This window comes from Indicator indicator, chromosome 1 (genome assembly GCF_027791375.1).
Source record: "Indicator indicator isolate 239-I01 chromosome 1, UM_Iind_1.1, whole genome shotgun sequence".
NCBI lineage: Eukaryota > Metazoa > Chordata > Aves > Piciformes > Indicatoridae > Indicator > Indicator indicator.
This window is the reverse complement of record NC_072010.1, coordinates 3,833,352-3,966,096: the sequence shown is the minus strand read 5'-3', so window position 1 is coordinate 3,966,096 and position 132,745 is coordinate 3,833,352. Positions and strand designations below refer to the sequence as shown.

Genomic DNA, 132,745 nt, shown 5'->3' with positions numbered 1-132,745 from the left:
CAAGCCAAAGCTGATGGTATAAGTAGTGCTGTTGGGGGCAATTATTCTGCCTGAGGTTGGACAGTCTGTGGTTCTTGGTATCTTCCCAGGCATAATTTCCACAGCAGCTGTAAGAAGAAGCAATATCAGGATTGTCCTGCGATAGGACAAGGGGCAATGGACACAAACTGGAACACAGGAACATCCACCTCAGCATGAGGAAAAACTTCTGTAACTGTAATTGTGATGGAGCACTGGAACAGGATGCCCAGAGTGGTTGTAGAGTCTCCTTCTCTACAGACTTTCAAAACCCATCTGTGGGACCTGCCTCAGCAATCCTGCTTTGGAAGGGGGGTTGGACACAATGATATTCAGAGGTCCCTTCCAACCTCTACCATTCTATGATTACATGATCCTATGATTCTATGACTTCAGAAGTCTCCCACTAAATACTGTTTCTACAAAGAGTGTGTCACAGGATGATGGCCTCCATGATGTGCCAGGATTTTCAATCTTGTGAGCCTTCTGTCTCTGCTTCTTCTGTAGACCACACCTTCTCCCGGGCCCACCATGATCCACCAGCACACCAACACACTCCAGGATGCTCCACAGACCTAGAGCCAGGAGCTGGATGTAAGAAAGTTAGAGAGGTTGCTCCTTATCTACTGCTGGATTGAGAGGGCTCTGGGCAGTCACTTCAGATATCCTTTCTTCTGTGGCACTGAGGAAACAACTCATGGAAATCTGAGAGTTGGCTGTGTAGGTTGTACACCAAAATAGTACCACTACCCCCAGTGGTACCCTCACAGAAAAGCAGGTCCATGGCCAGCTATGGGGAGAAGAGAAAGTCAGCAGCATCCTCCTCTTGGATGTAGCAGAGCAGCTGAGAGCCATGGTGATAAGGATGAGACCATTTTATCATCATGTGCCTAGAAGCAGATTGTTCCCATCCCCCCCAGCAAAACAGTGGCATCGATGAGAACAAACCAGTGACGATGGGGAGGGGAAACAAATTAGACTGTCAAATAATCTCACAGGTTGTTAGTCACACAGGGCTGGCCTCACCCCTCTAATTTTCTCCTGTACATGGGCTTTCGTGTTCCTCTCATCACCTTAGCAGCTGAGTGCCTGCACCATGTGCAGAGGCATCACAATTAAGCAAAGTGGCTGGATGTCATGATAGAAGGGACTACAGCTCTGCTTCAGCAGTACAGAAAGCCAGCAAAGAGCTGAGATTAAACACCAGGTTAATTAGTACATTTAATTAGCTCCCAGTTATTAAATCCTTTCAGACTATTAGATAAAATGCTCCAAGTACAAAACATTCCTTAGAAATGCTACTATTTTTTTCCCCTCTTCTCTCTCCAGGTGGGTGCAGGGCTGGGAAGCTCCAGTTTTCCTTCTGCAGCATCATGTAGGAGCAGAGTCCACCTCAGCCTCAACAGCCCTTGAATTTACAGTTCTTCTGAGAGGGGAAGGGGCAGCACCACGCTAACATGGGCAGCAGTGTTGGGGAAAAAATATAGAAATCATAGAACCACAGAATGCTTTGTGTTAGAAGGGACCTGCAAAGATCATCCAGTCTAACTCCCTTAAAGTAAGCAGAGACATCTTCCACTAAAGCAAGTTGTTCACAGCCCCATCCAGCCTGATCTGGAATGCTTCCAGGGATGGTGCATCCACTACCTCTCTGGGTAAGCTGTTCCACTGCTTCACCAACCTCAGTGTAAAACAATTATTCCTTCTATCTAGTTTGAATTTGCCCTCATTTAGTTTAAGACCATCACTCCTTTGTCCTGTGACAACAGATTCTGCTTAAAAAGGTTGTCCCTATCTTTCTAATAGGCCCCTTTTAAGTACTGAAAGGCCACAACAAGGTCTCTCTGGAGCCTTTTCTTCCCCAGGCTGAACAAACCCAACTCTCTCAGCCTGTCGTCACAGCAAAGGGGTTCCAGCCCTTGGATCAGTTCTGTGGCCTCCCCTGGCACCACTCCAGCAAGTCCATGTCTTTCCTGTGTTGAGGACTCCAGAACTGAACCCATCATTGTAGGTGAGGTCTCACCAGAGTGGGAACAGAATCACCTGCCTCGACCTGCTACCCATGCTGCTTTTGAGATAGCCTAGATGTGATTTTTGTCTTCTGGGCTGAGTGCACATTGCCAGCTCATGCCCAGCTGTTCATCCACCAAGAGTAGCAACAGCTCCTTTTAACTTTGGGAGACAGAAACAGATGCAGAGAGATTTGCTTTAGACTTAGTCATCCAGCACTGTGTCCCTTTTCTGTATTGCCTCCCTCTGTGGCTGAAGTAGACAGGCATGGCAGGCAAAAAAAAGAGCAGAAGTGCTTGTTCGAACTTCTTGTGCAGGCTTTGGAGAATTGCCAGTCACTGTGCCAGCTAGACTGAGGGATAGGAAAAGCTCCTTCAGGCTCCTGTTAGCAGAATCTCCTGCATTCACCTCCCTGAATGATTTTTCTTCTGGTTGCTGTGTTCATCTTAACATGTCCGTAACTGCACCTCTGCTCTGAAGTTCTGGAGTAACTGCCAGCATGCTCCTGCTCCTCATCATCACCAAGTGTATGGAGCTCCTATGCTAACCCACCACACAGAGCTACTAAGAGACAAGGGGTCAGCTGAGCTTCACAGAGCCCATGACAGCCCTGCTGGAGCCTGTTCTGGTAGAGGATTTATTTATGGCAGGGGAATCTGGTTTCTGAGATGAGCTTGGAGATCTTCTCAAAGCATTTGTCATTTGGATACTGTAGAGCCCTAACAACACAAGTGCAACAAGCTCAGGCTCCAGGCATGTTGGAGAACCATACACTGTTCTCATCATAGTTCACAGGGAGACTGTTGTTTGGGACACAAAAATGGAATTTCAGCATTTTCAGCACCAAGCCTTCACAGAATCACAGTGTTAGGGGCTGGAAGGGACCTCAAGAGATCATCCAGTCCAACCACCCTGCAAGTGCAGAATGACCTAGACCAGATCACACTGGAATGCATCCAGGCAGGACTTGAATATCTCCAGAGAGGGAGACTTCACAACCCCCCTGGGCAGCCTCTTCCAGTGTTCCATCACCCTCAGAGTGAAAAAAAAATTCATCATGTTTCCATGGAACTTCCTATGCCTCAACTTCCACCCATTGCCCCTTATCCTGTCATTGGGCATCACCAAGAAGAGCCTGGCTCCATCCTCTTGGCACTCACCCTAGCTGTGACAGTGGGGAGGGAAGTCAGGTCATCCTGGTGTTGGTGACCTAAACCTATAAGCTGAGAATTCAGTAAGACAAAGGGCTACCGTGGATGTGACTTGCTTAAGGAAGTTTGCTTAGGAAAAATAATAGTGCAGGATGAAGCTGAGGTATATTTCTTGTTGCACCATGACCATGAAAAATATCACACAACAATGACTTACCCAGTGCTTGGTTGTGATTCTAATAATCTTAACTTATTAGAAAGGAAAAAGCAAAGACTGGGGTCAGATGCTGTTACTCAGTAAAACAACATTTTGAGAACAAGTCTGCAGCTTTCTCAGAAGATAATGTTCTCTCTTTTCTCCCCTGCACAGTTTCAAAAGAAGGGTATTTAATCCTTCTATAAATAAGTATGAATGTATTTGCTTCTAGAGTCTACAAAATATGTCTGCAACAAAGCAATATGGAGACATTTGGGAATAAAGTAGCTAATTTGATACTTGTAAGAAACCATAACCATCATCTAGGACTGTATCTCTGAGGACTGGGCTGACCTTTCAGCAGCTGATGATAGTTTTAAAATGGCTTCTCATCACCGAAAGCCCAATCTAACATCAGTTAAAATAAATTAAAAGCTATCACTGGCTCCTACAGATATTGGATTAGATCATATAAAACCCACTTCAATGCTGGGAACCCAAGGAAATTGTCATGGTAAATCTAAATTCTGGTGAAGCCTTACAGGCTTTAAAACACCTCTCTGTAGCCCCATTAAGAATGAGTTTCTCCTTAGCTCATGAATAATTTGCCTTTCTTTTTCTTCTGATAGATGACAAGTACCACCATGATGAAGCAGCACAAAGCCCATCTTCTTGCTCACAGCAGATCCAGGTGTTTCTGTTGAGAGAGTAGTCCAGATAGTAAAGGCAACAGCTAGATATTGCTTCCTCCCAAAATACCTTTTCTACTTTCCTGCTGTCCCCACAGACCTAGAAGCAACTCTCCTTAAGATTTTCTGATCTCTCCATTTCCAGCTGCTCACACCAGATGATGGTAATGGGCACTGGTGGGGTGACATGCTCCACCTGGCAAGCACAGATATCCCCGTGCTTAGGTGTGACTTACAAAGTGTCCAGGATCTGGAAAGGCTAATTACCATTTAGGAGGATGACCTCATAAACAACTTTGTCCATCTCCTCCTGCCCATTTTTGGACCACTTGATCTTCATTTCAGAAAGATAAAACCTTGTGGCAGAACAGACCAGCTACTTAGGATAACCCCACAGCTGTTTCCATGGGAGAGACCTTCACTGTTCGTTTAACTGCAAGAGAGAAAGGAAGAAATGGAGACCACTGACCAATCCTCAGGAATCACTCCTAGCAACAGGACCTGCAAATATCAAAAGTATTTCTCCTTTCAAACCCATTTGTCAACATACCCTTTGGTCCAGACTCTCTACCTTCAACACGACCCCACATTACATGTCTTGTAGTCACATTCATCTTTAGCCATAGACTCACTGAATGGCTTGGGTTGGAAGAGATCTTAAAGATCATCTATGATATAGTTCTTTCTTTCTTCCCTCAGTGAAGGACCATCACAGAAAGTGACCTCTGTTTCTACCAGAAACATCTAGTGGGAGCACCATTCAGGTGGGTCCACTGCTCCAGGAATTGGCAGGAGGACAGGTGTGTTTGTTAGGCTTGGGAGTCCTGTCCCACACTCTTCTGCAAGGCTCCTGCAAGCCACTTCCTCCTGTCTTATGCTCATAATAAAGATGTGTAATTACAGTTCTGGTCCATGGCACTCATTCTCTCCATGTCCCACTGAAGCCAGACCCAGCTCCTGCCAACCACTGAGCTCCTCTGACATCCAGTGTCTGCCAGAGAGGTGGCAGAGGTGAGTAAATGTGGTCCCAGACTGAGGAAGCAGAGTTTCCCCATTCTGCTCTCCTCCTCTCCAAAAACTCCCTTCTACAGTCCAGGTACCTCACCCAGTGAGTGCCATTCAGGTAGTAACACCCCCGTTTTCACTGCAGTAGGAAATGCTCTGAGTGGAAACACGTGGAACAAGGTCAGGTTGGACATCTTGCTGCTGCATTCCTTTGTGCTTGAATATCTGAGATCTCTGCTCTTCAGGAAGGTCTGTATGAAGAGTCCTATTGCTCCTCATCGCTGTCATGGACAGAGCTAGAAGCCAGGAGATTTTTGAACCCAGGAACCCTCAGAGAGGCCATTGTTCAGGCTGGGGGGAGGAAAAATGTTTGGAGAACTGGACTGCTAATAACCACATCTCAGGTCAAAGTATGAAGGTATGAATGGAGGAACTTGAGGAAGTTCCCCCATTCATTGAGGTGACTGGACAGTGATCCACCTAGTATTGGGCAACATCACTGGTAACCAGGTGGGAAAGGGTTCAGATTTTGCCCTTCACTAAAATCTTTTCTGCAGGAAGGCAGAATAAGGGTTTCACCAGCAGACACCACAAAGGAGTGCTATCAAAGTAGAACGGTCAACAAAGCAGCTCAGACACTGCTGTGCAGCTCCCAGGGCTCCATCCTTGGCATGTTCTCTCTGGGCTGGATCCTTCCCAGGACACAGGAATTCTTCCAGAGGACTGTGAATACAGCCCAGACCCAGCAGAGCAAGCGTAGAGCCTCTACAAGCACTGTGTTTACTCACCCACCAACCTGGGCAAAGGTGGCACCATGAAACTGTTCCTGTCATGAAACCTAAAGTCAGCCAAGTCATGTGTTATCCTTTGACAGGAGGACAGGGTCTTCCTTTTTCTTCATCTGTTAGGACACATAAAGTAAAATCTGAAGGACATGGTGAGAAGCAGGTTTTGCATCTGCTTTGGTTTGGTTTTCAGTGAAAGGTTCAAAAAAACATCTTGGAAGTTGAGACAGAAAGAATGAACTGGTGAGTCACTTAGGTAAAATCAACTTTATTTCCTGGAAGGAACGTGTTACATGTTGTGTCTCACTTCAGCAGAACATTGCTGTTGTGAAGCAAAAAAAATATAAAATCCTTCCTTTGAAATAAAGACAAATGTGCTTCATTTCAGGTTACCAAGCTATCACCGAAACAAAGGTCAGCACTTTCTAATCACAGTGTCCCCGCTTCTACATCTAAGACACAGCAGGATGTTGACTATCTTGTGTGTCTAAGTTTCAAACTAGAACCTTTAAGGACACCAAAGGGCATTCACTGGCACAGTGAGAAGACTTCATAATTGTGGGGAGTCTGTGAGATAGAAGAGCTGCATATTGTCCTCCAGTTAACAAAGATTTATCTGCCTTCTCCCTTTTGGGAGGACGTGCTCATACCCTGCTGCACAGAAAGCACCACGTTGAGCTTCAGACAGAAGGTACAAGTTGATCTCCTGGCACAGTAGCCAAAAGGATGCTGGACTTTTCTGAGGATGTTCAGGACTCCAGATGAGAAGTCCATGAACTGTGGACACTGCTGTTAATAAAAGCCCTCTCTTGAAAGAGCCATTAAAACCAGAAAGAGATTCCATTGCTGGGAACACATCTTCAGGGCTCTCAAAAGGAGAGATGGAAAAAATTTCCACAGGCCCAGCCCTGAGGAGAGAGGTTTTGTGTAACAGCATCTCCAGTTCCAAACTGCGTGGACAGATGAGGTTCATATCATCAGACACCAGACAGATGAGGGTCATCTTGGAGGAGGCAAGATTTGATTTCTTGCTTTGTCCTACTTTGTACTGCCACCCTCTTCCTTGCTTTCTTAGCATCCCTGTATGGATGATGCCGAAGAGGTGATGTCCTACAAGCATAAGACTTGATTTTCCACTCCTGCCCCAAAACTGACACTGCCTGTTTGGAAGCTCATTCCCACCACTGCTCCGTGGTTTCTCCACAGACCTTACAACCAGCTGGGAATACAGGTGAATCATTATTTCCCACCTCCCCTCCCACCACATTTATACCTCCCTCCCTGCAGATAACCTGGCAACATCTTCCCCCCTCCCAGCCCAGACTTACATTACTAATCTAATCCACAAGCAGCACCATGCCCTCTGGAGAGCTTTTGGAAGAGCTCTGATCTGCAGAGAATGAAACAAAGCATATAACCAGACACTGTCATAACTTTGTAGACACCTGAAAGAGCTCCAAAACACCTAGTTCATGTAGCAGAGAAGGAACAGAGCTATGAACTAGCTCCAGCACTGCATGGACCCATATGGAAACAGCCTTAGATCTGGAGTCATTACTAGTGCTATGGTTCATGATCCTGCTAGTCATTGAGGACAGCATCCAGCAGTGGAAAGGGGATGGGCAGCTCTGTCAGGAACAAATCTATGTTTGCTGGAGAATTGGGAACACAGTAACCCCCACCTCTTCCTCTGCCATCTTAAAATACTGCTGTAGGCTGTGCCTGTCAGCACAAAAACACTGCCTGCAGTCCAGGAGGATGGAAGGGCTCACAGCAACGTAAGCCTCAGCAGCATCAGCCCCCGGGGAGCAACTCAGCAAAGGGAGTATATAACAGGTCAGGGTGTGTGGAACAGCAGCTGATCTCTAAGGGCAGAAAAAGATGTGAGAGACCATCAGTTTTGCACTCTGCTAGTGCTTTAACAGAATTTTCTTTTGGGAACTGACAGACCAAATTCCTGTCCTCTTCATTTGGTCTTTAGATGGAAGAATATTCAGTCAGATGGGAAAAGCTTGAGTCCAGTTCTAGAAGTTTGTGGACAGACTCTCCTGTGTTACCCCTTCCCTCCAAATACCCACAGCTGGCCCTGGAGCAGATAAATCTGAGGGGATGAACCTTGCCCCCTTTCTGGTGCTTTTAGACTATGTCATTCATGTTAGTCTCAAATTTTTCCCTAAATCAATTGTTTATCTTGCCTGGAGAGAGTTTTAGGTGTCAAATAGCCCTGGAACAAAATATACTGGGCAGTATGGGCTGAACAAGAGAGAAAAAAACCTATAGCTGAGAGCAGTAATAAACGCACCATCTGTGACTGGGCAGAGAGAACACACAACGTGCACTGAACAGCCATTACACACTCATTTAATTCTCACATTAAGCCAGGAGTTCCCTGAACAACAGAGCCCTAATATCCTACCAATTTACATCCTGTATCTCTGCCTGACACTGCAGCAGTACCAGCTCCTTCCTGCGCTGTGATTCTCTAAGAAGCCACATCACAACGCTGTGCCGGCACACAGCAAAGCTCAATGCTGGCCCTTACAGGAGGGGATGGTGATTGACATTAAAACAAAACTAATTTTGCTCACTCAGGAGCACCAAGACCTGTGTGTCCCTGTTTTTCCATCAAGCACTGAGGCAGTAACCTGCCTGTGTCCAAGTGATGTGCCCAGTTCCTTGCAGGATGGACACTGGACAAGTTGTCCTTGTTGGCTGAGGACGCATTTCTAGACCAGTTTTTATTTTCCCTCCCTGTACCTCTCCCTGCAGTCTCCTGTCTTTCCTCTCAATATCTTTCTCATCCACCTGAATACAGCTGTGACCCTGTTCTGCAGCTCTAATTCCTTGGGATGGCCTTTAAAGGCAGCTTGGAGCTCAGGTCTAGACTAAGGCACAGGTGGAGACATAGTGTCACTGGGAGCAAGGGCAGAGGTGAAGGAAGGCCCTGGCAAGCAGCATGGGAACTTCAGGGATGAGAAGCTTTTCATGCACAGGTGAAAAAGGCCATGAGGGAAAAGTCAAAACCAGGCATCTACAAAGCTTTCCACTTCTCTTTCCCATGAGCCCAGCTTTTTTCTTTTAAATGAGGTTTCTGGCCAGCAATTCTTTTCTTAACTGAGGCTTTGAAGTGAGGTAGGGATTTGACTCCCTACAAGCAGGGCCACTACCAAAGTGCCTCCCACCACCTCCTGGCCCTGGGGCATAACACTGCTGCTGTCTCTTGTTTCACCCACTGTACTCCAAAGATCAATGCACCAGAATGAGACAACCTCTGACCACAAGCACAGCAGACATGTTCAGTTGCTGCCTTCCCACAGCATGACTGAGCAGAAGAGGGATGCACAGGGACCATGCAAAGGGCAGAGCAGAGCAACAAAACCCAGGCATTGCAGGGAAGCAGCACTGACTTTAAACCTTTATCATAGAATCATAGAATGTTTTTGGCTGGAAAGAACCTTTAAAAATCATCAGATTCCAACCCTCCATCTAAGGACATCTTCCATCAGATCAGATTGCTCAAAGCCCCATCCAACCTGGCCTTGAATGCTTCCAGGGATGAAGCATTCACAACTTCTCTGGGCAACTCGTTCCAGTACCTCACCACCCTCACAGTAAAGAATTTCTTCCTTACATCCAACCTAAAACTACCCTCTTACAGTTTAAAACTGTTGTCTCTTACCCTGTCACTTCAGGCCTTAGTAAAAGGTACCACAGCCCTGAGAATGATAGTGGGAGGACACTGGAGGGAGAAGCTACCCTTCTCAGCTGCAATGCAGTCTAGAGGCAGAATTTCAGACACCATCTGTCACCCTCCTGTCCTCCTGGGTCTCTCTCTGAGGAGAAATGCCCTACATCAGTCCATGCTTTCCTTGATCAGGGACTCAGGACTTCGTTCTGATCTGCATCCCTTGCTGGAGGACAAGACTATTTTCCATTTCTCAGTCTCATGACCCTCTGCCCTCCTCCAGCCTCTCTGAGTGGAAGTTGAGAAGCATCCATCAAGAAGGCAAGTGTCTCCAGCCCTGCAGAGGATTTGGGAGTACTGGTTGGCAAAAAATTGGACATAGACTGGCAATGTGCATTTGCAGTCCAGAATGCCAACTGTATCCTGGGTTGCAAAAAAAAAAGCAGCATCAGCAGATCAAGGGAGGGGATTCTGCCCCTCTACTCTGGTGAGCCCCCTACTGCACTGCTGGGTCCTCAGCACAGGAAAGACATGGACCTGTTGGAACAGGTCCAGAGGAGACCACAAAAATAATCAGGGGGCTGGAACTCTTCTGCTGCAAGGACAAGCTGGGAGAGTCAGGGTTGTTCAGCCTAGAGAAGACTCTGGTGAGCCCCTCTTGAGACCTTTCAGTACTTAAAGGGGGCTTGTAAAGGAGAGAAATGTTTTACAAAGGCCTGTAGTGACAGGATAAGAGATGGGATAAGAACTATAAGAGGGATGGATGTAAGGAAAAAATTCTTCACTATGAATTGGTAAGACACAGGCACAGGGTGGATGTTAGGATGTTAGGAAGTGGATGTGGATGTTAGGAAGAAATTCTTCATAGAAAACGTGATTGCCCGTTGGAATGGGCTGCCCAGGGAGGTGGTGGAGTCACTGTCCCTGGAAGTGTTTAAAATAAGCCTGGATGAGGCACTCAGCGTTATGGTTGAGTTGATTAGATGGTGTTGGGTCATAGGTTGGACTTGATGACCTCGAAGGTCTTCTCCAACCTGGTTACTTCTGTGATTCTGTGAAGCCCTGGAAGAGTTCAAGTGTTAAAGGCTGAAGTGTTGGAGCAATCTGGTTCAGTGGAAGGTGTCCCTGCCCTTGGCAGGGAGGTTGGAACCAGATGATCTTTAAGGTCCCCTCCAGCCCAAACCACTATAGGATTCTGTGAGAAAGGGATAAAGTCAGTGCCACTTCCCCACACAGCCCGGACTTGGCTGAACTCTGACAGTGCTGCCAAGGTCCTGTAAAGCGAAATACTCCTTACACTCTGCATGGGGATCCCTCCCACAGCCACTGATGTCCTTATCGTCTCGCTATGAGGATCCCATGCCACCGTACCCTGCTCGCGGCCACCGCCTCCCTCCAACCCACCCCAAGAACTACATTTCCCAGAGGGCCTTGCGCCGAGGCGGAGGAAAAGGCCCTCCGTGGGGCCGGGCGTTCTCCCATTTCGATTGGCTGGCTGGGGCAGCCCCTGACGGCCATTGGATGAGGTGATCACGTGAGGCGGCCGGAGGTGCGTTGCCTCACGGGAGCCGTGTGGGAGCGGGCCGCAGCGGAGCGAGTGCTCGGGGCCGGCTGAGGTCGGGCTGTCGCGGGGAGCAGACCCGCTGGGCCTCCGCCATGCTGGGTACCCGGGGCGGGTGGCAGGCCCTCCGCCGCTGCGCCTCCCTGCCTCGGGCGGTGCGGCTGCGGGTCAGCGAGGCGCTGGGGGCCCGAGAGTCCGGTGGCGAGGTGAAAGTGCAGGTGTGTCAAGGGGAGGTCGGGGTGTACCTGGTAATCCACCCAGAGCCTTACTGGAAGGGAGGGGAGCTGGAGTGCCGTGGCCCACCCCGGTTGCACTGGCTATGCTTCATCGAGGAAAGCTAGAACCTCTGCAGCTCGTTTTACTGAACTTGCAGATCTCCTTTACAGTTTCTAGAGCCGCTCTCGCTGTTCAGATTGCTGTTGACAGAGCACAAAACAAAGCTTTGAAGTTACTCAGGGCATGTACAGGGAAAAGCTGTCACTGTGATGGGCTTTGCTTAAACATGCACTGCCTGGGTTTGGTTTCATCACCTCTTTAGTTTGGAGGAGTGAACCATTGCCTCTGTGCTGATGATATTAAATAGTTGTTTTAGGTCTTCTTCCTTGTCTAGGTTGATAGCAGTGTCAGGTAGAGACAGCAATAACAGTTTATTGTTTGTGTCTGGCTCCTGTCATGAAACAAGTTTGACTGGGATAAATAGGTTTTTATCAGTGGAGCTCTTTCCTCAGCACAGGGTTGTGTGTCCCTCTGTTTTCTGGTGTTCCTGACTGATAGGGTAGTGGTTGCAGATGTGTATTTCCTGTTTTAGTGCAAGGTCCCTCACTAGAACTGTGCAGCTGTCACTGTATCTGGATGAATCTGTAAAGGCTTAGGATACTTGGTAACAGTTTTAAATTTAACTGGAAGAGATTTAAATTTATGGGGAAGAAATTCTTCCCTATGAGGGTGGTGAGGTGCTGGAACAGTTTGCTCAGATAAGTGTTAGGTGCTGCTTTCCTGGAAGTATTCAGGGCCAGGTAGGATGGAGATTTGAGCAGCTACTCTGGGGAAGATGTCCCTGTCCACAGCAAGGAGATTTGGATTAGATGATGTTTGAAAGTGCTTTCCTATGATTCTGGTGACCAAAAAAAAAAACACTGATATTCCTGCACACACATAGGTGAAGCCTAATAGAGTAGGAAGAAGCTCATTCAGGACAGGTGCTGTAGTTTTATGAATAATACAAACTGGTGCTGAAATTGGCAATACTGCTTTTTGTCCCAGGTCTTTGCTGCTTTATTGCTTTTCCTCTGTGCTGGCAAAAATATATTTTGTATTAAACTGGACTGGGAAACTGCTCTGGCTTAAACCCAGTTTTATTATGACCAGGTTATTGGAATGTGCAGTGTGGTCTGAATTGGAATTGTCACTACACCTTGTTTCTGGTAAGGTGTGAAGTGCTTAAAACATTGCTGCCATAAGCTCTGTTGCTCCAATACAAGCCTGGGGGTATGTTCTTCACTTCTTGCTGCAGGATGCAAGACTCATCTCCTTCCTTTACAGATCCCAGAAGAACTTGATGAGGTAGAGCATTCTCTTGAGAATGTTTCTTTGTTCAGGGTTTTTGTGCATTTCATTAAGGAGTGCTTATGAGGAAAGAAACTTAAGAAAAACATCTGCCATTATGCATTAAATATGATTTATCAAGTATAAGATGTATGGGGTGTTGTGGGGATTTACTGGAATACAAAGGATAAGCACAACAGCTTCCAGTGTGTTATTGTATGAAATGCCTTTTAAACATCTGTTGCTTTAGCCATAGAAATAGGAGATTGCTCAAAATGATCAGACTATAATTTTAGACTCCTTTCTTCACAGAATGGTGGGGGTTGGAAAGGACCTTTAGAGATCATCTAGACCTTGCACTAGTTTTTGCCTCAAGTGTAACACCCTGCAGGGGTTGTTGAGGTAAATGCTTGACAGAAGCTGTGCAGCTGGAGCAAAAGCTGAAGTCGTGTTAATCGCTAGGCTCATGGCTTTGAAATCTTCCATAGTTCTTGTATGCAGTTGCCCACTCCCCATTATACCAGCCTAATGCCTTGACAGTGTTTGTAGTCATATTGTAGTTTCAAGGATGCTTTACTTCTGGTACTGTTTGATTCTTCATGTTTGTTCAATCTAGACAACAGAAGTAGATGATTTATGTTGATTTGGTATAAAATACCTGAAGCACTTGTGTGGTTTGAAGTCATTGGAACTACTTGGGCACTTATAGTTAAGCAAAAAACAAAACTGACTGGAAAAGAGGCAGCTAGGTTGCTTAATCAGCACTTTGGTTGGTTGTTCTCTGCAGTATAAGATGTTCTCTGCAGTATTAAGGTGAACTGGAAGCTCCACAATGGATAGTTTTGCTTTTAAGGGCAGCTTTGTCTTAACTCTTGTTAGCTGAGGAGCAGCTAAGGGAGTTATATTTTGAATGCTGTTACTTTTGCTTGCTATCTTGATACTGGCTTAATTTTTTTTTTTTTTTTGTTAAGGGAAATATTATTTCTCATTGAAAAACTCCAATTGAGACATCAGCCTGACATATATGGGGTCAGTTCTACTGGTTTGCTGTTACAAAGAACTGTTTTACTATTTTTATTCTTTTAGTCAGACTGGAAAAGAACATTTACAGATTTTGTTCTTAATATTTTTATTTCCGTGGAGACAGTGTAGCAGTCTTGATTTTGAGGTATAAAGAGAAACATTCAAGGCATTCATTTTTATTTTTGTTTTCACAGAGTCACAGATTGCATCAAGTTGAAAGGTTATTGTGTCCAACTCCCTGCAGTGAGCAGGGACACTTCCAACTAGATCAGGCTGCCCAGGGCCACATGAATATGTTTTCATCTGAATCTATTTGCTGCAGCATCATTCTTTTAGCAGTCCAGTGGCTTAGGGCATGTAAATAGCCAATGAACAAATTTCAGTTGGAAACTTCCCACAGGTAATGCAACAAAAAAATTGGTACTAAAAATCATCAAAGGAGCCTTGAGTGTGTTATCATAAAGAGCTGTCTCTTGTTTCAGTAAGAACTGTTTTGAAGAGACATCACTAGTAAGAACATGTATTTTGTTAAAATGTTTTTCATCTTCAGAGCGCTTTGTAGCTTTCTGGAGTCTCATCTTCCTTGAGATTCAGGTAGATCTTAGTTATCCCTGCTGTACTCAGGAGAAGAGTTGATATCTCTGCCTAAGGATTTGTATCTCTTTGCTTTGAAGACAGTAGAAAAATTGACACTGACTTGTTTTAAAAATTATTTTTTATTTTTGTGGCCCCTAAGTAAATATTTCTTTTCACTTCAATAAGAAGTTGAAATAGGCTTGAAATAGCATGTCCAGCTCAGCAGGAACTATGACTCTACACAGTCCATGCCAAGAAATAACAAATTTCTTTTTCTTTTACCTCTAGGGCTGGGTCCGCTCTGTCCGATCCCAGAAGGAAGTTTTGTTCCTGCATATAAATGATGGGAGTTCTCTGGAACACCTCCAGGTGGTTGCTGATCCCAGCCTGGAAAATAGGTTAGTCACCTTGAGATACTTGGAAAAATGTCTGTGTTGAGCAATGCTTGGAGAAGTCTGCTCAGGCCTCCTTCCCTGTGCCAGGGGGTCACAAACAGTTGGCATCTGGCCACAGGACAGGCACTGACTACTTCAGCTGAGGGTCTCTGGGTGTGTTTTTAGGATGCAAAGTGTGCCTACTCTGTCTCTGCTTAGCTGAGGCTTTCTTAGCTTAGTTAAGCTGAGGTACTTCTAAGGAAGTGATCATGCTGCTGTACCCAGCACCTCAAGTACTTTGTCCAGTTTGGGAAACTGCAGTGTAAGACAGACGTTGAGGTGCTGGAGTGGGTAGAGAGAAGGGCAACAAAGTTGGTTTAGAGAACATGCCTTATGAGGAGAGGCCGAGGGAGCTGAGGTAGTTTAGCCTGAAGAAGAGGAGGCTGAGAAGAGACCTTATTGCTCTCTACAGCCACCTGAAAGGAGGTTCTAGTGAGGTCAATGCTGGAGGGCAATGAAGGGGAAAAAGACCCCTGGGGGTTGTAGTGGATGGAAGGTTGACCATGAGCCAGCAATGTGCTCTTGTGGCCAAGAAGGCATTTATCATTCTCGGGTGTGTTAGAAGGAGTCTGATTAGTAGGTCGAGAGAGGTTCTGTTCCCCTCTACTCTGCCACATCTGGAATATTGTGTCCAGTTCTGGGCTCCTCAGTTCAAGAAGGACCTCAGGGAACTGCTTTGGAGAGCATAGTCCAGAGCCCCAAAAATGATTAAGGGAGTGGAACATATTCCTTATGCAGAGAGACTGAGGAACTTGAGGCTCTTCAGCTTGGAGAAGGGGTGACCTCGTTCATGTTTATAAAGATGTAAAATGTGAGTGCCAAGAGGATGGAGCCAGGCTCTTCTTGGTGATGTCCAATGCCAGGAGAAGGGGCAAGGGGTGGAAATTGAAGCATAGGTAGTTCCATGTCAACACGGGGAAAACATTTTTCACTGTGAGGGTGACAGAACGCTGGAAGAGACTGCCCAGAATGCATTCCAGTCTGATCTGGTCTAGGTGATCCTGCTCTGGCAGGGGGGTTGGACTAGATGGTCTGTCGAGGTCCCTTCCAACCCCTAACATTCTGTGATTCTGTGTGATTCTGTGTGTTGGCCTCTTCTCCCGAGTAACTAATGACAGGACAAGGTAATGGCCTCAAGCTCTGCCAGGAGAGGTTTAGATTGAATATTAGGAAAAAAAATATTTACTGAAAAACTGGTGGAGCACTGGAATAGGCTGTGCAGGGAGGTGGTGTAGTCACCATCACTGGAGGTGTTAAAAAACAAAGTAGATGTGAGTGATGCCTGGGGACATGGTCTAGTAGTTAAGGAGGTATTGGGTAGAAGGTTGGACTTCATATTCTTAGAGGTATTTTCCAACCTTAATGATTCCATGATTCTGTTTCAGTTGCCTGTCATGTGAGATAGATTTTGACCTAATTTTCTTAAAAGCTGTAGCAGTGTGGGCTCCCTGGACTGCTCTTGGATTTGCTTGGAGATCACACAATGTAGCCTTGGATAACTGTTCTGCAGGTTTTGGAGAGTGCTGTTGCTCTTCCTATAACAATTTGAGGGCTGAGTCAGTAGACATAGCCCATGGATAGGCATGTCTGGTTTGTTATAATCAAACAATACACTTCCTTTACAGCTTCATCTTGTCTGATACTCTCAATTGGATTTTTTTTTTTTTTGGGGGGGGCGCTGCAGTTGGGAGTTGTGGGGTGATCCAAGAACCTTCTGCCTGTAACTTGATTTTAATTTTTTTTTTGTATGTCTGGTGTGTTCCCAACAAGAGCCTCTTATAATAAAAAACTGTCTCTTTTCCCCCTCATTTGTCCAACATTCCTACCTTGTCCTAAATTATTCTTTACCTTTGTGAATCTATTTGCATTCTCACCTACAAGGACAGGTTGAGGGAGCTGGAGTTGTTCAGCCTGGAGAAGAGAAGGCTCTGGGGAGATCTAATAGCGGCCTGCTAGTACCTCAAGGGGACCTACATGAAGGCTGGAGAGGGACTACAAAGGTCTGTAGTGATAGGATGTGGGGCAATGGTTTGAAAGTAGAGCACAGAAGATTTAGATTGGATGTTAAGAACAACTTCTTGACCATGCATGAGGGTAGGGGAACACTGGAACAGATTGCCCAGGGAGATAGTTGAGGCCTCATTCCTGGAGGCATTCAAGGTCAGGCTCTGAGCAACCTGATCTAGTGGAGGATGTCCCTGTGGACTGCAGAAGGGGTTGGACTAGATGACCTTTGGAGGTCCTTTCTGACCCAAACCATTCTATGATTCTATGCATTTAATAATTTTTCATTTGATCCTTTAAGTCTACAGTAGCTCTTGTGATCTCAGGTGGTCCAGCTAAACTAAGAGGAGTGTAGCTGACTTTGTGTCAGTGCTTAGTTAAGCTGTTATTTTTTTTCTTGGTTTCTTAGAGATCTGACTTTTGGAAGCGCAGTGGAAGTGCAAGGGAAACTGGTCAAAAGTCCTCATCGGAGGCAGAACATGGAGCTGCAAGCTGAAACCATCCGTGTGGTGGGACCCTGTGATACTTGGGTATGTCACTGAAGCAGGTGGCCAACTGGTAGGACTGCTTTGGAAATAAGTTTCAAAAGGTCCAATATCCAACGAAGTGTTCACAGAATCACAGAATCAACCAGGTTGGAAGAGTCCTCCAAGATCATCAAGTCCAACTGATCACCCAACCCTAACTAATCATCTGGACCATGGCACTAAGTGCCTGAACCAGTCTTTTCTTAAACACCTTCAAGGACGTTGACCCCACCACCTCCCTGGGCAACCCATTCACAGTGTCACAGTATATCAGAGGTTGGAAGGGACCTCAAGAGATCATCAGGTCCAACCACCCTGCCAGAGCAGGATCACTTAGGGTAGTCTGCACAGGAACGCATCCAGGTGGGTTTGGAAAGTCTCCAGAGAAGGAGACTCCACAACCCCCCTGGGCAGCCTGCTCCAGGGCTCTGTCACCCTCACTGTAAAGAAGTTTCTCCTCCTGTTGAGGTGAAATCTTCTATATTCTAGTTTGAAGCCGTTGTTCCTTGTCTTACCACTGTGAACCAAAGGCCAATCTCTCTTTCTGTGAAGAACTTCTTTCTAAGATCAAGCCTAAACTTCCCCCTACACAGCTTGAGACTGTGTCCTGTTGTTCTGTCACTGGTTGCCTGGGAAAAGAGACCAACCCCTACCTGGCTACAACCACTCTTCAGGTAGTTGTAGACAGCAATGAGGTCTCCCTTGAGCCTCCTCTTCTCCAGGCTAAACAACCCCAGCTCCCTCAGCCACTCCTCACAGGGCTTGTACTGCAGACCCTCGCCAGCTTTGTTGCCCTTCTCTGGACATATTTGAGCCACTCAACATCTTTCTTGAATTGAGTGGCCCAGAGCTGGATGATCTACTCAAGGTGTGGCCTAACCAGTGCTGAGCACAGGGCAGAATGACTTCCCTAGTTCTTAAACAGTTCTTCAAACTGTTTAAGTCTGAGTCTTCCTGCAGGCTTTGATAAGTCAGCAACATCTGTAGGGTACCTCAAAGGAGACACATGGGGTCACTGTGGGAACTCTTTGGAGCAGAGCTCTTTCTGTGTGGAAACTGGTGCACATGCTGGCAGCTAAGCATGTGAGTCTATCCCACCTTGAAGCACTTCCCTGTGCCAGGTGGTTTGCCTGGTAAGTTTGACTGGGATGCAGTTTGGAGAAGCTGTGGGACTGGCAAAACGTTCTGGATTGTGCAGGTGGAAGAGCCGCGTCTGCCGCAGGCATGTTTGGGACTGTCTGGCTGTTGCAGCAGTGGGGTGAGCAGCTGGCTTGCAAGGGGGCTCAGCATCCAGAAGGTGGAAAATTTCAGAGTGCTGATACCTTGTCTTGTGTTCATGGCTCCTGCTCTGCTGGAAGCTTTATAAAGTCTACAGAAAAATTAGAAAAAGGAGGTAGAAACATCTAGTTCTTCTCTGCTCTGTAATGACAACTGAGTTTTAGCAGGCAGTGATGCTACTCCATGAATAGCAATAAAACTACACTGACTCTGAGTTCTTATTCTCTTTGGTTTATTTGCTTGTTTTTCAGACATTCCCCTTGAAATTGAAGGAGAGGCACCCACTGGAGTATGTCCGACAGTTCCCTCACCTGCGATGCAGGAGCAACACCCTTGCCTCCCTCTTGAGAATCCGCAGTGAAGCCACTGCAGCCATCCACTCCTTCTTCCAGGTAATTCCTTCTGCACTGAGCCTTAGGTGTAAAACATTCCACCAGTTTGGCTTCATGGGAGCATGTGAGGAGGGGAAGGAGTGTGACATCTTTACTGCAGGGTCTGGATTTTGAACATGGTGGTTTTCTTCCCAGTCCTGGGTTTGCCCCAGACCTTGGCCAGACTGTTAGCTGTGATCAGGTTAGCACATCTGTGATCTTTCCACCCATTTCCTGTTAGTTATTTTATCCCTTTCATTAAGCTGCAATATAATTGCCTGCCAATGTGTGTGGTCTGTGGAACAGAACATAATATGGAGTTGTTTAACCCATCCTCAGCAGTGACCTTATGGTCCTTGGATAGAAGCCTCCTCCCACATGGAGAAATCTGTGATGCAGGAAGGCAACCAATAGAATAAGCTCTTCATGTTATTCTTCTAAGTTCTTGAGCTTTTATTGCTGTGTAGATGCTGTTAGATGATATTAAGAGATTCTTGTTTTCTTGGAATCATAGAATGGCTTGAGTTGGAAGGGACCTTAAAGATCATGTAGTTCTAATACCACTGCAGTGACCAGGGACACCCTCCACTAGACCAGGCTGCTTAGAGCTGGATCCAACCTGGGCTTGAACACTTGAACATTCACAACCTCTCTGGACAGCCTGTTCCAATGTCTTACTACCTTCACAATAAAGAATTTCTTCCTTCTATCTAAAACAGCAAGGAGTCATCATGGGGCAAAGAAGGTCACTAGTCTCCTGGGCTGTGTTAGGCAGAGCACTGCCAGTAGGGCAAGGAAGGGGATCCTTTCCCTCTGCACAGCACTGGTGATTTACCAGGATTGCTGGGTGAGGTGCTTGCATTCCCAGTACGAGAGACCTGGGCATTGATACATTTCACTAGGTGGGAGGAACCTGCATTTTATGAACATGTCACTCTTTGGCTGTGGGCATGGTACAGGCCTGTGATACAGGCCTTTTGCAAGCAGTAGATGAACTCTGGTTACAGATACCATGTAGAGGTCATGCAAGTAAAGAAAGGTAGGAAGTCGTCAAGTGTACCTGAGCCCCTTCTTTTAATGCTCTTTGTTGAAATAAACTTGTTTTAGTCTAGATAAGCTGGCTTCACCTTGAGCAGAATCACATTCAGAGCATTCTGCTTACAAAATTCCTATGTAGTAAACAGGTCAGAATGGTTGAGATTGAATTTCAGGTCCCAGTTATGCTGGTGCTATTATCTGCAGTGGCAGGGAAGGCTTGCCTGCTCCTGGAGATGTCTGTATGGAAGCACATGGAATTTAGAAGATGTTTTTTGGGTTGGGATTTTTTTAATTTGTTTTTTAAGAGCTTAGTAGAAACACTGTCTCAGGTAAAGCTGTGGTGGTGTCAGCATTGTGCCAGCTGGTAAAACAGAAACCAGCTCAGTTTGGTACTGGTCTTTACTGGTGTGGAGCCACTAGATGGCATTGCCTGCAAGAGTTTCAGACACAGGGAGGGAAGGCAGCCCAGATACAAAAATAATATCTTATTTTGATACAATGTTTATTTCTCCAAATTAACTCCAGCTCAGGCCCTGTGACATACTTTCCTGTTTAAAATGTTCAAAAGCCAAGGTTAAAAAAAATAAAGTATTTATTAATTTAGCAGTAACAGCTATATTAAAGTTTATTTTCAAAGGAAAAAGGAAGATTTGGTCCCAGACCTGGTATTTGAGAATTCTTGTGTCTCAACTCTCCTAGCACCAGGAATGTCTGTGGTTTGCTCCATCTAATGGCAGGAAAGCAGGCTTGTTAAATTGCCACCTACATCATCCCAAGAATGCTGTGATTTCTGACTTGACAATGTCAGAACACACCATAACTAGAAAGTACAATTGGAGAGTTTTCACTGTGCAGAGCTGTAAAGAGCTTAATGGGGAAAGAAAATAAGGGGTTTTGAATACACTCTTGAAGTGGCCAGCAGGATGAGGGAGGTGACTCTACCCCTTTGCACTGGTGAGACCCCATTTGCCATGCTGAGTCCTGCTCTAGAGTCCTTGGCACAAGAAAGACATGAACCTGTTGGAGTGGGTCCAAAGGAGGCCACAGAAATGAGAGGGATGGAACCCCTCTGCTATGAGGACAGGCTGACAGAGTTGGTATTGTTTACCCTGAAGAAGAGAAGGCTCCAGGATAACCTTTTGTTACTTAAATGGGTCATACAGGAAAGATCATAGAATCATAGAATCAGTCAGGGTTGGAAGGGACCACAAGGATCATCTAGTTCCAACCCCCTGCCATGGTCAGGGACACCTCACACTACAGCAGGCTGGCCAGAGCCTCATCCAGCCTGGCTTTAAACACCTCCAGGGATGGGGCCTCAACCACCTCCCTGGACAACCCATTCCAGGCTCTCACCACTCTCATGGGGAAGAACTTCTTTCTCACTTCCAGTCTGAATCTCCCCACTTCCAGCTTTATTCCATTCCCCCTAGTCCTATCACTACCTGATATCTTACAAAGTCCTTCTCCAGCTTTCTTGTAGCATCCTTCAGATACTGAAAAGCCACAAGAAGGTCACCTCAGAGCCTTCTCTTCTCCAGACTCAACAGCCCCAACTCTCTCAGTCTCTCCTCATAGGAGAGGTGCTTCAGCCCTCTGATCATCCTGGTAGCCCTTCTCTGGACACATTCCAGCATGTCCAGACGAGGACAATCCTTTTTAGCAGGGCCTGTTGTTGCAAGAGGACAAGGGGTGATGGCTCTAAATTAAAGAGGGGAGATTCAGACGAGATAGAAGAAAGAAATGTTTTATGAGGGTGGTGAAACACTGGCACAGGTTGCCCAGAGGTGGTAGATGCCCTATCCCTGGAAACATTCTTGGTCAGGTTGGGCTGAACTCTGAGCACCCTGATCTAGGAGGTGATGTCTCTGCTTACTACAGGGGTGTGCAGACTAAATGATCCCTAAAGGTCCCTTCCAACCCTAAACAGTCTATGAGTCTATGAAATGATCTCGATTCTAACTTTAGAAAGTGGTGGGGATTTTTTAGCCTAGTCATTTCCATCAGTGGCTGACTAATGCCAAATGCCTTTGGTTTGGATGTTGGAGACTAAAATGTCATCTTTGTATCTTCTCCTTACTATTGTGGGGTCCATGTGGGATAGAAACTTGTTCTGAGACACAGTAAAATAGTTGAAGTGTGAATTTTGAGGTCCACTTTGCCCATTAACTTCCAGGTTTGTCAGTACCAGTAATGGGACTAGAAGTATTTTAGGAGGGGAGCAATCCAAGAGGCTTTTATGGGATTCTTATCTTTCAGACCTGTGCAGTTCAGGTAACTTTTCCATAGCATCTAAGGGGTGTGAAATGTGCTTCTTTACAGCAGCTGCCACCACTGTATGAGGAATTTAGGCAATTTTCCAAAATCTCATGTAGGGTTGGGTGGCCACATGACCAACAGGTCTCTGGAGTATGCATGGAATTGTGGCAGTGACCTGCATTTTGCATTGGCAGGTTGAAACTGGCAAAGCAAGTAGTTCTGGCTCCAAAATGTCTTTCTGTAGCGACTGGACCTTGGTGAGAAGCTCCTGCTGATTGCTCAGCAAGCTGAGCTCTTTTCATCTGTAACCAAGGTAGCTTACACCTGCCTAAAGGGACTTGCTCTCTTTTCATTCAGTTATGGTATTTCCACAAAATATGTTGTGTCCACACCAACTCTTTGGTCCAAATTGATTTTAGGCCGATTCTCAGGATGGGCACTAAATCCTGCTCCTGTTTTCCTGGCCTTTTAACTAGCTGGTGGTAAGGTCCAGGACCTGTCATGTGAATGGTCCTCTGAAACTAAGCTTTTACAAACATTTGCTTTTTAATCTATTTTTTTAATTAGTGTTTCATGTAAATAGACAATGGGTTATGCTCTGTCATTGCCTCTATCATGGTCATGCTGGCACACCCTGATTTTAAAGGAGTTCCCTTCATGCTAGACATTGCAGTGATGCAAGGGAAAACAAATCCTCTGCTCACAGCTGAAATGAGCTAGTTCCAAGTTCTTGTTTGCCTTGAGATGCACAAGTATGATCTTTCTAATCCACCAGTGATCTCTGTAGTGAGACTGAGGAAAGTGATGAGTAGTAGAGTTCTGTTCCTGGTTTTGCCTCAAACGTGCTGTGTTTGGTTGTCTGAGGACTGCTTGATGTAATCCTCTACTGAAAAGGGGTTTGAAGCTGGTTTAAAAGCCTACAGTTACACTGCAGAAATACCTGAGGAATGGTGGGGATTGGAAGAGACCTCTGAGGAGGACCTAGTCCAACCCTTCTGCTAAGCATGGTCACCTAGGGAGAGTTGCATGGGATAGTGTCCAGGCAGGTTTTGAATCTCTTCAGAAAGGGAGACTCCACAACCTATCTGGGCAGCCTGTTCCAGTGTGGTGGCACTGTCAAAGGAAAGAAGTTTTTCCTAATGTTTAGATGGAACTTCCTGTGTTCCAGTTTGAGCCACTTGCCACTTGCTCCATTTCTGGGCACCACTTAAAAAAGAGTCTAGCCCCATGCTGTTGACTCATGCCCAGAGAAGAGGGGCTCTTCATACAGCCTTCCTGTTTCAGAGGCCTCAGCCATTATGAGCTGTTACATGAATGCATAATTCTCCAGGTACTTGTAGGATGACCAAGCCAGAGTACACATATATGATATCTCTTAAAACCAGTTTGACTTTGACATCTCAGAAGATGTGAAGTGGGACTGACCTTTTCATGGTAGTTGTGTGTTTTTAAGGCCTCTCTCCCATGGAGAACACTAAGACAGAGTATCCTTTGTCTCACCATCATTTAAAAAGCTGGAAGAAACTGGAGTATTGAGGCTGTAGGATTGAATTTGATTGAAACTGCCCAAAAATACAAAAATAGTGAGAAGAAAGGGAAATAGGATGGAGGTGAGCAGTTGCAAAACCCCACAGTAATAGCAGAAACCTCATTGCTTTATGAAACATGGGGGGAAAAGCAAAAGTGGTAAACATGGGTTTGTAAATCATACCAGATTTTAGTTAGTCCTCTGGCCATGTGAGGCAGAAGTTGCCTATCAGAGTACAGGTGCTGTCCTGCTTGGGGACTAACTGCTCAGTCATGAAGCATCCTGGTTGATACCATCCTTGAAGCTGCTGGTTTGTATCTTCAGCTAGATCACTTTAGTCTTCTGTCTGTTCCAGGATAATGGCTATGTGCATATTCATACCCCCATCATTACATCAAATGACTGTGAGGGTGCTGGGGAGCTCTTTCACATTGAGGTAAGTTGGGTTGCCTAAAGTTTGCTTTGATTTTTGCTTGCAGAGCAATTCTAGAGTTGTTAAAGGCTAGAGGAAATGTTTGTCTTTACAAACCCTTTCCTTCATGTACTTCTGTACATGTGTTTATTTTTTAATACAGCAGTCCTTTGCTGAAACTAGTAATTCAGACACAGTTAAACAGATGCATTACTATATTTTAAATTGCTGCTTTGTGCTTTAATCAGCACCTTTTATACTGATGAGGTTTTTCTGTCCCTGGTGCTGTGGAAAAGTGTACAAAGAAACACAGTGAAATAAAAGATCTTAGTAAACAGAGGGGTGTGATCACAAGAGCTCAAGAGATGGGATGGGACAGTCAGGACAGCCTATAACACACAAATATTTCTTAGCTTTGAAATGAAGAATGTAATTTACCTTGAGAGAGCTCCTTAAAAGAAAGTCAGCAACACCTAAAACTCCTTTTCACCCATATATGTATTCCTGCCTACAAGCTACTCCTGTTTTATGTTGGAATTATCCCCCAGTGTGGCCAAGTCTCCCCAGTCATCTACCAAACTACTGCCACATTCTCTCGTTACTGGAAGTCCTTCACGTGTTGGGTCAAAACCTCCTATGAAACATAAATACACCTATAACCAGTAGGGTCTTCCCCACATGTCTCTCATAGTTCCTAACCCCCATATCCATCAGTCATAAGAAATTCTATCGGCCTTTTTTATTTCATACAATCATAGAATTGTTTCAGTTGGAAAAGACCTCTAAGACTGAGTCCAGCTGTCAGCCTAACACCACCACGGCCATTAAACCATGTCCCAAAGTGCCATGTCCATACATTTCTTGAACACCTGCAGGGATGGTGACTCCACCACCTCCTGTTCTAATGCCTGGCCACTCATTCTGTAAAGAAATCTTTCCTAATATTAAATCTAAACCTTCCCTGGCACAATTTCAGGCTATCTTGTTCTGTCACCTTATACTACGAAGAAGAGACCAACCCCCACCTTAACCCAACCTCCTTTCAGGAAGCTGTAGAGAGCATTGAGGTCTACCCTCATCTTCCTCTTCTCCAAACTAAACAATCCCAGTTTCCTTAGACAGTCCTTATCAGATTTGTTCTCTAGACCTTTCTCCAGCTTTGTTGCCCTTCTTGGGACACTCTCCAGCACCTCGATGTCTTTGTTGTAGCGAGGGGCCCAAAACTGAACCAAGTGTTTGGGGTGTGGCCTCACCAGTGCCAAGTACAGGGAGCCATATTTGAAATCCACTCTCCTGTTTCAGACAGTTGCATCCATTGCCACTTATGCTTATTGGCCCCAGCCTTGCTAATGAATCATCTGCAAGCAAAAGAAAAGTTGTTGAGGCAGCAGTTGTTTGCTGCAGGATTGTGTCTTCCACCCTCTACAGAGCCTCGTGACAAAAAACCACCTCTGTGTGCTCATTTTTCAGGATCTCAAGGTCTAACCTGTGCTACTGGTGATTCCCTTCTAGACCAGTATGTGTGGCTCAGCCTTTTGCTTGCTGGGACAATAGAGTTGATTAGCTAAACTAAATTGTTCCTCTTTAATTGAGATCTCTTAATGCTACCCAAAGGTTCGTTCCAGGCTGTTGCATGCAAATTAAGATGTGAAAACAAGTGACACTTAATGATGAGAACATTACAGGGTTTGCAGCTGTACAGTGTGTTACATCTTTGGTACAAATTGTATCCACTTGAAAGCTGTAGAGGATGCAGGACTGCAGCGTAGGTGGCTGCTGGTAACAGAAGCCCTGATGCAAATGTTGATTGAGGTGCTAAATTGTGAGTCTGAAATGTGGATAAACTGGATCTTAACTAAACATTCAAGGCAAATCTCTAGCTCTCTCTCCAGTGTGATTGCTTAGGTGTAAGAAATACCTGTCTTGGAGAAATGTCATGACAGCTGTGGTTGAAAGGTGAGGAGTAAATGCTGAGTTGCATCCCATTTCATGGCCTGTGCCACAAGAAAAGAGCTTCAAAAATTCACTTGCTAGTGGGAAGTTCTCCCTGATTTCCTCTTTGAGTACTGCTTCATTGTCTTGGTTTTGGTTTTGCAAAGCTCTGTTCAGAATTGGTCTTGGCTAGCAGAGACCCAAGACCAATTGTTACCCTGCTGTGACCACTCCACAGGAGCAGTGACAGTGTTTCTTGGCAGTGGAAATCTGGGGAAGATTAAGCCTGTCTCAGGCCAGGCATGTGACACTGTCAGACATAAAAATAAGGGTGACAGAAGAATGTCAGACATAAAAATAAGGGTGTGGTATTTGCTACAAAGCCAGGACTTTCTATATGCTCTTAATCATACCAACCATCAAGACATTCCCTGTCTGCTACATTCAGTCACTTTAAACTAGCCCTTAATTCACTGCTTGCACTGACTGAGGGAGAAAATAAATTCCTGTTCCTCCTATATTTCAGCCATAGCCAAGAATTATGGTGATGGGAATCACTGAAAGCAACCTGCTAATTAGATTCTTCAGTGCAAAAGCTGTCTAAATCCTGTACTGAAAGTTTTAAGACCTATCCTCTAGTTGAAAACAGAACTTGAACTCATGTCCTATTGCTTCTAAATTTGTGGTAGTTAACAATGCACCTGCTGCTTACAGATTGCTTTTCCAGCCCCTTAATTTTTTTTTTATATTAACTCCCTTGAGGAGTGTATAAAACTGATAATCTCACCAGTTTAGCTGTCCTGTTTTGGGTAGGACAAGTTGAGAATGTGGATTGAGTAGCCTTTAGGACCCACACAGAGGCTGCTTTTGCACCCACTGTGGACTGTTGTCTTTTAAAGCTGTCTTCTCCTGACTGGCACAATTTTAATCCTCTGACTAATGTCTGATGGCAGCTCAGGCTCCTGCATGCCTTAGAAATGGTGGCAAGTAAAGAGAGCAGGAATCTGGTTTTACATGAGACTTCAAGAGATGAAGGAAAAAGTAACTTGAGTTAGAAGAAAAAGGCTTTTTGAAGGCATATGATCTTTGATTCCTAGACCTCCTAATCCTGTAGGATTTGTGTTTGTTTATATATGTTCAGATTCCTCATTATCTTTGTTTGGTTTGGGGCATACTGATTAGTCTGTATATAGCTTTAGCTGGGATGGTCTCATAGCAGGACTTTGGATTGGAGGAGGATCTCTTCCATCTCTTCTGCGCAAATCAATTCAGCTAAATATTTTAAAAATGAAATATTGTAACAACAAAAAAAGGGTGGGTAAGCAGAAGAGATTTTAAAGAAATAAATCACAAGATGGTGAGAAGTCCAAAGAAATCTTTACAGTTGAGATTTTCTACACCTGAGAAGCATAGTCCTGAGGAAATGTTGGAGGAGAAACTGTTAGAAGTGTGAAAACAACCAGTCAGACCATGACCCACAGGGAGAATATCAGCAACACCATCTTGTGAATTTCTGCATCTTTGAATATGTCTGTGCCTTTGGTGGAACCCTGGAGGGGGGAAGTATCTTGGTTTTGTGCTGCTTTCTTTAAAGCAAATTTACTGAAAACACCAAAAAAGCTTTGAACACTGGAAGCTGAGTTTTGGTAGAATGCAAAGTAGGAGGAGGTAATTCTTATAATGGGGGAAGGCAGATCAGCAAGGGTGAGACAGCTGTTTTTATTTTAATTTAATCTGAGAATAATTCCTCTGAACAAAGTATTTGCACCTCAAGGCAGATCCTTTCCTTGCCTTTTTTTTTTTTTTTCCTGAAGTCTGCAATTCTTAGCAGCTTTTTATATTGCAAGCAGCTTTGTATATTGCAAGCAGCCTTCTGGGGCTGCCTCCTAGGAAATCTGCCTTTCTTTGTGTTTGTGACCCAGCTGCATGTCTGTTCCCTGCTATTTTCAGTAGCCTCCCACTCTGTCTCAGTGTTGAAGGCTCCCTGCTTTCTGGGCCTCTTGTTCTGTCTTTTCCACTTCACTCCCTGGAAAGTTTCCTTGTTTGACTGTCTTCAGCTGCTGTGGAGAAAGTGGAGGCTCCTCTACTCTCTGAAAGAGTCTTTTTGGCCCAAGATGCTCCAGCCGGTATGATGAGGCCCTGGAAAGTCACTTTTCCTGTGGCCCAGCTGCAGCCTTTTAGAAGACCTCAGCATGCAATGAGTTAGAAAGCACATCAGCTGCATTGGCATTCACAGCTTCTTAAAGCAGATCTCAGATGTATTTTCTATTGCCTGTGGCCTTACTCATTGCTGAGGACCTTGCTCTACGTGTAAGAAGTTCTGCACTTTACCTGTTAGCTCCATAGACTCATAGAGTGGTGGGAATTGGAAAGCACCTCCAGACAGAGTCCAACTCCCTGCCAAAGCAGGGTCACCTAGGGCAGGTCACCCAGGAACACATCAAGACATGTCTTGAAAGTCTCTAGAGAGGGAGATACCACAGCCTCTTTGGGCAGCCTATTCCAGTGCTCTATCACCATTACAGTTACAGAAGTTTTTCCTCATGTTGATGTGGAACTTCTGTATTACAATTGGTGTCCACTGACCCTTGTCCTATCACAAGACAAGACTGCAAAGAGACTGGCATGTTCTTGACATCCACCTTTCAGATATTTGTAAACATTAAAGACTGAGAGCAGATCTTACTAATCATTCTCACAGCCTTTCATTGGACACTCTCTAGTATATCCCTGTTCTTCTTGAACTGGGGAGTGCAGAAGTGGACACAATACTCTAGATGTGGTCTCATTAGGGCAGAGTAGAAGGGAAGGAGAACCTTCTTTGACCTGTTGGCCACACTTCTTAATGCACCCCAGGATACCATTGACCTTCTTGGCCACAAGGGCACATTGATGTCCCTTGGATTGTCTACCTCCAGCAGAGGTGATATGTCCTCTGCATCAGGCTTGTCTCTTTCCACACACATCTGGGTGCTGTTTGACTGCCCTCAGAGTCTGGATCATGCTGTTTCACTATTTGAAAGGACACTTGACTGTAACCCCAAATCCAGATATTGTAAATAATTCAGGTATTGTTCTCTAAAGTATTTCCAGAGATTGAATGGGGTTTGGCTTTTCAGGTTATTTTGCCACTTGCCCACAAGAGTGAGTGTACAAGTTTTTAGATCCCTGAAGGGTTCAAGTTCATGGCTGCCTTACCAGTAATATGTATCTGCTGGTGAAGATGTAGAAACTTGCTCCTACCATTCCTTTGCTACTGCTGAAAAATAGTCTTGTGAGCACCAAGGAAGGCTGGGATCTGCTGGAAAAAATCCCAAGTTAAATGCAACAATGTTAGCATCTGTCAGGTGTTTTCCCTTTTAGACATGTGTCACAACTTGGAAGACAGCCAGTCCCTGGGAGAATGAGACTTCAGAGGGGTGCTCAGCAGGGATCAGAATAAGCTGGAACTGAGCTGAGGGAGGATTTACTCCTGCATTTTCTAGCTCCCCAAGTTTCTGTTTCTTTTTACCTGGTTCATCTCTGCCTGCAATTCCAGTCCATGTTTATGAGATGTTTATCTCAGCAGAGCCAGCTGCTGTTGCCCAATGCAAGCCCACCTGATCAGAATTAGGACTGGAATTACAAGGAAGACTCTGTGGAAGTTAGGAATTTTGCAGTGCTTGTCTAAAAAGGAAAATTCAGTCGTGTTTATAATGGGGCATCACAGAATGATAGAATTGTATTGGTTGGAAAAGACCTCAAAGATTGAATACAACTGTCAACCTAACACCACCATAGTGACTAAACCATGTCTCAAACTGCCATGCCCACATGTTTCTTGAACACCTCCAGGAATGCTGACTCCACCACCTCCTTGGGAAGCCTGTTCCAATGCCTGACTCTTTCAGTAAAGAAATTTTTCCTAATATCCAATCTAAACATGCCTTGGCACAATTCCAGGCCATTTCCTCTCATTCTATCACCTGATCCTAGGGAGAAAAGACCGACCCCACCGCACTCCAACCTCCTTTCAGGGAGCTGTAAAGAGCAATGAGATCTCCCCTCAGCTTCCTGTTCTCCAGACTAAACAATCCTAGTTCCCTCAGCTGCTCCACATAAGACTTGTTCTCTAGACCTTTCACCAGCTTTGCCCTTCTCTGGAGATGCTCTTACACCTGAATGTCCTTCTTGTAGTAAGGTGCTCAAGACTGAACATAATGTTCGAGGTGCAGCCTCATCACTGCAGAGGACAGGTCCAGATTAAAGATATGATGCTGTGAAGCTTCAGCAGCTTGGTTTTGTGGGCCTGGGCTAGAACTCCAGTGCTGATTTCTCTGAGCTTTTCAAGTCTTCTCTGATCCCTTTGTGCATTTAGCTTGCACAGAGTGAAAGACAGAATCAAACGGTTTACGCTCTCCTGAAGCTAATTGCCTCAAGTAAAAGTTAATATAAGACTGACATCAAAGGGAATAATTTTAAATTAAATCATTAGACATTTGAGGAGATGGAAACAAAACAGGTACTAAATCCAGTTGTTCTCGTATTTAGAATGAGAATAAAAAGCCTTTGATGTTGACGTTGAATTCCTGGTATGTTTACAGCACGTTTACTCTGAGACACTGAAATGCTTCATACAGATTCCCCCCTCCTCTTTCCCTGTGTTAATTTGAGTAGTTTTTGACTAGAGAATGGAGAGAACTTGAAAGCAAGCATGTTATTCCTCTCTAATCTTTTTATCAAGCAGGTATTTTGGAATTGGGAAGTGCAAGAGAAGTCCCATCTATTGAAATTGAAAGTGCCACAATGTTGTCACTTCATTTTTTCAGTCATGGACATGAAAAACAATCTCAGTGTCAGCTGGGAAGAGAGAGCATCACCTACTATTTATTACTTGTCTTCTACCAGTGGCTGTAGTTGTTTATAATAAAGAAACAAGCCTGATCTAAAAACCTGAGCTTAAATCTGGGCACACACACCTGAAATCGCTGGCCTTGATCCTCTGCCTAAATATGTCAAGTGGAGGAACCAACATCTTTATACATGTGAAATGTAAAGCTGCTAGTTATGGGATACCCCCTTGCTGAAGGGACCCCTTCTGAAGGAAAAGGGAGACATTTCATTTTCCCTGTGTAGCAGGTGGATTGACGTTGCAGCTTACAACACCTGTTCATCAAGCTTTGTTTCAAAATGAGGGAGAGGAAGTGGGCAGCAGGCAATCGTATCATGATGGAGGAGTAAAATATTATCTCCATATTGCCATGGTCACTCTTCACCTTGTGTTGAATGCCATCCAGGAGCTGCTCACAGTGCAAACCCACATGTTGGCCTCTCAATCTGGCTCCAGGTTTTTATAAGTCTAGTTGAGCTGTAGACTTTCTCACACTCTTCCTCCAGTCACTTACTGTTGTGTCTATTTTCACTTTGCATCCCTGAGATTACATCTGATTTGGAGAATGAAAAATGACACAGAGGCATTACAAATAAACCAAGCTCCAGCTCGTGGAGACAGCTGTATCCTGTTTGTGGAGTTGGGGGGAAGATTTCATGGCTGATTTCATCTGTTCTTTTCCTGCTTCCAGTCTGTCTCTTTCTTGTTGTTTAGAAGTTGCATCCTACAGGATTAGGTGGGATTTTTCACTGGTGGAATATGGAATGTAGATGAACTAAGCTTGCAATAGGAGAAACTGGAGCGGCCCATGACTCTTCAGTGTTCTGGCTGTGATTCTGGGACAGTGATGCATGGATGTTTGTGTGTTTGTTAATACCCTTACTGTTTTTTAGCAAATACTCTGAGTTTATTTGAAGAATACAATAGGGGCCTGCTTCTGCATTTTTGGGTTTTGTTGTTTGGGATTTTTAGAACTGCAAAACCTAGGGAACAAAGGAAGCAGTCCTGGGGTTAGAGCCACAAGTTGTCACATTTTCATTGATCTGTGTGGAGCAAGGCAAGCTTGCTCTTTTCTTTAATGTCATGCTGAGAAAAGATAAAACTGCCTTGTGATCTGAGATCTTTGGCAGTCTCTGTTTTCTCTTTGTGATGAGCAGCAGAGCTTTTTAAGAACAAAAACAACATCTTCCAACTCATTAAGAAAAATGGCAGGTTGCAGGATATCAAAGGCTGGCAAACCCACCTGGTCCCTATGACAAAGCAAGCTGGGGAGCAGGGTGGCTGGAGACAGTGACATACTTAGCTGAGCTAGCAACACTTGGCAGAGCTCCTAGGCTCTATGCTTTGAAAAGTGGGTATTCCAAACTTACCTCAGAAGAAAGCATTCGTTTGGAAGTGAATGTAGGTCAGCCAAACCTCAGCTTCACAAGTTTCTTTCTGCCTTTCTTCTGAACCTTTTACTCCTCCAAAGCTTAGGGATGACACTGAAATGTAGAAAATGCTGGAATAAAAATCTCATTTATCTTCAAGTTTTCTTAAAAGTCAGAGAAATCCTCTAAGCAATCTCACTTCTCTCAAGGTGACTTATAGCAAGTTGCTCAGAACTCTGTCTTGCTGCGTTATGGGAACAGGTTGCCCAAAGAGGTGGTGGATGCCCCATCCCTGGAAGTTTTTAAGGCCAGGATGGATGTGGCTCTGGGCAACCTGATCTAGTGGAAAGTGTCCCTGCCCATGGCAGTGGGGTTGGAACTCGGTGATCCTTCAGGTCCCTTCCAACCCTGACAATTCTGTGATTCTGTGAATGTCTCCCCAGATGGAGACTTTGCATCCTCTCAGGGCAACCTGTTCTAGTGTTTGACCGCCTTCGGAATAAATAAAACATATATTCTTGTTTTCAGATGAAATTTCATCTGTTTTAAAATTGATGGCCATTGCCTCTTTTCCTCTCAATGAGCACAGATGAGATGATTCTGATTCCTTCTTCATTCCCTTCCATGGGGTATTTCTACCACGAGGGTAAGATCCCACCTGAGCCTTCTCTTCTCCATGCTGAGCAGTCCCATCTTCCTCAGCCTCTCTTCATATAAAAGATGTCCATTTGTCATTATTTATGACCCTTTGCTGGACTCAATCCAGTGTGCCCACATCTCTTGTATTGGGGGGGCAAGAACTTCACCCAGCAATCCTGGTGAGTCACCAGTGCTGTGCAGAGGGGAGGGATCCTCTCCCTTGACCTGCTGGCAGTGCTCTGTCCAAGACAGCTCATGAGGCTTGTGGCTTTTTTTGCCCATGATGTCTCCTTGCAGTCTTAGATATAAGGAAGAAATTTTTCTTTGTGAAGTTTGTGAGACACTGGAACGGTTTGCCCCAAGAGGTTGTGAATGCTCCATCCCTGGAAATGTTCAAGGCCAGATTGGATGCAGCTTTGAGCAGCCTGGTCTAGAGGAAAGTGTCCCTGGTCACTATAGCAGGGTTGGAACTAGATGATCTTTAAGGTCCCTTCCAACCCAAACCAACCTGTGATTCTGTGATATGATTATGGCCAGGTTGGTGTCTTCAAGAGAAGTGGTAAAGCACAGTCCTTGTGCTCAAGGGATTTTCAAGTACTTTACATAAAGGTCTTCAAATGTTTCTTTTGTGCCTGTAAATTAACTCCCCAGAATATGCTGTCACTTCAATGGGACATTTTTAGGGTGTTTTTTATAATGAAATACAGAACTTGCTGAATTTTCCATTACTCTTAGATTTTGTATGCCTAAATTACCTGGAGACCTGAAAAAACACAAAAAAGCTGCATTAAAACAGTTTGTCTTTCAGTGCTTGTATAATGTGTAAGTGGTGATGTTTCTAACTCCACATTATTTCAGTTCTGCTGTTTTTGAGGACTGAAGAACAAGTCCTAAGAGCACATTGCATTCCCTTTTTTTCTTAATTTTTTCTGAGTAGTGTTTGTCATTTTGCAATGGAAACAAAATCATTTATCCATGAAAATTATGCTTTTAAAAGTCTTTGCTAGAAGTCAGTACACCTGACACAGAAAATACTTCTCCATTTTCTCATCACACTTGAAATTGAATTTTCAAAGTAATGCTGTGTGAAGTCTCAAACTTCCAAACAGTGGAGATTCTTCTCTTCCCCCTCACGATTCATCTTGGGAGGAAAGAGTGAAAAATCAGTACTTCTCGTTGGAGACTGGGACCCTTTTGTATGTTGTTGGAGAAAATGTTCTTCAGCAGGTATTCCAGAAGGATTATCATTTTGTATGTCTGCATTTCCTAGAAACATGAGATGTGGTTTCTCTACCCCTGGTTTCTCCCAAATTCCTAGGTAGACCAAGCCCTTAGCTAGATGTGTATTACTTTATCGGGGAGCCAGAAAACAGAGGCTGCTCTAGAAAATCTGCATTTCTACCACTCATGTTCTCAGACTTGCTTGTAAAATGATTAATCTGTCCTTCCTGACGTTTTGGGTTACTTTATTCCTTTCTTTCATTCCTAGTTCATCTTACGGATGTTGGACATTAGGAAGAAGCTCTTCACAGTGAGGGTAGTAATATACTGAAACAGGTGGCCCAGAGATGTGGTGGAGGGCCCATCCCTGGAGATATTTAAGGTTAAACTTGATGGGGCCCTGAGCAGCCTGATCTAGTTGGGGATATCCCTGCTTTCCGCAGGGGGGTTGGACAAGATGAGCTTCGAGGGTCCCTTCCAACCCAATGCATTCTATCATTCTGTGTTTAAAAACATAAGTCACAGAGTTCTTTGAATGAAATTTAGAGCTCCTGAGACACCCAGAGACAAAGGCAATAGGTGAGAAGAGCCACATATTCTTTTAGCTTTGTATGAACTTTTACTGCCAACAAAGTTTAGGGCAAACAAACTCCATGAAGCTGAGTCGTCTTAATATGGAGAGGCTGGGAGACCTGGGGCTCTGTAGCCTGGGGAAGAGGAGATTGAGAGGGGATTTTCTCAGTGCTTATCAATACCTAAAGGGTAGGTGTCAAGAGGATGGGGCCAGACTCTTTTCACTGGTGCCCAGTGACAAGGAGCAACTGGCACCTAAACATCAAGGAAAAACTTCTTCCCTTTGAGAGTGCCAGAGCACTGGAACAGGCTGTGTGGAGAGGTTGTAGAGTCGTCTTCTCTGGATGTGATTCTGGGCAACCTGCTTTGGGTGCCCCTGCTTTAGCAGAGGGGTTGGACTAGGTGATCTCCAGAGGTCCTTTCCAACACCCACTGTTCTCTGGTTCCCACTCAGCTGAACTAACTGATTGCTGGTCATCCAGTTTATGAACCCTGTTATTTCTTTCAGACATTGCTCAAATTGCTTCTCCTTCCTGTGTGCTGACATGTCCAAACTTTGCTGGTGGCACTGGGGATGCATGCCCACTGTCTTGTTCTGCAAGTTGTGGTGGTACCTATGGCCTATATCCTCATAGGTCACTGAAAGCGGAGGTGGGAGCTGTTTCATAAGGTAGGAGCTATTCTTTTTATTCCAATACTAATAGTCGGATTTCTTGCTCCCTTTTTGATTTGCAGACCTCAAATGAGGCAAGAGAATCTGCAGAAAAGACCCAGTTCTTCAATGTGCCTGCCTTCCTGACAGTTTCTGGCCAGCTCCACTTGGAAGTGATGGCAGGGTGAGGAAAAATAAGAACTTCTTGGCTTGGTCTGTGGAATCATCTCGGATGGTATTTTTACCCTCTCGGTGTCAAGGAATGTATCAAGCAGCAGTGGCTGGATGGTGGTGTGAGAGGCCAGCCTCAGCAGGGGAAAATTAAGCTGCTTTTTAATTTTGGTCGGTGAACTATTTTTAAACATTTGGAATCCCCTTCTGCTTGCCATGGGTTGGGAATATTGGATAGGCAATCTTTATGAGAATGACTGTAGGATTTGTGCTAATAACTGTAATGCCCTAAGTGTATTCTTCCCGTGGCATTATCTCAGCAAGAAAATCTTTTGGGCTATCACGTTCCTTTCCTCTTTTATCCATTTTTTCTTAAGCTGCCTTTTTCAGTCTCTTTTAGTCTTCCATGTGTGTTTCTTCCTTCAATTTTCATTTCTCCTGTTTCATGGCTTTCAAACTCGATGCATATCACAAAATCGTAGAACGGTTTCGAAGGTACATTTAAAGGTCATCTAGTCTTATCCCCCCTGCAGGAACATCCCCAACTAGATCAGGTTGCTCAGAGCCCCATCAAGCCTGACGTTGAATGTTTTCAGGAATGGGACATCTATCACCTCTCTGGGCAACCTGGGCCAGTGTTTCACCACCCTCATTGTAAAAAATTTCTTCCTGATATCTAGTCTTTGTTCATTCTAGCCACCAAAGTGATCACAGTCAAATAGTTAATACTGACTTTGATTTTTAAAAAAATATCCTTAAGCTTTTAATATTAATCTTTTACTGAGAGTGTGAGGGCTGAGAGTGTCAGTTTGTCAGAGAAACAGTTCCCTTTGATTAGAGGGTTTGATCCTCTTCTACACTGAATTTTCCCGATAAATTAGCTAGATAAGGACATTAAACAGATGGAGTGGAATCAGTACAATCCCTTATTTTAAGCCACAGTTTTCTGAGCACTTGCAGTCTGGGTTTTCCTCAGATGTGGTACTTCAGCCAAATTGCTGCTTGCCAGATGAATGGCTGATAAAACCAGATCTCAGACAGGTAGCACTGCAGTTTGCCACTTGCTAAGGGGGTGTGTCAGGCACTTGCCGTGACTTTAAGTTAGTTACTGTTCAATGCAAGTCTCCTGAAGAGGAATAAAAGCTTTAGAAAATGTGAACTCCCTTTTCCTGTGAAGGTTCTGATGAGTATTTCTTATAGTATTTGCTGTTCATGCCTCGTACCCACTGTTGAGAACCAATGTTTCTTAATTTAATCACTGTTGCACAGCTTAATTGGCTGCTGGCAAATATCTGCGGTGAAATTATTCAAAGGGCAAGCTTTGCCTATAAATCAAAAGGTATGCATTTCTTCAGAAAGCTGTTCTCTGCCTGGCTTGTGCCCTTTGAGGGACACTGTCTCTTCTCAGACCATCCAGACTCTGGCTGGACAGGATATTTCTGCTGTGGTTCCTTGGCTGCTGTGACACAAGCACAGGTCACTTGGCAGCCAAAGGCTGGTGCGTCATCCCAAACATTAGCTGGGGAAAGTTAATGAGGAAAAAGAGGTTTGTTTAACTGTAGAGGTGAAGGAGTTTTTGAGTACCTGAAAGATGATGGGACATCATGCATCTGTACCTGCTAGACTTAATTGACAGTCACATGCTGTGACCTTTACTGAAAGACGTAATTCCACAAATCAAATAAGTCCAAAGGAAAAGTATGGATTGTAATGATTAACTTGAAACACAGTTTCCCTCTTCTGTATCACTCTGTTCCCTTTAAATAGCACTCAGCCTGCTCTGGGGTGGAGCAGAAGGCTAAACTGGGCAGATGCAAAACCTGTCTGCTAAATGCTTTTTCCACTGATAACACTCAGGTGCACCTTGCTCTCTGAGGATGAACGAAAAAAATCGATGTTCTTCAGCCTGCAGGACGTTACATTACAGCTTCATGTTCCTGCTTTACAGTACAGCGTTGTATCTTACAGGCATTTTAAATGGATCCAGTGCCATCTAGATTTAGATAAGCTGTGTTTATTCACCATGGGACGTAGCTGGTCCGTGAACCTGCCCTTTTTGTTTTATCTTTATTTAATCACAATGACTTTTTGAGGCCTACAGCTCAAGTCGTTATGAATCCCTTCAGTCTTCAAAAACAGATCAAGCTCTTCTATGTGCAGAAGCACCATAGTGATGCTCGGGGATGATGAAATTGAGAACAGCCCTGCAGAAAAGTGGGAGTCTTTCTCCCCTCAAAACAAATATTCTGGTCTCCCCAATAAGCAAAGCAGATGGTAAAGATTTAGGTGGTTTGGATTTAATCTTGTGACATTCGCCCTTTGCTTTAGCCAGACTAAATCTTTAATGCCCAAAAATGGACTGTTTTTCAGAAATTCCCTTTATCAAAAATTACCTTTATTATTGACTTGCTGCAGTCTTAAGTCTTTCAGGAACAACTGGTCCCTGACAGTCTGTGGGTGAAGACCAAGGCAGAAAAGCTTGGGAAACCATTCTCCATCCGTTCCTGGCCCATATCCTGTTGTGGCTTACTGTAGGATGTGGGATTTCAAGAACGTATCCTGCAGAAGTTCATTAGAAACCTGGGGTGGAACAGGATAGGTATGAGAGGCAGGGCAGGGGGGAATTTGTAGGGAACAGAATCACATAACATTAGGGGTTGGAAGGAACCTCGAAAGGTCATCCAGTCCAACTACCCTGCCAGAGCAGGAGCACATAGAGTAGGTCATACAGGAACATGTCCAGGAGGATTTTGAATGGCTCCAAAGAAGGAGACTCCACAACCTCTCTGAGCAGCCTGTTCCAGTGTTTTGTCACTACCACAGTGAAAAAGTTTTTTCTTCTGTTTACATGGAACCTTCTATGCTCCAGCTTGAACCCATTACCTCTTGTCCTATCATTAGACATCACTGAGCAGAGCCTGACTCCTTCCTCCTGACACTTGCCCTTCACATATTTATAAACTCAAATGAGGTCACCTCTCAGTCTACTCCAAGCTAAAGAGCCCCAGCTCCCTCAGCCTTTCCTCAGCAGGGAGATGTTCCACTGCCTTCAGCATCTTTGTGGCTCTGTGCTGAGCTCTTACAAGCAGTTCCCTGAGGTCCTTCTTGAACTGAGGGGCCCAGAACTGGACAAAACATTCCAGATGTGGCCTCACCAGGGCAGAGCAGAGAGGTAGGAGAATAGAAAGTCAGCAAGGCAGTCATGTCTGTTTGGAGTTAGCTTTTAGATTTACAGCACTCATAAGTGACCTCCAAGCTGTGGGTGGAAGAGTCTGGCCAGGGGATGTCTGGAAAAGACTTCTAGGTGTGCCTGGAACCAGATCTTCTTCTGTCCTTGCTGAGAGTTCCTCTGCAGCCCACAAGATACCGTCCGAGTACCTGTGCCTGCCTGTCATCCAGGGCTTAGGGCTCTGTTTTGCAGCAGAGCTGCTTGCTGCTGTTCCTAATAACAGGAGAGAAGGATGAGCCATTCATAATCTGTGAGTGTGTAACCTTTTTCTTTGTAGGAGGAGTGGGAAGAGAGGTGTTCCTGCATTTATTGACTGTCTGCTGCACTGTGCGTGCTTGTTACTGAAGGCAAGGACAGAGAACTTCATCTTGTCTCTCAGTATGACACTGATGGCCTAGTTGGCACAACTTCATCTTTGTAGTGATGGCATCTAAGCAGGCTGCTCAGAGTGTCTGCATCATTGTCAGCTGCTGTAAATCTGCAGGCTCTTTAAGGTCTCCAGCAAAGTCTTTATTCAGTAACACAGCTCTCCCCTTCAGGCTTCTCAGGCTTGGATGAGTCAGTAACCAGTATATGTGGTAGAAGCTTGTAGGGCTCTGTGTCCTGATAACTGCTTTTAAATGTCACTGGTTTGCTGTGACGTCCTTGTGGTATTTCCTTGCCCCATGATTCTCCTGTGAGGATAAAGGCCCCTTTGGGGGCCTGAACTAGGCTGGAGGGTCTACAACAACTGAAGATGATTCAGTTGTACTGGAGACAGCCAAACCCAACTGTTGGCAAGAAGTGCAGCTAACTGGCTGTATTGTTTTCCCTCCTTCCATTCATCTGCCCTTCCCACAAGCTCTACCTGCTCCTCTCCTTTCAGACCCTCTTGCTAATAGTTTGCATCATTGTTTTGCATTGATTTCCTTTGTGCCATGTTTCCTCTCAGGCCCTGTCTGTTCTGCTTTTTGTATCATGAGCTTAACCAAAACTGTTCTAAAAGCTCTGGGGGCTATCCCCTCCCTAAGTCACATAACAAGGTATCTTCTCATTCCTTGCTCTCCCTATCTCTGTTTATTATTATCAATCTTCAGTAGGTTTCTTCTCTTTGTTCGTCCTATGTTCACTTGAAGTTTTTTGCAAATGAATAAAAGGCTCAGGAGCAACCAAAATAGCAGCCTGCCAAAAAGGTTATCAGGAAGACAAGCCCGCTCTTTGCAGTGGTGAAGGACAGGAGGACAAGAGACAACAGGGATAAGTTGAAACAAGAGGAGTTCTGAGTGGATACGGGGGATGGAGGGGACAGAAATCACTAAGAGAGAGATCAAGTATTGGAAAAGATTACTGAGAAAGATGGTGCACTCTTCATCCTTAGAAGTTTTTGAGACTCAGCAAGATAAAGCTTTAAATAACCTGGTCTGGCCTTCTTGCTGACTCTGCTTTGAGCACAAGGTGGGACCAGCAACTTCCTGAAGTCCCATCCAGCCTGAATTGCTCTGTCCTTCCAAGTTTATTCTTGGCTTTTTTCGCATTTTCCTCTCCACCAATCTCATCCACAAGATTTTCTTGGTGAATTGTCTTTCTAGTTCACTTTCAGTTCAACATCTGTCCTCAGGACCTGTATTTTTGTGCCTGATTTAAAATCTTAGACTTTCATACTGACACCTGCCTGTTAATGTCTAGCTGTCAAACTTCGTTTAGTTGAAACATAATTAATCCCTCTCCCCTCTCCTCAGGTACATCCCATTGATTTCTAGTCCATCAAGGGGTTTGCTACTGTTCTGCCTAGGTATTCTCTGCACTCATAGAATAACTTCAGTTGGAAGAGACTCATGTAGTTCCAACCCCTCTGCCCTGGACAGGGACACCTCTTACTAAACCAGGTTGCTCAAAGCCTCATCCAGTCTGGTCTTAAACCGTTCCGGAGATGAGGCATCCACAGCTTCTTTGGGCAACCTGCTCAGTTTTTCACCACCCTCATAGTAAAGAACTTCTTCCTAATGTCTAATCTAAATCTGCTCTGCTTATAACCATTGCCACTTTCCTATCACAACAGGCCCTTGTAAACAGTCCGTCTCCAGCTTTCTCATCAGCCCTCTTTCAGGTACTGGAAGAGTGCTATATGATCTCCCCAGAGCCTTCTCTTCTGCAGGCTGAACAGACCCAACTCCCTCAGCCAGCCCTCTGATCACCTTTCTGTCCTTCCTCTGGGTCACTTCCAACAGGTCCCAAGTTCTTGTGTTGAGGGCTCCAGGGCTGGACACTGTACTCCCTGCAACTGCTTTTTTTCTCAGCTTGCAGAGAGGCTCTAAATACATCTTGGTCATCCAGACAATTTGAGCTGTGTCTGCTTGAGTTTGTAGAGAGCTGAAGGCAGTGAATTTCTACTTTCAAGAAATAACACTGATTTCACTTTTAAAATGCCAGTGCTTCACTGCTTCTCAGAGCATGGAAAGAGATGGAGAGAGATAGCTGTCACTTTGGGTTGGAGTACAAGAAAACACTGCAGAGCTGAAGAGAGATGTGTTTGAGGCCATCTTCCATAAAAGAATCTTCATTTTCAGCAGCCTGGCAAATGCAGCCTTAAAATTTGATTCCAAAATAAGTGGCTGATGATGGAACAGCTTGCATTGTCTTAAAGCAAATATTTGCTCTACACTGTACAATTGGACCTACTTGTGCATGCAGCTGCAGGAATGATGTCCTGTTGTATAACATTCCTGTTGCTAAGAAGTAACAAAAATAAGTGTAATTATTTATCTTGGGTGCCTGAAAAAAAAATCTCTTGACATTCTTGCACAACGTTTGAGTCTGAGTCACAACACAGACTCTTATAATTAGCACACTAGCTTCCATTAATTAGGTTGACACTTAATTGGAGCTATAAAAAGCAACCACGACATGTCTGTTTTTAATCAATTACCACATACTTCAGTCTGGTTCATGACTGCTGCAGTGACTGTTAATGACTTTGTGTCACTGGGAGGCTAAGGGAAGGAACTTGGTAGGTACAACAGTGAAGCCTAGGGTCGGTTGACTGGTTGGAGCTTTGCAGTAATGTGGATGTGATTTTAAACTAGAAGAGAGTTGCAGACTAGATATAAAGAAGAGACGTTTTATAGTGAGGTGGTGAAACACTGACACAGGTTGCCCAGAGAGGTGTTGGGTGCCCCCACCTGGGCCAGAACAGTCCTCACTATCAACACAGACTGGGGAATAAAGTGATAGAAGGCAGCTGTGCAGAAAAGGACTTGGGGGTGCTGATGGCGGAGAAGTTGGACATCAGATTGCAGAACAGAAGGCCAATGGCAGACTGAGCTGCATCACATGAAGCGTGGCCAGCAGATTGAGTGAGGTGATTCTGCCACTTTGCTCACCTGGAGTACTGCATCCAGCTCAGGAAACCTCACTTGGAGTACTGCATCCAGCTTTGGAGCCCTCAATACAGGAAAGACGTGGACCCAATGGAGTGGGTCCAGAGGAGGGCCACAAAAATGATCAGGGGCTGGAACACCTCTGCTATAAAGACAGGCTGAGGGAGCTGGGGTTGTTCAGCCTGGAGAAGAGGAGGCTCCAGGGAGACCTAATAGCAACCTTCCAATACCTGAAGGGGGCCTACGAGAAGGATGGAGAGAAACTGTTTACAAAAGCCTGCAGTGATAGGAAAAGAGGCAGTGGCTTCAAACTAGAGAAGAGCAGATTTAGATTGGATGTTAGGAACAAGTTCTTTACCACGAGGGTGGTGGAACACTGAAACAGGTTGCCCAGGGAGGTGGTTGGGGCCCCATCCCTGGAAATGTTCAAGGTGAGGCTTGACAGGGCCCTGCCCCTGCTGACTGCAGAGGGGGTTGGACTAGATGATCTTTAACAGTCCCTTCCAACTCCAACCATTCAGTATTTTGTGGTATGCTGTTGTTCCTTTCTCCCTCTTCACTTTTTTGGTAGAGGAAGCAGACGCTTACAAGAAGCATGGTGAGTAGACTGAGAGGTGCTGCAATTCAGCCACATCCCTGGGTTCCATGCATGAAGTGCAATCCCAGCTGTGTCTTGGACTGTGTGGGTTTTATCTCATGACTGTAAAAAGCAAGTGCAAGTTAGCAACAGAAAAACAATTTTTATGCTCACCTGGTGAACGGTGTCATCTGTAATTCTTGGTCCTCACTTTACAAGCATGCTAAGACAAACCTGTCTTCATCCAGTGCATGGTCCCTTTTCCTCCTCTAATTGTCTTGTCATCCCTATTCAAAGCAGCAGTATGTGCCTTAAGATCCTTGCCAGAAAATCCCAGGATCCTGGTTCGTGTAGGACCTTGCAGCTTAACTTCATGCATGTGCTCAGACAAAACCATGAGAGCTGCAGTGGAATAAGAAACTGTGGCTTTATATGTTACAATAGGGCTACTATAACTCTCTCTCCATACCACAGTAGTCACATTCATGGTGGCCACCTTCTGTGAACTTATTTCTCTTTACAACAGGAGCAAGCAAGAATCATAGAATGGCTTAGGTTGGAAAAGACTTTAGAGATCATCTACTCCAACCTCCCCACCATGGGCCTTTCAACTAGACTTGGCTGCTCACACAATGTTGGAAGGGACCTTATGGGTCATCTAGTTCCACCTCTTCTGCCATGGGCAGGGACACCTTTCTACTAGACTATGTTGCACAAAGCCCTGTCCAAACTGGCTTTGAATGCTTATAGGGATGAGGCATCCATAGTTTTCTCTGGGCAACCCATGCCAGTGTCTAACCACCCTCACAGTAAAGACTTTATTCCTTATGTCCAATCTAAATCTACCCTCTTTCAGTTTGAAACTGTTACACCCTGTCCTATTGCTACACTCCCTAAGGGAGTCTGTTTCCATCTTTCCTGTAGCCTCCCCTTAAGTACTGGAATGCTGCTAATAAGGTCTTCCTGAAGTCTTTTCCAGGATGAACAACCCCAAGAAGGCTATGAGTGGTCTGTTACAGCAGCTCAGCTGACCACCAGTGACAAAGCATGAACATGCTTTGGGTTCAGGGTACAGATCCTGCTTCTCAGGGAGCCTCTGTGCCCCAAGAAGTGACCCCAGTATGAGATGTTAAGGCAGACAGCTTCGTTCCTAATGGCTCCCACAGCTTTCTTTAAGACAGATTGTGTCAGTGTGAGCTGAAATTCCCCACCCCCACCAACAATAACCAGGCTAGCCCAGTCTGGAAGCAGATGAAAGCTGTATTTACAAAGCAGAATCTACAATCTACGATGAAATGCAATGAATATGTACAAACGTACAAAATTCACAACATTTACAAATATATACAATCAACAGAAAATCACAACCAATCTCCCTTTGCTTCCCCCCAAAGGGGACCCTTCCCAAAGGGGCCTCCCTCTCCCAGGAGCTTCCCCCCCAGGCCCCCTGGACAGAGAAGCAGAGTTTCGTTAGAGCAGAAAGTTGTTAACTTAGCTGCCAAGGTCAGTAGTGTTATCTTCAGCCAGAAGAGAAGAAGAAACAGCAGCCAGACAGCCCAGCAACTGCCCCAACTGCAGAACGCAGAATGTGCAGAGTGCCCACTTTGTTTTGGGTAATAGTTCTTAAACATTTCTATCTATCCAATGGAAGTGTTTAGAACAATCAGTATTTTGCTTTCTTACACCCAATAGTGACTTATTTACACTCTTTCACTTTCTCTGTTCTGAACTTTGCAAGGAAAAATTAAAAAGACAGTTTCAAACCATCACACAGATGCACAAATCTGACAGTGTGTGCCTTGAATTTCCTCAAGGTTTTGTTGTCATTGTGCTGAAGCAGAATATGAGTATAGATAGGTGTCTGCCCAAACGTGTCACATTTAACACAGCTTTTAGTGATTTGGGGTACTATTTTCATTAATTTTTAGCTTTTAGTAATTTTCTTAGGGCAGTTACTGAATTTCATTGCAGTAGAATTTGAGACCTTGGAAATCTTGATCTTGGAGATACTGGGTTCACTTTTAGGCTTCTCTCTACAGAAAGACATTGAGGTGCTGGAGTCTGTCCAGGGAAGGGCAACAAAGCTGGAGAAGGGTCTAGAGAACGAGTCTTGTGAAGAGTGACTGAGAGAAATGGGATTATTTAGTCTGGAGAAATGAAGGCTGAGAGGAGACCTCATTTCTCTCTACAGCTCTCTACAAGGTTGCAGTGAGGTGGGGATTGGTCTCTTCTCCCTAGTGTCAGGTAATAGAACAAGAGGAAATGGTCTGAAGTTGTGCCAGCTGAGGTTTAGGGTGGGTATTAGGTAAAATGTCTTTCCTGAAAGAGTGGTCAGGCATTGGAACAGGCTGCCTAGGGAGCTGGTAGAGTCACCATCCCTGGAGGAGTTCAAAAAACTTGTAGACAGCACTTTGGGGTGTGGTTTAGTGGGCACAGTGTTGTTAGGTTGATGGTTGAACTCCATGATTTTAGAGGTGTTTCCCAACCAAAACAATTCTATGATTCTATGAAATGTGGCCTGAACCATGTCTCCCTTTGTGGAGCAATGCAGATTTCTTGCTGTGATTCATGTTTATGGAGTTCACAGAACCAGTGTCCATCTGCAAAACTTACTAGGAAAAAAAACCAAAGTCCTCTTCATAGGTATTAGAATGGAGTTTCTGGAGAACATGTGGGTTTTCTACGCTGAAAGAAAAAAGACTTAACCTAATTGCTTTCCCCTCTCTGTGTTGGTAGTATATTTTTATGGAGTCACTGGGATGAATAAGTTTGGAAAACATCTTTGCTCCCTGTCTTGTTTAAACCTTGAGACATTTTTCTATCACTCCTTTGTAGAAGATCCCTGTTAGATAGGTCATGGGAAATGGTTATTTGAAGAAATGCTGAACTGCTCTGGTGGCTTTCATCAACCCAGCTGGACTTACCATTGCTAATCAGTTATTTTATTGACTTTAATTAGTAATAATAATATCAAATAGGACAAAACAAGACTCCACTAAGAATAAAGTACAGCAGTGTCACATGAAAGGGCAGGAGACCCATGCTGATGAGGTCTTTGAGCCTGAAGCAAAAGTGGTGGTATGGCTCTGAGTAAGGATTTGCTCTGTCTCCATTTTCCCTATTCTCCTGCCATCTCTCAATAAACAACAGCGTCTAGGTGTGCCGTGAGGTTTCATAACTGCAGGGTGCTTTGCCAGCTGATTAGGGCATGTGGGTCACGTTGTTAAATTACTCAGGTGTGCCTGGATCATTTTCATGCAGAGGTGTCTCATCTTGGGGAGGATCTTTGTTCCCTCTCCTTCTTTTCTTGCTGCTGAAGCTGGAGCAAAGGATGTGGCAGGGGGATAGCTGGTCCTGGAGCATGGATGGAGGATGTGCCACACACATGACCTTATGGGTGTGGTAGGACTCTACCCTTTGCAGGATGCAGCAAGGGAAACTGCTATGCTCCTTCAGTCTGACTGGCTGGTGGGGGGGGGAAGTTGGCACTTCCCAGTCCCTGTCTGGGAACTTAGACAGCTCTTTTTTTTTTTCTTTTTAATTTATGTATTTATTTTTGGCTGCTTACAAAAGGAAGTACAGTCCCATCTCCTTGCAACGTGAATCGAAACCCATCTCCTTGCAGCATGAATTGAAACCCATCTCTTTGCAGCATGAATTGGAACCTTAGCTCTGCTGCTACCCAGGCCTAGGCCTCATTTACTGCTACAAAAGCTCTTGTCAAGACACAGCTTTTCTCATCTGTGCTTCCTGTGTTCTGTGAGGAATCTTTTAAAACTCCTTTTTCTACTTGTTTTCTGGATAAAATTCAATCCCCCCACACCACCTTTTCAACAGAAATGTGCAATTTCTTTGTGCAAAATCCAAACCACCAAAAAACAGTAATGGGAGTGTTATTTTTATACTGAAGTTAAAACCCAAGTACTTCTGTCCAACTCTGAGGTTTTGCTACCCAGCTCAAGGGTGTAAAAATATTCTTCTTCTCCAAACTGCTGGGCATGCAGACCTCACTAGCTTCATTTGGAGCACTGGGTTTCCAGCCCTTCTGAAAACTGGACCCTGGAGGCATTGAATCAGTGTGTTTCAATGGTTGTATGTGTGTTCTTGCAGTGGGCCAGAACATCTTTAAACATGGAATTTCAGCATCCTAGAACAATCCTGATCATGCTTAGGTCAAGCACTGTAGCCGACTGTGTCTCCTAGCAGCCAAGCAAAGTCATCTGCTGATTTTGATGGAGCAGGCAGGTCCTCCATTCTCAAAATGTATATGGCCATGTTGGAACAGAGTGGAATTAAATCAGATGGCTCAATTCATTAATTTCTTCCCTTCTTAAGGGAAAGGACAATGCATCTGACAAAGCTAAACTCATGGGCTTTAGGGTCACCTTGCTCTCCTTTCCTCCTCTGCTGGTATCATAGAATGATTTGGATTGGAAAGCACCTTTAAAGTCATCTAGTCCAACCCCCTTGTCCTTGGGTGAGAACTTAATTGTTTCTAGACGTTTTGCCATGTAGATTTAGTGTGTGGTGGGGAGGGTTGGTGGATGATGGTCCTGGGGGAACACACTGTGTTGAAGGGTCACATGCTGTGAACACATGAAATGAGCACACTTAGCTTGGCCAAAGATGAGAGTTGCCACAAATGGTCTTTCAGCTCAACTTTTCACTGCGGACCTTGTCAGAGTAATCACTGTATTTGTGTTTGTGCACAATACCTGTGGTATTTTGGGGTGAGAAGGAGGGCACTGCACAGATGAATAGCTGCCTGTACTGGTGTGGTTCAGTGCTCAGCCCTGAGTCACAGCAGCCAGCTTCTGCCTGCAGCTGTGTCACTACCGTGTGGTGTGACCTTGGCATGGGCTGTAAGCTGACTGTGCAGGGATTGCATCTTCTTGATTAATAGTCTTGCTCAGAGTTATATCCCCTTGGTCCAACAGCACAAATAAGTTTTTATTACGCCGGTAGCAGCGTGGAGTCCTGGCTCAGAAAAGGAGCACAATCCATTCCTGGCTTGGGAACCATCAGCACAATTAATTCTATTTGGATTGCAGTGTAAAAATTGCCAGTGAGGCAGAGACACTCAGGCCTACAAATGCTGCCTGGGTTTAATTAAAAGGATGATTTTAAGCAGCTTTGGACACAGATAGTTCATACTTCTCTATTGGTTTCTCTCACTGCCTCAAAAATGAATTGTCAATGGGTTCAAATGAAGCGAGTTTTCATTCTGCATGGCTTAAAGCTCTCAGAGGAGGAGAGGTGGCTGCTTTGGAAGAGGGTGCTAGTAGTATGTGAAATAAGGATGAAAAAAGGGGATGTTTCTCCCTTTCTGGGTGTTCATAAGGTGGAGATCACAACTGCAGCCTCTGCAAGAGTGAGCCTTTACCAAGCAGTTACTGGTGTGGAGGATGGCTGGACTCCAGCAATGCATCCAAGCACTGCTCTCTGCAACCACAGGGGCTCTTGGAGCCTGCACCTGGAAGGTGGCTGAGCCCTTCACTGGGCTGGGGTGAGCAAGCTCAGTGTTTTTCAGGACAGGACCCTGGCTTCTGCAGTGTTCCAGTGTGTCAGAGGGAGCGCTGTCGTGTTGGTATTCTCTTGGCCTCCACATTAAACCCTCATATTTTCTCAGAGAGCCAGGCAGAGCAAAATCCAGTCCCAGAAAGGGAGCAACTAATTAAAGCAGCTCTGTGCCTTCTTCTGGTGTCAACCCTGGCAGCGCCTGTGAACTGCGTAAATGCACTCAGGCTTGCTGTCCAGAGCTCTGATCTGAAGCTGACTGCAAAGGGGACTCATTTCAAAGCCTCTCTTGTGTTCTTTGCTAGCACGTACAAGGACAGTGTTACAGACATTACTGCTCTGCCTGTAATGGCTAAGGAAAAGAGCTCGACAGATTATTGCACTTGCTTGTTCCCCTCCCCCTCCCCTGTGTGTGCTTTTGTTGGAGATGAGGAATTAGCACTACTGATAATTTTTTTTTTTTAAGACTTTTCTGTGCCCACACCCCCAACTGACCTAGGCACTTTTGGAGACTCTAGGCAGAATTTTTAAGTTATTTTTAAATACTGGAAGTCTTGCAGTGGTCTGGGAATGTGAAATGATTGATTATTTACATTGTAGAGCAGAGAAGGCAGAGCCCTGGACTGAGGCTCCATTGTGCTAGGTGCTGAATGCACACAGAACAAAATGACTGGGTTTGCCCTCTGTACCGTGAAATTGGAGCAGAGACAGCTCTCAACCCCTCTTTTCTAATATATTTATACATGTTCAGTCTCTCAAATCACAGATACTCTTTTTAATAGCCAATGGAGTACAAATAAAGGTCGGGTTTGTGTGGTGGACATTTGATTCATAGTTCAAAAGGCAGAGCACAGTAAACAGTGTGTGGATGCCTGGATGAAAAAGAGTTGTTCACGCTTGGAGTTGATAAAATGGCTGCATGTATTTTTAGCTGTGTTCCTCTGGCATGTCCAGGATCTCTGGCCAGTGCTGCATTGCCACTACCAGATGAGTTGTGTTTATTGTGCTCCTTTGATCGCTTTGCCAACATGACATCTGGTTCGTTTCCCTTTGCCAGGGTCCTGGGATTGTGGTGAAGTTCTCACAGTTATTTGTATCTATCTTTTCCCTTTACTGTTAGCTTGAGAAATTAATGATTTCTCCTTTCCCTGCAGATAAGGATTTGTTTGTGGGATTGAGTTGGGGTTTTTTTCCCTTCTTCCAAGGGGCAGGCAAATTCAGCCTGACACCAGTAATGTTCTCTACAGGCTATCACAAAGCCTTTATTCCTGGTGTTGCTGAGCATGTTTTAAGTTTCAAGAGACCTTTACAGTTCTCCTAGTCCAATCCCCCTGCAGTGAGCAGGGACATCTTCAACTAGAGCAGGTTGCTCAGAGCTCTGTCCAACCTGACCTTGAATGTTTCCAGGGTTGGGGCTTCTACCACCTCTCTGGGCAACCTATGTCAATGTTTCACCACCCTCAGTGTGAAAGGTTTCTTCCTTCCATCTAGTCTGAATATCTCTATTTTATTTTGAAATCATTACCTCCTGTCCTGTTTCAACAGCCCCTGCTGAAAAGATTGTCCTCGTCTTTCTTACAGGCCCCCTTTAAGTGCTGAAATGTGGCAATAAGGTCTCCCTGGAGCCTTCTCTTCTCCAGGCTGAACAACCCCAGCTATCTAAGGCTGTCCTCACAGCAGAGGGGTTCCAGCCCTCTGATCATTTCTGTGGCCACCTCTGGACCTGCTCCAACAGGTTCGTGTTACTCTTGTGCTGAGGACTCCAGAGCTGCACACAGCAGTGCAGGTGGGGGTCTCACCATGGTTCATTTTGTAGGCATAGGTGGTGCTCAGTACACAGAGAAGAATGGTTCCAACGGGATGCACAGAGCTGACAAAAGACTGAAGTTGTTTCCTGCAGGAGTTGCTCTGCAGCTGTCCTCCTCAAAAACTCCATCTTGGGCACAGAGAGGCTTTATTCTTTCAGCATAAGATCAGTCTGTGACTGTGAAGTGTTTAATTGCAGTTGACATCTTGGAGCAATGAGGTGGTGAGTTTTATTTTTGGAGTATCTTGCAGCCAGTACCCCCTTGGAAGAGAAGTAACCAGTTATGCTTGGGCTGTTACTGAGTAGGAATTAAGAGCAGTTCAAAGTCCTCATGATAGCATGCATTGCTAGAGACTCATTTGCCACAGTAACCTACAGTAACTGAAGTGTCAGTGCCTGTGCTTGGACAACTGCTGAGGATCATAGAATGGTCTGGGTTTGAAGGGACCTCCAAAGGTCATCTAGTCCAATCCCCTCTGCAGTCAGCAGGGGCATCCTCAACTAGATCAGGTTGCCCAGAGCCCTCTCGAGCCTCACTTGGAATGTCTCCAGGGATAGGGCTCCAACCACCTCCCTGGGCAACCTGTTCCAGTGTTCCACCACCCTCATAGTAAAGAACTTGTTCCTGACATCCACTCTAAATCTGCTCTTCTCTCGTTTGAAGCCATTGCCCCTCAACCTATCACTCCAGGTCTTTGTAAACAGTCTCTCTCCATCCTTCTCGTTGGCCCCCTTCAGGTACTGGAAGGTTGCTATTAGGTCTGCCCAGAGCCTTCTCTTCTCCAGGCTGAACAACCCCAGCTCCCTCAGGTTGTCTTCATAGCAGAGGTGCTCTAACCTCCTGATCATTTTTGTGGCACTCCCCTGGACACACTGCATCAGGTCCATATCCTTCCTGTCTCTCGCTGGGGCCAGACTGTTGCTCTGTGGGACAGGATCTCCTGCTAGTCAGCTGCTGTCACACTTTAGTTCTCTTAATTTGAAGACTTCATGACAGCTAGAAATTAGAGATTTGCACATCAAACTGAGGGGATCTGAGTGGGTACTTCAGCAATTGCATGCTCTTCAAAATACTCTTTGTCACGTGTCTGGTCCTGGCCCAGTCACAAACTGAACTTGTGACTAAAGTAATTTATTTAGGGATTTTTTTTCCCCTAAATGCTTCAAAGTGAAACATTTTTAGTGCTTCAAACTGAAATATTTTAGCAAAAGTCTGAACCACAGGCACAGGTAGAACAAGAACCTGCATCTCCTGTTTCCCACTGCAAGCCAAACTCTGTGGCCTGGCAAGCAAAAGTTTTTGTCCAGTTCTGCCTTAAACACTGAACAGTTTTGGCCAAGTGACTCATTGTTTCATATTTGTTGTTTGTATTGCTATAGCAGTGGAGGTTCTTAAGATTTGGATCCAAGACCTTGTTGTGCCAGGTGTTGTATGGATATGGAAAAAGAAAGGCAAAACGCAAAAAGGGCTTATGAGGAAGAATGTGCATTTCTGTATGACCCAGGAGAACAGATGGCTGCAGATGGGGGAGCACAAGGAACTGATGAGATAATACTGACCTGTGCAGTGACTAATAGTCTTGGTACATCACTTATCTAAACATTGCTGAGGTTTTATGGACACTATAGCAAAGGGCAGAAGTTTACAGTAACGTTGCACCAAGCAAGAAAAGCATCAGGGGAAAAAGAGATGTGCTGGAAATGATCATAGAATCATACAATAGTAGGGACCTCTGAGACTGAGTCCAACCCCCTGCCAAAGCAGGGGCAGGTCACACAGGAACATGTCCAGATGGGTCTTGAAAGTCTCTAGAGAAGGAGACTCCACAACCTCTCTGGGCAGCCTGTTCCAGTGCTCTGTCACCATTACAGTTACAGAATTTTTTCCTCATGTTGAGGTGGAACTTCCCATGTTCCAGTTTATATCCATTGCCCCTTATCCTCTCACAAGACACCACTGAAAAGAGACCGTCCCCTTCTTCATGACCCACCCTTCCAATATTTATAAACATTAATAAGATCTCCTCTCAGTCTTCTCTTCTCCAGACTAAACAGCCTCTGGTCTCTCAGCCTTAATGATGCTGGAGGAAAGATGTTTACTGTAAAATCTGATTAGAGTCATAGATGTTGCAGTTATGTATGAGAGAGTGCAGGTATGGGAGCAAAAGAGGGACAGGAAGTGGACTTGTTGGAGCAGGGACAGCAGAGCCAGCAGGAAGAAGGGACCTGCAGTTAGGCTATGTATTCAGTTTTGACCTGGAACTTTCCTCTGCTGTGTTTACTACCAGCAACTCAAGGAAAAAGAAAGTGCTGTTTCTTAGGATCGTAACCTTTAACCATCATGTGACGTGAGGGAACAGATGAGGGAAGCTGAATCTGTGTGTTCCTTTCTTTGCAGTGCAGATGCCTCCATAATGGGCAAAGGAAAAATGCTGCTTTTTGTAGTGTTCTTTGTTTAAACTTCAGTTTAACAAAATTACCCTGTGCAGAAACTTCGCCGAACATCGTCTTTAACTTGAAAGCTTGCAGAGCAAGATGCAGGTCAAATGCCAACCCCAGCAATTAGCACACATCCTTTCATGAGTGTTAGACTGTGCTTAATCTCTGCTGGTCAGGCTCTTTCTTCTATGTGCTGTCTACAGCTACAAATAATATCAAGTTAAAGATGTACCAAAGATAGAAGCTGCCCAGTCCATGTTGTTTTGCTAAAGCAGCTTGCTCTCTCCCTGATCATGGTTTGCTTCCCATGCAGCATGAGAGAAAACACAGCTGTCACAGCATCTGCTTGGGAAGCTGTCACTGGTTTGAGCATGTCCAGGAGCCCAAGTGATCATTGCCCACAGTGTAAAAGGTATTGCTTGGAGTGCAGCTTCCCTACAGTAAAAATAGAACTTCTGAAGGTGTGTTGCTGTTTGATAAGAAGGTTCCTTACGAAGGAAGTGGAGAATCAAGAAGGTTGCTGTATCCTGTGTCACACAGGATGACGTGGCTGCAGAACGGGGCAGGGGATGTATTTTAAATAGACTCTCCAGAAGGTTGCTGGAGAAATAGCTTCAAAATAGGAAATGCATTGGTTGCCTTGGCGTTAATTGACATCCCAGCTGTGTTCTCTGCAGTAGGGACCCCTTTTAGCTGAACCATCAGCAGCAGTGTGGAAGGGGCCCAGTTCTAGATCTCAAAAGGCTCTTTCAGCGGTAAACTTGGGTCTTGCCACTAGAGGGGGACTGCAAGCCACGCGCCGTGCATCCTTCTGCTGGGTTTTCCCAGCACCTCTCACCAGCCCAGCAACTCTGGAGCAAGACCTTCTCAGCTTGTTGAGCTCTGGGATGTCACAGCAGCCATAAAGGTCAGATTCTGCAGCCCAGCAAATGTGAAGGGATATAGACAAGGGAAGCCTGAGTGGTGTGATGTCCAGGTGCTCCTCCAATGATCTCACTCATGCCCCAAGCACAAATGGTGCTCAGTGAAAGCTGAACAGGGTTTGTACAAGCTCTGTGAGTCATAAAGAGGTGTGAATAACCCCTCTCCATGCCTGGACAAAGGAATGGAACAGCAGTGTACCCACCAGTGGCATTAAACTAGTCAAAAATTAAATGAACACATGAGAGATTCTAGCTCCTGGGAGAAAAGTGAGGGCTTTAAGTATAACAGACCCACTGACCTGACCTACCTGTTTCTTGTCATCTTGCAGGGCTTTTACTCACGTGTTTACCTTCGGCCCAACCTTCCGAGCGGAAAACTCCCAGAGTCGCCGGCACTTGGCAGAGTTCTATATGGTGGAGGCTGAGCTGTCCTTCACTGAAAGCCTCCAAGACATCATGCAGGTGAGTACTCCAAGTGTCTATGCAGAACCAGTGCCAGAACTTCATCCTGCCTGAGCTGTGCTCCCTGCCCCCAACAGAGGTCACAGCTCCTCTCACCCTTGTGAGCCAGGTATAGGTTGAACAGGGACTTCCCAAGAATCAGGGTTTGTTCAGCAGAGTTGAGGCCACAGAGGACATTTGGAAAGGAAGATGGAGGTGCAAACACAACCCTCCTCTGAGTGGGAGGCTACACGGTTGCTGTATTGCCAGGAAATGTGTAAATGTGCTTGACTGGTGCTAATGAAAGTGGCACTTTCCCCTTCAAAACCTTCAGCATCTCTCCAGTGAATCAAAGCAGTATTAATCAGCATGTCACTTGGTGTGCTCTGTAAAGAGCTCCTTGAAAGCTACATTGAAATCTCAAGTAGAAACAACAGTTCCTGGCATACACTATTGACTGTGGCTTTAACAGAAGACTGAAAGAACTCCTTAGTCAGCTAGCTTTTGATTTTTCAGGGTTGACCTCTCAGTTGAAGTCTAACCACATGATGGATGCTAATGCATCTCACTAGTCTCATCATATAAGGTAGCTTATGCCCAGTAATACTTGTGAATAAACATCCACATACACTCTCATATGTCAGATAACAGGAAAGCTGTTGGAGAAACAGTTTTAAAAAGAGAAAGACCTGAGGCACTGGCTACAGATTTATAAAATAACATCCAGGTGGTGGTTTCTTCAGCCTGGATCATGCACAGTCTGCTGAGTCGATGTGGCCTGGCAGCAGAGCTGACATACTCTGTCTCTTTTGTGTCTTGCTTCTGCATCTTGGATATCTGGGTGGCACTGGGCTGTGTGGACTGACCTGTGGAGAATCTCTGTGCTCCATCATTAATAGCATCCTGCTCTTTCATTTGGCTCTCCTTTTCTCCAGAACAACTTTGTATATTCTCAGAGCATAGCATAGGTGTATGTTTATGCCTTCTGAGCTCCCTGTTTCTCTGGGTGACCAGGAGCTGATTGAAATCTTCACTGCTTTTATCCAGTGTAATAAGCAGGATCTCATTAAGACTTGTTAAGTGATGTTTGAGCCCTTGAACACAGCATATCTGTACTCTTGTGCTGAGAACCCTAATTCCTTGGCTTTTGAAGTACAGCCAGCCAGTTCAGACAATCCGGAGAATTAGATTTGAGAACTGGTCTGGAATGTGCAGGGCTTGAAAGGAGGAACTTCCCCCTTCAGTTTGGCTTTTATTGTTGTTAAATATTTTGTGAAGTCTCAGTTTGTGCTCTCCTCTTTCACTTCTTCCCTCCATCCCAAAGTCTTTGACAAGCATCTTTCCCCATGACAGAAAGTCCCCCAGCAGCCAATGTTTCATATTCCTCATATCGAGTCCACGTTGCAACATGCTTCACTTTTGTGATGTTCTCATTGCAGAAGCGGAGTTCCCGTTTTGTTTATTTTTAAATCATTGGGCAATCTCTCTTTTTTAAAGCAGAAACAAACAGCTGACAACTGCTCTAAAGCCTGAGTTAAGTTTCTTTTTTTCCCCACATAACTGACCTAAATTCCCTGTTCTCTGCCTGTTGGACAATTTGTCTGTTTGTCGTCATCTGCAAGTTCTTTGTTTGGTGCAAAACGCCCAGTTGAAAGCCTTGGGGGCTCTTAGCCAGGGTTAGCATCTGAACTTTGTCCTCACATAAAGAGCTGGATTGTTTAACATTTATTTTTAAAGTTGGTATTCAGCATTTGGACTGAATACCTCCAACTTCAGCGAGTTAGTGTGCTGGGAATGCTCAGCTTCTTCAGGGACATCTTGAAGTACTTGCTTGTGCACTATTAAAGAAGACCTTGCTCCAAAGATGTGCATGTTTACCACTCACTGGTGGTAATCTCTCAGCCAAAGCTCCAAAAGAAACATAGTTTTCCTTAGAAAATAAAAGGAAAATTATTTAGTAACAAAGTTACATGTATTTGGGAGCAAAGGGCTTGAAATCCTGGAGCAACAGTTCTTTTTTTCCTGCTGTAATTGTACAGACTAGCACTCAGTTATTCCTAAATTATCTGCACAGTTCTTATGAAATCTCATTCATCATTGGTCATGCAATCTAAATTTCTATTTTGTGCCAAAACATGATTTAGTGCTACAAAGAAGCTTAAACTCTCACAGTCCTGGTTTCACAATACTTTCTGTGGAAAGTCCCCTGTGCTTGATGCTGTACTGGATGCTGCATGGCTGGGTGATGGTATTGCCACTTTAGTGTACAGGGTATCTGTAAGTACCTAAAGAGAGGCCTCTGTGTCCTCTTTCCATAGCAGTCTAGTCAAGAAGTTAAGTCACCCCAAGGTACTTTCCCTCTAAACTGGATGAGAAAGAGAGGGAGTTAAAAGAAAGTCATTGAGAGAGGTTCAATTTGTGTGGAAGTGTCTGGACTTACTAGAGCCATTGCCTCTCCAAGCCCTGAATTGGAGGTCCAAGTTCTCTATCTGTTGTCTGAGATGCCTGCTGCCACCCTCTCCCTTTCTCTTCAGTGCTGAGTCCATGTAGTAATTTTTTTATGTTATTCTCTCCTAAATTTTTGTTCCACTGTCTTGACAGTGCAGTGGGTTTGGAGGTTCCCATTTCATTCATGACACTAATGGGGTCTCAAAGAGGCCATATGATGCAGTTATTGAATTTCATCAAATGGATGTACACAACTGTGCTTAAAAAAAATGTTTAGGCTGTAAAGTTAGGAAATGCCAGAAGGGAGTTTTCCTGAGGGTGTTTTTGGCATGTCACAGAATCACAGAATTACCCAGGTTGGAAAAGACCTCAGAGATCATCTAGTCCAACCTAACACCCAACACCATCTAATCAACTAAACCATAACACTAAGTGCCTCATCCAGTTTTATTTTAAACACTTTCAGTGACTCCACCACCTCCCTGGGCAGCCCATTCTAATGGCCAATCTCTCTTTCTGGGAAGAATTTCTTCCTCACATCAAGCCTAAACCTCTCCTGGCGCAGCTTGAGGCTGTGTCCTCTCGTTCTGTCAGTGGTTGCCTGGGAGAAGAGACCAAGTCCCACCTGGCTACAACCTCCCTTCAGGTAGTTGTAGAGAGCAATGAGGTCTCCCCTGAGCCTCCTCTTCTCCAGGCTAAACAACCCCAGCACCCTCAGCCTCTCCTCACAGGGCTTGTGTTCCAGACCCCTCCCCAGCTTCGTTGTCCTTCTCTGGACATGTTCAAGCAACTCAATATCTTTCTTGAACTGAGGAGCCCAGAACTGGACACAGTACTCAAGGTGTGGTCTAACCAGTGCTGAGTACAGGGCAGAATGACTTCCCTGCTCCTGCTGGCCACGCTATTCCTGATGCAGGCCAGGATGCCATTGGCCTTCTTGGCCACCTGGGCACACTGCTGGCTCCTGTTCAGCCTACTGTCAACCAGTTCCCCCAGGTCCCTTTCTGCCTGGCTGCTCTCCAGCAACTGTGTCCCCAGCCTGTAGCACTGCATGTATGTCATACAAAGTGTTATCTTTTCTCAACAAGATCCCATTCTAGCACCACTGTCTCCTTAAGAGATGGAAAATACATCTCTTTAAGAGGAAGAAGGCAATTTAACACACAGAATTTGAGCTCTGTCCTGAGGGCAGCAGTATTGTCTTCCATTGGTTATGTACTTGATCAAAATTAATCTGCTGTCATTGCAGCCTGATGACATGGAGGAATAATACCTCTGTTTTACAGGAGGGAGTTCAGGCATGAAATGAAATCAGCGGTAGCACTGATTTTGGGTGTCAGGTTCAGGGACCTTGGATCTGAAACAGGGATGTGGTTTGACTTCCAGAATAATCTGCATTCAGAATACTTTCTGTCTTCAGTGCCAAGGCTGAGACAGTTGGTCAAATCTGGCTGCACTTTCAAGACAGCAAACACTGGTGATCACATAGGGAAGACCTGTTCCAAGTGTCTTGTGCAGCATAAGGACGCTGGGGTTTCTGCAGGCCTATAGGTTCCTTCCCTGGAGTGACATCCAGCTGCTATAGCTGAAGCTCCTTCTGCTTCCTAACTTCCATCAGCATTTCTTGCTCAGCTTTGATGGCCAGTGAAGCAGTAGTCTGACAGACAAGTCTCCTTCCTTTCAAAACAGCAGTGTCTCTCCAGAGTGGGTCCTGAGCTGTTGGTCATAGAGCTAAGGGTCATAAGACTTTATGACTGAGATCAGATGGAGATGTCCCCTCTGTGTGTGTGTGTGTGTATGTGCACACATCCTATGATGCGTGGGAGCAAGCATGAAGGCAAGGAATAATGATCCACTTGATGAATGTTTCCTATTTAAATACCCTGTGATATGCACTGTATCCCTATGCGTGCCCCATATAGATACATAAACAAAAATCCTTCTGAAAGTCTCTATGTCATGAAAACGTTGATTTGAACCCTCCTTGTAGTGCACTGCACCTTCAATTGCTGCTGCTACCATTTACTGCTGTTCTGTTGATGATTTGCTCTATTTCAACTCAGGTCATAACTTTATTAGGGCAGAGGATAAGTTGCAGTATTGAAATATCCAAGTTAAAATTAAAAAATACAGTTGGGAGCTGCTACTAATCAAAATTGAACAGTTCATATTAAGTTTCACATCAGCATTGGGGAAGGCCAAGACCGATACTGCTGAACTTCCTTGAAAGGTGAAAATCAAGATGGAAAGGCTGGAATGGATGAGAGAGAATGGAAAAATTCTACCTCCTTCTTCCTCACTCAGCTTCCTATCAACACCACTTTTGCATTTCCGTTACCATAGAATCACAGAATGGTGATTCTGTGGTTGGAAGGGACCTTAAAGATCATCATGTTCCAACCCCACTGCCATAGGCAGGGGCACCTTCCACTAGACAGACCAGGTTTCTCAAGACCTCATCCCACCTGGCCTTGGAACACCTCCAGGAAGTGGGCACCCACAATCTCCCTGGGCAACCTGTTCCAGTGTCTCATCACCCTTAACTGTAAAGAATTTAATTATGAAGCAACCAAATTAATGGGCTTTTGGACATCAGGAGTCCCACCTCTGCAATGAGCTATTTGTGGTGATTCCAATGTCTTTTTCTCTGTGTAAATCTCCTATCAAATGTTTCTTTCAGAATACCTTCAAACCAATCACTTTGTCTGTATTTCCAGTCCATGAGTTCTCTCAGGCCAGCAAGACAGTGGTTGTGCTTCTCCACTCATTTTTCTTATGGCCTGCTTTCCAGTCCTTCATTATATTTTCTGCTTAAAGCTGTAAGTTCTCAGTTCAAGAGTGGGTTGTTTGGGTTTTTTTACCCCCTTTTCTTTTTTCCCCTCCAATGTTTGTGCCTGGTTCCTTTGGCATAAATAAGAGCAGTGAGGAGGCCAATGCATGACCCACGTGTCTGTCTTTTTTTTTCTTTTTTTGCCAGGCTAAAAGCTCAGTCTCAAACCTGGAAATATTTCTCAGATTGTTTTTTCCCATACCACCCACATCTTTTTTTCCACAAGAGGAAGCTGCTTATGTTGAATGCTGTGGGAACCTAATTGTTACTTTATCGCACAGTGAGGCAGGGGGGGGGAGGAGGGGAAGTGCTAATTAACCAACATGCTTTGCTGAAACCAGATGATACTTTCATTTTCTAGAAAGAGGAAGCTTAATGTAAAATCCCTTAGTCCCTGCCTGGTGAAACCAGATGAGTTGCCAAGATGTTTCCTAATTTCATTTGCATAAGCCTTTTTCTAGCCACTTTGAAGAAAGTTCAAAGCTGGCTGTTTGGTTATTTGCCACTCAGCAGCAGGAATGCTTGCTTTTCATTTCCTCCATGTTTGAGTATCAGTAGGGATAAAACCATTCATCTGCTATGGTAATGCTGTTCCTCTGGTTGGATCATCCCTTCTGAAAAAAAAAAGAGGGTCCAGATTGATGCAGGAGGCTAGTGGGATGCAGAAGTTGTTTGTTAGTGCAGAGTTTCATCAGCTTGGAACAGGTGATGAGCATGAGACGTTGAGCAACGTGCCTGAAATCTTCTCTTGGTGTCACAGATGAATGTGTTTGACACAATTTGATTTGTCAGCTATTCAAGATTTATTAACAAAGTGGGATAAATCAAAAGGCTGATTTTAGCAGCACTTACTGTAACAAGTGATTTAGTAAAACAGTGACTTAATTACAGGTTCGAGGATGACAAGATGACAACTTACTACAAGGTTTCTCCAGCCAAAGCATGCATGTACACAAAGCATACAGACACAGAAATACTTGGCCAGTGAAATATGTAAATGCTCACAAAAGCAAATGCATGAAATCAAATGCCTAGAAAGGTAGAGAGGTGGGTAAAAGAGACTAGCCCATAATAAAAAAATTCCCTCTTTGAGTTTAAATACTCACAATGCATCAGCATTTCTCAGTGAGCAGGAGTTGAGTCAGCTTTTCCATCAGAGGTCCTGAGAGGCATCCCAGCTGAGGTGGGTGCTGGATGCAGCTGTGATCCAGGACAGCTAAAGGAGTCTCATTTTTGGATCACTTCTTGTAGGATCTGAGATAATTGACTTTTGTCAGGTGCTTTTCCATTTTGGCTTAGCTCAAATGTTGCAGTATTCTGGTTTGTGCAAGGCTCAGACTCGAGGGTCCTGGTACTTTTCCATCAGTTGCACGTGCCCAGAGCTTACTGAATCTTGAGAAGCTGGTATCTCCCTTTGGGGCCAAGACCCAAGTACATGCATACCAGGTTGTAAGAGGAACAACTGCTCATCCAAAACAATGAGGGGAGTAGGAGCCAGCAGTGCTGAGGAGGTGCCTCAGCACTGGGATCCACTGCAGGAAGTAATTGTCCTTATTGTCCCCAGAGAACAGAGGGGGCAGGAGGTATGTTAAGGATGTGTTTTAACTGATGCTCTAGTACACAGCCTTTCACAACTGCTGTGTGGACTTCCGAGGAGAGCTGTAGCCTGAGTTGGTTCAAGAGTGGGGAGGGTGAAATCACACCACTACACTAGGTCAATAGCCCAGCTGCTTCTTTTCTGTGCCTTTTGTTCCTCTTGCCCTATAAGATATGGTTTCTTCCTCAGCTTCTTCCTCAGCTCTGCTGACTGAAAGTCATGGAAATTTTTCAGTTATTCTTCCTGGAATATGTGGTGCCTAGGTACTGCTACTCACCTACAAACCATTGGTGGATACTTCACTTCTCTCAGCCATAATTGATGAAGCAGTCACTGTGCTCACAGGAAAAATACAGAAATGTGGCATGACTTTCAAAGGTGCTTTTTTTGTTGGAAAAAAGCCTGATCCCATCTAAGGATGAGATGATGTGCAGCCCAGCCTGCATTGCAATGTTCCTTACAAAGGAGATGAGAAGAAGGAAGGTGATTTTGTAGAAGAGTTGGGATCATCAGTACTACACAAGTGTCAATGACCTGCTAGGTGCAGGGAGAAGACTGCAAGAAGTCATGAGAACACTGAATTTGCACAGCAGCAAGTGTCTTGGATGGTCTGCTTTGCTTAACCAAAAGAAAAAATTACTCTTAAAACAGGTTGATCAAAATGCAGTGACATCCCACGTGGGGGCTCTTTTTGTTTAGAGCTGAAATGGCATTTTAATTCCTTAATGGGTGAAGCCCATTTTACTGGATAAGTTTATCCAAATTGGGTGATGTCATCTAGTTAATCCACATGAGTTTAGGGAAATGAAACCACATCTTTTTTTAGTTTCTCAAACATTCCTGCATTGTTGTGTCCTCTGCCTTAGCTCTCTGCTTGTCTCTGTGCACGTTCTCTTTGCTTTGCTCTTACTGCACAGAGTCTCTTTATCTCAAATCTGTTTGATGGGCTGGCTCTATGTAGTACACATTTATTCTCCTCTCCTTTAGTTCTGCCTCTTCTAACAACAAAGCAGAAAACCAGAATTGCTCATTACAGGACAAACACTTCACTAATGATTAATCTGAGACCAGTCACCACAAAAGGTTTTAATCTGTTTGTGGTTGACCACTGCTGCTGCATTTTCACTGAAGTTACCTGACTGAAGGTTCTGAGGCCATCAGCAGACAGTAAAGCCCTAAACTCACAGCAGAAATACAGATCCCAGTCCCAGCTACTGAGGAAGCCTGCTAATTAGGAGCATTAGCAAGCTGATACACCTCTTAAGCAGTCTGACCATGCAGAAGGACAGAAGCTCCTTCTGTACCCTTTGGCTGATGTGTACCTTGTTTTATTTATGGTCTGGGATACCTAAGCAGTGTTAATTTTCATGCACTCCTGTTTTCTCTGCTAGGTTATGGAAGATCTTTTCAAGACAGCTACAAGTACTGTGCTCTCCAAATGTCCTCGTGATGTTGAGCTTTTTCATAAATACATAGCTCCTGCCCAGAAGGTAATAAATGTGACAGAAAAGACCTGCAATCCTGTTACACGTTTTGGGTTTCTTGGCTATAGGGAGGCTTAATTTTAGTTTATTTTTTACTGTGTTTTCCTCTGATAACAAACTGTGAAGAGCTGAAGGTTAGGCTGAGCTTAAGCGGTTGTTCAGACCAACAGAAAGAGGGCACACAACCTTCTGTAGCTGGTAGCAAGTGTGGTAGGACTGTAACTGTCAAAACATCTAACAGCTTCTGAATTATCAACTCCAATAATTGGGTATCCTTTTAGCACTCAATATCTGGGAGTGGATTTTGACCCTATCTGGATCACAGTGCAAACCTACAAATTAAAATTTGGAGGGAGATGACTTTTCTGAGTTTCCACTGGCCCCCAGAACCCTTAAGAGTAGCTTTACATTTTATTTCTTTTCTTGTTTTGACCAAGGACAGGTTGGAACAAATTCTGAAGCACAAATTTGTGACGTAAGTACTTCTGGTTTAAAATTTGGTCCTATTTTGTGTATGTTCTTTTTCTTTCCTAGCTCAGTGTCTTCTGGGTGAGCATGATGCCTCCAAAAGAGCATGAAATGCAGTCCCTTTGTACTGTTGCCAGTTACCCTTTCATCTCTGCATGCAACTGACCTCTGAATCTGTTGGCCTTTGGCTATTGTTTCCCTGGGCAAAATCTTTCTTGAACAGTATCTTCCTCCAAGCATGGACCTGTGCAGTGGCTTGCTCATTGTAATGTTTGATTTTGGCCTTGGTGCTCTGCCTTCCTTCACACTTCACTCCAGTGACTACCTTTTTATGAAACTATGTTTTGATATTTAAAAACCCTAATTGGTTTTCTTTCCCCAATTGTTTTTCAATACCCAATAGCTTGTGCAGCTCCTTTTCCCATTTTTCTGTGTACTCAAGGACTGAAGGAGTTTTGGTTTCCCACCTTGGCCCCCAGAAATACCTCTTCTTCCCCACTCTTGCCTGTCTCTTCAAATAGTGGTGTTCTCCATGCATCCCACAGAGCATTGTAGGGCTGCTCAGCCCTGCACTGTTTTTTCTATTTAGCAGCTACAGCCACACTGGGGCAACAGGATTGTGATAGATCCTCGCTTGTGCCTTGTGGCTGCATAAGCACCATGGGAGACCTCAGTGAAATCAGTCTCCCCATTCCAGTCCTTCTCTTCAGACGTAACTAATCTTCCTCAGAGCACAAAGTCACACTCAGCTTCTCCCATGGTCCAAGAGAGTGAGTCAGCCCATTTCTCTCTCCCTCTGTCTCTTTCTTCATCAGAGGCTGGCAGATTTGGGGCATTGCTGGCTTACACGCATCAGTTACATGCATTGAACCTGTGCCAGTGATATCCCTCATTTGGACCATGGACTCACATAACCCAAACATGTAGAGCAATGTATTTTTTCTTGAAGTATTTCCTCCAGAAGCCTTCCCTGTATCAGTGAAACCCTGTAGCTGAGTGTAGAGAGCTCAGGATCTTTATGGAATTTGGTTTATCATTTCATTTAGCCAATGATACACAGATGAAATTAATTGTCATTGGGCTATTATTTCTTCTCTCTGTTCACAGCATCTGTTTGGAGTTTAGAAAGTAGCTTCCACTGAGTCTTGCTTCCCAGTTATCAAACCTGCAGCTTCTTTCACTGCACATTCCCTATAGGCTCTTCCATGACGCTGGTTTTGCGTACTGGTGGAAGTCACTGGTGGAGAATCTGCTCTCAGATCTGTCAGAGGAGTAGAGGAACATTGCTGCAAATAAATCTCATGATTGAGAGAAAGTGGAAATGTTTGAGTTACAAGCCCTTTGCACTCTGGGCTGTTATTTTTGCCTAACACCATGCTGAACAGTGGAGCTGTACCAGGGAGGGCATGTTGATTCCTTAAAGCAAATCCACATGTTTCTATGAAGCAATTCTTTGCAGAGCTCACCTCTGACCAAAATGCAACATTGCAATTCAACTGCAATTGCAGAAGTGTCTCGAGAGCTCAGCCCTTCCTGCCCTACATGTAGCTGAGGCACAGGAGAAAACAGGATTCTTGCCATATAAAATGGCTTTTGGTTTCTGTCCAAAGAAGCATTGCTGGGAAGTCTGACATCACAGCACAAGTTGGCATGGTGGTGGGGAAATGCCTCCTCAATTTTCCAGTGCAGTACTTAGCCAGAAAACTTCCTTGTTGTTCCTTTCATACTTATCTTAAAGGCTTTTTTCAATTTTTTTTCTCCCTCTCTTGCAGAATTTCCTACAATGAGGCAGTGGAAATTTTGAAGCAAGCATCTCAAACTTTCACTTTCAAGCCAGAGGTAGGTGGTTGACTGGTGGCTTGACCCTGTACATTCTCACATGCAGAGCCAGCTTGAACTTTATCATCGAATCATTTTGGTTGGAAGAGACCTTTAAGATCGTCAAGTCTAACCATTAATCCAGGACTGCCAGGACAACTCTAAACTATGCCCCTCAGCACATCCACATCTCTTTTAAACACTTAAAGGAATACTGACTCCACCAATTCCCTGGGCAGCCTGTTCCAGGCCTTGACAACCCTTTTGGGGAAGATATGTTTCCTAATATCCAACCTAAAACTCCCCTAGCACAACTTTAAGCCATTTCCTTTTGTTCTGTTGCTTGTTATTTGGGAGAAATGACCAACCCTCACCTCACTACAACCTCCTCTCAGATAGTTCTAGAGAGTGAGCAGATCTCCCTTGAGCCTCTTTTTTTCAGCTCCCTCATCACTTTGTAGATCTTTTTTTGATACCCTGCAATTTGTTACTTTGTACAGGTTATCTGCCTCCTGGGGTGTTTGCACAGTTGTAACCCAAGTATAACTTTTTCCCTCTGTGGCTGAAATGGGAGTGAGATCTGTAGCAGAAGACCATGTAACTTTGCAGGGGAGGAAGTGATGGGCTTGCTATTGAAGGAGCAAGGCTTTGCCAAAAGCATTTCTCCTTCCTGTGTATAAGTAGTGTTGAGCACACTGTTGATTTAGTAGCAGTCAGCTAAAGAGGGCTATTGTCCTAGTCCTCAAATAAAGGAATCATTAGGATAGTACCAAAAGTTTGACAAGGGCTAATAAACCAAACCAGGCCTAATTATGTCATTTAGATGTAGGTAAAGGGAATCCCTTGTCTTTCCATAGCATAGGTGTTGACTGGGAAAAAGAATCACATACTAGTCTTTCTAACACTAACTTTCTGCCCAGTTTCAAACACACACACCAGAAAGAGCATTCGTGGTGCTCATCTCATATATACTGACTGATCTTTGTCCCCTTCTGGTGCTTTGAGGAAAATAACCCTCAAGCTGTAGCTGCCTTCATAGCCAGTTGGGAAACTGTCATGTCTCTGTGTCCAAGTGGGTGTGGAACCTCCAATCCTGTATCTGTAATACCTTGATCTGAGACAGCAAACTCAGGGTATTTTCAGATGAGGATAGTCTGCAGAATATCTGTTCCTCTCTTCCCCTTCCACTCCCTCTGTTCTTTGCACATCCTATAATGGATGGGAGATTCCTAGTCAAAAGCCACAGAATTTATAACATTGGTGGAAGAAAGGAGAAGTGAAGGGCATTGCAAACATTCTGATGACAAACAATTGGTTAATAGGATGCTGGACTTTCTTAAGTGAGAATTAATGCAGAATGTAAGAGGACACAGCAGGGAAGAAGCCTAGTGATGCTGCTTTCTCTATATATACCCAAGATAACACTGAGAAGGCTGGGTTGAGCAAGCTTGATTTTGGATAGGTTCCTATTGCCCTTAAGCTGTGCAGGGTGTGGTTTGGGGTGGGGATGTTATTTGTTTGTTTGTATGGCTTATTTTCTGATTTGATACCAGATGCTTGAGCTTGATGCAGGGATGATCTGGCCCTGTTCTGTAGAAGTTAAACCATGTTAGTTTCATTGCTTTGCCATCCCTTAAAACTTGTGAAACCCTACCTGCTTAGCAGATGCTCCCGATGTGAGAAGTTGCTGTGTTTGATTTCATGTTATACAAGGTTTCACATCCCTACCCTATGGAGGGATTTTGCTTTGTCTCTTGCCCCAGGCAAGATGCACCAAGGCAGGATCCCAGGTCCATTTTGCTGTCTTTACAGTGGGGCTGTGACCTCCAAACAGAGCATGAGAAATACCTGGTGAAGTACTGCGGTGAGGTTCCTGTGTTTGTGATTAACTACCCATACGACCTCAAACCTTTCTACATGCGGGACAATGAAGATGGACCTCAGCACACAGTGAGTCCATAGGTCACTTCTGCACCTTTTTTTTTTTTTTTTTTTTTTTGGCTAGATATCTATCTTAGCCTACTCATAGAAGGGTAGTCTTCTGCTGGACCTACAGTCAAGAAGTCCAAGATAAGATGTGACCATTAGGTCATCTTGTTCAGTCATTTGCCTGTTGTCGAAGAAATCCTAAAAGCAGGAACAATAGGAGGAGGATTCAGGAGTTGAGTAGTGGTAAGTGTTTGCCTGAAGTCCTTGAAGACAGGTTTGCCAGACTTTATTTCTTTTCCTAGTAGACTTCTTTACTACTACATGAAATGGCTAGAATTGCCTGACTCCAAGCAGTCAGTAATTCTCATGTCATCTAAACCTACCATCTGTGTAGTCCTTAAATAGCAGATGGACACAGGACATAAACTCTTCGGCCACAGATCTCATGCTTTGAAGGTGTGATTTCCTAGTTGAATTGAAACAACCTGAATCATTGCTTCTAAAAAGAGTGACTACCCAACTGTGTGCTGCTGTCACTTTACTGGCTTTAGTTCTAGCAACAGCTCAGCTATGGGATAAGAGAACTATAAAACAAAATGGAGAAGAAAACCAGCCCAAACCTAACAGCAGAGATTATAACATCAGGATCCTCACACATGGATCAGCACCTCAATGCCACTGATCCGTTGGTATCATTACCAGTAGAGCTGGCTCAAGGAATGAGGTAAAACACAAGTTCTGAGCATCAGAATAGCTTAAACTCCAAGAGAACCAGATCTTCAGGTGACTTTCCCATGCATCTGTTTCCTTGTGAGCCACCGTTGGGTTCTTTACCCCTTGCACAGGCTTGCTACATGTGCAGGTTGTCACCAGAGTAACCTGGTGGGATTCAGTCCCCACCACCTGCTGTCCTGATGTCCTCAGTCTAGAACATCACTGCACATCTTTTGGTTTTCCCTCGGTTTACTGGTCTTTAGTATCATGAAGTTCCCTCCCAGCCTTCTCCTGTCAACAGGAGGCTTTTCAAGCATTGGCAGACATTTACCTAAGTGTTCTGGATTCAGTAATAAGAATTAGAGGGGCTATTTACAAACAACCATCAGTACCAACTGTACTTCTGCTGTAGACTGTATGGCATGACTTATGTTAGGTTTCTTTCTTTGAAGGTTGCAGCTGTTGATCTCCTCGTACCAGGAGTAGGGGAGTTGTGTGGAGGCAGCTTGAGAGAGGAGCGACTGCCCTTGCTTGAATCACGCTTACAGAGGTGTGGAAAACCCATGGGTACCAGGGGACTGTTTTGAGAGCTCTCAGTGGTTGGCAAGACAGAGGAGTGGAAGGGCAACTAACGCTATTTTTAAAAAGCCTGTTTGTGTCTTTGAGGTATCCAAGTAGATGTTTGTGAACTGGTGAAGAAGTTCTTACGCTTCTGTTGTAGATATGGGAACTGCCTCTCTGTTTTAGCTCATCAGAGAAGGAGAATTTATTTTGTGTTAGGAGACCAGAGCAACAGAAGGCCTCAGCTCTGCTGGAACTGTCTGGAACAGGGTCTTCTGTGAGGCACTTCATCCTTGAGCCTTTTCCTTGCAGCTTTGTGGCTGGGACTGGATTGTGAAGGTGGAAGTTGTCACACAGAGAGAGCTTAGATGTATTTGTCATGGCATTGTGTAACTGACAACTGCAGCTTTGGTTGAAAGCTTTGCTGGCTGTGATGCAGCTGGCCTCAGTGGCATCATTTAAGAGAATACAGTTCTTCGCTAACAGTTTGATGGGAAGATTCACTTGGAAGTGCTTGGGACCTGTACTGAGTCACATGGCTCTTTCCCTGCTGCTTTTTTCTGGATCATGTGACAGTAATTTTAGGCTACATTCAATGTCAGAGTATTGAAACTGCAGTTTAGTTAACAATAATTGATGTTATTGATGGGGTAATTCTCCATAGACAATTACTCCCTGGATCTTCTCTGCCTGTTCAAAAGAACCTTTCATAACTCAGACAAGCCCATTTGGGCCAGTCATGCTCTTGTGCAAAGCAATTTTGGAGGAGGATTAATCCCAGAGTAACGTAATTTGCAGGCTGGGAATGAATTTGTTGCTTAAATCAACCACATACTCACATAAATGTATCTAGTCAGTGGAGAAGAGCAAAATCCATTTCAATGAATCCAAAAGGCACAGGGCAATTAAAATCACCAGAACATTGGTTCTCAGTTTGTGGTCTAGGCTGATATTATTCCCTGTGCTTCTTATTACTCTCCCTGTAAGCTCTCCCAAGGCAGGATTGCTTCAGCTGAAGCAAAGTACAGTGTTGCCAGCTGCACTTTTTCACTTGAAGTTTTTGCCAGTAAGATCCGGAGTCCACAACCATCGAGGTGTGGGACTGGAGGAGGGATCCATGTAGAAGTTGAAGCCAGATTTTTCTTGCACGTCAGGAAAGTCATAGAAAGTGTTTCAAGCTACAAATGTGATGTTTCTGTAGTGACCTGAAAGTACAGCTCTGCACTGCAGATGACCTGGAAAAGTAACACCCCTTTCCACACGTTGTTCTCAGTTTGGAGTACTCATGATCTCATCTGCTGAGCCCAAACACTTTCTTAAGGCTTTTTAATTCTACTTCCTGCAGCCCCAGCATAACTAAGTGAAGTAAAAAACAGTATTCTTGTCTCCTCATACACACTTCTATGGTGGGTTGAAATTCCCCCCAACATAAAATTGGCAGACCAGCTCAGTTGAAAGCAAAGGAAGCTCTATTTACAAGCAAAGCTGCAATCTAAAATATGAAATGCAATGAATATGTACAAAATACAGAGTATTTACATGTATTTACAACTTATAAACAACACAAGAACCCCCCTGGACAAAACCAGGGGGTTACCAACAGCTTCCTCCTCTTCCCCCACCTTCCCCCCTGTACACAGGACAAGAGAAGAAAGGATAAAAGCAGAGAGTCACTTGTTAGTGCTTAGCCACAACAAAGAAATGCATCCAAGGTCAGCAACAGCCAAGCAAAAGCCAGCCAGTATCTTCCAGAGTGAAGAAGCAGAAAAGAGGAAAAGTTAGTTTATAAACTAACTTTATGTTAGACTTCAGACCAATGGGATTATTTAGACCTTATCATTATTTTCCCATTTTGTATCCAATGGTAATTTATTTACATTCTACCACTTTCTGTTCAAGATCTGTGGAAAATTTTCTAGGCACAGCCTAAATCTACCACAGCTTCATACAGTAGCTCTCAAAGTGCCAATCAGGGACAGCTGCAGTGCACTGAAGATGAGAAAAGTGGCCTCTCTTTGCTATAGAGTTTTCTGTTAGTGTTCAGAGAAATGGAAAAGAACCCAACAACTTCGCTCTGTTTCTGCCAGGGCAGGAAAAGGAGAGAGGGTGCACTGGTGGCAATTAGAAAAAGACTTCTTTTATTTAGTAGTTTTGCAGAAGTTAAAGCACATTAATAAAGCTACAGGAGTTCAGTGGGGTTTTACACTATAGAAAGGGAGCCGTGTAGCCACAGGTGAAGAGATTGACTCACTCATAAATGAGGTTGGCTGCATTATAGATTTAATTGTAAATTTAATATTGTAAATGTAATATTCAGGCCTGCCCTCTCCAAACTTTCACAAGTAGAGTTTATTGATACACTTAGAAGTTAAGAATGTGCACAAGTCTTTGCATGAAGCTCATCTCAATCCTCTATGTTGACAAAACAAACTTTGCATTTTAAGAAGCATGTTGGGAATCTGTTCAAGTGTGTCTACCAATTGCTAGAACTGACAGCCACTGATCAAGGCTTCCCTTAATTTCTTGTCTTACCTTTTCGATTGGTGATCAGACTCTCCCTTTTCATATAGTGTTCTCTTCCAGACAATTACTGCCTGTGCAGATCTCTCTTCCTTTACTTACAAGGGTTTTTCTTTTTGTTCCACAGGTTAGGAATCACAGATACCTACCAATGGTAAGACACTACCTTGGCTTGCAAGCTTTATTTCTTCTTTAGAGACTCTTTAAACAGCTACCTCATTTTTTTGATCCTGCTCTTGAGGGAACATTTCTTGGCCCAGCTGCCCTGCCATCACTGCCAGTCTAAATGGAACAGCCCGTTCATTTAAGCAAAGTTGAATGCTATTTAGTTTATCTTCCCAATTTGTCCCCTTGCAGCACAGGTTCCTTCAAGATTCAATGCAGTAGATGAATAGGCACCCGATAATGATTTTTGGTATTAAATCATTAGGCTGTGTTGGAAGCTGAATCATAGAATGGTCTGGGTTGAAAGAGACCTCTGAAGGTCACCTAGTCCAACCCCATCTGCAGTAAAGCAGGGGCATCCTCAACTACATCAGAATAGTTTCTGACCACCATTGCATGAGATAAACAGGTTACAGAACCGCAAACAATTTGTGACCTTTAGCAGCTCATATTCATAGAATAGCTCCCAAGGCAATCGGATTGAAAAAGCCTTCCTAATAAAGTGGTTAAAGCAATTAAAATTGTGTTGTGAAGGAGACAGATCAACCTTTTGAATTAGTGGTTTAACCTATTAAAATGACAGAAAGATTTTAGTGTTCCTCTTGACAAGTGTTTCTTAGTATGTGCTTTGTCATAGCTCCTGAAGGGGTAACAGTGCAGAGAATTTTAAATTCAGAAGAGTACATTCAAATACTCTGCAGCATTTTGACTCATTGTTAGGGAAGTTCCCTTGAAAAACAGCAGAGTTAAGTGTAGGATTCTTCCCTCTCCTCTTCCCACAAAGATAAATCACTTAGGAACAGCCCAGTGCATGGCAGACATTTATATCATCCATTTGAAAATGGAGTAAATTAGAAGTCTTTCTTTGTGGTTTGCATTTATGGGCCAGGCTACCCCATATCATTTCATCTGAGGGAAGGATTATCCTCACCATGGATGATCAGTTGTGTGGTTAGAGCATAGAATCATGGAATTGTTTTGGTTGGAAAAGACCTTTAAGATCATTGAGTCCAACCATCAACCTAGCATCATCATGAAAACATGTGCCATGTACCAAGTCCACACATTTCTTGAACACCTCCAGGGATGATGACTCCACCACCTCCCTGGACAGCCTGTTCCAATGCCTAACCACACTTTGATGAAGACATTTTTCCTGATATCCAGCCCAAACCTCCCCTGGTGCAATTTCAGGTAATTTCTGCTCATCTTATCACATGATATGAGAGAGAAGATGTTGAGACATAGCCTGAGAAGGTCTGATGTTCAGTGGCAAAGCATTCCAGCTACCAAGAGAACTCAGCTCTGCCTCATGCTTCCCACAAGAGAGAAGATTGAGACATTGCCTGCCAGCCACTTGCATTTTCCTGTCATATGAAGCAATCACATTCTGGAAATTCTTTCCCCCATGATCTTTTAGAGATTTTTTCCTCCTCTATTCTCTCCACTCCGTCACGGATGATTGACTTCCCAGAGGAGATTAAAACTTGTTACCCCTTGCTGTTAGCAGGGTCTGGTGTCCTAGGAAGGTGCAGGATATGAATAACCCTGGATGCTTCTGGACTACAGTCCAGAATCTGCCAGAAAACAGGTAGGTGGCTTGCCAGCATCCATCTTTTTAGTGGAGGTGGAAGGAGAGACTGAAATTAGTCTCTTCCAATTTAGTGATTGAATTTAGTCTTCAAAGCTGGCTTACACACTCCTTGCAGAACAGTTGAGTCACTCCTCTTTAAATACAATATAATAATTGCTGACATCAGAATGGGCAGCTGTAGGAGATGTAATCCTTCTGTTTCAAATACCTTATTTATTGCTGTATCTCTCCTTTTACCTGTTTTCTCCTCCTACTAAGCATGAAGATACTGTGGGGGCTGACTCCTTCTGGGACAGCTTCAGGACTGCCTTGTTTGCAGGAGAATCATTGTGCAAAGAGGCCACTGATGATGTGAAATACTGTTGTGATTCTACCCATTCCTGCCTTCTAGAAAGCTTTTCACAAAAACTAGGTAAAGGGACATGGTCAAAGTCCTCTGAATCTTCCTCATGTCACTGGATCTTTCTTTTTGTGCCAGTTTCTTTCCATTAAGAATATGAGTTGGAGAAATATTTGGCTTGATTTGCAGAGTTATTTTATCTTACTTTCACACTCTTTCCTTTGAAATGTAGATACAAAAGAGCTCAGTGCTGTAGATGATGATCTTGGCTGAAGTGAGAGAGATCCGTGGAAGTGAGATGGGAAAGCTGAGCTCTCAGAGTTTACTCTGGGAAGTCGCTTGCGTTCTCTGTCCCTGAGGAGTCTGTTGCCTTGTAAACAGGGAACCTGGTCCTGCTTGCAGCCTCCAGGTGTCCACTTAGCAATAACAAAGACACTTTGTAATGAACGTGTCCCACCACTGTCAGCTTGAGCAGCATCTCAGTGTTTCTACATGTAAGGCACCCATTTCCTCCCTCTGATGATCATCATGTGCATCAAGGGAGAACATGGCCTCATGCTGAAACCTCTACAGTCCAGGTACCTTTCTGATCTTGTGCTGTCACACTACTGAGAGCACACAGTGGCAAAGCAGGACTTATCTGCTGTCTTAGAATGGATATTACTATGTTCTTTTGGCCTTCTTACTGCTCTAGGTGGAGAAGATTGAGCTGTGTTGGGCTCTTTGATTTCTAATTTTCTTTGAAGCAGAAATGCTGGAATGTTCTGTTGTGTCTTTGTGTGGTAAGATAGAAGGGAGGACTTGAAGAACAGCAGCACTGGTAAGCCACCTGCAATCCATGGCCATTGACAACATTCATCCCATCCTTTAACATCCTTCAGAGCCCAGCAAAAACAGGAAGCAGGTGCCTGGTCCAGTTAGTCCTGCTCTAGGGAGAAACCAGAGCATTTTGGTGGCCCATACAGAGGCAGGCATGTGCCAAAATGTCAATGGCAGTGTTTTAGATTGACCTCCCTGACTGCTTTTTGTGTGGATTCCCAAAAAGTTGTAGTAAAGGTGAAGCTGCCTGAAACCAAAGAGAGTGTTTGAGGAAGAATCAGAACTTGGTGATGCTTCACATGTTTGTTTCTTGAAACATTCAACAAAAACGTCTTTCAAATGTCATTTCATTAGTAGTTTTTCAGTACCCTCAGTTTTTCTCTCTTTTTTTTTTTTTCTTTCTAGTAGAATATCCAGCTCTGAGGACTGCAGTATCTTTGTTCTTTCATCCTTACTTTCCTCCATCTGGCTGCAGAGGCTTCAGTCGAACAAGGGGGTTACAGGAAAGATCAAGATTGTATTTGTTTTGAAAGGAGATGGAAAAGAATACACTCTGCTTATGAATGGTCACTACAAGAGCACTGATCTTCCTAGTGCCTTGCTGTGCAACAGAGGAGATGGTGATGATGATGAAAGGGTATACATTTTTAAAAGGATAAAAGGAAATGCTCTTCTAACTTGGCACAGAACAATGTCCTGGAATTCATTGTTGGGGGACGTTGTTGGAGCGCATACTTTCAAATTGCTGAAAAACTGACAGTCCTTCAGGTCCAGAACATGAACTCTGGGGTTAGATGGGGTCACATAAACTTATTTCCTACATGAAATACTGTTGCACGGTCCCCCAGTTGCCAGTGGAGTGCTCAGCTCTCCTCTTCAATATCGGCTACAAGGAGAAATAGCCAGACCAGTTTGTGACTCTTTTTGAGGTGAGAAACATCCAATGTCTGGTGATTATTGAATGAAGGAAAACCTCAGGGAGCGTTTTCCAGCCTAAAGGGAATTTTCTCCTCATATGCAGGCAGTTACTTTTTCTTTCATCTTGGAAGAATGGAAAAATTCTCAATTTCTTTGCTGCTTCTGAGCGCAGTCATCAGAAAGGATTCACAGTCTTGATCCTCAGCACGTTTACTTCAATGGACTTTTTCCATTAAGTGTAATGGGGTTTGTTTCACTCTTTTTGCCAAAATGGCTTCTCAGAGTGCTTTGAGATCTACAGATGAAAGCCCTGGATAAGCAAAGGTAGAATTTATTATTACTGTTCATCTGGAAGAAGCTGAATTATTTCATCTCCTTACAATGATTTGTAACCGTTGCCAGCAAAAGGGGAGAGAAGATGCTAGGCTTGTCTGAGCTGTCTGCACAGACTGAGAGATGCTTATAGACATCAGCAGAAGTGCTTGTGCTGTTATTTATGTTACTAGTTGCAGCTAGAACTGTCACCAGCTGGTTTGTCAGTTCTGGTCTACCCTTCACATTTATGAGGTCTTTCTCATTTCACAAGTTGCCACCCTCAGCATCAGGTCTGTCCATCATCTTCCTTGCAAACTCTTGAAAAACTGCTGCTTCTGGGGGCAGTTCCAGCATGTTAGTGGAAACTCAAGTTCCTGCAATCTGTGTGAAGTGGATAGAGATGGAGACCACCATGCTTCTGCTCAGCCTTTGTATTCATGTTGTAAACATAGCCTTTGTCACAAGGTGTTGGGTGGATAGAGCTGAGCCTTAGCAAGCCAAGCAAACACCCAGCACCACATATAATGGGTCCATTGGTTCAGAAAACTTAAGTCTCACCCCCAAGTCTGCAGTGTAGTCATAACTGCACCTTGTGTGTCAGTGCCAGTAGAAAGGGATAAGGAGTCCTAGGATTTTGTGAAGTTCTCCTTCTGGTCTTGCCACATGGGTAGTGGAGGCAGGGGGAAAAAAAATGAAGATTTGATTTGGTGTAATAAATGGCTTCCCAAATTTTAACTACTCTTAATGAATTGCAAGGAAAAATAACATTTATAAAATAATAGAATCATTAAGTTTGGAAAAGTCCTTTAGGATCATTGAGTCCAACCATAACCCAGCTACCATGACCAGTAGAACATATCCTGAAGCACTTACATGTACATGCTTATTGAACACTCTAGGGATGATGACTCTACCAGCTTCCTGTACAGCCTGTTCCAATGCCTGACCACTCTTTCAGAAAAGAAATTTTTCCTAATATCCAATCTATACCTCCTCTGGCACAACTTAAGCCCTTTTCTTCTCATCCTATTGCTGGTTGCTTGGGAGAAGAGACCAACCCCCACATCACTGCAGCCTCCTTTCAGGTCAATGTAGTATTTTGTGGTGTGAAAGGCATACTGTGAAACTGAGTCTGCCAGGGCAATCTTTTGCAGCTGTAGAACTTGTTGGAAAGTATTTTTGCTTTGCAAGTAAAGGTGATCAGTGGTGATCACCTCAGTGGTGAATAGCTTTGGCTTTATTCCATTTAAATGTAGTCTTCAAGCCAACACAATTCTGAAACGCATGGAAGTCCAATCAAGTATACCTATTTCTTCCCCATTACTCTGCTCTTGTGAGACCCCATCTCAAATACTCCATCCAGTTCTGGTGTTCCCATCATAAGAAGGGCATGGAACTGTTGGAGCGAGTCAGGAAGAGGGCCACAAAGATGATCCCAGGCAACCAGCACCAGAACAAGAGGACACAGTCTCAAGCTGTGCCAGGGGAGGTTTAGGCTGGAGGTGAGGAGAAAGTTCTTCACAGAGAGAGTGGCTGGCCATTGGAATGTGCTGCCCAGGGAGGTGGTGGAGTCACCATCCCTAGAGGTGTTCAAGAGGGGATTGGACGTGGCACTTGGTGCCATGGTTTAGATAGTCATGAGGTTTAGGGTGACAGGTTGGACTCGATGATCTTTGAGGTCTCTTCCAGCCTTCTTGATTCTATGATTCTATGATCCAAGGGCTGCTGCACCTCTGCTCTGAGGACAGGCTGAGGGAGCTGGGGTTGTTCAGCCTGGAGAATAGAATTCTCTGGGAGACCTTAGAGCTGCCTTCCAATATCTAAAGGGATCCTACAGGAAAGCATGAGAGGGACTTTCCATAAGGGTATCTAGAGACAGGACAAGAGGCAATGGTTTGAAGCTGAGGGAGAGTAGATTTAGACTACATCTTAGGAAGAAGTTCTTCAGTACGAGGGTGGTGGGACTCCAGAACAGGTTACCCAGAATGGTTGTGGATGCCTCCTCTTTGGACATGTTTAAGGCTAAATCAGATGAGGCCTTGGGCAACCAAGTCTATTTGAGAGGTGTCCCTGCCTATGGCAGAAGGGTTGGAGTATATTATCTCTGAGGTCTTTTCCAAACTAAGCCATTCTATGATTTTTATATATATACTTTCTATATATATATATAGAGAGAGAGAGAGACTTATATATGATTTATATTTTACATATGTGGGTGTATATATGTGTGTGTGTGTGTGTGTATATATATACATATAAAAGTACATATAAATATATATACACACTAAAAATCCACTTTTTCCTTGCAGTTGATTAACAGTAGTTAAAATTTGGCAAACCATTTATTACAATCAGTTCAATCTTCATGTGCTTCATGACAGTTCTTTTCTCCCTCTATTTCACTGCCTAAATAACAAAGCATACATATTTTTTATATGTATATTTTACATTTAAGTGCATTTGTTCTGCCTAAAACTGGGGTGATGAAGTGTTCATGCACAAAGATAAGAGGAATGCAATCCATCTGTAGTCTTTCAATCCCTCACTAGTGCTTTCATAAAAAGAAGAATAACTTTTGTGGCCTCAGCAAGCTCTGAAGTGGCCCCATAAATCAATAGAACCACTGAGATGTTTTTCACTCCCATTAAAATAAAACTGTTGGTGACAATTTATAGCTGCAAATATAGCTCCTGTGTATCACATCAGCTACCGTCCAGCTGGAAAATTGGGAGCTCTAAAGAACCATCATAATCTTGTTGTACACCCATGTGCTTGGAATACCTGCTTCCAGGTATTTCTGAGTTTTCTGTGCACAACAGAAAATGTTCTCCAAATGAAATGTCTTGTTCCAGATCTCATTTTTGGAGAAGGTATGTCTGAGATTTTTTGCTGACTTCTTGGGGAAGTAAATTAATCAGTGGGGAAAAAAAAAAAAAGTAACAAAAAGCCATCATAATTACCTTAAAAAGAAATTAAAGCTGAAGGAATATTCATCAGACAGCAAGACCTATATAGGCTTCTGAAGAAACTACCAGAAATGAAGTAAGACCACTGGAATATTGCATCCAGTTCTGGGCTGCCCAGTTCAAGAGGGACAGGGATCTACATGAGAGAGTCCAGTCGAGGGCTACAAGGATGATTAAGGGACTGGAGCACTGCCTTATGAGGAAAGGCTGAGAGACTTGGGGCTGTTCAGTCTGGAGAGAAGACTGAGAAGAGATCTAATAAATGTATCTAAATATCTGAGGATTGGGTGTCAGGAAGGAAGGGACAGCCTCTGCTCACTTTTGCTGTGTCACAGGACAAGGGGCAATGGATGTAAACTACAACACAGGAAGTTCCACCTCAACATGAGGAGGAACTTCTTTACTGTAAGGATCACAGAGTACTGGAACAGGCTGCCCAGAGAGGTTGTGGAGTCTCCTTCTCTGGAGACTCTAAAGCCCTATCTGGATGCATTCCTGTGTGACCTGCACTAGATTCTGTGGTCCTGCTCTGGTGGGGGGGTTGGACTTGAAGATCTCCAGAGGTCCCTGCCAACCCCTAACATCCTGTGATCCTGTAAAAACAAGATAGGAAACGAAAGAATTTATTGAATGGCAGATTTCAGCACGAGCATGGCAAGGGTTAAACAAACCCAAGCGGGCAACTCCATCTCTGACAGTGAAAATGTCAAAATTCGTGAGACATTGGAGCAGGTTGCCCAGGGAGTTGTGGATGCCCCCCTCCCAGAGATGTTCAAGGCCAGGTTGGACATGGTCTTGAGCACCCTGGTCTAGTGGCAGGTGCCCCTGCGCATGACAGGGGGTTGGAACTAGATGATTTTTAAGGTCCTTCCCAACTCAAACCATTCTATGATTCTCTGAAAATGTGTTGTGATTCTGCAGGAACCTGGATTTGTGCCCCTGCTTGGAATGTTTTTGGTACTGAAACTTACAAAGATGCTCTCAGTAGGAGCAGAGCTCTGATGTTCAGTCTGTTCTTTGTACCCAAATGAGTTTTATGCTCCTAAACAAATCAGGCTGTAGCATGTTGGCAGAGCATAGCTGTGCTGGTTTAAATGTGTTTGTGCTTGGGATTTCTGCTAATACAACCCTGCCTGTCAGGGAACCGCACCTCTTCACACCCCTCACCAGCATCAGCTGTGTTGGCAGAAATCCACTAGTGGTTAGGGTCAAAGGGAAGCAATTAAGATGGAAAGCAAAATCCTTGATAAAAAGCTCTCTGTAATTACATCAGCATAACCGTGCTGCATATGTAACTGTCTGTTTAAATTCCAGGTATCTAGACCTCCGAAAATATGGCTCAGTTCCTCATGGAGGCTTCGGAATGGGGTTTGAACGCTACCTGCAGTACATCTTGGGAGTTGACAATATCAAAGATGTTATCCCTTTCCCCCGGTTTTCTCACTCCTGTCTCCTGTAGCTCAGCAGTCAACTCACCTGGAGAAAACTACTGCTGTGACTTTATGGATCGAACACACTAAGATACGGCTGAGTGTGTTCAGTGGGAAATCAAAATCATTTTGATACCAGTGAAAGTCTGCCTTGTTGAAAATAATGCATGTGCTGGTGAGATTATGGAAGCACAATGGCAGTTCATTTGTTATCAGTTCCTGGCTTCAGGAATATTAATAAATCCCACTTAACTAAAGGGTTAGGTTAATAAATCCCACTTAACTAAAGGGTTAGGGTTAATAAATCCTACTTAACTAAAGGGTTAAGGTTCTTGTGAGACTACTACAAGCCATAAAAGTCCTGAATAAGCTTTGTTGGGAAGTAGCAGGGGTTTTATGTGAAATATTAATAAGGAAGTGTGACCTAAAATGGACTGGGAGCCAGGACTGCTGTGAGGCTTTAGTAGGCTTAAATGCCTGAACAGTGCTTTGAAGATTGAGTGTTATAAAACTGCAAGGTATTGTCCTGGCTGTGATGCATTTGCTCTTACAAAATGGCAACTGTAAAGCATGAGTTCTCCCCATCCCAAGTTAAAGGCCAATATTGTTTACCTGGAGAAAATCAGTCAAACCTAGCAAGGAAAACTGTCATACTGCAGCTGCTGGAGTGAATTAGGTGAATGGTGTTTGATTTTGTGAATCATCAATAAAGCTGTACCACTGGGTTGTTTGTAACTCTGTATGGTTTCTTCTTCTGTTATAAAACCACAGTGTAGTGATCAGCATCGTAGTGTTTTCTTCAGTGTCTTGGGTAGATGTTTCCTTTCCTGTAAACCCAGATTAGTTGAAAAACTTCTGCAGGAGATACCTGTTTTCTGTCTCTGAGAGAGCACGTGTTCATAGCAGAAAGAAATGTTCAGTTAGATGAGAGTTCACTCATCTCTCCAGAGCCAACTTGTAGTTTCTTGGTGTTTTGGGTTTTTTGTTGTTGCTTTGCCATTTTGTGGTTGTTATTGAGCAAACCTCTCATGTGCTCATCAGACCAAGCAGTTTTGTCTGTACTTGGAAACAACTGACATATGCTCCCAAGCATTGCAGATGTATTAAGTAATTGCTTATCACTATAGGATCTGAACTCCTTGCAGTCTTTAATGGGTTTATGCTCTCAGCTTCCCTGCCAGATAAAGAAATACTCATTTACGTTTTGAAGATGGGATTATGGGAATATCAAGTGACTTGCTCAAGGCAATTAGAAACCAGTGGCTTATTTGGGACGGGAATTGAGAATTTCTATCGTCCTTCTTCCCTTCCAAATTATCCCAATCCAACAAGTGGTCGTTTTCCTAGTGCTTACTACTCTAGACCCCAAGCTGCCTGCAGTGCCAACAATAAAGAGGCAAAGCACCTCTCCTGTGAGGACTGGCTTGAAGCTGTTTGGTCTGTTCAGCCTGGAGAAGAGATCTTTAAGATTAGCTAAGAGATGATTCTTAAGGTCCCTTCTAGCAGAAGCCATTCTATGAATCAAGGTAATAGATTTATTGCTCATAAACTCCTCTAAATTGCCACATACAACATGAAGCAGCTGCAGGATAGCCCTGGAAGCTTCTCTCCCAAGTAGATGAAAGAGGTTGAAAACTAGTAATCAGGTAGCATTACAGTCACAGCTCTCTTTGGAAGGGCTGTGTAATACTGCACCTGCAGAATCTAAAAATACATATTGATGTCATGTGGCACCTGCCGTGGTTCAGTTGGGCCCACGGCTGGGACTTTTACGTGTTATAATCATGCAAAGAACATCACTGCAAGGTCACTTCTTCAGGGTGTTTGTTGCATTCACTGAGACATCCCCTGCATATCAAGATATTTTTTTTGGTATCTCCTTGGTCTGCTTGATCAGGCAGGTGTTAACTGTGCCTTTGCTGGTTTGCATTTCCTGATGCAGCCTTGTGTTGGTAAGTCTGGTTCCACAAAACAGATCAAGCACCTGCCTTCCCCTTGAAACCACCGAGATGTGCCTGCAGCAGACACTCGAGTATGCTTACAAATATCTAAGGGGTGGTTGTCAGGACGGTGGGGCCAGACTCTTCTCAGTGGTCCCAAGTGACAGAAAAAGAGGTAATGGGCATAAATTTAAACATAGGAAGTTCCATCTGAACATGAGAAGGAACTTCTTTACTTTCAGGGTAGCAGAGCATGGAACAGGCTGCCCAGATGTGGTGGAGTCTTGGTCTCTGGAGACTTTCAGGGCCCACCTGGATGTGTTCCTTATGTGATCTGCTTTAGGTGATTCTGCTCTGGCAGGGGGGTTGGACTTGATTATCTTCAGAGGTCCCTTCCAACCCCTACCATTATGTGATACCTTCCTGCATTTGGACCTTATCTCCTTTTAATGTGTTGTCTTAAATGTTACTGCTGGCTTTTATGTTTTGGAATTACTTCTCTCAGCAGAAAGATGTGGAAAGAGTACAGCTGCCAAACAGCCCCATCCCTACCGTGTTCCTAAATAACTTGTGATGAGCAGGTGTCCTTGTTGAGATCCTTAGTCACTGGTTCTGCCACAGTTGATGTAAATGAGAATGCTTGGGCTGGAAGCCCATCTGCTCAAAACAGAGTAGGTGGATGGCAAAGCCATCTCCTGTCCACTCTGCTTCCATTCCTGCAGCAGCTCAGGGCTGGCTCTGTTGGTTTTGGCATCAGCAGACTGTAGTCAGCTGGAGGTTGTTGATCACCCTGTGAGAGGCCAGATCTAACGAGCAGGGTGCGGCTAACAGCAGCAGGTGAAAAACAAAGTGTAGAGAGGAAGACAAAAGAAGGTGCCAAAACGTCATAGGGTGATGTGGCATGAGTCAGAAGTTACAGGGAAGGACAGCAGGACTATGTCTAACAGGCTGGCAGTGTGGCAGGCAGGGCTTTGCATGAGGTGACAGCTTGCATGAACTGATATGATCCACCCTTCATTCTTTGCCTTGATAAGAGGTTGTTGGAGGACAGAAGGAAAAGGTTGAACCTTTGACTTGTAGACAGAGTCATAGAATGATTTGAGTTGGAAGATCATCTAGTCCAACCCCCCTGCAATCTGCAGGGACATCTTAACTAGAGCAGGTTGCTCAAAGCTCCATCCAACCTGACACTGAATCTTTCCAGGGATGAGGCTTCTACCATGTCTCCAGGCAACCTGGGCCAGTGTTCCACTACATTCATTGGAAAATACCTAGTCTGATTGTTCCCTCTTTAAAGTTTAAAAGCATCACCCTTTGTCCTGTCATGATAGGCCCTGCTAAAAAGTCTGTCCCCATCTGTCTTATAGCCCCCCTTTAAGTACTGGAAGCCTGCAGTAAGGTGTCCCAGAATCCTTCTCCAGGCTGTACAGCCCCAACTTAGCCTTGTAGGGATGCACCACGAGTTTTCTTCATCCATTTCTGACTAGGTGTTCAAGAGGAGCAGTCTCCCCAATCTTCTACATGCATTTCTATTTTATTCAAAGGTACTGGATGAGTTGGAGATCTGATGGGCAGGGTTGACTCAAGAGCATCACCCTTGAGTCTAAAATCTCATCCAAAAAAATCTACCCACAATAGGGAGAACAAGCAGGAGGAAGGCTGGTTTGCTCCCAGCAGAACTAACCAGGTAGAGGTCAAGGTTCAGTAGATAGAAGAAAGGGTTGTCCACTTTTTGAAACAGCCTTCCATGTGTATTGTTTTTCCTGTTGGTGGGAGTGAGGATAAGGTAGAGCCTGAGGTCCCTGTGCATGATGGTACTGCTTAGGGTTAATATTGAGATTGATGATCTTGTGAGAAGCTTGATTGATGGGTCCCCAGCAAGGCTGGGAGTCACTCTTTCCCTCCAGGCTGGCATTGTTTGCCTCCTGATATGTATATATAACACGGGTTGGTATTGCCAAGGAATGCAATGTGTTTTCCCTGGGATTTCCATGTGGAATGTCTTGTATTTCCTTCAAATCTCCTCTCCCAGAATGAAACGGAAGTGAATCTGAAGGACAGGGGAGGTCATTCCTCTTAGACTCTGCTCTGTGACAGTGGTGGAAGCCAGCTAAAAACTGACAGTTTCTCAGGTAAAAAGCTGCTGCTCTTTGCACACAGGCATCATCTCTCAACCTGAGCATGCACTGCAGTAGTTCCCACTGGAGAGTTTTCAGTGTAGTAAGCAGTCAGCTTGCAAGCCCAGGTGACAGGCACAGTCTCTGGTAAGTATTTCTTGAAGCTTCAGTTCCTTGGCAGCTAGCACTGCCTCTTTCCAGGTTTGTCCTGACCTTGAGCTTCAGAAGAAAGAATCAATGTCATTGATTACTGCATCTGTGGCTTTGCAGAATTAGGACAGTGATGGGACAGCAACAGGGCTGCAAATAAAATAGCAGTGCCATAAACTTTGTATAACAAAATGCCAGCTTCTCAGAAGAGTGTTTAGAGGAAAACCTTTGTTTCCACTTCAAGAATTTCACATAATCCCTTCACTTAAGTTTTTTGTGTGCAGATCAAAGTATCCCAAATTGCCCTGTTTTTAATTAAGAAAAAAAGATACCTGCAGAACTAACACCGTGTCTCAGTCCTCTGGATGTGAAAATCACAGAGGAGTAAATGTTGTCTCTGAACCTAGCAGGGGAGACTGCTGCTCTTTCCTTTATGATTTGTATCTTTGATTTATATTCATAAGATTTTTTTGAACCTGTGATTTCTCTATGGTGATATTAAGGCAGTGTCTAGATTTTGGACTATGGTCCCAGCTTCTCTACAAGTGTAGACAGTGATGTTTAGAAGTCAGCAAAGCAGCACAGGGATTTAAGCTGAACTATCTGCATTCAGGCCTCCAGACCTGAGGGGAAAATAGCAAGGTGTGGAGCTCAGCAGTGCTCTCTCTCCAGCTGCTGTGGTAGTAGTTGTGATTTCTAAAGCATCACTCCTTTGAGGGAGTGCCAAGACTTTGATGGGAAATGTAAGGTACAGTTTTGCTTGCTGGACTAATATTGATTGTTTTGGAAATAGCTTATAGATGTGTTTTTCTTCAGAGTGGGGAGAAGGGGACTGATTTGCCAAGAAACACTTTGGTCATTGTTTCCATTAAATGTGTGTATAGGGATAAATGTGGCTTTGCTGCTGCTGAAACCAGTAACAGCCATTATTGCAGCCATTATGGAGAAAGACTGTTTACAAAGGTCTGTGGTGATAGGACAAGGGGGAATGCTTCAAACTAGAGAAGAGCAGGTTTAGATTGGATGTTAGGAACAGGTTCTTTACTATGAGGGTGGCAGAACACTGGAACAGGTTGCCCAGGGAGGTGGTTGGGGCCCCATCCCTGGATATAATCAAGGTGAGGCTCGACAGGGATCTGGGCAGCCTGATCTAGTTGAGGTTGCCCCTGCTGACTGCAGAGGGGTTTGGACTAGATGACCTTTGGAGGTCCCTTCTGACCTAGACCATTCAATGGTTCTATGATTACTGTTGGTTTAGCCTCTGCTGTACACTTAGGGAGAATTGGGAGATGGATCCACAGGAGAAATAAGAAAGACTTTGTTTAAAGATTGTCAAAAGTTCTGATTTCCTCAGATCTAAACAAAGCTGCCCAAGCCACGAGGTGGTGGTCTCGAGGGTGAATTTATTGTTTTGTCTTACAGTTTGTTGCAGAGCCCTGACCTTCAGAAGGGTTGTAAAATTTTATTTTATGGTCCTGCTGGTAAAGAGACGTATGTAATTTACTGTATGAGTTCTTACAGACTTGGCTAACAACAAGTCTGACCCAAAGTTCAAAGAAATTATGGCTCCCGTTGTTTTATTGCTGCTGTGAAATGTATTATTATCTGTCCTACAGCTGTGGCTCAGTGTCCTGCACAAGGTGTTCAGCAAAAATGCCGTAAAGGGAGAGCTTTCACATGAAGGGCAAGATTGGGGCAAGACTGTGTGGCCTTTTAAAAGTCATATACTGGCTCTATCAGAAATTGTGGGCTTGATTTTGGGTGAAATGGGGATGAAATGACTTCAGAGTCCTTGTCGCTCTTATCGCTGACACTGTTTTACTGCAGGAAATTGAAGCATGGAGCAATCAAGCTGCTTGCCCAAGTTTATGTGTGGCAGACCCATGGAACTGACCCAAATCAACCCAATCTTCACTCAGTGCCTCCCCATGAGAATTCCCTCTGTTTGCCTTTGGTTGGGCTGCCACACCAGAAGCAAGGCAGGATGTTTGCAACTGCTCGAGTTTCAAACGCATTTTTGGCATTTCTAAGATCCTAGACAGGGTTTGAGTGATTTTTATCTATCCCTGTGTGTCCTGAGGCCTTTCAGAGACAGCAGTCCTGCTGTTTATTTTTATTACTCATACAATTTGACTAATTTGAGGCAGCCAACAGAGTACATTTAAAATTTTCCTTGCAAAGCTTGATCTTCAGAGGACCATGGAATGCCAGGTTGGAAGGGACCCCAAGGATCGTCTGGTCCAACCTTTCTAGGGAATAGTAGAGTTGAAATGAGGTGGTCCAGCACCCTGTCAAGCTGAGTTTGTTCAATGTAGGGGAATCCACTACTCCCCTTGCGAGATGATCCCAATGTCTAACTATTCTCATGGGGACAAATTTTCTTTTGGAGTCTGATCAGAATCTCCCCAGGAGTAGCTCATACCCATTACCACTTGTCTTTTCCATGCGTCTCCTTGTAAAAAGGGAGCCTCCATCCTCATGGATATATTTTCTCTTCACCAATAGCTGTGCATCCTACTGTCTTCAGCAGGTTAATGTACTGCTACAGAATCACACAGAATCACGGAATGTTAGGGCTTGGAAGGGACCTCCAAAGATGATTGTAACAGGTTAATGCATGGTAAATGACTCCTCCCACCCCCAACACAGAAGTGAGGGAAAAGTAACACAGAAAAACACTGCAGGATGAACTAAAGAATTGAGATAAGAGTTTACTGAGCAAATCAGATGATAATGATAATACAAATGCACAATTACCTTAGCCTATTTGCAGAAAAAGCACAGCAGAAAGTAGCACCAAGCAGAAGCAAGTGAGCTAAAAATCCTAGGCAGGGAGCTACTCCCCTGTCCTTCCCTGTCCCACTGCCATTTCAGCAGAAGAGAGCCAACACCCAGAACCCAAAATCAGCAACCAGAACAAGAAGCCTCTCATGTTGCAATCTGAACTTCAAGCCTCATAATACTTTGCGCCAGCCAGCACTTTCATTTTGAATCTGGCATGAGGCAAGATGGTTTTGAATAACAGCAGCAAATGTTCCACTTAACCCATGACAATCATCTGGTCCAACCCCCTGCCAGAGCAGGATCACCTAGAGTAGGTCTCACAGGAACACATCAAGGCAGGGTTTGAATGTCTCCAGAGAAGGAGACACCACAGCCTCTCTGGGCAGCCTGTTCTGTTGCTCAGGCGCCCTCACAGTGCAAATAGTTTTCCTTGTGTGCTGTTATGTGCTTGTATCTGCTGTTAAAAGAGAGGTCTGCATTTTCAAAGGTCACCAATCATACAAGTTGCTAGCAAAGGCATGGGCAAACTGCTCAGAAGAAATCATGGCCTGGTTCTGGAACTGGCCTTGATAAATCATGTCAACACGTAAGTTCCTGTGTTGGACTGTTTTATACTATCTGCCATGATTTCCAAGGGACTAGATTTCCAACCACAGGGGAAAATAACTGTGTTTCACAGGCACAGTGGTTTTGTAATAATACCTCTATGGTGTCTTTATCTCCCAAGTGATCTTTGAGCATTAATTCAGTGCTATCTTTATGACCCTTGGAAGGCCCTGGGCTCTAAGTACACAGTACTGTGATTAATCTGTGTGAGGCAGGCCTGTGATCCATATTTTTCTGAACTATTTTCTGCTTGTCTCTCAGCTTTGCTGCTGCTCAGGTGGTGAATGCATGGCCACAGGCTGCCTGTCCAAACAGGAGACTGCTAGACACCCACCCTATATCAGTGACCTCCCTATAACAGTGCTGCCAGGGCTGTTCACAACAGCTGTGGTGCTCCAGAAAAGCCAGGGGCAGATGAAGGGACTTGCCAGAGGATAGGGAGGGAAGAGTAAGGATCAGGGTTAGATTTCCAGGCTCTCCTGCCTTGATTCTGCTGGAAAGAATCCGACAGCCACGAGGGTGATTAGGGGACTTGAGCATCACCCCTATGAAGAGAGACTGAGATCCCTGGGGCTGTTTAGTCTTGAGAAGAGAAGACTGAGAGGGGAATCTCATCAATGTGTATAAATATCTGAGGGGTGGGTGTCAAGTGGAGGGGGCCGGGCTCTTCAGTGGTTCACAGTAATAAGACAAGGAACAACAGGTTCAAGCTTGAACATAGAAGATTTCACCTCAGCATGAGGAGAAACTTCTTTACAGTGGGGGTGACAGTGCACTGGAACAGGCTGCCCAGGGGGGTTGTGGAGTTTCCTCCTCTGGAGACTTTCAAAACCCATCTGGATTCATTCCTGTGTGGACTACTCTAAGTGATCCTGCTTTGGCAGAGGGTTTGGACCCAATGATCTCTTGAGGTCCCTTCCAGCCTCTGATGTACTGTGATACTGTAAGTCGAGAACAAAGTTCTCCCATTTCTGCATGAAGTTATGGAAAATCAGTGCTCAGCCAGTAGCCAGTTTGCAGCTGCAGAGATTCTGGCATCGCTGTAACAGATGAGGCCTCGTTCTGGCAGGTTGAAGTCACACGATGGCATCTCCATGAAGCACTTGAAATGACCTCTGCAGATGGTCAGGATGAATAAATCACTGTGTGTGCTCAGCCTTGCCCAACAGCGTGTACACGGCATCACAGCCACCGAGATGGGGCTTTGCACAGCAGCTGAAGTGCTGGGCAGGGTGTGCTCTAGGTGCCTCTCTGTAAACATTCTTGGGTGGAGCTTTTCCATATCACCCTGCACCTCTGAACTTTGCCACCCACAAAACCCAAATAGCCGTGCAAATCAACTCCATGGGCTTGGTGCCTTCAGATAGCCTTTCAAATTCTATTATTACTAATGGCATTAATAAATTCTTAGCGTTTGGGGTGATTTAGGAATTACAGGGCTCAAGGATTTAACAAATTTCATGTTACTGAACTTGATGGATGACATGCTGGGCAGGATTACGTTGCCACCTCCTTGGAGTATGTGCTAAAACACGGTGTTTCAGGCACTGTGTTGCTCCAATTGCTGACTGAGATCTGGTACCATCTGTAACAGTGCTGGTAGGGAAGAAAGTTTGTGCTAAAACCTCTGAGGTAGAACATCATGAAGTGTTCATTTCCTAGATCATTAGAAACTCAAAAGAGCCACCTGGCCCAAACCAGACATGCATATGTCTGCATCTACAGCTTAACAGCATTCAGCTGCATGGGTGACTGCTCTCTACCATGAGAGACTGGGAGCTGGAGATCTTAGGGTAGTCTCTTTGCACTTTGGTCTTTTTACAGTTGATTTGCAAGTCAAAACTAAGGTGAAATTTAGAGGTGTCCTGTCTAAAATGCAGCAAGCATCTCAGCCGGGAATATAATGCATTTTTCATACTTCCAAGTAGCCTAAAATGCTTTGAAACTACAAAAGTATGGCACCTCCATGCATTACTCCAGTTGTTATTTTACTGTTTTAAAAGTGCTGTGTTTCATACAATCATAGAACAGTTTAAAGATCATCCAGTCCAATCCCCCCTGCTCTGCAGTCAGCAGGGACATCTTCAGCTAGATCAGGTTGCTCAGAGCCTCCTCAAACCTGGCCTGGAATGTTTCCAGAGATGGGCCATCAACCACCTCACTGTGCAACCTTGGCCAGTGTTTCACTACTCTCATTGTTAAACATCTCTTCCTTATATCTAGTCCAGAACTCCCCTCTTTTAGTTTAAAACCATCACCCTTTGTCCTGTCACAACAGGCCCTGCTAAAAAGACTGTCCCCATCCTTTCTATAGGCTCCCTTTAAATACTGAAAGGCTACAGTAAGGTCCTCTTAGAATTTCAGTCTCAATTTGCCTGGTCTCAGCATCTGTCAGGAGGATCTTGGTGTGTCTTAACTCCCAGCATTTTGGGGTTTTAGAGAAGACCACAGGGTCTTGAATTTTCAAGATTCGACCTAAAGTATGATAGCAACAAGCTTTTGCATGCTTCTTCAGTGCCTTAACACTGGTAGGAGCTTTCATGGGCTGAAAATAGTTTTTTATGCTGCTGGCTTTGTTATGTATACCAGGTGCCACTCTGTCACCTGTCTGCTATAAGCACAGCATTTTGTACTTTCCTTATTCTCAGCTGGTGATTTACCGCAGGAAATGCAACCTGAGGAACTCCTTCTTTAGCAGCCCTGCTTGTGGTCTCAGCTTTCCTACTGTACAGTAAGGATAATAAGATTTCTATCTCTCCAAGCTCATTTGCATCATAGTCCAGTGGTTTTTGCTCCAAGCTGTGCATGGTCTACACTTGTAAACAAACATAGAGATACATACTCTAGGTAATTTACACTTTGTAGGAGAGGCCTGAACGTAATACAACAGCAATGACTTCCTTCTTCTAATAGAATTTTTAGTTCATTATTTGACTGTACAGCACGAGCTCATATCCTAAAGGGGTGTCATTGGAAGGAGGAGTGGGAGGAAAAGCATCTGGTTTTATTCTGGCTTCTGTTTTGACCAGGAAATATAATGGCACATGACCATTGAGCCGACAGTAATCCAGTTACAAAAGTCTTCAGAGTTACTGCACCAACCAAATTAAACTTGATTACATCCAATTATGCTGAAAAGCCAGACAACAGCTCTTAGCTTGGGGTGAAGTAACTTCTTGCCATCACATGCAGGGAGGCCTTGCAGGGTGTCAGGAGGATAATTGCTCGTTTGCTCTACCACAGAGCACCATCTGCTCTTGAAGTAATGCCTAAGGATGTGAGAGTGTACCAGGGTCGGGTGAACAGGCAGGGGAGCCCAACAAAGATTTCCCCCTGCTTGTTTTATTATCATTTGTTTTATGGTTGCTTTCCCTGGGCCAGCTACGGTCAAAGCTTCATTGTGCCAAATAGTGTCCATAGAGGGAGACCTTTCCATACAGAGCTTCTGGTCTCATGAGGAAAATACAAGGATGAAGTGGCCTTTCATAGAATCATAGCATTGTTCTGATTGAAAAAGACCTCCAGGATCATCCAGTCCAACCATCAGCCTAACACCACCATGGCCATTAAACCATGTCCCAAAGTGCCATCTCCACATGTTCCTTGAACACCCCCATGGATACTGACTCCCCATGGCAATCTATTTCAATGCCTGACCACTCTTTCTATAAAGAAATTTTCCTAATGTCCAATCTAAACCTCCCCTGGCACAGCTTGAGGCCATTTCCTCTTGTTCTCTCACAGAACTTCTGGTCTCATCAGGAAAATACAAGTGGCCTTTATGCTTCAGTCAGAATAATGTTCATGTCTGGAGCATCACCTGGTGCTTTCCACCAAGCTTGCTACAATGGTTTTCTGTTGAGAAGGTTCCATGGTGCACACAGCACAAGTGGGGAGAAAAAACAGCAAAAGATAATCATAGCTGCCAAAAACTTATGTGGATGCAGGCAGGAGACTGAACTCTTTATGATGAGGAGCTCATCTATCCCAGAAAGAAGGACCCAGCATGAAGGAGCTCTCCCTGGGCCCCAGACAGAGAAGTATTTCAATAGCATTCTGTACCTGCTCAGCTACAGGCAAAATTGTTTCTAATTGTCTAGTTTATTGCAGGAAGAAGAATTGGGCTTCATCTTGAACTGTGGTTGCTGAATAGGAAAGCCCAATTCTTCGTGTCTTCGAGTGTCTTCGAGTGAAAGGACTGGAAGTGTCTTCTGGCTGCATCTACAGACACCATCCAGTGCAGCACAGCAGCTCCTTCCTGTGCTGCCCAACAGTCTGCATCCATTTTTGATGAGATATGCAGGTTTTTGCCAGGATTTCCAACAACAAGGGGACAAAGCAGGTTTAATCCTCCCAGGCAACCATCACCAGAACAAGAGGACAGAGTCTCAAGCTGCACCAGGGGAGGTTTAGGCTGGAGGTGAGGAGAAAGTTCTTCACGGAGAGAGTTGTTAGACATTGGAATGTGCTGCCCAGGGAGGTGGTGAAGTCACCATCCCTGGAGGTGTTCAAGAGGGGACTGGACGTGGCACTTGGTGCCATGGTGTAGTGGTCATGAGGTCTTGGGTGACAAGTTGGCCGTGGTGATCCTTGAGGTCTTTCCAACCTTATTGATTCTGTGATTCTGTAATCCATTGTTTTCCCATCACTGGCACTAACAACTGGACCATCAAGTCCAAGGGAGTGTGTGTGCCTTGATCACTGCTGATGCATGAATCATCTCTTCCCTTCCCTTTTTTCTTTTTTTTTTAATTATTATTTATTATTATTATTATTATTTGAGTTTCTATTAAGGCACAAGAGCTTTCATGCCCCTGTCTTTGCCAGAACTCCATCCTGAAGATGCTTCAAACTTGCCATGATCTGATCAGAGCATCCTGTGCTACTATTCCCCCTGCTCACAGAAAGCATCCAGTGCTGCTGGAGCTTCTGACTTTCACATGAAGGAAAGAACCCTCTTGTTTGGCTTCAGTTGTGGATGTTCTCAGAAGCTTATTGTGCTTTTTCACAGGGGCGGGAAAGCTTGAAAAGACCCAAGTTCTTAAAAGAGGTGGACAGGCTGGATGGGTGGGCAGAGGCCAATGGGCTGAGATTTAACAAGGCTAAGTGCAAGGTTCTACACTATGGCCACAACAACCCCAAGCAGCACTACAGGCTGGGGACAGAGTGGCTGGAGAGCAGCCAGACAGAGAGGGACCTGGGGGTGCTCGTTGAGAGTAGGCTGAACATGAGCCAGCAGTGTGCCCAGGTGGCCAGGAGAGCCAATGGCATCCTGGCCTGCATCAGGAATAGTGTAGCCAGCAGGACAAGGGAGGTTCTTCTTCCCCTGTACTCAGCACTGGTCAGGCCACACCTTGAGTACTGTGTCCAGTTCTGGGCTCCTCAATTCAAGAGAGATGTTGAGGTACTGGAACGTGTCCAGAGAAGGGCAACGAAGCTGGGGAGGGGTCTGGAGCACAAACCCTATGAGGAGAGGCTGAGGGAGCTGGGGGTGTGTAGCCTGGAGAAGAGGAGGCTCAGGGGAGACCTCATTGCTGTCTACAACTACCTGAAGGGAGATTGTAGCCAGGTGGGGGTTGGTCTCTTCTCCCAGGCAACCAGTGACAGAACAAGAGGACACAGTCTCAAGTTGTGCCAGGAGAGGTATAGGCTGGATATTAGAAGGAAGTTCTTCCCAGAGAGAGAGATTGCCCATTGGAATGGGCAGCCCAGGGAGGTGGTGGAATCGCCATCGCTGGAGATGTTCAAGAGAAGCCTGGATGAGGCACTTAGTGCCATGGTCTGGTTGATTGGATAGGGCTGGGTGATAGGTTGGACTGGATGATCTTGGAGGTCTCTTCCTGCCTGGTTGATTCTATGATTCTATGATTTAAGGAAGGTATTTAAGAGGCATGTAGATGTGGTGCTGGGGGACATGGTGGTGATTTGGCAGTACTGGGTTAACAGTTGGGCTTGCTGATCTTCAAGGTCTCTTTCCAGCTTAAAGGATTCTATGATTCTGTGCCATGATTATTTTTTATAACTTTGAAAATTCTCAATGAAATAAAAAAATGTCCTTCCATCTAGCTCTGCTGCATGAAGATAAAGTCAGGTCATATTGTTGTGGAGCTGCATCTCATGAGACCAAGCATTCACTTGGAATTGAAAAGCAGGCGTGTTGCACCAAGCTGCACAGCAGATTTTTCAAGCCTTTCCTCCTCCCCTCAGCATGTTTTGGTTTATATTAGCTTCAGTAGAGGGCATTTCCAAGGGATTAGTGCCTGGCTGGGGTAAGTAGCCCAAAGCATTTCAGCCAGCTGGTCCCTAATCCCCAGGAAATGCCCCATGTCTCCATCCATCCCAGTGCTTACACCAGCGACCTGGAGCAGGAACTGCTGTGCCTGCAGCTTTCCCTTCTACCAGTAGATGGCACGGGCCATTTAAATAAATTGGGAGCAGGCAGGAGAAGCGGTGAGCGTTGTGGTTTCTTTCTTAGAAGTTCTGTCTTTCATAGATTTCAGTTTCAGACAAGAGCAAGGAAGCATACTGAAGGTGATGATTAAAAACCTCAGAGGTTCCTGCAGGAGAAAGTGTAACTTTTTGGTGCACCCACACACAAGAAACACACAGCATGGAGGCTTTTACTCAGACAAAAGTTTTTCTTTCAGCCCTCCCCTAGTGTGAGGAATATGATTTCTTACATAGCATCTCTTAATTTCTCCCTTGCTATGCCTGCTGATTCTGCTGTTCCTCCTTCAGTTGCTCCTGCTGGCAGAAACGGATTCTCCATGGCTTTGTCTAACTCCCTCATCACATTTTTCCAGCACGGGGATGTGGGTTTCACAGTTTTCTGCCAAGGCTTGCTGGCTGTTAGCTCAGGCTCAGGAGATTTATGCAGTCAGCTGGGGCCAGCCTGAGTTCAGCCTCCACCACCGGTTGGAGGAACAGCTTGAAGTTGGTAAAACTGTTACGAACGTGCAGGCGCTGCCAGATCAGAGCCGCCTTCATGACATCCATTGTCCTTAACTCCTAGAGGCTTTGGGGATAGTATTTGTCTTCCTGGTCGAGTGCTTTAAGCAGGGCCAGCATTATAAGGCATTGTAACATTACATGCATCGGATCATGTATGACCTGGCAGCACAGTGCCAGAATTAACTCACTGTTCCCAGTCAATCTACAACCACGGTGGAATTAAGGAGGCATGTTCACGTGGAATATCTTTGTTTTGAGATTTTTTTTCTGCACAGAGCTTCTATTTCCCACTTGAGATGGCAGCATATTTAAGTGTACAGAAAATACAGCCCCATCTCCCATCCAAAAGTCCCCTCAATCTGAGCTACACGTGTCAGGCATCACCAAAGGCATGAAAAACAGAATTCACAGGGGTTCTTCATGTTTTGGACACCATTCAGATATATATCTTGGGATATAATGAAGTCAGTAAAAGTGATCCAGAATAGGGAATGAGCTGGAGAGAAAGGTAAGAAACCAAAGGCTGTCACAGAATATGTAGAGTAACCCATTCCAGTTCCCAGGATGGTAATTAGGGAGCATTTCTTTAAACATCCATCGCCCAAACGAAGTGTTGCGACTCCGCGTGGTGAAAGTTGTTAACATAAAAATGCAGACAGGGTTCTCTGCAACTGGTTTTCAAACTGATACCACTTTGCATTGGTGTCAGTATGAGTGAATTCCTCACCTGTGAATCATTACCATACACCATGGGGTGGCTTTGCACGATACCTATGTATTAAATCACAATCATCTGCTCTCGAATGGCTCTTTATAAATCCCCAGTAGGTCACCAGCCTCCCTGAAATGCCTCTGGGTTTTGGGAAGATCTCTCAAGTGCAGGTCACCAGGACGTGGTTTTCCCTGCAAATGTGCAAAGTGCATCTAACCCAGGAGGGTTTGCGGGCAAGACTCTGGCTCTCATGCAGTGTAAATTGATATGGCTCTGCTGGCTGGTGGCAGCGCAGAGCTGGCCTCTCCGTCCTCCCCTGCTCTCAGCTCCATCATGCACGCCGCATTGGCAGGGATAGATAGGCAAGCAAGGGATAGTTGGTGTCTTGCACAGAGATTGCCTGGTGCTTGAATAGGATTAAGCCCTTCTTTGGGCACTGGAAAGGTAGAAAAATCTATTTTCGCCTTTGCATTCCATCTGGCAGAAAAACAAAGCAGTTGAGAAAATACATTCCTAACAAATGACATAGTCATTCTTTAAGGGGTTATTCCCCTCCTTTATGGGTTTACAGAGATGATAAACAACATATGGCTGAAGTGTGCTGTCCCCATCTTGAGAAGAGATGTCATGCCTACCTCCCAGAGGCACCACAAGTTGTAATTACTGCTGTGAAGTGAGGCAAGATCCCCACGCGAGCGGTGTAATATAAAGAGTGTTGTTTGACTTGCAGGAGAACATCCAGGCAGCGTGGAGTTGTTATTGCTCCAGCTATGGCACAAACACGTTAAGGAGGGACCGTCCCTGCCCGTGGAGGTTGGACAGGCTGGGAAGCTGAGGCAGGGATGCCTGAATGTGCCCAAGCAGGTTTGGGGCAGAGCTGCCTTACCAAGACAGGTGTTGGAATTCCAGCCCCACCAAACAACTGAGTTGTATTTTCCTAATAGGGGGGCAGCATGTGTCATGGGCTAGGAGGACCTGGCTTTTATGGGTGCCATGCCCAGAACTGTGCTTTTGAGGATGCAGCAAAAGGGAGGGTTAGAGCCTAATCCTACTCGCAAGGCTGTGGAGGGAAATTTTATTGCTCCTTCAGCTGGGGAGAGGATCAGACTTTGTAATGTGCAATGTTTCTAGATGTAGAAGGTGATAGTTAATCTCAGGCCGTGTATAAGACGCTGTAACACGAAACCCAGCTTGTCTGTGTGAGGCTCCAGTGGCAGTCGCACCCCCTTCCAGTGGGCACAGCTCCATTATTTTAAAGTCAATAGTAAAATATGAAGCTTATATTGATTCCCCTCAATTGTTTCCTTTTTTTCTTCCTCTCTCTCTTTTTTTCTTTTTTTTTTTTTTTCTTTATCCATCCAGGAGGGGTTTTGCTATCACTGGTGTTTGTCTGTTTCTTACTCAACCCCTTTTGTTTTCCAGTGGCACCTTCATCTCACACACAAGCCCCTGAGCGCATCAGGGCCAAAGACAGCCTCTTCTTTCTGGGTTGAGAAGGACCTTTTCCATCAAGAAAAAGGCTCCTGGGGGATTGAACCTTACAGTGCAGGGGTTTGGTGGCGATGGGGGATGGGATGTACTTTTTGATGAAGGCAGCACGGAGCTGCGATGCAGGTCACCTGCTGCGATCTGGATAAAGTTTCTCTGTAGGCACTGTCTGAGTTTATGAGGGGCAGGAGGGAGAGGCAAGCGCTCTCGGAGGACGCGCAGCTCCTCTTCCCCGCGGGGTTTGTATCTTTAAAGCAGCTGGCGGGGCGCCGGGCCGGGCCGGGCTGGAGGCGTGGTGAGCCGGGGAAGGAGCCAGTTTCCTGCTTCCCCGCTCGCAGCCGGGCGGTGGCGGCGGGGGGAGGCGCTCGTCTCCTCCTCCCCCCACCCCCCCCCCACCCCCCCCCTCCCACCCCAATCCATCCATCCATCCATCCTTCCATCCATCTATCCACCCACCCATCCATCCACTCATCCACCCACCCACCGCCCTCCATGGGCCGGCGCTGCCGGCGCTGAGCGCTGGGGAGGCAGCGCCCGGCTGCCGCGATGAGCGGCGGGGAGGTGGTGTGCTCGGGCTGGCTCCGAAAGTCACCGCCAGAGAAGAAGTTACGGAGATACGTAAGTCTCAGACCACCCCAGGTCATCTCTACCGAGATTTCTCTCCGGGAAAGCCGGGATTCCCTCTCCCATCCCACCCCTACCCTTCCTCCGGCAGCCACCGCCCGCCCCGGGTGCACCTGCCGCTACCAAGGGCTTGGGGTGTCCCTCGCCCGAGCAGGGAGGGTTGGTCGTGGCTCGCTGATGCTCGGGGAATTGGGGGTAGGAGCATCTCCGAGCCCCCACCCCCCAGCTCGTCTTTGCTCTGGTGCTGATTATGGGCACGGCCGGAGCGGGTACTCGGGATCGGGGTAATACTTGCTGCGCCCCGCGGTGGCCGGACTCACCCGGGACCTGCCGCTGTCACACACCCTCCTTTGAAGTCGTGGGGTTTAGGGGAGGTTGGGAATACCTTTGTCCCAAAGAATAAAGGTGATTTTGGCTCCCCCCGCCCAACACCTCCATAACGGTCACTTTTCCCCCTCCCCACACGCGGTTCCTATCAATGATTGAACGTCTCAGCCCTTTGAAGATAGCACCAGTAGCGCTTCGATAGCTTTAGTGTCGTTAGCGGCTGAGATCAAACACTTCAAAGAAGTTGTAAAAAAGAGGGTCCAAATGCCAGCCCCGCCACATTCCCCACTCATTGAAAGAAATAACTGTTCCTTGAGCCCTCTGCCTGAGGGTCTCGCTGTGCCCACAAGCGTTAGCGCTCGGAGACGCAGTTCGGGCAGCTGCCATCCTATGACTCGGCACATCGCTCCCCGGGATGAAGCCGGGGTCCCACTCCCTGACTCCAGTCACCGACCTCTGCCGGGCTTCGGTTGACTGTGATGCAGACTTGGGGAGACAGCTGGATGCTCTCCCTTCTTGGGGGCGTTGGGCAGCACCAGCCACATCATCCTTTAGTCCAGTTGCTTTCGCCTGGGTGTGTTTTGGGAATGGCAGGCAGAACAAGTGCAGCTGGTGTCTCCCCAGTGCCTGTTATTGATCGATGTGAAGCATTGCTGCCCACCCTGGGGAGGGAGGTGGTTGTCTGTAGTACCATATCACAGGCTGGGGCAGGGCTGGAGGGGTATCTGATTTGTGATCTGGTGTTATTCATCTGTCCTAAATGGGTGTAGCCCCACAGACATCGATGGTGCCACCTCCCTTTGCATGCCCTGTTGCTCTTGGCAGTCCTTCCCTTGTGTGCCTGATCCCCTGTGAGGGAGGGTCAGGTTGGCTGTGGGATGGAGCTGTGTAGGAATCCGTTTCTTTCCCTCCCTGTCTCCCCAAACGTACCAAGACAAAGGTAAAACCGGGTGTTTACACAGGAAATATCAACTCTCTAGTGTCTGTAGGCAGGCTTTGTGGGAGATGGACAGAATGACTTTGTGCGTGCTGAACTGTGGAGGATGCTTTTAGCTTAATGGAGCAAAGCCCCTTCCTCCCGCAGAAATCAACTAATTGCTGATCTTGAGTCACCGGTGGCCCTAACTCATCAAACATCATTAGCTCCCCCAGCATCTGTCCTGTGAAAGGGCACTCACAGCACCTTCTGAATATCCAGCTTGTGCTCCAGCATTCCAAGGGGAGCCAAATAAATCTGCTAAATGCTCCACGCGAGGGTGTGCCACGACGGCGGTTAGCGCTGATTATCCATGTGCATAAGAGTGTTCTTCATCCAGATCCATCCCAAAGTGCTTTGCAAGCCACCTATGTTTTCAAAACATCCTCGCTGCCCCAAGAGGAAGCATGGCCATGCTGAGATGTGCCCAGCCGTCCCACGCAGCCTCCGCGGGGCAGGAAGCAATGCTCAGCAGATGTCACTTGGGAGGATCTCTGCGCCGGAGTGGTCCCGGTGCTGTGGTCAGTGGGACTTCCCTTCCAGCCACGCCGCTTGTGCCGGCTTCCTGCATCGGTGGCTGGATTTGAAAACGTTGGCCTTGGCTTGGACTCTGTTTGGCTCAGTGGTGCCCTTTCTCCTTGCTCTTTAATGCATTGCTATTAATATAATAATGTTTAGACAACTGCGTTGTGTGTTCAGGATGTTGATGCGTTGAGCAAGTTGATTGAATCATAGAATGGTTTGGGTTGGAAGGGACCTTAAAAATCATCTAGTTCCACCCCCTTGCCATGGAAAGGGACACCTTTTACTAAACCAGGCTGCTCAAGGCTTCATCCAACCTGGCCTTGAACACCTTCAGGGAGGGGGCATCCACAACCTCCCTGGGCAACCTGTTCCAGTGTCTCACCACCCTTAGTACAAAGAATTTCTTTCTAATATCCAGTTTAAATTTTCTCTTCAACAGTGGTTCAGAGCAGGTAGATGTCAAGCCTGCTGGATTTGCTTTCCTAAAACCTGCCTTCATCTGCACCAAATCCTTATGATTGGATTTTGGTTTTCTTGCACAGAAAGCAGGTTTCCAGCCACTGCTGTGTTGCACTGTCTTTTCTAGGCACTCAAAGGGAAGCCTTCATTCCTTTCCTTATACCTTCAGTTTATATTCTGCTTGAAGACCTCAAAGGAGGAATCTCAGGCTGCAGGATGCTGCTAATCGGGTTTTGAAGTTCCTGCTCTGCCTGTATTGACACAGAGGAGATGCTGGATTTGTTTTTTCTTTGACAAATGCATTTCAAAAGTACGTGTCTGCACATGAGCATGTTGCTGGTGCTGTCCTTGAAATGCTGTGCTTTTCTAAACCTGGTTTTGTTTAGGTTTAATCTTCAAGGAGATCCTTGACAAGAGAGGAAGGCACAAAATTTTCTTTCTAACATCCATCCAGAGTGGTTGGGGAAGGGGACTCAGCATTAATCTGCATATGGTTTCACTTCAGAGGATTGCACTTAGATGAGACTGTGGGATATTTTGCAAAGGACCTCTTTGGACGGTGCTTTAGGAGTCTCTCTTCCAGTGGAGGCCATTCAAGTGATCAAACAATGACTGTTTCAAGGCTGAGATGAATTGTGCTTAACTGCCTTGTAACTGGGGACAGGGGTTCCTGTAGATTCTAGGCAGTTTGACCATGGTAGATGCTGTAGATGCTACTAATAATAGTTGCTAGATAGATGCTACTGGTAATAAAGGGTAACCAAACAATTGAAGGTCAAAAGTAACGGAGAACCCAAAATCCCACCTTCACCTCCATCCTGCTAGGGGCTGCAAACCCCATTATCTGCTTGCTTGGTTGTTTTGGGTTGGGCTGGTTTGGGGTTTTGAGGGTTTTGTTTGTTTGTTTTTTTGAGACAAACACTTTTGTACCTTCACAGAATCACAGAATGGTTTGGGTGGGAAAGGACTTTTCAAGGTTATGTCCAAACCCCTCTGGAGTCAGCAGGGACATCTTCAACTAGATCAGGTTGCTCAGAGCCCCATCCAACTGATCTGGAATGTTTCCAGGGATGGAGCATCTATCACCTCTCTGGGTAACCTGTGCCAGTGTCTCACCACCCTCAGTGTGAAAAATGTCTCCCTTCTATGTAGTCTAAATCTCCCTTCTTTTAGTTTAAAACCATCATCCCTTGTCCTATTGGAACAGGCCCTGCTCTCAAGTCTGTCCCCACTTTCTCTCTTTCTGACTTTCACCCCTGGAAGGGTCCCTTGTGCACAGACACAAAGCACAGAGCTGTCCTTTAATTCTCCTCCTGGCTGCTGCTTAAAACATCCATGAAAAAAAGTAAATAAAAAATCCCCAATCCCTAAACAAACCTCTTGGCTTTAGTTGTGTGACCGATGAGCCGAGACCGGCGCATGTTGCACTGACTCACTGTCTCCTGGTGCTCTCCTGCTGGACATGCCTGTCTGTTGTCTCTGGAGTTAGACGTGGGCTTGGAGTGGTGTTTTGTGTCTCTCCACAGCTTGGCACGATGGGATTTGGGGGTGGGCTCTCTCCAGAAAAACAACGTCAAAAATAACTGCTGTCCTTGCAGAGCAGCTCTTGGCTCCTCATCATCACATCGTTGAGCTTTGCCTCTTCATTTCTGAACTGTGGACTCAGAGTCTCTTCTGTCTGGCTGAGGAGTGCGTCTACAATTCTGAATAAAACAAGAGCTTCTCATCTCACACTGCTTTTACAATCCTTTAGTGCTCTCCCCTCTTCCCCACCCCATTGGTTTAAGTGGATGGAGAGTTTGGATTTGTGCATCAGTGCTCATTTCTACATCAAGCAGAAGCAGTTTAATCAAGGGCGTCAGAAGACCTGCTCCTCTCTGGTGGAGTGAGCAGAGAGCTTAAGGGGTTATAACAGGCTGATTTACTGATTGCAGCCCTATTCTTAGGGGTGGTTCCCTGAAGAAGGGCTTCTTTTGGCTACTGAAATAGTTTCTTCATGTCCCACTTGATAAGGGGTGTCGTCATTAAATGAGGATGTAGCATGTAGACTGAAGTAGGACCACTGGAGTCTTATGGTGGAGGTACCAGGTGGAGTTTGGCATGGTGCTAATTGGGATGAAATTTCATAGCAGGGAGAAGAAGGGACATCCCTTTAATTCTGCAGCAAAACACAAAGAAATGGGTATTAAGCAAAGTGATTTCCTTTTTTCTCTCTCTAAGGAATTTCAGTGGGTCAGTCCTGTGTCCATCTGTTCCATGGCTGGTTCAGGATGCTCACCTCTACCAAATGTATGAAGTAGTTGCAGAAACTCCAGGGAACGTCACCAAAAAATGGGCAGAAACCTAGAAAACATGGGAATACTGAAGGAAATGAAGTTGTTTAGTCTAGGAATGAGAGGACTGAAAGGAGAAATAAGAGTCCTTGAGCATGTCAAAGGTAGCTGAGAAGGGGAAGGGAGTTAACTGTTCTTTATGGCCAGTGGTAGGAGGCCAAGAAGTGCTGAGCTCGAACTGCAGCAAGAGAAACAAGAGTTAGGAAAAAAGTTCCTAACCTCTGATTGCCAGAGGAGTGGAGCAGTGGAACAGCTGGTTTGGGATGGGCTCAGAGTCTCCATCAGTGGAAGATTCGAAGAGCAGGTTGGCCAAACTGCACTTCAGAGACCTGATCCTTTTTTGAGGCAGTGGAATAAATTTGACAAATTCTCCCAAAGTCCTTTCCAGTGCTGGCTTAGGTGAATTTATGGATTTTGAGCCTGGGTTTAGGCTCAAAATTCATAAAATTCAGGGGCTTTTGGGCACAAATCATGTCAGCCAAATCTGCTGTTGAGACTCAGGGAAGTCCTCTGACCCAATGCAAGCAGGTTCTTTGCCAAGAGTTTTGACAGCACTGAACTTCATGACTTTGCATCTTATCCCAGCTGTCAAGCTGCCTTGCTTCACCCTACTCCTCCCATGTAATCTCCAACCTTGATTCAAAAAGTCCATCAGACATTTTAGCTGTTGTCATCTGCCTCATGATTCAGAGAAGGGATGAACACTTGCTCCACCAGAGAGGGTTTTGCAGGTCAAAGGGTGCATTTTGCTTGCAAGGGCAGTGCCCATGAGCAGTCCTGCAGCACCACCTCTCTTGTGCAATGCTCTGTAGCTTGTTTCTCTGCTACGTCAGTGCTGGTGAGTCAAAACACTCAACCTTTTCCCTGCAACCTTCTCTTGGGGTCATTTTGTTTGAGTGTGGTGCTTCATTCCTTTGCCCATTGATCAGATGGTGGTGTATTGTCATCATACTCTTGATCTAATAACCTGCAGCTACTTGAAGGATGGTTGTAGGGTTGATGGAGCTAAAATTTTCTTGGTTGTAGCAGGTGACAAAGAAAGGGGCACAACCACAGACTAGCTTTGGAGATTCAGGTTGGGTCTTTAGGAAAGCTCCTCCAGTAAGAGGATTGTGTTGTAGAGGAAGAGGTTCTCCTGAAGTCTCCCTCTTTGGAGATTTTCAAGATTTGGCTAGAGAAAATCCCAGCTGTCCTGATCTAATCACACCTCAAGTGCAAGGTTGGACGACCTCCTGATGTGCTTTCAACCCCAGCATTTCTGATACCTCTGTGGAACAATGCAGCATGGAAGCAATGTGGCTGCTTTAAGCCCAGCTCTCCATGCAGGTGGATAGTCCTTGTTTTATTGGCTACCAACAGGAACAACTTGGAGAAAGTGTTGTGTTAGGGTAGCTCTTCAGTTACTGAAACTCAAACCAGTTTGGTCAGGGCTAACCCACTTGACTCCTGAGTCATTGCATTGTTCGAGGTGGACGTGCCCATAGAGGTGAGGAGTCCACATGTTGTGTGGGGAGTGAAACCAGTGTGTTTTCCTGGTGCTTTGGCTTTGCTGAGACAGCTCAAGTGAATCTTCAGCTGTCTCTCATGACTACAGAGCTGGCCAATGATCCTGGCCAAGCCCACAGTAGGTGTCAGGGATTGATGGTGGCAAAGCACAGGTTGAACTTAAGAGAGGCAAACAATACTTAAGGAAAATATAACAGGAAGCTGACTTCATTTATCTTTGGAAGAGAGCAGAAGTGATACCAAAAGCCATTTTTTTCCTCTCCTTTTTTAAGCAAGTGTCAGATGCAAGAGGTGATGTAATAGTGTTTACCAGACCAAAGCACAGAATTTATAGTAGTGACTCAAAGGCAGAGAAAATATTATTTATTGGGATTACAGCAGCACCTGAGGTGACTGGGATTGGGGCTTGGTGCTCTGAATGTTTGATAAGACCACATCTGCCCTGAAAGGTCTGGGCAGGTGGGGAAACCAAGGCACACAGAGAGGCAGTGGTTTGACTGCACTTGTGTTCAGGGTCGTTCCCACAGCTGGGAAGTCAGCTTAGCTTGATCACTTCTACCTGAGCCAGGGGTTTCCAAGATGCTCACAGGCTGCTGGGGATGTGTGAAGCCATGGAAAGAGATTGCACCTGGTCCACAGAACTGTATAGTACTTCTAGCAGGGATTTAGATCATAGAATCACAGGATGGTTTGAGTTGTAAGGGACCTTAAAGATCATCTAGTTCCAACTCCTCTGCCATGAGCAGGGGCAACTTCCACTAGACCAGGTTACTCAAGGCCTCATTTAAACCTGTCCTTGAACACCTCCAGGGAGGGGTGTCAAGGTCATCAAGGTTCAAAATCATCACCGAGATGAGGTGAGGATTTGACAAATGATAGAATGAGAGGAAATGGACTCAAATTGCACCAGGGGAAGTTTAGATTGGATGTCAGGAAAAATTTCTTCATCAAAAGGGTCATCAGGCACTGGAACAGGCTGCCCAGAGAAGTGATGGAGTCACCATCCCTGGAGGTGTTTAAAAGACTTTTGGATGAGGTGCTTAGGGACATGGTGTAACAGTTATGTACAGGGAGATGTTGGGTTATGGTGAGACTTGATGACCTTAAGATCTTTTCCAACCTGGCAATTCTATGATTCTATGATCCAAACGATTTGGAGATAACTGCTTTTAATATAAACTGCCCTTCCTTTCAGTACTCCTGTCAAGTCTTTAAAGCCTCCATTGTAAAGCTTAGATGGATCTTACAGCACCTAGCAGTGGTGACAAGTGTATTTATCTCTATCTCAAGAGGCAGGAGAAATGTAGAGGTCTTGATTTACTGCAAGGTGCACAGAGAGCAGCAATAGAGCTGAAAGAGGTTTGTGAACTGCTGTCACTGCCATTCTGCATAGCCTCTCCTTCACCATTCAGCCCTTCTTCATAGGGATAGACCAAGGATTTGTGCAGAGGTGTTAAGCCCAGGATAACAATATGCAAATGCTCACTATTCCACACCATCCTTTGGCTGGGTAGTTTTATGGGATTTTAGTTGTGGCACACCTTGGCACCTTGGTGCTGGAGCGAGTGCAGAGGAGGGCAAGGAAGCTGGTGAAGAGCCTGGTGAATAAATCTTAGGAGGAGTGACTGAGGGAGCTGGGAATGGTTAGTTTGGGAAAGAGAAGGCTGAGAGGAGACCTCATTGCTGTCTACAACTACCTGAAAGGACATTGTGTAGAGGCTGGTGCTGGTCTCTTCACACAGGTAATTAGAACAAGAGGGAATAGCCTCAAGCTACAGATGGGTAGGTTTAGACTGGACATTAGGAAAAAAAAAAATCACAACAAGAGTGGTCAGGGATTGGAATGAGCTGCCCAGGGAGGTGGTTGAGTCACCAACCCTGGATGTGTTTAAAGGTGGTTTGAATGTGGTGCTTGGGGATATGGTTTAGGGGTGAACCTTGCAGAGTAGGGTTCTGGGTTGAACTTGGTGATCCTGAGGGTCTTTTCCAACCTGAATGTTTCTGTCATTCTGTGATATTTGGTCAAGAGGTGTCACACAAATACAGGCTGTTGTGAGTTCCTCATCTGGAGCTGCAAGTGGCAAGCCTGGCCCTGCCACCAAAGTGCTGGAGAGCCTGGCCCATGCCAACATCTGGGGCACCTGGTTCTGGAGAGGTTCTCAAATCTATTGAGCATCCAAAAAAATCTCCTTGAAACATCCTAGATCTCTGCTATGGCCCACTGAGCAGCAGCTACAGTAGAGTTTGTCATGCAGATGAATAAACGTGGTCCAGATTTGCCATCCAAAGTTTCATTTGGTGTCTCCACAGTCTAGTTGTGGCTCCTGTAATTCTGTTCAAACAATGAAAATAGCTTGAGAAATTAAAATCCTTGTTCTTCTTTGCACATCAGATGATCTCTGTGCATTACCTCTTCCCCAGCATGCAGCACTGTGAGCGCAAAGGCTGGGTTGGATTTCTATTTGCCTTTTCCAGTCTGTTGATCCAGCTGAGAAGTCACTGGTGCTAGAAATTACTTGTTTGCACTCTTGCCCACCACTATGTTAATATCCCACTATAGCTGGATGCTTTTAGGCAAAAGCTGTCAGAGCTGCTGGCCTGGAAATGCTGGTGTGAAGTGGTCCAGGTCTGACTTCCACAGAGGGACAGAATCACAGAAGTAACCAGTTTGGAAAAGACCTTTGAGATCATCAAGTCCAACTTGTCACCCAGCACCATCTAATCAACTAAACCATGGCACTAAGTGCCTAACCCAGCCTTATTTTAAACACCTCCATGGATGATGACTCCACTACCTCCCCAGGCAGCCCATTCCAATGGCCAGTCTCTCTTTCTGGGAAGAATTTCTCCCTAACATCCAGCCTAAACCTCCTCTAATGCAGCTTGAGACTCTGTCCTCTTGTTCTGTCACTGGCTGCCTGGGAGAAGAAACCAACCCCCACCTGGCTACAACCTCCCTTCAGGTAGTTGTAGATGGCAATGAGGTCTCCCCTGAGCCTTCTGTTCTCCAGGCTAAAGAACCCCAGCTCCCTAAACCTCTCCTCATAGGGCTTGTGCTCCAGATCCCTCACCAGCTTTGTTGCCCTTCTCTAGACATGTTCAAGCAACTCAACATCTTTGTTAAACTGAGGTGGGTTTGCTTCTCCTTAGGCTCTGTTAGACTTAACCTGGAGAAACTGGATCAGCACCTGAATGCCTTGCTGCCAAGTTCATGTCAAAGAAATTAAGCTGTTGGGGCAGGTCCAGAAGAGGGCAACAAAAAAATTATTAGAGGGGCTGGAGCACCTCTGCTGTGGGGACAGGCTGAGAGAGTTGGGGTTGTTCAGGCTGAAGAAGGGTCTGGAGAGAACTTATTGCAGCCTTTTACTGCTTAAAGGGGTCCATAAGAAAGCTGGGGACCATCTTTTCAGCAGGGCCTGTTGTGACAGCACAAGTGGTGATGGTTTGTCACTAAAAGAGAGGCATTCAGAATAGATAGAAGGAAGAATTTTTTTTTTTTTCACAGTGATGAAACACTGTCCCAGGTTGCCCAGAGAGGTGGTAAAACCCCCATCCCTGGAAACATTCAGGGTCAGGTTGGATATGTCTCTGAGCAACCTGATGTGGTTTAAGATGTCCCTGCTCACTGCAAGGGGGTTGGACTAGATGACCTTTAAAAGTCCCTTCCAAGCCCATGATTCTATGATTTAAGTGAAACAAGCTTTTTGGTTACCACAGATTAAACCAGCAGCAAATTGTCAGTGAGCACGGGGGGCTGCATAGATGCAGACAGCGTGGAGCATCTCTTTTCTTTCTTGGTCATAATTAGCAAGAGAAAAGGCAAATATTCAGCACATGAAATCACAGAGGACAGACTTGAGATCTCAAGGCTGTGTGTACACCTCCTGGCAAACATGCTTGCACCAAAGATGTGTCTGCAACAGCCTGGCTTTCAGATGTACAGAGAGGAATTCCTCAAGGTCACCACACAGACCTGCAGTACCTATGTCATCAATCACAACTAGCCAGACAGCAACTTAAGTGAGTGCTGTGTTTAAATTTAAAAGCAAACAAATAAATGAAACAAACATCAGCCAGCTTTCCTCAAGAATAAAATCTTGCATTTGTCTTTAGCCTGCAAGCTGTGCCTTTAAAGGACAGGAGGAAAACAGGAGTGCTGGGAGCATATGTTTCTTGCTGTATAAGACAGCCAGCAGTGCCTGTTTCTCCCATGAATCTGGAATAATTTGATGCCAGCAACCTGGAGGGGTGGGATTTCATCTCTGGATTTGTGTTTTCAGATTCAGTTCCTGTTGTGTGTTTTTTCTGAGCTCTTGTGCAGCTTTCCTTTCCTGGAGAAGGGTAGGAGCTGGGAAATCTTGTATCAGTCTGGTTGTCTGAGTTACACCAATACCTAGAATTTAATTTCTCATTTCAAATGTGAATATTCTCACCCCAAAATGATGCCTGCTCAAGGTAGGAGCTTCATTCTTGGACCACAAGTGGGACATTTTAATTTATAGTTTAAATCTGGCTTTAAGGCAGGATGAATTGAGAACAGATTTTAGACTTTTTGGTATTAAGCATTCAGATTGCTCCTTCCTTTCCATTGCTTGGAAAGCTTTTCCATGTCTGTGTCCTCTGGACTCTTCTTCAGGTGGCCTCTGAATTTTTAAATGCTGTATGCCCAGTCTCTCTTTTTCTTGTAAATCTTTTGACAGAAATCACTTCTGGTTGTTAGGGTTTAGGGTTTATTTTCATTGTTTATAAACTATTTTACTTCCTATCCCCTTTTGGAGACATCCAAAGTATTTCCACCATGTCTCCTGGATCTAAGATGCTGTCAGTACTTGCTATGATCTTATTTCATTTCAACCTATTTTCCAAAGGCATTTGATTTGGAAGGCATTTAGACATCTCCTTGGGGGACTTCCAGCTCCTGCATCCATATGGTAAGATGGAAATAACATTTTGAGTCAAAGATTTGTGTTCTCTGGAATTTAGTAGATCTTCAGCAATTACATTTTGCTGATGATCACAGCTGCTCCCTCACCCATTCAGGTTCCTCACTGACCTTCTGAACATCCCCATGGACTTGCTTGTGGCTGCCAAAGGATGCAAGTTGACTTGGAATTGGAATGGGCATTGCAATCTATTGCCCATGGGGGAGGTGGAGTCAACATCCCTTTAAGTGTTCAAGAAACTTGTGACCATGGCAATTTGGGACATGGTTTAATGGCCATGGTAGTGTTAGGCTGACAGTTGGACTTGATGATCTTAGAGGTCTTTTCCAACTGAAACAATTCACAGTATCACAGTACATCATCAGGTCCAACCCCCCTGCCAGAGCAGGATCACCCAGGGTTGTCTGCACAGGAATGCATCCAGGTGGGTTTGGAAAGTCTCCAGAGAAGGAGACTCCACAACCCCCCTGGGAAGTCTGTTCCAGTGCTCTGTCACCCTCACTGTAAAGAAATTTCTCCTCATGTTGAGGTGAAATCTTCTATGTTCTAGTTTGAACTCATTGTTCCTTGGCTTATCACTGTGAACCACCGAAAAGAGCCTGGCCCCCTCCCCTTGACACCCACCCCTCAGCTATTGATAGACATTGATCAGATCCCCTCTCAGTCTTCTCTTCTCCAAACTAAACAGCCCCAGGGCTCTCAGTCTCTCTTCATAGGGGAGAGGCTCAACTCCCCTAAGCATCCTCCTGGCTCTCCCTTGGATTCTCTCCAGCAGGTCTCTGTCTCTCTTGAAGTGAGAAGCCCAAAACTGGACACAGGATTCCAAGTGTGGTCTCACCAGGGCAGAGTATTGCATGATTCTATGACTGCTAAACAAACTCCTTGCTCCTTAACATAGTACTCCCACAGGGATCATGTCTTGTTTCCAAAACTGATTTGTAAACCTTCCTTTCCCTCCTCTCTTCTGGTGACTTTGAGGTCTTTGTTAGATGTTCAGCTTCACAGAGTTGTGTCACATGTTCATTGTAGGTCTGGCACTCTGTGCTGCTATTGAGCTGGGTGGTGCTTGTGTTTGCACTTTTTTCTCTCATAGTAATGTCAGTAATCATGGCAAATGGGGTTATTAGTCACTGCTACTGATCTGTTCTGCAGATCTCTATCCACATACTTATTTAAGCATCTTTGGGGAGTTTTGATAGAATCATAGACTCGGTTTGGTTGAAAACGACCTCTCAGATCATCAAGTCCAACTGTCAACCCAGCAGCACCATGGCCATTAAACCATGTCCTGAAGTATCTTGTGAACACCTCCAAGGATGGTGCCTCCACCACCTCCCTGGGCATCCTGTTTCAATGCTTGACCAATGCTGGTTGTTCATTTGTAGGAGAAATGTGTGGGGGTTGACTGCTTCCTGGATGCTCCACCTTCTAGTGGAAGGAGCTCCTGCCCATGGCAGCTGGGCTGGAACTAGGTAATCTTTAAGGTCCCTTCCAACCCAAGTCATTCTATGATTCTTGTCTTGAAACAGTGCCCTATGGAAAAAAGATGATGGGCTATGTAATTCAGCTCAGGGTTTCAGTACTCCTTAGTTGTCTTAAAAGTGGGGGTTGGTTTCTTCTCCCTAGTCTGAAGTGATAGAATGAGCGGAAATGGCCTCAAATTGTGCCAGGCAAGGTTTAGATTGAATATTTACTGGAAGAGTGGTCAGGCATTGGAACAGTTGCCCAGGAAGGGTGGTGGAGTCACCATCCCTGAAAGTGTTCAAAAACCCCGTAGATGTGGGAATTTGGGACATGGTTTGATGACAACAGTGGTGTTAGGTCAACAGTTGGACTCAATGCTCTTATTGTCAGCAGAAAGTAGCCACTCTGCTTCCATGCCACCCACACTACACACAGCTCCTTTCTTTCTGGGTCTCAGTGTTGTTCCTAAATAATTCTCTCCAGATAGGAAGCTCCCAGGAAAACCTCCTTTGCTTTGACCCAGGAAAAACTGATGACTTGAAGCTTGTGTTCTCCCTCCCTCTTGCCTTCCCTGCCTCCCTCACCCACTGTCCACGACAAGTAACATCAGACCAGAGTTTCCAGGGGGAAAAGAAGGACTCATTGTTTTGGGGTCAGGGCAGAGGGGTGAGGTGACAAGAGAAAGGGGAACAGAGCTGGGTGAGCCCCACTGCTACCTCCAGCCTGACCTTATATTATCCCTGGTGGCAGCTCTGCAGATAGTGAGCAGTCTGTGACTGGTACAGGCATAAAACCTTCAAGGGGGGGAAAAATACAATAAATGAAAGGAAAAAGGAAGAAAGGCAGAAGAGATGGGATGCAGGGAATGTCAAGGAGTGCATGGGGGCCTTCTGTCTGTGCTGAGCAGAAGAGATACTGAGAAATGATGCAGGCTGGTCCCTGTCTGAGGCTTAAAATTGTTGATTGAGCTTTGAACCCAGCCCCGACTGTACAGGTCCCTCTTTGAGTCCTCTGTGTGAGTGGAGTGAGGCAGGATGGGGAGCAGGAGATTTTCCTGCCAGCAGTCAGGAATTTATCCTGCAGCAATGTGTGTGTGGGTGGACCCCTGACACCAGAGGCTTTGGAGAAGGGTGATGAGAGTGATTAGGAGCCTGGGAAAGCTTTACCCAACAGGCTTCTGAAACACTGAAGGACAGCCACTGTCTAAAGAAAGTGAATCAAGAAGTGCCCTGAAAAAAGCCTGAAGATCCATGAAGAAAGGGGCAGCCTTGTAGCTTGGCTCATAGGACTTCTTACAGGAGCACACCAAGGTCCTTCTCTCAGGAGATAACACAAAGTGTTTGGCACATCATAAAATCAGAGAATGGTTTGGGTTGGAAGATTAAAGATCATTTGGTTTCTGCCCCTTTGCCATGGGTAGGGACACCTTCCACTAGACCAGGCTGCCCCATCCAGTCTGGCATTGAACATGGATGGAGCATCCACAATTACTCTGGGCAACTTGTGCCAGCGTTTCACCCCCTTCACGGTAAGGAATTTCTTTCTTATGTCCAACCTAAACCTACCTTCTTGAAGTTTAAAACCATCACCTCTTGTCCTGTCACTATGCACTCTGATAAAGACTCCCTTCCGACCATTCCTGTAACCCCCCCTGAAGTACTGGGAAGCTGCTAAAAGGTTTTCCTGGAGCCTTCTTGAGGCTGAACAACCCCATGTCTCTCAGCCCATCCTCACAGCAGTTTTTCCAACCTCCAGTCATCTTCACAGACTCCTCTGGACTCTTTCAAACAAGTTTACGTCCTTCTTGTGCTGAAGACTCCAGAGATGGACCCAGCACTGGAGTTGAGGTCTCACCAGAGCAGAACAGAGCAGAGGGGCAGACTTTGTCCCTTCACCTGCCACCCATGCAGCTTTGGATGCAGCCCAGGCCACTATTTCCTTTCTGGGCTGCGAGTGCCCTTTGCTGATGATACTCAGTTTTTCATCCAGCAGCACAGCCAAGATCTTCTCCTCACAGCTGCTCTCAATCACCAAAGCACAGTGGGCTCTGACTGCAGGTGATGGGTGTCCCACTCTGTTGCTTGAACCCACTTTTGGAGGGGTGAGATTTGCACTTAGGAGAGGTTTCTGATCCCTCAATATCAAACGTAGAAGGGGAGCCAGTCACAGACGTTAAGACCCACAAGATCTTTTGTCTCTGCATTCTTCAGTAAGTTCTGCCTCTGGTTTAGATGTGTGATGGGAAAGAAACATGCCTCATCCCACTGAGTCTGAATTTGCACCTTTTAAATGAGACAAGACATGAGTAATGTGACTATCTGCCATACTAAAAGTTCATACCAAGAAGGTGACACTGAAAACAGAACAAAATTGGAGTTTTGAGGTTTAAACCAGTCAAACAGTTGGACAGGTCTTTCCTAGTCATGAGGTTCTCACCACCTGCCTTTTCAGAAAGTTTTTACCTGCAGCAGGGTGTACTTTGTTCTGACACTATCTGAATGCAGCACCATACTCATGGAGCCATATTTTGAGCTCTTGCTCTGCGCTCAAAGTCAGCCTGAGGGAGGGCTCAGATCATTGTCTCCAACACTTGCAAAACAGGTTGGCTGAGGCTTCAACTGGGAGGGGGGGGGAATCAATATGCTCTTTTTAGCATCAAATTAGTACAGCCAGCTGGCATGCAGATGGGCTGATGTATCATGTGCTGTCACAGGAGGTGTGCTGAGGAGCGAGGTTTGAAGACGGAGTCATGCGTAGAGAAGAAGATTGTCTGCAGGGCTTTGCTTATACTAGAGGCACTTCACGTGCAGCAGAAGACAGGATGTCTTACAACTTGATGTAATGGACTCTGCTCCACAAAATACTCTGTGCTCAGTAGTTTGTGTTAGATGTTCACAGTAGGGCTAATAATGAACATTTGTCTCGGGGCAGATGGAAACTGGACTCCAAACATTGGCCTGGCTTGAACTGAAAATGGAGCGTGAAGTAAATTCTGTCCTGTGCTGCATGTAGGATGTTTATGAAGGTTTTTTGTATGAGTGTTTAGGGTGTTTGATGAAGTATTCTCTTTGTGATGTTCCTCTCTCCATCCTGTTTTCTTGGAAGAGCCTGCCATGAGCCACTTGATGCTGTTAATGCTGCCATTAAGTCTAGGTGGGGTGAAGTGTGGACCTGCTGCTCTGACACGCTTGTAATTTCAGATAGGATCGAGTTGTTGAGTACCACTCGGGGATGAGAAGCTTCAAGATTTGCATTTGTAATTAAGAAGAAGAGCTCTTAAAGCCTATTCTTTGCATTTCTTTGTACCTGAAGCCTCCCACTAACCCAAAGTAGCTGGAGTTGTGGAGGAAGGTGAGAAGCCAGAATGACATGTTTGGGGTTTACATGCTTGTCTCTCCTGCATGCATTACTGCTGAATCAGTTGTAATTTAGGCAGTTTTTTCAGTGTGGAAGGGTCTGGTCAAAATCTTGGATAAATTTCCTTCAACTCATGGGAGAGTTTTGACTAATTTTATTTTAAATAAATAAATAAACCAATAAAGTATCAGTTTCCTAGAAAACCAGACATCAGAGCATGATCAGAAACACAGCTGCAATGCTCTCCAGTTTCTACTTCAGACATCTATTCCTGGTTGGTGTGTATTCCTGGATATTGTCATGTCTGCTTCTCCCATTTTCCCATCTTTGTCTTTTTGTACCCAAAGCCCAGTGGTATGAGCTGGGCTTGGGTTCATTTGCTTTCCCCCACGTTTTGGTCTGGTATCTAAAGGGCAGGTGTAAATATGTTGAGGCCAGTCTCTTTTCATCAATGCCCAATGATAGGATAAAGGGCAATGGACACAAAATATTCCACCTAAATGTAAGGGGAAATTTCTCTCTTGTGAGAGTGACACAGCACTGGAATAGGCTGTCCAGAGAAGTAGTGGAGTCTCCTTCTCTGAAGACTTTCAAAACCCACCTGGATATAATCACTGGCAGCCTGTGCTCCATGACCCAGCTTTGCAGGGATGTTGAACCAGATTAACTCCACTATTCTGCGACTCTGTAGACCTTGCACTTTCAACTCTCACTGATATTCATCCCTCTACCCTGAATATTGCAGGGTCTTAGCATCAGAGCACCAAGGTGGGTTGCTAACACCAATGGCTTTAGCCTTGCACATCCCAACAGAGCAGGAAATTGGTGCAGGAGGTTGGACACACAATGGCTTTCCAAAGGAAAAATCACCATTGTGCTGCTAGGTTCCATGCTGGATACTGAAGTCTTCCTATTCCCTGCTTTATAAATAGGAATTTAAAGTGTACATGGATTAAATGAATCTTTTGAGGTCTGCAACAGAATCAGAGAGATATTCAGGTTGGAAAAGACCCTCAGGATCACCAAGTCCAACCAATAACCCTACTCTACAAGGTTCACCCCGAAACCATATCCCCAGGTACCACATCCAAACGACCTTTAAACACATCCAGGGTTGGCAACTCAACCACTTCCCCAGGCAGCCCATTCCAATGCCTGAGTCCATTCCCTGGGGTCAGCTGGGAACCAGACACCAATGTCCTTCAGTCCTGTCTTCATCATACCCATTTCTAAGCTGCATCCCAGCATACTCTGCCCCAGCAGTCTCCTGTTGAGTAAGTCCAAGTTTTCTAAGCAAAGTTCACCTGGCGTGTGTCTTGCCTTGAAGTCCATCAGAGGAGGTTAGGAGTGAATTCAGCCTGTTTAAAAGTTCCCTTCAGCTGCCTGCCAGGAAGATCCAACGAGTGGAAAGTCAATCAGACATGCGAAAGGAGGGAGGAGAAAAGGCGAGCGCTTGTCACCAGCGCTACCTTCTGTGTGGGTTTGTGCCACACTGCAAAACCTGGTGGATTTATTCCATTTTGGGAGCCAACCCATGGCAGTGCACACGTGTGTGCTGGCAGGAGAACTCAGTTGGGTAATAAGAGTAAATCTTGCCCAGTTTTGAGAGGCTGGAATTAAACAGCGGTCTAATAGCGCTGCGTATAATTTTGTACGGTGAGGCAGTAATTTACTGTGCTGTTTTGGCCATCAGCACAACAGCTAGAGGCTGTTAAGATAATTTAGTGGTGGTTTGTGGTTCTAAATATGTTTCCATCGTGACTAAGGATTCTAATAGATATTAAATTCAGCCAAGGGGGTTTTTAGGTTGGGGGGGGGCTTGTTTTTTTGTTGTTGTTGTTGTTGTTTTTATTGCATGCTCCCCAGTGTTTCTGTTTTGACTTTTCTAATCTGAAGGAGCAAGATGAGGGATGGCTATTAAATGTTCTTTCAACATATCAAATAGAAGTTGTAAAAGAAATAAAAACAACCCTTCATGATGCAATTAATTTAGTGCAACCCAGTTATTCAGCAGTGGGGCTCTGGGGTATCCTGCTCTTGGCTGCTGATACTTGGGTGATGTGCAAAGCTGTCGTAATGCAATTCATAGATTCATAGATTCACAGAATGGTTTGGGTTGGCTGGAAGGGACCTGAAAGACCACCTAGTTCCCATCCCTCTGCCATGGGCAGGGACACTCTCTGCTAGACCAGGTTGCTGAAGGCCTCATCCAAGCTGGTCTAGAACACCTCCAGGGAGGGAGCATCCATGACCTCCCTGGACAACGTGTTTCAGTGTCTCACCACCCTTATTGTAAATAATTTATCTCTGACACCTGCTTCACATCTGCCCTCCTCAAGCTTCATTCCTTCTCATCCTATCACTACCAGCCCTTGTAAAAAGTCCCGTCCCAGCTTTCTTGTAGGCCCCCTTCAGGTACTGGAAGGCTGCTATAAGGTCTCCCCAGAGCTTCCTATTCTCCAGGCTGAACAGCCCCAACTCTATGTCATATGCAGCTCCAATTCTTTGTCATATACATGTTTTGTCACTTGGAATAGTTTGGATAAAAGGGAAAATAGTCGTCTCCATCCTTCTTGGCCTCATGCAAGACAAATTGTGCAGAATTAAGAACTAATTTTTTTTTTTTTTTTTTAGAGTTTAAATAACTGCATCCAAATGTCACAGTGCTCAGATATGAGCTCGGGACCTCAAAACCCCTCCAAGACTTTAACTGAGCTTTTCAGCCATATCCTGCATCCATACAAAGGCTTCTCTTCCACCACTAAGAAGCAGGCAGTGTGAGAAGCTATTTGATCTGCTGTGGGAATGCCACAGCTCTTATTCAGCCATCTTAATCCAAATAATAACAACGAAAAGTTTGAAGGCTTAGTTTGGAATTGGATAGCTCTCCAAAAATAGTCTCTCCCAGGAGATATCTCCTACTTCCTGCTGGGCTGGAAAAGCTGTGCTGACAGCCTTTGTGCTTGGATATTTAGGCATCTCCTGGAACCTAGAGCATGAAGGAATGCAAAATAATAGGAGAAATCAGTTGAACTTGTACATTTCAGAAGGGTGTTTGGTTTGAGCTTTGGAAAGTGTTCCCCCACACCCCTCCCACATAGGAAGGCATGGGAGCCAAACCCCAATATTTACAAATATTTCTGAGATCTTCCAGGTTTTGGATCTCAAAATTTTTTTGAGATCTTCCAGGCTAGACCCTCTTTCTATAAATAATAGCTTTTGGCTTGAATGCTCTGAGCTCCTGGAAAGTGTGGACCCCAAACAGAGCTCCTAGCATCCAGAGTTGTGTTGGCTCCATCTCTGTCTTCATGTGCTCAGAAGTGGAGGAAGGCATTGCATTAAAAAAGGAAAAAAAAAAAAGAAAGAGAAAGGAACAACAAACTTCTGTTGTTTTGTAAGGACTCTGACAGTCTCAAGGAATAGCTGATACCATCTGGTGTATCTTAGGAGTTTGTCATCAGGAGTTTCATCTCCCCTGCTCGCCTTTGGGACAATGGGCTGAACCTGGAGGCAGCAGGCTCAGAGATTTCCTCTCCACAACTCTGTGCAGGCTGCATGTTTTGGTACCCTCATCTTCCCATTTTATTTTAGTCTGCCTTTCTTCTTCTCTTCTAATTCTTAATATTTAGAGGGTTGTCAGTGGGAAGCCTCTTTACACAGTGTGTGACTTGTTGCATTTACTTGCTGGGGGCCTGGATTTACACCACCGAACAGAGCCACGTCTGCAAGTCCATCTTAAAATCATAGAATGCAATCAGGTTGGAAGGGACCCTCAAAATTCATCTTGTCCAATCCCCACAGAGAAATGGGCACAGAAAGGCTGAGGTGGCCATCCCCTACAGAGCATCCCAGAAACTCAGCCTGAACCTCTGCCTTGATACACAACTGTGCCACGAGGAGCAACCTGCCATCCCAAGCAGGAGTCCACAAGCTGGACTTGATGATCTCAGAGGTCTTTTCCAGCCTCAGTAATTCTGTGATTCCGTGAAAACAAAAGCCAAGACACAAATGAGCACTGTTATTGACCCAATCCAACATGTGGTGAGACTGGGCTTGGGAAGCTGGAAAAATCTACATTACCAAAGGGCTTGATCAGGGAGTTGAGTCTGAAACTTTCTTCCATCGTCCTGCTTTGAGGTTTCCACAGGGATTACTGGGATGATGTGGGCAGCTGGTATTTCACCTCACTGTCTCCCCAGCCACACCAGTACCAGCTCTAAAAGCCATGTCAGGAACAGAAGTTCAGAAACAGTCTCAACCTTTCCTGACTTGTTTTTCCCATCTGTTTTTAACAGCGTGTTCTTGCCACTTGGACCCTTCTGGGCTCAATCTTGTGATCCCTGATGTAGTATGACATTTCCAGTTTATTAGGAATGCTTTTGTTTATTTGCTGGGTGGGTTTTTTTGTTTTCTTTCCTTCTTTTATTTTTTTTTCTTTCCCCTAGGTTGTGTGGAGGCTTTCTGCCTCGGCTGCCAATACAAACGTCCCCTCTGTGCCGGGAGGTGCCACCCACACCCGTCCTCTCTGAAATCAGGACAGTTATCTCAGCAGTTGCAAGTCCTTTGTGTGGTTTGGGGGCTCTTATTAAGCAAAAAAAGGGAGGCTGAATATTCTTTCTGTCCTTTTCTACCATTTCTTAATAAAAAGCCACGTCCTAGAAAGCTGAAGCAAACAAGCTTTTAAAAATCAGTTGTTTAAAAATCTTTCTAGCTTGCTTAAGGCAGACCACCAAGAAGGGACTCAAGGCTGGAGTTTGCTGGTGGCTTTTCAGTTTACTCAGCCTGTGTCTGCTTTTCCTAGCAGATTAAGGGTATTGCCTGTCATGTGCAAGTAGGAATTTGCTCTGTGCTGAAGATGGCTGGACCAGCCTTCACATCACTGTCTTTCTCTTTTTTGCATAGAAAGCACCATGCTTCCCTCCAGTGCTGGGCAAACAGCAGAAACAGATGAGTGTCAATGCCAGGGCAATATTGGGTCTGCAGTTCAGCTCTGCCCATAGTGTGCTGCTCTCTGTGACCCTCTCTTAAACCTTCTTTGTTCTTCTGCCTCAAAGAAATAAATCGAGTGATACATTTTGGAGACCTGCAGTCAACTCCTGGCTGAACATAAATTCCACTGTAAGACTTCAGAGATACTTGGTTGCTTTTCCTAAATCCTTTCAGCTGTACCATAGCAGCCCATGAAGCGTGCAGTGGTGTGAGAAACTGCAATCTGAATGCGGAGCAGCCGTGTTTCCTGGAGTTTTGCATCCAAAAAGCATTTTTGAAATCAACAGGAGAGTCCTGTGAGCATCCAGCTGTGGGAGGACAGGACTCAGAGTGGTGTGTGTTCTCATGCACCTCGCTGAAACTGCCAGCACTTGCATCACAAGGAGCAGGTGCTCCACGTCATCTTCTTGGCTGAGGAGCAAGGAAAACACAGGGGCCAGATTGTGCATCTCCAGCAGGCTTATATTTATTACTCTGAACCAAAAATCAGCTGCGTTCCTAAACTGGGAGGGTAAATCCAGAAAATGCCACATGGCTGCAATGAGCTGGGAGTGGAGATGAAGTTGTGGAAAAGTTGTAGATACCCCCTCCCTGGAAGTGCTCAAGGCCAGGTTGGATGGGGCTTTGAGCAACCTGGTCCAGTGGAAGATGTCCTTGCCCATGGCAGGGGCTGGAGTAGATGACCTTAAAAATGTCCCTTCCAATCCAAATCATTCTGTGGGGCTGATTCATTTTGCATTGGTTCAGCTCACACTGCTGTAAATCTTGTAGACCAAACCTTTGATTGCTGAGGCCTGTGAAGGATCCTCTGATCAAATAAAGGTGCTGCTGAACCCTTATCCTACACTTATAGTCCTCTACAAATGCAACCCACAATCATGACCATTTGCTCAACATGTGGGAAATCTTTGTTCTTTGCCATCAGGGCCATAATTTGGGTCTGTAACCATGGAATTTTGCAACTGAAAATCATTTATACATAGCCAAAACTGCCCCCCCCCCCCCCCCCCCAAAAAAAAAAAAAGCTTGAAAAGTGCTGGGAGTTCAGAACTGCTGTGTCTGCTTTTTGATTCTTTAAGTGCTAGTCTTCCCAGGAAAGCAGAGATCCCTCTGGAGACCCCATGGCTCTGATTGCTTCCAGCCAAGCAGCAGGGGCATGTTTCTGTCCAGTGAATCTGGTTTCTGCATCAACTTTCTCAGAGCCCAACCTTCACCTCGTTGCCTCTTGCTGTTTTGCGTAGAAATCGCTGTGCTTCCCTCCAGGGCTGGAGGAATACCACCAACAGGTGATTGATGCCACAGCAGTGCTTGCTGTGAGACAAACTGAGCTTTTTAATATCCTCCCCAAAATGAACTCGAAACTATGCCTGCTCCTGGGGATTGCTTGGAATGTGCTTTGGGCAGCATCTGCCCAAGGATGCTCCCAAATCACAGAATCGTCGAATTACGGAATGGTTTGGGTTGGAAAGGATATTTCAAGGCCATCTAGTCCAACTCCCCTGTCACCTTCAACTAGAGCAGGCTGCTCAGAGCTCCATCCAACCTGACCTGGAGTGATTCCAGGGATGGGGCATCTACCACTTCTCTGCACAACGTGGGCCAGTGTTTCACCACCTGCACTGAAAAACTTATATGCAGTCTAAATATTCTCTCTTTTAGTTTAAAACCATCACCCTTTGTCCTGTGACAAGAGGCCCTGATAAAAAGTCTGTCCCCATCTTTCTTGTAGTCCACTTCAACTACTGAAAGGCCTAAAGAAGATCTCCTCAAAGCCTTCTCTTTTCCAGGAAGAACAACCCCAACGCTTTCAGCCTGTCCTCACATCCATCCCAAGTGTTCCAGCCTTCTGATCATTTTCATGGCCTCTTTTGGACCTGCTCCAACAGGTCTATGTCTTTCTTGTGCTGAGGACTCCAGAGCTGGACACATCAAAACCATCTCCTTCTCCCATGTAAACTAAGATTTGCTGGTACCTAGCATTAAACAAAGTCAAGAAGAACCTCATCTTCCTCTTGCATTCGTTAGACTTTCTTAATGGCAGATGCCATAAAAATGAAAGGAACCAGCTGCAAGAAGGACTGAGTGCAAGTGCAGATGCTTTGGAGCAGGGTCAGGGGGGACAATCTGCATGTGGCAGCCGGTCCCTAACTGCATACCTTATCTGGATTCAGGACTGATGGATATAGAGGACAAACCACCAGGCAGCACCAGTTCACTTGGATCGTTTTGTCTGACTTGTCCCAGTCCACTGTGTTAGGCATTGTGGGTTTGTTTTTAACACTAGGGAAGGCCTTGTCTGCTGGAAAGAATACTGGTCAATATGTGCTCAAGATCCTCATCTGGCTGGAAATGCCTCCATGATGGACAAGCATTGCAGAGCCCTTGGCCATCACCCTCGCAGGCACTTGGAGACAGAGCTTGGCTGGGACTGATGCTGCTGAGCCTGAGTGGAATTTGGCCTCTGGGAGCTTTTGCCCCATGGATGCTGGGATTTCATCCACGCTCAGGGCCAGCTTTCATCCCACAGCAGGATGCTGAAAATAATAGGAATAACAGCCATCCTCATGGCTGGTTTATGAGCCAGCCTCCAACAGTGTCCCTGTTTCCCCAGGGGAAGCAGCTGCTAATTTTTTTCTCCACTTGTTAGACTTGCTGTGAGTCTCCCTGCCAGAGAGGATTTTAGAACGAGGTTTTCAATATTCATAGACTTAACTACATCGTGAAAAAAAAAAAAAAAAGCCCATTAATTCCTCCAGTTTGATCACAGATCATTAACTCCATGCCACTGCTTTCCTTTGCCTTCTTTTATTCCCCATGTCCTTCCTAAGTGCTGTTTGTTTTTTATCACACTGTGTATCCTTTCAGCAATATTACCAGCATATTTATTAGTATTAATTGGCATATGTGCAACAAATGTCATGCAAGGATCACAGAAGCCGTGGTTGCCTTGGAGAAATCAGTGTATTTAATCCCACATGGGGAATCAGAGGCACTGAAGAAACCAGATGGGCATCAGCTGCAGGCCTGCCCCAGCAGGGCTGACCCTGACTTCTTCCTGAAAGGCAGTTTGGACCTTGCAGTTGTTGGCACAGGCTTGCTTTGAACTACTTTAGCTGTGCCCTGGAAACCAGGTGCTACCCAGGTCTTTATTCCAGCAAACCTGCTGCTGGATTTCCCACCACCTTCAACCTTCCAATGTGCATTGCTCCCTCCCCTTTGTGTCACCCAAACCCCCTCATGTTAGAGTGGAGCAGTGCTGCAATGGGAAAAGGGGCAAAGTAATAATAGTAATAATAATAATAATAATAATAATAATAGTAATAGGTTCGTAGAATGGGTTGGGTTGGAAGAGACCTCAAAGATCATCTAGTTCCAAACTCCTTGCTGTGGGCAGGGACACCTAGACAACCAGACCAGGATGCTCAAGGCCTCATGCAACATGGCCTTGAACCCCTTCAGGGATGGGACATGCACAACCTCACTGGGCAGCCTGTTCCAGTGTCTCACCACTCTCATTGTAAATAATTTCTATTTAATATCCAGTCTAAATCTACCCTCCTCCAGCTCCAATCCACTCCCCCTTGTCTTATCACTACAAGCCCTTGTAAAAAGGTCCCTCCCCAGCTTTCATTTGAGCCCCCTTCAGGTACTGGGATAATAATAGAAGAGACCAGATCTGGAGATGATAATGATAATAATTTCCTTGAGGTGTCATTTCAGAGCTACGTATCTAGAAGCAATGCAGGCAGAAGCACCAAAGCTGGGGGTTTGTGCAGACTTGGAAGGTGAAGGTAAAGCCGAGAGGGCAGAGGAAAGGCTGAAGTGCTGTTGTATTATATTTTTACCCCACTCAGCTGCTTCTCAGTCTTGACAGGGGACAATAGACACTTGTTCCCAGTGTCTATAGACATTTAGTCCCCCAGCCAACAGCCTGTGCTGCAGAGGGGACTGAGAAGGGGCTCCCAGGGCTCGGCTCACCCCAGCCGCCCGCGTCCTGCTGTGCCAGGGGAGTTTATTTTTCCAGTGCTCCTACTCAGAAACATTTGGCTAAAGGAAAAATTGTGGAGGAGGTTTAGCTCAAGTGAGCACAAAAACATGTGTCCTTGTAGTATATTCCTTGCTGAGTGGTGATTTGGTTGTGTTTTTCTTTTGTTTTGTTTCGTTTCTTTTTTGTTGTTTAGTTTCTTTCCCTTATTTTTTGTTTTATCATGTCGGAGAGCTTGGGAATCATGTGAGGAGGGTGGGGGTGATGCCTTTCAGATGGACACAGGGCTGTGTAAATACAAAGGAGGGAAATCTTTCCTGCTTGGTGCAAGTTCTCCCAGCCTGTTTTTTTCTCTTTTTCATATTACTTATTTGGATAAATGATTGTGAAGATGGCAAGACTTAAGGAAGCCTTTAAAATCATTATCTAAAACCCCTACCTTAAGCTACCAGTGTTCCCAGGGTGGTCATTCATCCTCTTCCTGTGACCCCTAGAAGTTCCTGCATGAGGAAACAGACTGGAGTGTTGCTCAGAGTCCTTTTTCCTGGTCATAGAATTATAGAGTGCTAGGGGGTGGAAGGGATCTCCAGAGATGAAGTCCAACCTCCCTGCCAAAGGAGGGTCACCTAGTGCAGGTCACACAGGAATGCATCCAGACAGGTCTTGAAAGTCTCTAGAGAAAGAGACTCCACAACCTCTCTGGGCAGCCTGTTTCAGTTCTCTATCACCCTTAACAATAAAGACATTTTTCCCCATGTTGAGGTGGAACCTCCTGTGTTCCAGTTCCCATGGTCACTGTGGGGGGGAAAAGGGACAAGAGAAGCTGTGCATGCTCCATCTCTGGAAGTGTGCAGTGTGCAATCTCTGGAAGACTGGATGGGGCTCAGTGCAACTAGTGTCTGTGCCCATGGCAGTAGGGTTGGAACTAGATGATCTTTAAGGTCTCTTCTAACCCAAACTATTCTATGATTCTAAGATGCAAGAGAAGTTAGCTTCTGACCTCTAAAACTGGGGAACAAAGTGCTGCCCCTCTCCTTCTATCCCCATTTTATTCTTGCACACCAGCAGCTCCTTTCTACTGCCCTCTGCAAGTGAAACATTGCTTCATCCAGAGACAAGATGCTGAGCAAACAAATCTTAGGTCAAACTCTCCCACTCCTTCCCCTGCCACGTTCCCATCCACACATTTTTGTGCACCATCCCTGCTGCCTTTTCCCATGCCCTCTGAGGGGAGCGGGGTTGGTACGCTGCCTGTCGGCACAGAGAATGCAGCCCCACAGATGTGAGCTGCCTTTGGCAGGAGAAAGGGAGTTGTTTGGGGAGTGGCTTTTAAGTCTGGGCAGATGATTTCCACCCTTTGCTGCGAGCTGGGGTCAGCAGAGTTGTTCTCAAAGGGAATGATCATAGAATCATAGAATTGTTTCAGCTGGAAAAAAAAAAAAAACAACTTTAAGATCATCAAGTCCAACCATTATCCAATTCTACCAAGTCTGGTGCTAAACCAATTCTACCAAGTCTGGTGCCACGTTCCTCAGCACCACATCTCTGCATCTTTTAAACTCCTCCAGGGATGGGAATTCAACTGCCTCCCTGGGCAGCTTGTTCCAGTGTCTGAGAACCCTTTCAGTGAAGAAGTTTCTTCTAATAGCCAACCTAAACCTCCCCTGGTGCCATGTCCTCTCGTCCTGTCAATGATATGAATATCATGGTGTTGTTTGAGGAAGCCAGTTTGCAGGTGCTGAAGTCCAAAGTGGTGGCAACACTGAGAAATAAATCCCCTCTAACCTCACAAGGGTGTGGATGAGGAGCAATACACATGGATTTTTCTACCCTGGGATAGTCCATCCCAAGGAGGAGCCATGAAGCTTGTCTGGTAGCAAGATGGGGGATGTAAAAATAATATTAGATGAAAATGTCAAGCATGCTGAGATAGCTGCTAGGAAGGAGAAGTGCTAGGAAAAGAAGGAACAGCAGGATTGTAGCTGTTTTGGAGGGAAGCACAGTATTATGACTGCATCTGGCATGTAGCAGAGGGTTAGCAGAGTGGAAGGTGGTTGCCTTTTGGCTTTATGTTTTTCCCTGTATGATAAAGGCCATTGACCACCTTGTGAAGTTAAGTTCATAGACTCATAGAATTGTTTTGGTTGGAAGAGACCTTCAAGATCATGAAGTCCAACTGTTAAATCATCAGTTCACACTGCCTCAGGAATCTGAGGGGCTCCAGCTTATATCTCCAGCCTGTGCAATGGAGCTGAGTGAAGTGAGCCTGAGGGTATTGCTCTGGAAGGTGGAGAGGTAGTGATGCAGAACCACTGCTACATCTGCTAGTCCTTGACATCTGTGCTGCCTTGGCCAAAAAATCCCTGACCCAGACAAAGATGGAGATGAGGGTTTGCAAGCTGGCATAGTCCACTGAGTTCCAAGCACCTGTCATAGGCAGCTGAATTCTCCTGGGGCTCTTTCTCTAGACAGTTCTTTTGTTTTCTGGCCCAGAGCCAGCAGAAGGACACCAAATGAGGATTTAATAATGAACTGACTCATCTTGATCATGCTGCAGGCATGCAAGTCAAATCACTGAGCCTGAGAGGCTCTGTACACGAGGCTGCCGTGATGCCCACTCATGGGTGAGGAGACCTGTGGCCTTTACATGCACAAGCCATGCCCAGGATGGGATACCCCATCAGCTGGTTTCTAGCTGCTCCAGTTGGTTGTACCGAGAGCTTTGCAGTTTCTCTTGTGCCTGCTGTGGGATTGACCTCAGGTCATTGTTACCCTGGGGTAAAAAACAATGGTCCCACATGGCCCAGAGGAATTCAAGAGGGAGGCAGTGGGAGTATTGGAGAAAGGACCAGCTCACTGGCCCCATCTCTTTTTCATTCAGGCTACTGAACTGTGGTTTTGTCCATTAAGGAATAATTTTGCTTCAGTGTGTGCTTCTTCTCTCTGAGTTCTTCAGGATGGGAGAGGATGTCTAAAATGTCATGTTTAATCCCAAACTCCATTGGATCCTGAACATAGCCATGATACTCCATTAAACAGTATAGGATTGACATGGGAAAGGACCCAGCTGGGTGCCCTGACCTTCTTGTGTTAGACTCTGCACCCATGTAAAGTGCCACTGTGGTCTCTGCAATGAAGAGTTTCCAATTTATCCCCTCCAGATGGTAGACCTCTGTACTGGTCTGCCAAGCTCAGTGATACAGGGGCAAGGGTGCCAAGTCTTTTGAAAACTAAATCTTTGGTTTGGTGGTGTGATTTTTCTTTTTGTTTTCATCCCCTGCTCCACTTTTGAAGGTGCTGAGCAGTACCATCTCTGGAGGCACCTCTCAGGAAGCATCATCATTCGATGTCAATTTTTTCTGTGAGGTTTTTTGTTTCTGTAAGTGTTTTGGGGGGAGACTTCCTCTGCTAGAGTACAAACTTCACCTGGGGTGAAAGGGACCAACTTGGACATAAGGTTTAGGGTCTAGAAGGATGTGATCCAGTCTGACAGCAGTGACTACAAGGTATTGTCTTTGAGTATAATGCGTTGAGACTGCTTTACAAATGGATCTCTGAAGATGGGTGGGAAATCCAGAGAAGATGGACATCCAACTGCTTCCATGTAGAAAATCGTGCAAGAATAGCAGCTTGTCTCTGGCAGCTCCTTCCCAATGAGGTCCTCATCAACAGCTCATCCCTTGGTTCAGCCTCACCTCCTGCCCCATCTCTTCAGAGACTGCACATCCCTGAGGACTGCTGGGTAAAACGGGGGATTCCCTCTCTGACTGTGGTGGGTTGAAATAAACTCCCAACATAAAATTGCCAAACCAGTTCAGCTGAAAGCAAATGAAGCTGTATTTACAAGCAAAACTACAATCTAAAAGATGAATATGTACAAAATATACAATATTTATAGGTATTTATAAACAACACAAGAACCCCCCTGCACAAAACCAAGGGGTTACCAGCAGCTTCCCCCTTTTCCCCCCTGTACATGGGACAAGAGAAGAAAGGAGAAAAGCAGAGAGTTGCTTGTTAGTACTTAGCCACAACAAGAACACAGTCAAGGTCAACAAAGCCAGCAGCAGCAACAGCCAGTATCTGCCAGAGCAAAGGAAGCTGAAAAGAGAGAAAAAGTTATTTTATACAACTACCTTGATGTTAGATACCAGACCAGTGGGACTACTTAGACCTGATCATTATTTTCCCTTTTGCATCCAATGGTAATTTATTTATGTTCTATATTTTCTCTTCAAGATCTGTGAAAAAAATTCTAGGCACAGCCTAAAACTGCCACACTTACAAAGCCTGGAAACTGGACATGTTTTGTGTCAAGTGCTAATGGTGTCAAATCTTGAATAGAGCTGTCAGCACGAGCTGCTGGACTGTCTCAGCAGAGAAGGGAAAAGGGAAGGGACTTTCACTTCTTGTATCCCTACCTTGCCACTTCCGAAGTTTCCCTGCATGGCTCAGTCAAACCAGTCCTTTCCCCAAGAGCACACACAGTGGAAATTTGACAGTTTGGCTTCTTCCTGCAGCCTTCATTGCTTCATCAGGCCCAAAGTGTTGACTCATCAGTCTTCCTTCACATGATTCCCTCGAAATAGCTTCCCTGGGGCAGCTGGTGTGAGGACCGGGCAGCCTCCTCGCCGCAGCTTCTCTTTGAGAGGCTGCCATGGTGGCTGGTTCCTCCGGTGTGATTCTGGGCTTTCAAAGGTTTATAACTTTTCCTAGAAGTCTTGAGAGGAAAAAGCTTCCCCAGCAGTGGTTTTACCTAAAGGGAACAGTTCTTGTGAGTGGCTTGAAGGTACAACCTTGCGTACTACTTGTCATCTGGGTTAGGAGTTTTGAAATCCTGGGTGGAAGGCTGCTCGGTCTGAAACATCTTTCCTTCCTCCTGTCGGACACAGTGCCAGCAGAAACCCTGACACTGTGCAGGAGCTCATGTGTCCCTTCTTGTGATATCATCACAACCTTCCTAGTTTTGACTTCTCTCACCTTTTAGGGTTGCTTATTTGCAGCAACCCCAAGGGCTCCCTGCAAGACCCTGGGGTGCTTGACCAGAGGAGCAGGGAGCAGCAATTGATGCTGATGTTGGTCTTTGGGCTGACCTGCAGCCCATTGCTTGCAGCTTTCCCAGCACTCCAGCCCCTCTCTGAACACTTCCACACTGCCCTGGTGCCAGCTAGCATCACTGTCTAAGAATGAGAAGTAATTTAGTTCCTAAGCAACCTCTCGCCTGGCCTCTTGCTAAAGAGTGACTTAGCATTTTCCGAAGGGAAAAAGGAGATTGTGGATAGCAGTGTGTCAAGGCAGGTTCTCCTAATGCTTAACCCTCCAGATGCCAGTTTAATGAGCATCCAGCAGGCATTGTCCAGCTGGGTGGCTGCCAGCGGGGTCAGGGTGCTGTGGGAAGCCAAGCTCTGGGGGGAGCTCAAATAAGGATTAAAATCAGGAGCTGTTTGGAGTGTTTCTAGGATCACGAGAAATGGCTTTTTCCTTATTTCTGCTCACTGCTTTCATTTCCCTCCTGACCTTAAGGCATTTGGCTGTCCAATGTCAGCTTGTTTCATCTTCCTTCCCAGCCCTTCAAAAACCCAGTAAAGTCAACAAATGCCATTTGAGAGGGTGTTTCTGCTGTGGTGATTATTGGTTTGGTTTCAAATCCATCAATGCCTAAATGAATTAGCAGGTCACAACCCAGGTCTGAGCATCTCTGTCTATCTCAGATATATTCCAACCACCACCATTAGAGCTGTTCCTCAGTAGATCAAGATCTTTACTGTGTTTATCCTTTTCACATCCCCTTAAGGCAAAGATTCAGGTGAATCATGATTTTCCCAGATTATTGTTATGGAGAAACCAGAACCAAAGCATCAGGCTGAATTTATACCTTCAGGGGTAGCCAACTGTGACGTGGGATTTGCTGACTCTTGGCCTGCTGTTTTTAATTGGTTCCTCCTCCAGTGAGGATCTCAACTCCTCTGTTGAGCTGGGAGGTTGAAGGATAGGAGAGTGTTGTGTTTTGAGATTTTATTGTAGGAAAAGGAAGATGTAGGAAAGCAGCTTGAAAGGAAGATGTAGGAAATCAGACAGGAGAGGTTGTTCACTAGACCCCAGAATCAGAGGTTGGACAGGACCTCTGGCAATCACCCAGGTCAGCCCCCTTTCCTTGCAGCCCAGAAAGCAAATCACATCCTAGGCTGCATCAAGAGAAGCACAGCCAGCAGATTGAGGGAGGTGATTCTCCCCCTGTGCTCTGCTCTGGGGAGACCCCACCTGGAGTACTGCATCCAGTTCTGGAGCCCCTGTTACAGGAAAGATCTGGAGGTGCTGGAGTGTGTCCAGAGAAGGGCCACCAGAATGATCAGAGGGCTGGAGCTCCTCTCCTGTGAGGACAGACTGAGAGAGTTGGGGCTGTTCAGTCTGGAGAGGAGAAGGCTCTGAGGAGACCTTGTTGTGGCCTTCCAGTATCTGAAGGGGGCTACAAGAAAGCAGGGGAGGGACTTTTTAGGCTGTCAGGTAGTGATAGGACTGGGGGGAATGGAAAAAAAATAGAAATGGGGAGATTCAGGTTGGATGTTAGGAAGAAGGTTTTCCCCATGAGGGTGGTGAGACACTGGCACAGGTTGCCCAGGGAGGTGGTAGAAGCTTCATCCCTGGAGGTGTTTAAGGCCAGGCTGGATGTGGCTCTGAGCAACCTGATGTAGTGTGAGGTGTCCCTGCCCATGGCAGGGGAGTTGGAACTGGATGATCCTTGAGGTCCCTTCCAACCCTAACAATTCTATGATTCTAAAGCAGGGTCACCAAGTGCAGATCGCTTAGGATTGTGAGTATCTCCAGGGACCACAACCTCTCTGGGCAACTTCTGTCAGTATTTGACCATCCCCATGGCTAAAAAGAAATGTTTATTCACATGTAAATGGAATTTGCCTTCATTTCTGCCCACTGCCTCTGTCAGTGGGCACCACTGAGAAGTGTTTGACTTGGTCATCTTTAATTCCCCCCTTCAGACATTTGGCCACAAGGAGAGGATCCCCCTGAGCTTTCTTTTCTTCAGGTTGAACAGTCCCAGCTCTCTCAGCCTCTCTCATATGTCAGATGCTCCAGGGCCTTCATCACTTTTGTGGCCCTTTGCTGGACTCTCTCCAGTATGCTCGTATCTCTCATACTGGGGAACCCAGACTGCACCCAGCACCTGGAATTGTTCCACCAAGGCTGAGCAGAGGAGAAGGATCCCCTCCCTCAACCTGCTGGCAGTGCTCAGCTTAACACAGCCCAGGAGACTGTCACTTTCTTTGTTGGGAGGATGGGTTGCTGGGTCATGGTCAGCTTGGTCTATGTTAGGAGGGGACCCCCCTGGTCTAGTGGATAAAGCTGCTTTCCATGCAGTCAAGCTCCAGAGACCCACTTCACTGCCCAGTTATTTAGCCCCCACTTCACCAGTTTGTTGATGAGATACTTTGAAAGCAAGCATTGCAAACATCCTGAGAAGCAGCAGCCACTCACTGCTCTCACTAATCCAGTCATCTCCACACAGAGGGCCATCAGGTTCTTCAAGGGTGATTTAGGATTAGGGATTGTTAGACCAGTTCTTCTCCTGGTTCTAGGGGATGTGGGGACTGCTGATTTTGGTGGTTAAACACAGTCCTCATTTCTGCAGAGCTTTTGCTCAGGCAAAAGGAGAAAAGTCTCTGAGGCACATGGCTCTTCAGTCATAGTAAAGGATGTGTAGGCAAGATGTGGGAAGACATTGGGAAGCAATTCTTTAGAGTGGGGGTGGAGAGGCACTGGACCAGGTTGTCCAGAGAAATTGTGGAAGCTCCAAGCCTGGAAGTGCTCAAAGGCAGGTGGGATGGGGCCTTCTGCAACCTGGTCTCATGGAAGGTGTCCCTACCTGTGTCAGAGGGGCTAGAACCAGGTGATCTTTGTGGTCCCTTCCAACCCAAACTGTTCTGTGATCCTGTGAGTAGTGACCTGTGAATGTTATCTTAGCTTCACAGAGACATTTTAAAGAGATATTTGCTGTGTTTCTCTTCAGCCACCAGTACAAAGGGAAGAAAATTATCCAAATGGGTCCATATGGATTGAGTTCTTCCTACTGGTTGGACTCAGTGATCTTAAAGGTCTTTTCCAACTGAAACAATTATATGATTCTAGAAGTCTTCCTACAGAGGTGTACAGGGTCACACAGGGTTGCAGAAGGTCAAGATGATGTAGTGATAGCTGCAACAGATATTTTAGTTTGGTTGGAGCATTTCAGCCATGATATTCATGCTCTAGTGACATCTAGTAACATCTAGTAACAGAGGAGAAGTTCCTGCCAAAGTACAGGGCTTCTTTATGGAGCTCAGCATTGCATGGGGGTTTATCACTCAGGATTTGCCCTCGTGGCTGCCCCCATAATGGCTGTGCTAAGGCCAGCCTGTATCTCCTTGTCCACCCACATCCCCATCTGTTTTCCCCAGGAAAACTGGTCTCCTCTCTCCATGCTGCTGTACATGAAGCCACATCTCCCCTCTGTCCTCCATGCAATGCAACATGCAGCTCAGCTGAGGAGCAAACACTTTTCTTTTTCTTTCCCCCCCCCCTCCTTGCATTGCTTTTGCAGAGCTAAGAGAAGCAGAAATAAGAGCGACAGCTCGATAGGCTCACAAAGCCAACAGCCAAGAGGGGCTTTGCTGGAGGAGCTGTTCTGCCAGGTCAAGTCACACTTTCTAACCACACTGACTGAAACCAAAGTAGACACAAATGTGTCCTTACATTAGGCAAGGTCCTTGCCAGCTCTCAAAGGCTGGGTTGAAGCCCTGAGGAGTTGATGGAAGAATTGGGAGCAGGACCTAGGCATGAGCTAATGGTTGCTGATGACCCCGTTTACTGCAGCCAGTTGTCTAGATACAGTAGGAAAGAAACACTATTGATGTTTATTCCCCTTTTAGTTAAGAAAAAAAAAAAACAAACCTCAAACAGTCAGCGTGCAAGGAAGGGGCAGGCACACTGCCTCGTTTGTTGGCATGGCCAACAGATTCAATTAAGGTTTAAAAAAAAACCCCAATAAATTAGAGAGGGAGAGAGAGAACAAGCGTTTTCTATGGGCAGAGTTCATTCACAAGTCACTCATTTCTCTTGCTCTTCAGGGAGTGATAGGAGACAATTAGCTAATTGGTTTGGGGAGGTGACCTGTCAGTGACTCAAGGAGGGAATGTCTCCTGTGCAGTTTGACATAAAGAATATATTTTCAGCCCCTCGTGACAGCTGCAAGCACCCCCCATTAAAATCAAGTGTGTAATGGCTGTAATAACAGCAAGCTTGGAATCCATCACAGCGAGGGAAAAGCAATGAAAAAGCTGATAACAGGCACTGAACTGCAGCCTGAGCAAGTCCCTTCCCTTGTCAGTTTGAAATATTTCAGAATTATCTTATCATTAATGCTGTGTAAGCACCTGAAGCCTTTCTGAGGGCAAACTCTGTCCTCCAGTTACCTTTTTAAGTCCTTTGGTTCAGCAGCTCACCTGCCTTCAGAGCCAGGTACCTGCCTGTCTTTGTGATGGAGCCAGTGATTTGGTGTGAAGTTGGGAGGGTGTGAAACCTGGGATTTTAGCCCAAGCCTTTGGAAAGAAGAGCTGGTTGCTTGATTTACTGAGAGGATGTGGATTTCCCACATTGTTCTGTGAGTGAGAATTACAGAATCATAGAACTGTTGAGGTTGAAAGAGACGTTTGAGATCATCAAGTCCAGCTGCTCATCTTGAACTCAGAATCCCACCAGTGCTGCTAGGCTACCACCACCAAACCATGTCCCTAAACACTACTTCCACACATCTTTTAAATACCTCCAGGGATGGTGATTCCACCGCTTCCCTGGGCAGCCTGTTCCAGTGCCTGATAACCCTTTCTGTGAAGTTTTCCCTAATGTCAGATGTTCTCAGGACCTGAAAGTCAATAGACTGGCTTCCTGCTTTGGGCAGCATTTGAGGTAGGACCTAGGCTGACACCCTTGAACCCATCAACCCAAGTGGCCTTAATTGTGTGTGTTTTGGCAAAAGCAGTAGTGTGGGGGAAAGCAATGAGAAGAGGAAAGTTTAGCCAAGAAGGCAACCTTGTTCTGATGTCTTCAGAACCATGCCTGTGCACCCCTTCAACTGCTGATTCCACTGACATAGCATAAAAACCAAAACGCCAAAGTAAGCAGTTGCAAAGAGACAGCAGTCATGAGATAATTAGACAAAGGAAAGGAGGAAGTCTCCTTCAGCCCAAGTGATGTAATTTTCCACAAACAGCTCTTCATTCACATGAATATTAAAGAAAGAAAAGATAAAAAAAAGGAAACAAATGCTAGTAAGACAAACACAGCTTTTAGTTGCTGATGGTTAGAAGGAGGAGCAGGTCCCAGACTGGTGCTAGAAGGTATCTGGGTTTCCTTGTGGAGGTAGTTGGTCCTTTCTGAAGATCAGGTGCCTGAAAATTGCTACTGTTACAAGGTTTTCACAGAATCACAGAATCCTGGGGGTTTGAAGGGACCTCTGCAGACCATCTAGTCCAACCCCCCTGCTAAAGCAGGATCACCCAGAGCAGGTTGCCCACAACTGTGTCCAGGCAAGTTTTGAATCTCACCAGAGGTGGTGACACTACAACCTCTCTGGGCAGCCTTGTGCCAGTGCTCTGTTAACCTTCAAGTGTAGAATTTTTTTCCTCACATTCAGATGAAACTTTTCTGTTCCATTTTGTGCCTGTTGCCCAATGTCCTGTCACTGGGCACCACTGAACATTTTGGCTAGCAAAGCAGGTCTCCATCCCTTCCCACAGCCCCCACCATTCACTTGTACTTCCATGTGCCATGCTCTGTGTTCATGTGGCACTGCTCTATATTTGTGCAGGAGGAAAAGCTTTGCTGGTGTTTGGTGGATCTGAGTTTCTCCACCAACAAAAGCAAGGATCAGCCCTCGGGATGGAAGCAGCAGAAACTGGAAATACAGTGAATTAGCACTTTTTAAGGACCCTTCAAATACAAACCATTCTATGTCTGATTCTATGATTCTGTGTCTTAGAGCCATCTGGGCACCTTGCACAAATGAGGACATCCTCCCCATCCATGCCATGCAAATCCCTGCAGGAGAATATCACAGGATCTCAGGAGGTTAGGTGTTGGAAGGGACCTCTGGAGATCACTGAGTCCAACCCCCCAGCCAGAGCAGGACCATAGAATCCAGCACAGGAACACATCCAGGTGGGTCTTGAAAGTCTCCAGAGAAGGAGACTCCACAACCTCTCTGGGGAGCCTGTTCCAGTGCTCCATGACCCTTACAGTGAAGAAGTTCCTCCTCATGTTGAGATGGAACCTCCTGTGCTGTAGTTTCCATCCATTGCCCCTTGTCCTATCACAGGGCACAAGTGAGCAGAGGCTGTCCCTTCCTTCTTGACACCCAGCCCTCAGATATTTACATACATTTATTAGATCCTCTCTCAGTCTTCTCTTCTCCAGATCAGAAAGCCCCAGGTCTCTCAGCCTTTCCTAATAAGGCAGTGCTCCTGTCCCTTAATCATCCTTGTAGCCCTCCATTGGACCCTGTCCCTCTTGAACTGGGGAGCCCAGAACTGGATGCAATATTGCAGTGAGGTCTCACTAGGTAGAGTAGAGCGGGAGGAGAACCTCCCTGGATCTGCTGGACACACTCTTCTTAATGCACCCCAGGATCCCTTCTTGGCCACAAGGGCACATTGCTGTCCCATGGATAATATGCTGTTGTGTCCCCTGCGTGGATAGGGTCCCCTGCATGGGGTGATTGGACTAGAAGACTTT

The 132,745-nt window shown here is 45.3% G+C and overlaps 1 protein-coding gene across 3 annotated transcripts; it reads left to right on the top strand.

The window, feature by feature from the left end:
- The first annotated feature begins 11,195 nt into the window (after positions 1 to 11,195).
- Positions 11,196 to 79,428, top strand: NARS2 (asparaginyl-tRNA synthetase 2, mitochondrial). Of its 3 annotated transcripts, none has more exons than XM_054384890.1 (15): positions 11,196 to 11,318; positions 14,533 to 14,642; positions 17,092 to 17,212; positions 18,739 to 18,879; positions 24,039 to 24,119; positions 35,436 to 35,536; positions 38,751 to 38,822; positions 53,695 to 53,833; positions 62,079 to 62,177; positions 62,609 to 62,646; positions 64,412 to 64,478; positions 66,270 to 66,407; positions 67,553 to 67,650; positions 70,309 to 70,335; positions 78,613 to 79,428. In XM_054384890.1, the coding sequence occupies exons 1-15, from the start codon at positions 11,196 to 11,198 to the stop codon at positions 78,755 to 78,757; spliced, it is 1,500 nt and encodes a 499-aa protein (XP_054240865.1). In that variant the 3' UTR covers positions 78,758 to 79,428. The 3 variants fall into 3 exon arrangements, with proteins under 3 accessions (XP_054240865.1, XP_054240881.1, XP_054240873.1); XM_054384906.1 differs by lacking the exon at positions 38,751 to 38,822 and adding an exon at positions 28,007 to 28,029 and having other exon boundaries at positions 24,039 to 24,123; positions 35,469 to 35,536; positions 53,701 to 53,833; XM_054384898.1 differs by lacking the exon at positions 38,751 to 38,822 and having other exon boundaries at positions 53,701 to 53,833.
- Positions 79,429 to 132,745: the final 53,317 nt, after the last annotated feature.

Coding starts and splice junctions, on each gene's coding strand:
- NARS2 (XM_054384890.1), top strand. CDS start 11,196: ATGCTGGGTACCCGGGGCGGGTGGCAGGCCCTCCGCCGCTGCGCCTCC. Junction 35,537..38,750: donor CACTTGGAAGTGATGGCAGG/GTGAGGAAAAAT, acceptor GTTAGCTTTTAG/ATTTACAGCACTCATAAGTG. Junction 70,336..78,612: donor ATCACAGATACCTACCAATG/GTAAGACACTAC, acceptor TTTAAATTCCAG/GTATCTAGACCTCCGAAAAT.